Raw genomic sequence first — 144,179 nt, 5'->3', positions numbered from 1 at the left:
ACTTGCTTCATAAAGACTTGGGGGGGGGGGGGGGGGGGGAATTCTGTTTTCAGAAATCAGTTTTGCTGAATGTTTTTGTACAGTGTGTGTTAAAAGCCAAAAATATTGACAGGCATCACTGGGGTGAGGCAGAGTACCAAAAAATACTGCAGGAAATAAATACTTGGAAGATGATGGAAAATATATTTGGGCCAATTTGCTTTTTATTTATACTAGAAAATTTAGGCGTTAACTCCAATCAATACTGGCATTAGAATTATAAAGACAGAAAACGAATGGGAGAGAAATTAATTGATTGAAGCTTTTAAGCCTGCTTTTCCTGATGCAGGAAGGTAAAAAGAGAACAAGTTTCAGAAACAAAAATAGAAATATGAAATTATAATATAAATTAAAATCCAGAGAAGATTGGCCAGAAACATGCTAGACTTAAATGAGCATTAAAACAGCACCAGCTTGTTCCTGGGGATCTCATGCTATTTATTGCATGGTTTGCTAATGAAAGGTGCCAGACTCACTCTTCTTACTGTATAACAACACACCAAGGGGTTCTGGATAGAATACAGGATGATACTAGGGTGTCTCAGAAGCACAGGCAAAGCCAAATAATGCCATCTGGTAGCCAGGTTTTAGTGAATAAACGCAAAAGCTGGTGGAAGGTTATGACAAGCACACCAAAGCTTAATAATGCAGAGACATTAATCCTTTCTCCCCTGCCTGATTACCCCAGCAGAAAGTCTGCACCAGCCTGTTCTCTGTAAATGATTCAATTTACCTTTTTTTTTCTCCTGGGCATGTTTGTACAGCATTTAGCATGTTTTCAGCATTGCCCAAATAATAAATCAGCAACCAAATAGAAAAAATAAAATCTATTACCTCAAACTCTTATCTTCCCAAGGTACAATCTGTGCCTAAAATTGATTTTATGCAGGCAAACAGTACTCTTAAGAAAAAAAAAACCAAAACCAAAGAAAAGTCATCTTCAAGAAGTTTCGCCATGTATAATATGGCATAAAAAGGTGTGGTTTTCATCATGGTCATTTGGTGCAGTTGAATTCTCATGTCTGCAGGATTATCAAAAAGTTTTACCTATGTCTTTGCACTCTGACATGCCTGAAGGCCAGTGGAAAGGCAGGAGTACTTGCTCCCAGAAGATACTAGCCAAGTGCTTTGAATCCTAGCATCCTTCATGCCCTTTCCTGGGTTCACTCCCCATCACCAAAGGTTCTTCATAGCGTCAAGATCAGGGCGAAGATAGCATGTGCAGATCCCTATCCTACTTTAAGGGTATCATCTCGTACCTGACCTAGGAGGGTTAGGACAGGGTTTTCTTCCAAGGGAGCTGTGGGAGAACAAAATTTGTTTGACCTATGCAAATAGTACAGAATATTAGCTATGATAAAGGATCTATTAGTTGTCTTGCTCCAAACCATCCGCACCATGCAGGGCTCATCCTAAGCATATGGTTCCTGTACTGCTATAGAAAGCCCACAATCCCTTCCCCCTTTGCATTCAAGCCATCTTGCTTCCCTTGCACTGGCCATATGCCACTTTCCAAGCTGCCCCTCTGCTCCCAGCTGCCATTTGGCTGGTAAGTGCTGTCTGCAAGCTGCCTGATGTGCATAGCCAGGGCAGGGACTAACCTGAGCTGAAAGGCAGGCGATCCTCCAAGAAACAGCTCATCCTCCAGGGATAGAGAGTCATGGTGAGCCAGTCTGTGTTTTGGGAAGAATAAAAGCATGTTTTAACTTGTACTGGGAATTCATGAAAAAAACTGACCATGCTGCAGGTTGAAGAGCTGTTCTGGTCTCTGTTAATGAGCGGATAAGATGCAGTGTTTTTAGATGGAAACCTAAATTCATAGTGGTTGGCTCTGAAACTGGCTGTAGTCTGTGCCAGAGAGAGCTCTGTCTCAGGAGATGCCCACATGTTGTTCTCCGTCAAAGGCTGCTATACCACCTCCATCAATGGCAGCTGGAGAAGGAGACTGAGCCTCGAAGGGAACAACTATGTTCTCAAGATTCACCCCTTTGGAACATAAACCTAGCGTATGTAAGAAATGCAGAACCCTAGCAAAGACACAGTCCGCTGCGCTTTTTTTAAGGATCAAACTGTCCTTGTCCTAGTGAACTCTTTGGTAGATGTGGAGGCATCAAAGCTAGTGGACAGGCTGTAAAATCACAAAATGAAAAACTGGAAGACAGATCACGAATTCTTCAGCGTGCAGAGGTGCCTACCTATGGCAAGATTATGACCCTTGCCTCTGCAGCCTGTAGAAGCCTGAACAAATAAATACAAATTGTCCACAGTACTCACAGAGCAAAGCAAAGAATATAGGAAATGGAATGGTGCTATATGTACTAAGATAGTCATAAGTCCTTTAATTGTCTCCTCTGGCTTGATGGATAATGTCCTTATGAATACTTGTAATTAATAGTAAGATCTGAGCTGAATATTTCCTACTAACAGAAAATCACTTTGAGCTAAGCCCTGGTTTTTTTTAAAGGAAATGCTGGGGCACCTGCATGGAGCATGTGTGCTCAACCTGGGGACATGCAGAGGGCAGAGCAAGCCAGGTGAGTGCCCAGCCCAAGGGCTGAGGGTCCAATTTTGGCCTCTGCCTGTGGCTGCGAGCTAGCCCTCACTTTGGCCACTCACCCTGAAGGCTCAGGGCGCTTGGCAGGGTTCAGTGCCTGCACTGCTCTGCTAACAGGTGCTAACAGGGCTCACACTTGACATGCTGGAAAGTTCATCAGCAAGGTCTGAAATTCTGTGTATGGAGGTAAGACACTGGGAAAAGGGAACTCTAGAATATGAAACTAACAATTTCATACAAAATATGTCCTTTCAGCCAGCAGCACACTGAGCCAGTGTCCATGTCCATTAATGCTTATTAATGCAATCCTCCAGGTTAGGCGAGCACAAAATAACTAACTTTCTGCATCAGTTTGCCAGGCTTATTTACAGCAAAAAGTACTCTTGCAGCTTCTTGCAGGTTGTAGTTGTTGCTTGAGAAGTCACTTCAAATGAGAAACATCCTCAGCATTTTAGCGTTTTCACTTTGGGAAAATTTTACAGAGAAACACCCAAGCAATGCCACCTTTGGACCTTTCAGCTAATTCAACTAGAACATCATTCCTCTTTAAGGTAGCCACCCCAGTTGCCATTCAAAGGCCAAGGGATGTAAGGTTGAAAACTCAGTTTTAGTTGATCACATGGAGCAGCAAGCTGAATGCTGAATAAAAGCTCAGATGTTGAAGGCTGAGGAGCATGAAGCAGGCTTTGGTTTGAAAAAGCCTAGGCCAGATTTCAAGAGGTGGTACCATAGTGTTTGACTTGGAAATCATGCAACACTGAACAGAAACAGAATAGAAACCTCTCTCAGAAAACATGTATCATTCAAATATTTCCGGCATTTTTATTGATAACCTGTAAATACAAATAAGCTTGGTCTGGAGTGTCTTAAGGTATCCAGTAGGTGCTGACTCTGTTGTTTTCTAGAGGAACTGCTCTGAGGTATGCAGAAGGATGTTGAACATAACTATCATTCTCATCAGGGAAAAAATGTGTTATTTCCAACCAACCCAAGGTACTTCCATATCATGGAAGACTTACTGGACATGCCATGTCAACCTATGGAAAGCCCCTCATTTTCTCCCAGAATAGTAGAGGCACTCCTGCGTTGGTACGTTTCCTTGGCACATATTTTTTAATCCATCTAGCACAATATATGTAAATCTGCCCAGTTTAGGATATTCTTCCTCCCCTTCATACTTACATACTCTCTATGCTAGCTAATGTTCAAACCAGGAGTGCTCCTGCAGTGGTCTGTTTGTCAGTAAGCTAAGCTCCACAGTCTAAACTCCTGTAGATTCACAAGATAAGTACTTTCACCCCTCTGTTCTGTCTTTGGGCCTCCATCCAGCTTGCCTTGTTCTTTTGTGCTTATTTCATCTGACTGTCTTAAACAAGTGTGACGGAGACTCTTGACATTATTGCCCAGTGCCCTGGTCACGCGTTGCTCTGAAAACACTGAAGCAGAAATCAGATGGTCAAGGTGCCTTTAGCTCTGCAGAAACTCTGGAGCCCTCGAGGAAATATTTCAGTGAAGTTGAGGTGACGGGTGGAAAAAGGCATCAAGGCTGGGGAGGGAAGAAAGACATATTTTTCGTTATTTTAAACACATATACTTGTCTTGATTCATAATGGGAATTTGGGTGGGAATCACAGCTGGGAGGACAGAGGGAGAGGCTTATTTTTATTATGAAAATATGTGCTAATTGTGGCTTAAAGCAGAGAGGGAGTGTGGGACAGCATATGACGGGGAAGCCACCTGTAGCGGAGGTGGGGAAGGAAGACAGAAAGGGCAAAAGGATACTACGTTTTTCATATCTGTTAATTGAAAATATACCTATTTCTTCTCTAGTGACTGAACACCAGCTAGCCAAGTAGCCTCAGAGTATGGAGTAACACAGATGCAGCTCTGCTTCTGGCAATAGCCTTTATGGCTTGGTTCTAGCACTTTTTATTTAGACTTGTGTGAACAATTGGGTTTGGGTGGAATGAGATGTTTCAGTTGACCCAAAACTGACATTTGTTTTCACTCAGTCTTCTAAAAAGCATATTCTTTCCCTTTCAGGCATCAATTTGTATTATATTTGTGTTTGTTTAAAGCAGAGTAGTGGAAATGTAGAGAGGCATCATTTATACATGGAAGAAATTAGAGAAAGTTCTCTTTTTTTCTCAGCAATGAAAAATCCAAGAATGTCCACATCACTCTCCCATGCTGTAAGAGAACCCTCTTTGAGCCCTGTACTTTCTGAGAAACTTTTAATCCCTGGACTATGGGTGATTCTGAGTGGCAGCATATCTGGCCAGGTCTCTGTAGTAAATGCCTGACTATGTATAGGTATTGATGCTGATATGACGTCAGGCATCCAGTTGCTCCGCATGTTGGGTAAATGTCTAAATGTCCTTTTTCTCAATGGCTATGATGGAGCTCTATCCAAAATAGAATAGCTTCATCAGGATAGACCCGTAACATGGTGTTAATTAATCTCAAACTATTTGGCAGATTTAATTCAGGCAGCAACTCAAAGAGCATTATTTGAATTAATATACTAATTAATGCTGGTCTGAGGTTTTCAGAGCCTTATTTATTTTTATTAATACCCAGAATGTAAATGTGGGTCACTAGTACAATGTTATCTGGGGGCCTTAGATGCAATCTTGTCAAGATGTACTGGAGGGGTTCTACCAGCAGTGCCAGGAGATACATCTTGTTCTGCAGTAAACCTATAAACTTCAATGGGCCCAGTACCTCTTCTGAAATAGTAAAAGCTCCACTGCTTCTGGTTACTATTCTAGTTTCCTCTTAACCTAAATGATTCAGCACTGCTCCTCTGGAAATGGCTTTTGGGCCAGTGACCCTCAAGAGGAAATACAGTAGAGTTTTCTTTTTGTTTTGTTTTGTTTCTTTTAAGTCTTGTGGGCAGCTAAAAAAGCAGATGAGCTCAAAATTCCCATGAGTATCTTTTGCTTTCACCTTTGAAAAATCCTGCTGTGATCCTAACTGTATTTTTTGGTGTCTAATGCATTTGAAATCTGCTCGTAAAATACTTATTCCTTTATGCAGCAAAGTGCAATATTTTAGGCCTGGCTGAATAAGAAAAAGGCACATTAAGGAGCAGATGAAAAGTAAAACTTGGGTTGCTACTTTCTCAGTTCCAAGAACCAAGAGGGAGTCTTGGTGAGAGGGGAAAGAAGGAAAGGAAAAAGGTTAGGGATATATTGATACACCCTGAGTCTATGGCCAAGTTTTTCTAACTCTCCCACTCCAACAAGTTCTCATTGTCTAGTGCTTTGAGTTATAATTAACCACAACCTGACTGCTCTGTTCTGGTTATCCAGTAAGTGCACTGAACAGCCTCTTTGATAACACTGATAACTTGCCTATGTCTACTGTGGTAATGTCAGTATGAAAAGTGCTACCTAAAAATCAAACTCTTCTCTAGCTCTTCTACCCCTGTTTGTCAAGAAAACACAGCAAGCAGATAGATATAGCTAGGTTTAATACATGAAGTCTCAAAGACAAAACATTTTTCTTAGGCACCATGAAATGTTCTGCTAATATTTTTGTTATTCACACCCAAAAGTTGGCCAGGAGGTGTTCTTGAGAAGAGCTTTACAGTGAGCTTCATTGAGCTCTGCAGAGAAAAAAAAGCTCCTAAGGGACATGCATGAAGCAATATAGAGGGTGAGTCAATTAGAAAATCATCTGTGTCATCTGATGCAGGAAGTTCTGTGGCTGGTATATATACTACAGTTTTCCCATAAATAGAAGTGAGGAAATTGTTGCTCTAAAACTTGAATGTGTAGCTAATTTGAGCGTGATCTCACAGAGGGTTGTTGTGGAGTTCTTATTTGTTATTATTTGGTGATTAAGCATAGCTTGTACATCTGAAACTCTTTGTCTATTCATTCCACTTTTAGACTTGTAGCAGCAGATGCCATACCAATTCACAACAGAAGATGATTCAAGCAGAGATTTCTCTCTATTTTGGGGATTTGCAAAGGCTTCCTCAGCTCTCATAATTCTGCCTATTAATTCCTTGACTGCTGTCATAAATCTTGTTTTTTGATAACCACTCATTAGCCCACACAAGCTACATGCAGCCCTTGGCAGAGCTCGAGACCCATCTTCTATACAGCAAATAGAAAACAACAGAGTTTCTGGATCCTTCACTGGAAACTGAAGCCTAATGCAAGCTATACTTTGCTTTTCACTGCCCAGAAAAAAAAAAAAAGGTCGATGCTTGGATTTCCTAGGCTCAGCTCTCTTTTTTCAGTTTGGCTGCAGTTTACCCTGATGTACTTCCATTTCACTTAATGAGAGTTACTGTTTTCCAGTGAATAGAGAATCATTAATCATACATTGTATCTTCAAACAAAATCCACAGACACTTTTCTTATTCTAAAGGAAAACCCTCCCTCCTCCTCTGAAATATTTCACAAAAGGTTTCCCACTACTCAGAGACTAACCAGTGACTGGAAATCAGCGTCTCCAAAGGCTATGGACTCAAAAAAAAAAAAAAATTAGACTTCCACCAGCTGCTTAAGTTAAAAGTGATGTAACTGTTGAAATTTGTGCTTCCATACATGCAAACAAAATAAGCAGTGGTCAGGAAGAAATTTTACATAAGTACCAAATCATTTGATGTACTTAATGAAGAATTTTTAGTCAAGAAAACATACATATAAAAACTATTTTCCAGCATGAATAAATGTTAGAAGTTTGGTCTTCAGTGTATAAACTGTAGCAAACATACAGAACCTGGTAGGAATTTATGACATTATGTCATTTCAAATTGTAATGCATGTATGATGCAAATATGGTTAACTGGGAATAGTAATGGCATCAGTAAAGGCCAGCTCTTTTAGACTACTGAAAAGCAAGTGCTAACCTACTTGTCTAGTACTTTGCAATCAAAATTTCAACAGCAAAACTGCACAATCTTTCTGGAATCTTGACAACACAATGAACTTATAAATATATATCTATTCAGAGAGAAAACAAAAATTGGATTCTGTAAGTCCTTATATCCCTGAAAGTTCCTAAGTCTCAAAGACACTGTCCAAAAGGATTGATTTAAAAGGGGCACACAGTGAGGCCTTCATTGTCAAGCTGCAAGTGAACTAGTTGCATACTACCAGTTATAGGCTATTGTCAGTTTTCCCATTCACTGTGACAAGGAACATGCTTTGGTTTGGAACTTCTCATCTGGGCCACAGACATATTCTCTCTTCCACTGATATTAATGTATGTAGTTAAATGATTTGTATAGCACCAAAATTTTTAACAAAGATGATGCTCAGAATGAAATCATATAATGACTTCTTCCCCAAAAAGTGCTGAGGGTGGCTTTGAGGATTTCCAGACCAGGTATCAAATGATGTTTATGTACACATACCCCAGTGAGCCACTTGGAAATCCAAGCCTTGACAATAAAAGACCACCTTTCACCCTTTTCTTTTAGGTCAAGTGAAAGTACTGCTGAAAGTATTGGAGAACAACCTGTTTTCTCAATAGAGATTACACAACCCCCTTCCTTCCTAAGACGTTTTTCATGCCTTCGATTTTATGATTGACAAAATAATGACAGCTGCATCCTTTCTAATTTCTTAAAAGAACGCAGCTAACACTGCCCAGAAGGACAAACAGCCAAGGTTGAGGGGAGCTGGGAAGGGAAAGAGCTTGCATGGTTCAGGAAAACAAGTGGTGTAAAAGCTTCCTGAAAACATTGAACTAAAATATAATTACTAAAACAGCTTTGAAAGGGGGGAGTTAAATTACTGAGTGTGGCTGTGATCATTCTCCCTAGTTTAAATTACTCTGGTATAAATGAAATGAAATAGGACTTGGACTTTGCTAATTAACTACCCTACCCACAGGTGATCACAATATGTGCCACGTAAAATCCCTGCAAAAGCAAAATTTATACACCTAGAAATGACAAGTGTGCATATTAAAACCATTTTTGCAGTTTACAAGAATAGCAAAGACCTTTGATAGCTAACCAGGAAAATTATAGGGGGCAGGGGGTGGTGGAGGGTTGTGGAGGAAATCTTGCATACATTTAGAAGTAATGATTTAGACAACATTTCCCTTGAATTAGTTCATTTTAAAAGAGAACAAAGGGTTTGTCCTGCTGGGTAGCTTTTCAGCAGGGATGCCCTGACTGCCTTATTTCAGATCTGCAACATTATGTGGTTTCAATTAGTGGTAGCACTTGCAAAACTAGTAACACAGACATTTTGGCAAGCAATCTGACTCCAAGGCGGTGAAGGGTACTTAAGATCTATTCAGGGATGGGTGGAGAAATACAGTATATTTGAAATAGCGTTGATCATTTGCCATAATGGTGTCACTTCTCAAAACCTGACTGTATGTTTCTAGGCTTGGCTTCTCATTTCTTCTTTGCCTTCCTGTTTAGAATTTGCCTTCCACTTACCTAGTATCCCTATTTCCTGTCTCTCTTGTCACCTCGCTACCTACTAGGCCCTAACTTAAGTTTTTCTTCAGAATTTTAGGGCAGCCAAGTGTCCTAGCTAAACATGCTCAAAATACTGTAGTACTCACAATGCTTAACATTTACAGAGGTCCTCTTCATCTTCAAAGTCCTTTGCAAACACTAGTTACAATAAGAACAATCCTGCATTGTCAGGGACTGACTGGTTTAATAGTCTGTCCATCCCCTTAATGTTGTGAAGCAATTACTAAAATATCCTTTTAAGACAAATATTAATTCTTTTAACTTTGCTGTCAGGAAAGCTGACTTCTGTTGCTGTTTCACATCAATGTAAGTGCCTCTTGTAATACATCTGCTGGTAGCAAAAAGCCTGTGCATGATTCAACAAAGTTTCCCAGGCCTACTTATCCTAGCTATCTTGATAGGCAGGTGACATTTTGATGAGCAAAATAACAAATGTCACTGCTGTGGTGATAGACGTATACAATATTCCAAATATCCACTGAAAGAGAAGTGTTTAATACAGGAATAAGAAAGGCAACTGCTCGACACGACTTGAACATGTATAACTATAATATTTTTAGCAATAAAGTCAATAATTTGTCTCACTATCACATCTATCATGGTGCTAAAGTAGTTTTTACCAAGACTTTCCTATATGCTACGCTAGTATGGTGATTGTCAACATAGCCTAACTGAGACTACAGCACAGATATGACAACTTTTTTTTCACAGGAGTTGCATTCCTAATGTCCACTAAAGGATTTAGCTTTGTTTCAGTGGTGCTGAAGGTTGGAGATCAAAAAGGATCACAAAGATAGCCACCGTTTCATATGTTTTGCTAGCCTGATGCTGGCAATAGACCTTATAAAAAGTCTTGCTTTAACATCACCACATATTTGTTAATGTTTCATTTTGATACTCGTGTTTGCTCTCAAGCTGAAACAAAATGTAGGGGCTGCAAATGGAAATGCAATGAAAGCGTGGAAAATGCTGCTCATGTCAAATCCCATGGTATTCATCTGCTGAGTTATTCACGTGTCTGGTCAACAGCATTTGGGTTTTTTTCAGTGTCTGGCCTTACTCTTCTTCGTGCTAGGAAGCAGCAACCTGAACTAAAGAGCAGAGGAGGGAGTAAAAGCATGGGACATGGTTAGACTTTCTCTTTCTGATCCACTTAACAGAGATGAGAATATAAATGAGCAGTTAGGCCACTGTGATCAAACTCATATGCAGTGTAATTCAACTGATTTAGAGCTAAAATATGACATATACCTCTCACTTCTTCAAACTTTCTGCAATGGGAGTGTCTTATTTTGGTAACAGTCTTTTTACGTGACAGGTAATCCACAATGATCTGGAATCATACAAGCAGGCTTTTCCCAATTTCATTCAAACTGTTTAATAGCTTTATTGCAATTCTAGGAATAAAGATGATCGCATTTCACTGACTTAAGAGTAGGTTTAATGCACTGTGCCATTTGCCACCATCCTGATGCGTCTTTTTTGTGCATGTGATTAATACATGTCTTAATGCTAATAAAACACTTACAGAGTTTCCCAGATGTAGACATGGCCCCTTAATCCTTCCCTGTTCTGCTGGGGATAATCATTTTTACAACATGAGATCACTTGCACCAGTGAAGTGCATTTTAACACCTTTCGTTGTTATCTATATGAACTGATGATCCTAATAGAATCCCAGCAGTGCATTTAAACTTTTATTTCCTAGGTCAATCAGGATAAAAGACAGTTAAGTAAGTTTCCCAAAGGGGGCTGCCTTTACATTAAAAAAAGAAAAAAAAAAAAAAGGAAAAGATGCTACTGGATTTGTTTATCACCAGAAATGTTGCTCATTGATAAAAGCAAAGCAGCAATGCTATAAAAAGGATGTTTTTGTCTTACAGTGGACAGCGGGGCGGGGGTGGGGGGGGGCGGGGGGAGAGAGAAAAGAAAGAGAAGTATTTTCTGAACAAAGAAGTCAGGGTAGTCCCCCTCTTTTTTTGATCTTTAATCCCTTCTCTCCCAAGTAGAATGGCAAAGGAGCTCTTCTCTCTTTCTAATAAATAGCTAGCAAAAGCAGGCATTCAATGCTATGTCCCTTTGATCAGCACAAAGCTGTCAGCTCCTGCCGCTTTTTTTTCTACCAGCTCTTGTTCCTGGTTAAAAGTGGAAGTAATACCCCCTGAAAGAAATACCCTAGGTGTCCTGCAAATCATCAATCCTATTTTTTTTACTTGTTGTTTTCCAGTGGCCCACCCTCCTGGCCTGAGCAACCTCATTACTAACACCCCTCTTCCTCTTTCCACCCTTTTTACAGAATACCAGTTTCATTTGATACGCAATTCAATGTGCCAGTCTGACCTATTGGGACCTTGCTGTCTGAGACTCTACCACTGCGCAGACAGGGGAAACCTTCCTTCTAGCAATAAACAATGTTACTTCCATACATTTATTTGCCTGTAAAGGAATGAAAAAAATATTTCACAGACACAGCAAAGGGATTTTTGGAAATTAGCTTTTAATAATTTGTAATACAGCTCTAAATTTAAAAACAGCATGACCCAAACAACAATTATAAAAATCATAGGCAGTACTTGACCGAGTGTCTGAGATCCCATTTTGCTCCAATCTTCAGGCTGTTGCATTTCAGACGACATCGTTGCATCTCAGCAGTAAACAGTTTGCAAATATTGCTGCTTTCAGACAGGTCACCCTGCGCATTTTAAAGCAGGCTCCTTGTTTACTGCTCAGATTATCTGCAATCTGCATTTCTGCTCCTCACGGTGTCAAGACCTGATACAGGGTTTGTAAATATTATGCAAAGGAAATAATTCACAAAGGCAAACAATTACAATCAAGTGTAGAACATGAGACTACCTGGTAATGGGAGAGCAGGGCAGAGGCTTTGGTGTCTGTCTGTGTGTGTGTGTGTGTGTATAAAGGCTTGGAGGGGGGAGGAACGGGGGAGCAAGGAAAAGCAACTGTATAAAAGATCATTATTACTAGACAATGTCATATTCTTAGTGACATGTAATGATGTTTAAGTACCTTTGCCATTTCCCCCTGGTGATTGCTGCACTGGGTGTGTTCTGTGTGTCTATAGAGATATGTTTTTCAAAAATCGGGATGGAGTGAATGCCGTTCGTTGTTCTGGCTGCAAAATGTCAAACTGCAGTGGAAAGAAATACAGCATTGCAGTGGTGGTGCACTGAGGCCCCCGGTAGGAAAGCAGGAGCTATTAAGTGGAAAATTCCTGCAGAGGACGTGTTTCCATTTCTAATGCGAAGAAAGAGGGTGTTGTTTGAGGCTGGCAGGTCTGTGGAAAATACAGAAAACACAGGGAAGATGAGAAAATGACCTCATTGAACTCTGAGAACTTAAGCAAACAGCCAGCCCCAGCCAACATACCACATTCTTGCAGCACTTCTGCCCAAACAACAAATTGACCTGTAAGTTATATAACCACCCGCAAGCCCCCGTGCCCCACGTAAATGTGGGGAGAGAGAAGGGGGTATTCACTGTGGGAAGGGGGCGGGGGAGGGGTATAAGCAGTAAAATCTGCTGCATTAGGAAAAACAATATGGGGTTGTGCTGCCTGTCCCTCACACACCATCACCTTCCCACCCCAGATGGAGTACTCACATGAGGTTCAGGTTTAATTGCGCTCTGAGTACCAGCAGAATGATGGCACTGGTTGTTTATTATAGTATGAACTATTCCAGTACAGCATAAATTTTCCATTTCAAAGGATCCTGCATGCCTGCAGGGAAGGAACTAGGTTTTGTGAGCAAAGGGTGGCCTCTGTAAAAGTTGGTGGGGGTTTCATCATAGCAGTGGTTAAAACTGCATTCTTTGAACCTGACTGGGGGGACTCCAGGGAGCATGTTTAGGGTCTGTGTTTCCCCGTATAGAGGCCCCCTGTAGTGTTGACTCGGACTGCCTGAAAAAATTCTAGTGTAAAAATGCAGGGGCTAACCAAAGGCCATGGGTTCTTGTGTGGTGCTGCTGGTGGTTTTTCTATGTAGCTACACCCTGGCAGAAAAGGAAGATGTATGCCAGCATCACCAACATCTGACTGTGCTGAAAGGTTTGATTCGTGTACAAATGCTTGCCTCAGTGTATTTCCAGTAACTAATTAATTGAACATAACAGAAAGTTATTAATTAGCAGAACAGCAGCTAAACTGTAATTCATAGTTTACAATAATATTACTTAGAAATCAGAAAAGGGGATTTCTGTTAACTAGTAGTACATTTGCTGTGGAAACGTGTTCTCTGCTATCATGTAATTCCAACATGCGCTTTTAGTGGACAGGGCTTTTCTTTTCTTGTTTACAATGATAAAATTCTGTTGCCTTTCAGTTGCAGGTGATTTTATGCACAACCAAAACCTGTTCTACCACCCAGCATTTTGCATGGACTTTGCCTGTGCTAGGCATGTTAGTTTTGAAAGGTCCTTGCAACTTTAAAGACTGCATGGTGCTTTGAGGAGAAGCATAACTAAAGTAGATAAAGTGTTTGATCTTGAAGGTGCATCTTTAAAGCATACACATAGGAATGGGCAAGGTTCAAATGTTAGCAGCAAAGCAGCTGACACAAGTCACAAACTACAGATGCACATTCAGAGTTCATGTAGGCTGCTCTTTAGATCTAATGGTTTGATCCATTCCGTCATTAGATTAGGGACCCCTAGCCATGAATGCACTGGGGTGTAATTCAGAAAACCCCAGCATCTGTAAGGAGCTGACTAGATTCAGCGCTCAGCTTCCCTTACCGAAACGTTTTAGAGCAAGGTAAAGTGAATCAAAGATGGGTGCTGAGGAAAAAGTGAGGCCATCCCAAACTCAGTCCAAACATGCAACACTTGCCTCTTGCAGGGTTTGAAAAATGTGATAAATTACCATCTTTTCCTTTCCAGTTTGACATCTCCCTGAATACCTTGAACACGAGACAAAAAATGACAGAATTAAATACTACATACAAGACTTTCAGCATTATTTTATAGGCATACTTTAAGTTGTTTGGGCAAAGACCAAAAAAGGTGGCTGAAGATTGAGGCACATGGTTAAATCAAACTGAAAATCTCCCACAGCTGTTAAGTATTGCTTTCCAAGGCTCCAGATACCATTTATTTCAGGTATGGAGGAGATAGTGGTGTAGTAACACAAACAGGAAATAATACTAATTATCTGGCTCAGACCTGAAAACCAATTTGCCCAGAATCCAGAGCTGTTTTAGTTTAACCCTAAATGCCTGCCGCCTCTGCAGCACAATGGCCAAAAGACATTCAAGAGCACCACAGTGTTAGGTTATTCCCTTTCTGGGAATGTTTAACCAGGGCGAACTATATAGTGCAGCATTTCTGCACGATGCCATGGATTCTGTTTCTCTTTTCCTTGTGCTGTGTAACTAAGGGGCACTGTAAGGGGTGCATAACTTACAGACGAGAACAGCTTTCTCGTCCACACTCTGACAGGAAATAAAAAGCTCCCAAAAAACTCAACAGAAAAACAAACTTTGTGAATGACAAAAAGAAGCCCTGCCAAAACAAAAGTTTCCTGCATCTAATAGAAGGGGAAAGGGAGATTTTTGCTCATCTTTACCTTGTGGCTGCAAATGGCAAGCAAAACAAAGACATAAGGAGTGCTCTATCTATCATTAGGGCTCTGGAGTTTAGCACCCATTTCAGGATTAACTCTTCTGAGGAGTGCAGGACTTTGGTTATACTTCCCCTCTGCTTTTTATAGGTTCTTTGTCTTTTACATAGTGGACTTGGCTCATATCAGAGCTTCTGTTTTTCGTTCAGTTTAGAAGACTTCAGATATCTAAAGAGACCTTTAAGAGACTCTTTTAAATAAAAACTTAGATAAATCTGGGTGATGAAGTACAAACCTGAGCCAAAAAGATTGCAGGCAAGAAGCAGGCAGCTCCTGCCAATGCACCTCTGTCCAGCCCTACATTATGCCTTCAGAAGTGTGCAGAAATGCCTAGTCAAACTAATCCATGCAGGAGTTCATGAAGCACAAAACCAGGTAATAGAATAATCCAAAAATGTTGCTTTATGAGTTGCCCTTCTTTGCATCACAGTGTCAAAAAGACATGGAGTAAAAGAGCTACAGAAATCATTGATCAAGATCTGGTCTTTGCTTCTTTGTTCTTTTATTTTAAATCATCAGATTCATCATAGCTGGGAAATGCGAGCTGTCAGCATGCCAAAGCTAGCTTCAGCATGTCCCTTGTTCTGACCATAGTGGAAATAGGACACTTGGCCTCTGACCACTGGTGGAAGAATTGAATCCCCAGGATTTTGCTAGCACTGATCATATGGGTCTGGTTTCCTGCCTTTTATGAATCTAAGAGCTTGAAAGTTTTGAGATCATTGTCTGTAGAAGACCTGAGAGTGAATCAGCCTCCCTCTTTCTTTTGCAGTTCAGGATGAGGACCCCAGGACATGCTGGAGTAAGCTTACTGTTTTATCTGCATGCAGAAAGAAAGCCTGTTAGTCAAAGGTTTCATACTGAGGCAGGAGCAAAAAAGGAAACTTCACAGTAGGATGTATATACAGGACTTTAATGGATAAAATGTGTGTAATCTGCCCCAGCACTGACAAGATGGATACCTTAATCTGCCTCAGGAGCCATAGCTCAAGTTGTGGGTCCTGCTTAGGAGCCATAGAGGGCAACAAGAATCATTAGGTGTTTATAAACCATGTCTTGGGAAAGCACTGGGCTTTCAAGCGCTCAAAGGGCAGGTGCAAGGGAGGTAATCTGTGTTTTCCATGTCCATTGGAACAAGAATTGGCTCAAATTATACAGATAGAATTATCTTGGGCTGTATTAAAAATCTTAAATTGAATGATAGGAGGAGGTACAAGTACAAAAGTGAAAGCATTCCCTTGAATGCAGATCTTCCCACAACCCAGAAGAAATACATAAATCAGTCAAAGTGTGGGTCAGTTTATACTTGGAAAAAGGTTTGATTCAAGCAGGGGCTGAGTGCTGCTCAGCTAGTTTTGACTCAGCTGGGTGCTGCAAGCCACACATGAAAAAAGCATGATGGTAGAATAAGCCCAACGTTTGAGAGTGATGGCACGATGGAAGGCTTTGGGAGGGTTTGGACCTTGTTGTTCCCAGCTTCTTGAAAGATCTAAGTCACAGTTGACCTCTACACACACACACATAAAGAGATATGTATTTTTCTTACAGCAATTGATCTGGCAATGAAGAGTGCTTGGTTAGACTTTCTGCAGACTGATCTGTCCACAGTGCGAGAGCCTGTAGGTAAAATTTGCCTCCTCTGTTGAAGCAGTTTGTTTCAATAGACTTTCTCAGTTTTACACCAGTGAAAGAGTTAAATTGCATTGTGAGGCAAGACAATATGTATACTAAAGATCTGACTCAAGATCGATCAATCTCATGATTTCTCATATCTACCTAAGTCTTAAGAAGAACTCCTTGGAAATTATTAATTTCTATAATGTGTATTACTACAAGAAGTCCATGGCGTTCAGGGAGAAGCAATAAGGGAAGCTTTTAATATATTCCTTTTTCTGGTTTTGGTTGTGATTTACACAAGTGATGAGTATGATGCTAAACTCACTCCATCCAGCATAGTGGGAATGTTACCTAGTGTCACTAACAAGTATTTAGTCTGATTCAGCCCCATAAGCCCCCCACCTCATAGATGCTAATTGCAAGGATTAGGGCACACCAAGACACTCAAGCTCCACTCCTGTGGGTTTGGGGAGAAACAACACATTTAAACATTCCAGCTACAGTTCCCTTGGAAACGTACATAACAACAACTCAGTAAAACCATGGGTTTCTGTTTTCTTAACCCTTCAGGACATTGATTGAACGAATACTTCCTTGAGGAAACAGTTCAGTCAACCAGATATACTCAAACACTCTTAAATCCAGCAGGCCTTTTCTTACAAAAACAACATCAGTTAAATTCCATGTCAAACTGGTCTCCTCCCCTAACTAATGGGTTTAATTCAAACACACACATACACCATTAGCAAACCCACCATCAAAGCCTGCATGAAAAAAGACAGTAAAAACCAATCCCGAAATGTCAATGTTTCATATCATTATAAAGTTCCTGTAGATCAGAGGACACAGACAAAAAATACACAAGAAATTCTATAAAGCACAGAAGTATTCTTAAGAAACAAAACAATATTAACATTTGTGTAGATTATAGAATACAATATCATTCCTGTCAGTTATAGCAATAATAATGTCTATAGCAACTTTGTAATGACTCCTCTGGGAATTTAAAATACTTCATAAATGTTAACTAATACTATGAAATAATAAGATTTACACCATCTTTATGAAATAGATGCCCCTGAGTTTATTCCACTGCCCAATGAACTGGAGGTTCCATGACATTAAGCACATCTGCTCTTTAGCAGTGGCTGTTCCTATCACACAGAAGTTTGGAAGAGGAACCTCCAGCTGAATGCATGTGCAGGGTGGTGGAAGTCACCAGACCTCACCTGTACCTCCCAAAGAGCTGGTGTAGATTTTGGGCTGTCATTAGTAGGCAAAATTGGTGAACATGCTCACAAGGCCTCAGTTAATAGCTGCCACACCAATGGGATTCTGCAGGTTTATTTAAGTCAATGTACTGTCCCCTACTGTCTTCCTCAGAAGTTTAGGTTTATGAAAGAAAGCATTAAAATCTTTACCCTAGGGACCTTTATCCTAGAGCATGGTCATCAAATTATGTATAGTGATTGTCTGAAGAGAACTTACCTTGCTTCCTCAGCATAGAAGATGTGATTTGACCTAGCTTTTTAGGCAAGAGAAACCATCAGTACCTATGATAAACATGTAACTATTCCTTAACTATCAGTGCACTGATGCACACTGACTTTATGCAAAGGAAGAGACTGAAGCTACAGAACTAAATCAGGGATCAAACAGATGTTGGTGCAGTCTAAAGCAATTACAGTTCATAACCCAGCTTTTTCCCTCCTTTCTCTCTGTAAGCTTTAATTTTTGTTATTTTCAAAAGGAGTCTGCATGACCTTCCCTTAGATCTTCCATCCTGTGATGGCGAGGCACCTTGTCACATTTTGCAGCTTCAAGCAGATACAAGAAAGAGTAACTAACTATACCTGCAAAATTGTTGAAGGCTCTTTAGCCTTGAACATCTAAGGCTCCATTGCTCCAGCATTGCTTTCCATCGATGGAGAGGGCTCACCTCTGCAGCAGCTCCTATATAAATCTCTGGGAAGCAGATACACACACCCCACCTCCACCATCAGCCTTAGTTCACAACAGTTTGTTAAAGATTATGCAGCATCCTCGCTAACATGTGGTTGCCAGGACATCCTTGTTCCCTAGCCAGCTACTATACTAAGGCTTTACTGGCAGCCATCCGGCTGTGCTTCATTTAGGAACCTGTGCAGCAGTAAAGGCTGTGTTTTTCCAGTTTACTGAGGAAATAAGTCAGTTAGCTGGTTAGTTTGTTGCTTTCTTCTAAAGACCCTAAGCATTTGGGGAAGCAGTAACTTTTCACAGAGGATTGTCTTCCTCTTCACTCCAAACCAGAATCTAAATCTTACTGCAGAGAGCTTGGATGTTGCACTAACCCAGCTATTGTGGATCCTAGATACATCAGTGTGGCACTGTGCCCAGACCAGCACAGGCACAGAGCCACACATGGTGATACTTTCCACAATTGGTCTGGTAACTCCTAGTTTTTGTCTCTGCAATGTGGTGATATTGTCTTGCTCGGGAGGAGAGAGAGTGTCTTAGCATGTGCTGCCGTTTATACATATCCCGTTTCGCTAAAGATCTTACAGCACCACAGCAACACAAATCCCAGCTAAAACTGCTTTTAATGTCACGTTTTCTTGGGCCAACTGCATTTCAGATGGAAGGACTATGATGGTACTAGATAGCTATAAAAGGACCTTGCTTGCCATTTCAGTTAGTGTTGGTGACACCCAAAGATGTGGTAATGCTATTGTCGATTCCAGGCTGGACTTCTGCCCAATGGCTTGGATGGGCTTTGGTTACAGAAGCTGATTGCAGGGTACATGGTGCCAGCAGCAGGCACAAACTGTTGCTACTGCAGTACTAAATGTCCAGAGAGCGCCCAAGGCCAGTGTCCAGGCTGAATGAAAAGCCAGAGGGAGGGTCACGCCAAGAGGACAGCTTGACAGGATTTTATTGCTCATGCCGTGATTCTTCTGTCCACTAAAGCCTCTGGGGTGTCACTGCTTTTGAGTTTCTCATTGCTAGAACAATTTGTGCTATTATTGCCGTCTTGTGGTAACTTAATAGCATTCATGCAGTAAGTTCCAGGTAAAGAAAGGAGGGGCGGCACCCAGATGAAGATAGGATTTACTGCCTATATTATATTCCTGCCATTTGAAAAGTAGAACAGGGTTCCACACACTAAGGATAATTGAGACTGAAAAAAAAATATCAATAAAAGGCAGGTGCCACTATTGCTTCAGCTGTCACTCATACACCTAACAACTACCTCCTGTATATCAGTCCTTTATCTGAGAATTAATGCAACCTAAACTATACATACCCTGGAATAGGCAAGTGGAACAGGCAAGGAAAATTTTCTTTTTCAAGCTCTTTGTTTTGAAAAGGCAAGAAATACAGCTCTATGTCTAACACTAGGAGAGCTATTCAAATTTTTGAGGTCTCCACAACCTTAGGCAATCTGTTCTTATAGCACCTATACATTTTTGCTGATTTGGGTAGCAGTTTACAGTCAAATCCTGGTGTCCTTTTTATCCATACTACTTATGTGTTAGCTTACACTTTGGCTTTAGTCTGGGAGAAGCCAGCCAGATTATCTAGACAAAGTCAAGACAAATTAAACACCAGATCTCATCTAAGGTATCTCCCTGCAGGATGGGTAAGCCTCACTTTAAATCACTATTCTAAGACTGCAAGCACAGCTATTGAGGACAGGCCAGATGCAAGCCATGTCTAGTTCCCAAAGCCTGGAGTGGATTAAAAGGCATGACTGCAGATCTAGTAAGGGAAACTTTAACATAGCTTGTAACAGATGAACTAAGATTGATATCGATTACTAACACCAAAGTAGAGATTCTTGCACTCTAAGGCTGCCATAGCTATCACTTAAACGCACTATATAATAGAAGTGGCTGATCCCAAAGACTGGTTAATGAACTAAGGCACATTGTCAGTGGACTATGTGTTTTTGATATATAAATATATATATACACACATAAAAATGCATAAGGATTATATGTATGTGTAGTGCTTCTGATTGATAGTACCTGAACTATTGTTAGAGGAAAAAACATTGTATTTGCAATTCATTAGATCTTACTATTTAGAAATAGTAAACACTGTATCTGTGCTACTAAGTAAATATATGAGGCCAGAAAAGCAATGTAATAGCAAAAGAAAAGATGGCAGATGAATTATAGAGCTACATCAAGCCTTACCCTGATACCCAAGAAGCCCTGATCATCAGTATTCAGCCCTTAGTATTGCACATATAGCTTTAGCATTTCAGTCCTAAAAACCTCAACCCAACCAAACCCAAAACAAAAAAATCCCACAAGAATTTGGCTTTTGTTCACTGTGTGAAAGAGGAGTGCATAGCTCCTCACATAGTCCCACAGGACATGCACAATTCAGTGACTCACTCTATACAACCTTTCACTGGAGGAATGTGCAGGCAGCAAAAGTATTTGTGATACTAATTAAAGATCAGAAAATCCTCATTTAGTAAAATGCCCCTTGGCAGGCTATTTCAAAATAAACTAGACATATTTCTGTCCAAAGTGATGGAAAGGGCTGTATTTCTCATCTTACTTAGAGAACAGGGGATTAAAAATGCACCCTGGCTGGGGTGAAATAGGTTATAAAAATGATACATAAAGCATTTTACTTCAATGCCGACAAGGGTCCAAACTAAAGAATGGCCCTTTAGTCTAAGGATTGAAAAATAACAGACATCTAGACAGAATAAAGTCTCATTGAATATAATGAGCTATTAAAAAAATTGGTAGCCTTCTTCCTAAAATAAAGCAATGAAAAATTTCATTCTTTTTGTCACAATTGGGGGGGGGGGGGGAAGTGAAAATGTTATAACTGATATTATGTCTCAATGGAACACAACCTACAGTTACAGTACCAAAGTTTACCAGAAGACTTTTAAAACTGAGACAGTATTTTGAGACCATATTGTACCCAGACCTAAAACTTGGAGCATTTTGACCAGCTTCATTTTGTATAGAACTTGTTGAGTGGCCAAAAAAAAAAAAAAAAAAAAAAAAAAAATCAAAGGTAAATTAATAAGGTATCTGAAAAGATCTACATAACATATAGTTTTGCTGATGAAAAGTAATGCACACAATGTGAACTGATATTAATAAATGTACAACATAATGCGTTATCCTTTGTGGTATATATAAATGTTGGCTGTACTTACGTTTATTTGGCAGTACTGTTGTCATGGTTACCGTTCAGCTCTTTATGTTTTAATATGCCCTGTTTTGTAAGGTTGAGGTTCAATTCAAGTTCATGTGAAGCAAAGCAACTGAAGTTTTTAGATGTGGCCTTTAATTTAATGCACATCATTTTTTGAGAGGCCAACTTGAAATACTTTTGGCATGACTTTAAGACATACAAAGCACCTTCAGAGTCAATGCCCTGTATGCAGTGACTTGAGTCATGAACAATCTGCCAAATGGCACAGTCCCTTACAGTCTTATTTTAAAGCTTTATATACCTGTTTCAGTTGGTATAGAGAATGTTTCTGTACTCCTACAGCCTGAACCTACCACCTTTAGACACTAAATGTACAATGTGTCGTTCCCGCAGCAGCATTTATTTCTCTGAAACTAAAGGAATGCTTGACTGTAACGTTGTAAAACATAAACTTAATTCCTGTGTGCAACATTGATAATCCAATACTTTTGGTCCATTGAAATGGAAAACTCCATTTCCCCTGTCATTTTTGTTTTTCCATGGAAACAGATGGACCTGCTCTGCAAAGTAGCCTCTTTACCTTATTAGCCTCAAGAAAATCCTTTTCACCACTCTAGCAGGCCACCTGGAACTGCAGAATACTCCAGGAATGGTTCTTTCTTTGCCTTCCCTTTTCTCAATTTAACTTTAGCTCAGCAGTGTGGCCAGGAGGTGTTGATCTTTTTTGTAGTGCAGTGCATAGGAGCGGAGCCTGGTCTATAGGAAAAGGTAACTTTGTGGTAAAGTTTTAGTAGAGCCAACTTCCCTATCAGCATGTTACATCCAATTGAGAATTTAATATTGCCTACTTTTCTCTTTGGTATAAAAATGGGAAAGGAAAGGGTAGGGGAGAAGGAACATTCTAGATCAGTGTCTCTTAGTATTCTAGGTTCATGTCTTGCATAGTCTTTCAGCTTTTAGTATTTCTAGTTCTTGACTCCTCTCAAGAGTGGACACAGGTAAACTAGCTGCACCTGCTGTGTTCCCCATGGCAGGTCTTCCTATGGCTTCAGCACTAGCGTTCTCTTAGAAGTATTCAAAGACATTCAAAGACTTTGATTTCTTTTCCTCTTGATTGCTGGGCTGTTAATTTCTTTTGGTTCCTTAATGGCACGGTCCTTGGGGACATCCTTCTGCAGTGGGATGGCCCAGAAGAATCTCTTTTCAGATTGTCTCTACTCATTCATACAACTCACAAGTGTGTAGGATGCAATTGTTAAAAACTCTTGCCCTTTCCAACAGCTCCAGAACATTTCTGAGGCACTAATTTAGTCAAAAAGGAAAATTCTATGTGTAGGACACAAAATGCAGCATAAGGTACAGAGAACCAGGTCTGCATTTGTGTTATGTGAATATATACACTATCACCTGAGTGCCTATGTGCACATATACAGCTCTGTGTGTGTATGTCACAGAGACGTGTAATAAATGTTATTATGGAATTTAGAAAAAAACCACTCCATTCCTTCACCTATCTTTTGGGGACCCATTTAGATGTATAAGTAGGGTTGATACGTCTCTGTGTGGGTGTGTATTTGTAATCAGAGATACTCAATCATATTCTTTTTTTATCAGACATCTCAACGTTATTTCATTATTTGATCTCATGGTGTGCATTCTTTATGGCTCTTCACCTATTTTGATACTAAATGGGCCACTAAGTTATAAGCTTTGTCTCCTAAACCCTAGAGTTAAGCATCATCAGAGAGCTGAAGATGAGATGTAAGCAAATTGGATTGAAGGAGGCCTCTTTGGCCCCTGTTTCCAATTCCAGTGTATGTTCAGATGAGTGGAAAATGTTTGCTGCTAATCTCAATGCAGAGCTTCCAGTTCATTGCACAAATAATACACTTCCATACACTTGATGATGTGGTCTGTGATCTATGGGAAGAGGAAGAGAGCTCCGAGATGAACTCCAGATGCACCTATTTGCTATGCTGTTGGCTCTGGAGGCCTAGAACCATGCAAAATAGCATTTCAAAAGTCACTTTCTAGGTCACAGCATGAGATAGTAGTGATAACATCTCTAAACAGGCTGCCTTTGCAGAGAAAGCATCACCTGCTTTTGCACTGTGTTAAACACGGAACTGATTAAGACACTGTCTGGCATTGCAGGGTACAACCTCTCCTCTAGCAAGTGAGTTTACAGTATAGATGTGTGAGAATATTTTTATCACAAGCCCATGCTTTTAAACAGGTTATCAGCAAAGCACCAGCAGGGGGCCAGAAAAACGAAGACTACTTTTTGATTTGTTCATTAAAATAAAATAATTATTTAAAGCCTAACTAACTGATCAAACTCTGTACTTAAAAAAAAAAAAAAAAAAAGTCCTCATTCTGCCTGCTTGATGTTAAATGGTAAAACAGCACAGGAGTGAAAATATCCTGGAGCCTTGTATCATCTTCATTATCTTCACTGGTGAAGTGAGTGAGTGAGTGGAGAGGTGTGAAATTCCAGCAGAGAGGAACATGCTGTTTTAAGAGGAAGTGCTGACATGCAGGCTACAATTAGACAAAAAATGACTGCTGACATTTAAAAATCATTACAGAGAGGAAATTGTGAGTGTAATTATGTCATCATTGACACTGTTCAAGTGTGCTGATGCATTTTTGCTGATCAAAATCAAGTGTTTATATTTGTAAATAGAATGCACTTAGCAACTCTATCAATGGAAACGTTCTAGCCAAGAACTAAGGAAAACGGAGCCAAGTCATTCTGACAAAAAACTTTTTTCCTTTTTGTGGATTTTCAGTATTTTGATTTCAGGATAATTTCTGGCTAACAAAATTGTTTCTTGCTATTTAGCATTTTGGATGACTGTTTGATCAGGGTTTGTTTGTAGGGATTGTTTTTTTGTATAGAACAATAGGAATGGCCATTCTAGAGCAAGCCAAAGGTCCGTTTTGTCAATACGTATCCTAGGCCTAACAGTGGCCAACAGTAGATGCCTGCAAAAGGATATAAGAGAACAGTAAATATATAATGATATTAGCTACACCAGTCTTGCAGCTTCCAAAATCTGCTGCTCAGGGACTTCACAGACTGCTCAAAACCATCATAATAATGAAGTCTTTCTGACTGGCTTTAGAAATAGCCTGATATAATGTCAGCAGGTGGCAAAATATGTAAATGTTATCATTTACTGGGAGAAGGGGAGTTTGTTGACTGTGCTAATACTGAATTCTTGGCACTGCATTATCTAATACAGTTCTGCCTTAAGTCCTGTTGTAAGTCCTTTACCTATGATATATTATCACTCGGTGACAGGGAAAAGTGACCAATCTATGATACATTGAAATGCTCAGTTCAGAATGGACAAAATATCTGAAAGGGTACATTTCTGGTTGATTCCAAACCCAGATTTTTTTATTTTTTTTTTTGTATTGGTGATTTGGGAGATTATATATAAATACAGTTTATAAATGTGAGAGCAGAAGTGTTTACAAAGGTTCTTGAGGGAAGTAAGGAAAGATCTTGGCTTCTGCAATGAAATGTCCACAACAAAAAATGTCTATAAATGCTAGTCCTCCTGAGGATGGCATTTTTGTTCACAGTACTCTGGAACACATTTATGATGGAGATTAAGGAAGGAATAAAAGCATGGACAAGATAAAGGATGCTTAATAATGAGGTACTCCACATTATCAACACAGTTATTGAAGGCTGTGGCTGACACAGAAATATGAATGTTGAATGTCAACTTCAAGTTAAAACTAACTATTCTTCACCCTGAATCTACTGAGCTATAAAATTCCCCTTAGTATCTCTTTGTTATTTTTATAAGAAATATAAAAATTGGTTTGTCTTTGCCTTTTCTTTCTGTTTTTTTCAGTCCTCTGTTTATTGACTTTGCCCCTTGGGAAAGGATTTTTTTACAATCCACCTATTAGTTTTCTGGGTGTCCTCCTGCAGCCAGTTTTTCTTCTTTTGACATTGGGTCCATCAGTTTCCATCAGTGTCCCTGTTTCCTGGATGTCAAAACGTATATCCAGTCAAATTGTGTTACCAGAATAATGTCAAGCAACTTTACAGTCACCACATCAGCAAAAGAGCTGCTTTCATGATGTCAGTTTATGATTGGATGAATACTGTAATTCATTTTTAGAGTGATAAGGATTTCCATGTCAAAACACAGAATTCTTTGTGTCATTGAAATAGTAGAAATCCGTAGTTAGGGAACAACCCATGCTGGGTGTCTTGAGAGAGGCCAGTCCTGCAGATATTTTGGATGACTGCTTACTGAAATAGGGAATACTGAAAAACCCATGATAGAGGGCTGTAGAAATAGGTAACAAGGCTTTACTAGTGTACAAAAATATGACAGAAAGAATAGTATGTTGTAGTTTATATTCTAACAGATACTTACAAGGCTACTTCCATCTTCATCTCCCCTTTCACTAATTCTGAATTTATTTTCTCTTTGGAATCAGAGTTTTCCATATGTAATATTTGTGGAAAGCTATTTAATTGCTGCTTCTAACAAGGTAAAGAAAAAACATTTTTGCTGTTCTCTGCTTGTCTTTGAATGACAGATGTTGAAAAAAATCACCTTTTTCTGCTCTGTAGACTGGTGCCACACACTTACTCTTCTTAAACACATCATTCCAGAGCAGCTGAACTTTGAAACCTGGCAATATCTAGTAATTTTTTTAGTAATGTAACTGTATTTGAAAGACATTACTTTGTCTGAAATTTTAATGAACACAGGATTGACAGGGTATTGCTGAGTATCAGGGATGTCAAGCAGTTAAAGCCCCATACCAAAGGGACATAAACTCAAATCAGTACCAATGGACAGCCCCGTGTAATCCACCTAAATGTGAGGAAATTGGCACAAGTTAAAGACCTGATCCTGAAAGCAGAATTGGAAGGGGCTGTGAGAGGTCCCCTGGTGCATCCTACCAGTATAGTTAAATTTACATGTTGGTTTTGCTTTTAGCTTAATAGTGATTGCATTTTTTTTTAATTTATTATTATTATTTATTTATTTATTAAGACCACGATGGGCATTCTACAACTTCCCTGATAAAATTTATCCATCTGCACTTCTGGAAACCTTTCACCTAAATTCTAATCTTGGCATGACCTCTTTGAATGCCTACCATGTAGTTCTTTTTGCAGGATGAATCTTTCAGTCTTTGAGGGTAGCCCCTAAGAAATCTTCTAGCCTGTGTAACACAGGACTTTGCGTTTTCTTTACTTCACTTGGGAAGCACAGGTGGTGTTGGTCTCAGAGTATTGCTGGGTGCTTTGTATGAGGCAGAAGGAACAAACACTTCCCAAATAAAACACTGCATCAGCACTGAAATTAGAAAAAAAACCCTGTAAGCAATAAAAAAAAATATGGAAGTCCTTGGAGACTGGAGGGTATCTCCTTATATTGTCTGCATTCCACAATATTCTTTGCTTTCGCTGTAAAACTATTTGTCAGTCTCTTATTTGCCAAGTCATTGTCAACATAACATAATGCAAATCATGAGCTGCTGCTCTGATACTGATAGCCCAATCCTGTAAACTGTCTCCATTTAATCATAAAGGGCCCTTTAAACAGCAAAAAATTTTAAAAGTCTATTTTGCCAGTCTTTCCTCAGACCACTCACCACAGTGAGGTGTGACCTTCAGAGTAAATGCTGGCATTGAAAGACACCTGCAGTATTGTTTTCCTGCATTGTGTATTCTTAACAAAAGCCAGTGCAAATAACACGTGTACTAACAATGTTCAGAAGAGTGATTCTACTTGAAGGACTTTGGGTATAGCAGCGGGAGAGAGTATGTAGCACTTATAGTAATCAATGCAATTTCTTATCAGTTTGTTTTGATGACATGGAATGATCTACCCTGTCAGCTTTCAGACAGGGACCAAATGTTAAACCCCTTTATCTCCATTGTGAGTAGTTATCTATCCAGGTTGTCTTTTCTCATCACTATAGCAAGGTAGGGGATTTACCAATAGACCTAAAAAAGACACTGTAATCCGAGTGGAGACCAGTGACAAGTGGTGTTCCTCAGGGGTCAGTATTGGGACCAGTGCTCTTTAGCATCTTTCTTGGCAACATGGACACTGGGATTGAGTGCACCTTCAGCGACACCAAGATGTGTAGTGTGGTTGACACACTGGAGGGAAGGGTTGCCATCCAGAGGGACCTTGACAGGCTTGAGAGCTGGGCCTGTACAAACCTCAATGTTCAACAAGGCCAAGTGCAAGGTCCTGCACACAGGTTGGTGCAATCCGAAGCACAGACACAGGCTGGGCAGAGAATGGACTGAGAGCAGCCCTGAGGAGAAAGACTTGTGGGTGCTGGTTGACAAGAAGCTCAACATGACCCAGCAATGGACACTTGCGCCCAGAAATCCAACTGTATCCTGGGATGCATCACAAGAATTGTGGTCAGCAGGTCGAGGGAAGGTATTCTCCCCCTCTACTCCACTCTTGTGAGACCCCCAACATAACAAGGACATGGGCCTGTTGGAGCAAGTCCAGAGGAGGCCACGAAGATGATCAGAGGCTGGAGCACCTCTCCTAGGAAGACAGGCTGAGAGAGTCGGGGCTGTTAAGCCTGGAGAAGAGAAGGCTCCGGGGAGACCTTATGGCAGCCTCCCAGTGCCTAAAGGGGCCCGCAGGAAAGCTGGGGAGGGACTTCTGACAAGGGCATGGAGTGACAGGACAAGGGGAATAGCTGGAAGCTGGAAGAGGGCAGATTTAGATTAAATATTAGGGAGAATTTTTTTCCTGTGAGGGCGGCGAGGCGCTGGCCCAGGCTTCCCAGAGCAGCTGTGGGTGCCCCATCCCTGGCAGTGCCCAAGGCCAGGCTGGACGGGGCTGGGAGCAACCTGGTCCGGTGGAAGGTGTCCCTGCCCATGGCACAGGGGCTGGGAATGGATGATCTTGAAGGTCCCTTCCAACCCAAACCATTCTACAATTCTATGATTAAAACAATGCAGCTCTACTTCTTAAGGCTACTTCTATATAAATGCTAAATAATAGTAACAGAAAAGGGTGTTGCCTGATTTTTAGTAAAATGTACTGTAATAAGAATAATTATTCCTTGATCCATTCCAGTTTGAGAGGCTTCAGCTGAGCCTGTAACTAAGTTACACTGTCATAAATGAGACTATAGCAATCAGTCTCAAAACCTGTTAAATCTTTCAGTTCCATGAATGTAATATGCTATTTCTGCTGTACAATGAATTAAATGAATACATGACCAAGATCTAGATAAAAACATGCAGCAGCAAGTCTGAGGGCAACACTGTATAAAATAAGAACAATTTAAAATGGAGTAATATGATTTATCAACTAAAGATTTTCAGCTATAAAAGAACCTCATTCTCTTCCCCCCCAGCCAAGTACAACCAAAAAGAAGATCAGGAAATCTGAAAATGTGGGAGCAGAATAACAACCCAGCAAAGAATGGTAAGAAAGGAAAATTATAAGATAATATCCAAATTTCATTGTTGAAGCATTTTTGCTTCTGTAAAATACTGCTAATTAGCACTATTTACTCAGGTTTCATTAGTTGAATTTTGGTTATCATACATGTGAAAAATTATGCAACTTTTAAATCTTAATTACATTGTTAATTGGGATAACTTTATGATCATGTTGTGATGCCTCAAATCAGTGAAACATTTCTCTGTTTCAAAGTTGATCAGAGCTGGTGACACTTCAAATATAACATGCTGCTGGTACTTTTCGATAGATTTGAAATCATTAATTATAATCTTTTCATTAGATTACTGAGTTTTAAATGCTACTATCCATAAACCAAAAAATATAGCAGTATTGGGATGTAATATCATTTTCATACTTCATGCAGCAATTGCTTCTGTTTAAACAATTTATATTAATCATGCAAGCATGAACCATTCATACCCCAGGGTTCTATGTCCATCACGACAGCGAAGCAGGTTTAGATTTAGACACAGCTGCAGTTGGCAGAAGCAGTACTTGTAGTGGAACAGATCAGAGGCGTGGGAGGTTTGATGCCAGGGCATTTGTAAACCTGGTAGGTTCGCCATGCTGAGATAATGTAAGTCAGTATTGTTTATAGACATTAAGACACTGCATCAGTTTATGCCAGCTGAATATCTGGCTTCTGTTAGCATCAGTTCAACCACTTTACTTTTAATTAAATGTTGAAAGCAGACATTGGCATGCCTGGTGAAAGCAGTCCTACCAGAGGGACTGAAAAAAACAGAAACGAGCCATAGGACAAGGTACTGGGTACTGGTAAGGCTTCAGCTGAAGTATCAGGTCCGGTGATGAGCACATGACTTCCAGAAAATTGTTAAGTGACAGGAGGCAGTGATATTAGATAAAAGCTGTGAGAAGAACCAAAAATCTAGAAGATACAACTTAAAAGTTAAAATTGAGTAATTGGAGATAATTAGTGTGCAGGGAGATGACTGGGATAACAGTCTGCACATTCAGAAAATGGTGGTATAAAAATGAAGAAATGTGCTTAGCAGGTAAGAAGAAAAGTGAGAACAACGTAATTAGCAGCAAGAAAGACTCATACTGGACATTAGGCAAAATTTTCTAATGCTAAGAACCAGCTCAGACACAGCTTGCTTTTGGGGAAGTTATGGAGGTGCTGTGTCACAGAGGTTTTAAGAACAGGCTGGACTGATGTCAATCAGAAATGAAACATGTGACTGGCCCTATGTCCTTAAATAATCCCTTACGTCCTCAGCATCTTAAGCTTTCTAGGATGCATAAAGTGCTCCAACCTCCTGCCAATCTAGAAGTTCTTGCAAGCATTCAGTAATTCTCTGCTGCTCTGTACCCTAGGAAGAAGTGGCATTTCTGCTAGGACAGTACAACACTCCCTAATGAATATGCTGAATTGAGGCATTTCCCTGGTTGGTGTGCTGCTGCCATTGATCTGATACCTATGCCCAGTGTAAAGCCATAGATTATATTAAGTAAGCCTGCAGTACTGACCTTTTGAACACTTAAATCCTAAGTATACTTAGACCTTACCCATGCATGATGTGTGAGCCAGAATTTACAAATACCATTAAGTTAGTTTTCTATTGGCTTCAATGATATCATCAATAAAAATTGAAGCATTTCCCAACTGATTGAGGTATGAGAAAGATGGATTGCCTTCTCCCCACAGAAAGATAACTCACAAATGATTCCACACAAAGATATGCAGTCTTAGATTGAGGCAAAGCTGGTACATGATCTTCGCTAGAACCTAATTGCTGCTGTGAAAGAATGGGACACTGCAGATCTTTTACAGTTCTGGTTCTGGTTGTCTTCAGAGTTTTCATTATGCTCTTCAAGTACGCCACTCCACAAAGCAAAGTTCACATTGTGCTTCAGCGTCATCCTGGAAGCTGATTCATGTGCTATGCTTTGTGTCTGTTTTAAGACCAGGCTCTTCCCTAGCCTGCCTTACAACACCAAGCCAAATTCCCATCAGAGCTACATTAAAATGTTGCTACCTCTTGGACTACTGGGCATAGTAAGTAAGCAAAATTAAAAAGAAAAAAAAATAAAAGAAAAAAAAGGAAAAAAAAAAAAAAGACAAATTAATAAAGCCTCAAAATTAAAAATGCCTTTGTTTTTTTCCCATCTGCATGTAAGTCAGTATTTCAGGAGACAAAATAAAGATCTGGGGAACAAAAATCATAGGTAGTGTAAACCATTCTCTCTTTTTTTCTCTTTATGGGAAAGCCTAACTTCTTGCTAAGTAGAACAACTCCAGGGCTGATCACAGGAGAGCTCCACCAGCCTACTCTGTTACTGGCTGGGTAATAACAGTATTTTATTTTCCACTGCAGCTGAACACCTGTCTTTGACATAGTCACTTTGTACCTGAAGGTTTTAGAAAAGCTTTTCAAATCATCGTAGAATAAGTAGGAATATGCCACGAGTGTAGTTGTAGGTAAAACTAAAAAAAATCCTGGTTTGTTTCTGGACAGTTGGTTACAAGCTCTGCAGCTGAAGTTTTCAAAATATGCTTTCAAAATAAAAAATCCTCACTAAATGCCTCTTGAAAGAGTAGACAGCCAAAGCAGCTTTGAGCTTCACTTTGCGCTTCACTTGTAACAGTTATCTGACCCAGCCTCACACCTTTCAGCCTCTAACTCTGTTAACAGGTCACCACAGCATAGTGTTACATGCTGTAACCTTGCCCTGCCATTCATGCTTAATGTGGTCATGGCTTGACTTTGTAAGGCATGTTGGGACTCCTGGCCAAATTTCATTGCTAATAGGGGAAAAAGCCAGTCTGACAAACTGAACATTTCCAGCGCAAGCAAAGGAAGACAGAATTGCTTTTTACTCCAAATACACACACACACACGTGTATCTATATAGACACACTCATATATATATATATATGTGTATAATATCTTGCTAGCTGAAGGCTTCTTTATGTTGTATTTAAGACTTATAGTGTTCTGAGAGAAAAACAACCATTCCCCTTGTCAGAAAGCTGCAACTCAGCCAGTCAGTTCAGTATGAGAACGCCAAGTGAGCCATTTGAGACGTGTGATCTTTCAGCTGCGCAGCATCCCATTCATCATATGCTTCAGAAATGTAATATGTAAAGCTGGAAAAAACAGAAGCTGCAGAGGCAAGAAAAATCAATTAGCAGGAAAGCCCATATATGAAAAAAGGCCTGCACAGAATCACCACGTTGCCATTTTGAATTTCCTAAAGTGACCTACTCCATCTTTTTAGATGATCTTGGAACACATTCTCTACATTAGGATGAGAGGATAGGAATCTTCTGGTCCCCTAATTAGGCACTGATAATTTAACAGAACACTGCAGGACCTAAAGTGCACAAGGTAGCACTAAACACAAAGTTGGCTTTATATCCTTCTCTCCACACCCCTGCCCCACCAAAAATTTCAGATATGGCAAGCCTCAATGTTAGGAAAGAGGCTGTTATAGTTTGCAAATAGTTTCCATCCTGGAAGAAGGCGCACCCAACAGAATTTAAGCAATGCACACTGCAATCTCAGTTACAGTGCCATAAATGAGGATCAATTCCACTGAGGTCAGAACAGTTATTATCGGTGTGAGACACATGAGGATTGAGCCCTGTTAACAGCAATAGAGTTAATTCTCATCTACTTTCCCGTAAGTCAGAGCACAATCTGGCCCCTAGCTTTCAGTTGGACTCTGTCCACATAGTGGACGTAGTAGGCCAAATCTGGCTGTGAATTTCAAGAGAATAAATGTGGAGATACTGATTTTATTGGAGCCATTCCCAATTACAGTAGTGCAAATTTTGACCCAGAGACTATTTAGAGTCCAGGCACCAAGCAGTGGCCAGCAGTTGATGTCCCATCATACTTTGGCCTAGGTGGACGGGAACATTCAGAGTGCAGACTGCAAAAGCATTTCTGTGCGATGTGAGGTACCATGTTTCAGACCTATGTTTGATCATGGATGAAGGCAGCAATTCCAGAAATAAAGCGGAATGCACTAGTTCCTCTCCCACCCCCAGGAATATTTCTTGACTTGTTAACTATTGGAACCCGATCTTCATGTAATACAGGAAATGTGTAATAGTGATACCAACAACCTTAGTAAAGTGCAAGCTGTGAATTGCCCTGGTGAAGCTGAGCAGCCCCAAAAGACAAAAATGTTGGTATGCCAGCTGTTTATTTCTAATGCAGGTGAATGGCTTTTAGAAATATTTAAACCAGCTGGAGTATACTCAACCAAATCTTCATTAATGGGAAAAAGGATAGAAAGAAGAAAGGCAATAAAACATAAGAAGAGCATACATGACCACATATACTAACGTAAACAGAAAAGATTCTTCCTTCAGTGGCAGAGGCAGCAATACAGGCAGTGGCAGAAAGGCAGAGCTGAGCAAAAGGTTACAGAAACCGTAGTAATTAGAAGGTGAGTGAGAAATGTAGCTGTATACAATCAAGTCCCTATTAAGCATTCTCTCTCATTATTATAGGTTGAACTGATGCAGAGCTTAATGAAGCACTGCTTTCTGACAAATAATAAATATACCACACAAACTAATTTCAGAGAAAGTGAGACTCTTCCTGAATTTGAATGGAATTTAGCAAATAGGCCCAAATGAAACAATGCAGAAAAAAAATTACAATGTCAAAACACTTCATTTTAGTATTTTCAAAATGGAGTGTTTCATTCTAGAACTGCCAAAACACTTCTAAAAACTTTCAAAACAAAGCCTTTTAGCTGTTCATTTTAAAATTGGTCTAAATTTAAAAAGAAAAAAAGCCTTACAACATGTGAATCAGCCCAAGACCAAAAATGAAGTCATTCTTTTGAAGCTGAAATAAGTATTTTGGGTTGAACAAAAATTATACTTTTCCTGATTATTTTTTATTTTGCCAACATTTTTTTAAAGCTTGATTTGACCAAAACTAAAATATAATTCTGAAAAGAAAAATAGTAGCTAGATAAAACCATTGACTAAAAGTTCATGCATTACCAAGCTTCAGTTCTAGGTAATCTTCTGCCCAATTAATGCCTCCTTGAATTTAATGGAGCAGTTAGGCCCATTGCTTTCCAAAAAAAACTATTCAAGCTTATTGATTTACTTTTAATTGGAAATCTGAAGACATTTCTTTTTATAATGGTGAAATAATAAAGGTTCCATCTGAAAACTCCCAGTCAGAAACACTTCTGTAGCCATGCAAATGGTAGATTTAGGTGCCTGATGGCATTGCTGTTCTCTCTGGCACTGTATCAGAATCAGTGTCCTGCTTAGCCTGATCCTGGAGCTCATTTTCAGCCCAAGCTCCCTGAGCATCCCTACTGCCCTGGCTTGCTTGCACTCAGGCCCTAGCCTAGCAGGGGGTACAGAGCGAGAAATTAGCTCGCATCCAAATTCTGCTTCACAGGCAGCACCGCTGTCACATGCTGCAGCCATTTGGCTGCATGAGCTCCTGTCCCTGCTTGAGCTCAGCCATGTAAGGCAGTAAAGATGTGGCAGTTGTGAGCCCCCTCACAAAGAGCATGGAAATGAAGCACCAAACTGCCATCCTCCTGAGAGGTGTGGCAGTAGCACTCCAAATCAATACTTTCAGCCAGAAATATTTGGCTTGCAGGTGTTTGGCTTTCTGATGAATAGCTCTAATTTTCTACAGAAAGCAGATACTTTTTTGTGGAAAAAATATTCTCACAGAATCCAATTTTCCCTTTAAGGAACAGATGGAGATGGAAAATTTTTAACCTACAAGATGTAGCAACATGTGTGATTCCCCCCCGCCCCCCCCCCCCGCCTTCCCCAAACAGTCTTTTCTGCATACCCCATTGACTTGCCTTGCTACAGAAAATTGCACTAAACGTCACTGGCTCTGAGCCCAAAAGCCCACTTTCCCAAGCACTATCAATGGATTTATTAAAGATGTTTCTGTGCATGGACCTTTTTCTCATATACCAATCCCATTAGAGGTAGAACAATGTACTACTTACCGCACTGAATGTCACTGGATATTATGCTCATGTTCCAGTGTTGGCCAATGGGAAAAAAAGTGTGCTTGCACATACCTGGAAACACAGAGAAGACAGAACAGGTCATCAGGTAAGGGGAGTCAGGTTTTGTAGCTATCTTAGAGGAATAAAAGATTTTATTACCAATACACGTGTGCAGACATTCAAGAACTTATTTGGTTCCAAAATAAAAAGTGAAAACATATCATAATAGGAAAAGAAATTCATCTATCAATGTTTGGGATTTTTTATGATTCAATCAGCAAAAGAAAGGAAATCCAGAGTCAGAGATCACCCCCTCCCACTGTCTATCACAACGGGTGACCATCCTTAATTTTACCCAGCTATGTCATATTGGTGACCAAATATTGGAGGCTTGATCTTTTAACTTTGAAGTTTTCTGGTATTAAGCCAGAACCACAAAATTTTTGAAAACGCAGTGCTTGACTGAATTGAATGTAGTTTTTCTCTGTGAAAGTAAAACCAAACAGAAAGCTTTCACCCTTCCAAGAGATAATTTTTAAATTGTCTTTGACCCTTTTTCTTCATATTTATATTGGCTCTTTGATTATTTGATTAAAACTGTAGGAAATCTAATGCAAAATACTATTTTTAAATAACAAATAAGGAAACTATGATATTTTTTTTCAAACTACTGCCTTTTTTTATAAAAGCTTTCCAGATTTAGCTTTACATTTTTACACATTTTAGCATTATCTGAAAGTTAATTCAAGTAACACATTACATTGGCCATGCATTGTAGTATTTTGATGTGTCACTGTTGGTTGACTTTAAGTGTTCTCTTTAGGAATATTTGATATAGAATAGAGGGTCCAAATAGAATAGGATCCAAAATCAAGTATACATATATAATACATACGTATGCATAGGTATAAATATATATACTTGTGTATACATATATGTACATATGTATATGTAGCCTACAAAAATCGATCATAAAAATGTAGTGTTCACCTAGCCAAATACAATAAACACATCATTCATTACTTTAAAGTTCAATTGACCTTAGTGATAACTTTTGCTGAATACAGAATATTGACTCTAGCCACAGTAAAGCTTACTGAGTGTAACAAAATATTTTAATAGAGCTATGCCTAAATTAAAGAGACCTTGACATAGGGAGGCTTCAGTGGCCGATACGAAGGCAGCAAGTTTTTGTGTCAATAAATGCGGTGGCATTTGCCAGGTAAAATGTTGTAATAATCCTTTGGGCGCTACTTCCCTCCCACTAATGTGTTGGACAGTTTAGATTATCGCCAGTAGAATGAGCTGGAAACCAATGTAAATGCAAAGAGAGAAAGAGAGAGGGAGAGAGAGACAGTTCATTTTGCAGCCTTGTTTTCCCTGCATTCCCACTATCCTTGCACTAAGAGTTGGTGGTATATACAGAATAATGGAAGAGGACGAAAAGAGCTCTGGGAACAGGTGGAAGCATGGAGTCAACAGAACTGGGGGGAGAAAGAGGGAAGGAAAGTCAGGAAAAGAGTTATGGAGACATTACAGGAACTGTAATGGAAAGGAATGTGAAAGGAAAAGAATCAGGCAAGCATGAGCATTAGAGAAATTATTACCCACTGTTAGAGCGCCAGAACTTGGATCCGTGTGCCACATTGCTCCTAGTGCTGTGCTGCTAAGCGAGGCACAGTAACAGAAAAGAAGGGAAGCAAACAACTTGTAAGTCTGCATGTCAGTCTTCAGTCAAAGCTCCAATCCAGTTCTCATCTAGCTCCTTCTTAGCTCTAAATGGACATATAAGTCTGGCTTAGCTGGCCATGGTGCAGATAAGCTTGCAACCTCATCAAAGAACAGCAGGTGTATTTAAAGAAGCTCTTGCAGCTGCTTTCTGATAGATTGAGGCTTTCATTCCCTCCTGTATCCTCTTCATGTCCTCTTCCCACCTTCCGAACTTGCCTGCCTTTGCCCTCACACAGGGATTGTGCTCCTAATGCTGAGCCAGACTGCCCACACCTCAACTTGTCCACAGTGTTTCTTTAGTGTGGACTAACAGCAGTCCATGATGATGATTTATTATAAACTTGAAGTTCTCTTTTCCTTTGGGAAATATTTGTAGATAGAGATTATTGTGCAGTATCTGTAGTTTCCAAGTACCCATATGCAGGATGAATTAGTCAGAAATTATTCGCTGACTCTGCATTTACACTGTAGTCTTCCTGACAGAAAAAAAATTGCTAACTTATTTGTAGCAGAATAAGAAGACCTCTACTCTACTGTTTGCAAGCTCTAGCTGGCAAATGAGAAATGAAAATGACTTCAAAGTAATACTTATGCTAAGCTCATTTATAACTAAATTAAATTACAGCTTCAGGAATGAATGTCAGCATTAGCTTGCACTGTGCTTCATTGTCACTATAGTATTACAATTTGTGGTGGTAGGCCTATCCATTCAGACATACATACCTCTCAGATGAGAGGTCAGCAGGTGAGTTACTGAGTTACATGGACATGCACTGAGATTCAGATGGAGCTCCAGAAAATTGGCTCCAAACGATTTCTATGGATTGGCTTCTTTAGATAAAGAGTCATGATGAATGCTCCGTTATACCAGAGGCAAAGATGTTTTTGCAGAAAAAGTATAAAAACAAATGGATAGTCTGTTTTTTACATGGACAGACATATAAAGTTTCCTTACATTGTTTTTCAAGGAGAGCTTTGGGCTGGGCTGTTATTTGTGAAAACGGTTCCACCTTTTTTCCTCATGTTTTTTGTATTTGATGAACCTAGGACTAATACCAATATTCATTTCAGTCTTTAATGAAGAAATATGTTCATACTGAAAGAGAATGCTCAAGTAAAGGGCACCAAAGGAAGTAAAATATTTGCAGGTCATGACATTGATTCTGTTTTTAAAGAAAATATGGGACAGAATCATTGCAGGCAGATTCACTGCAATCCATCTGTGGTAAAATAATGACAAAATACTCTTAGTTAATTAAAAATGTCAGAATTCAAACTAACTGTTATTCATAAGAAATTATTCAGCTAGCTGAATCCATGGAGTGACAGCTATAATAAAAATCAGCAATGCTTCCCCCACCCCCCCAAAGAACTCATAATGTGTTTTTAATTAGAGGAAATCGAGTTTGAGTTTTCAAAAATCATGGGAAATTTCTGTGTGACCAGACTACTGCTACCTGGTCCACTAGTGCCAGCAGGAGTTAAGCGTTAGAGGTGGCCTGTCCCCCACTCCAACACTGCAGGTTTCCCTGGGGAAAAGGTATCCCCAAAACAGAAATTGTTTAGCAGACTGTAAATGAGAAGGTCTAAATAATGGTCCAAAATACCAAAACTTGAGGAAAGTTCAGGCTCTAAGCTGAACTGCATGGCTTATATGCAAAGAATGATAAGAACTGTAATTTTTTTCCCCAAAACTGAAGGAGGGCAGGGATTCAGTATTTTCTTTAATCCTTGCTTAGATAGAATGGACTTGCAAGAGTTTGGCTTCAGTTCTAAACTAGCAGTGAAACAGACAAAAAGAAGTGAGAAGGGAAGTGTTTTCTAACACAGTTGCATAAAGCTGCTTTGCTAAAACTGTGCAGTGACATGGCAAGGTACATTATAAAGTTAAGCAACTGAGTCAACTTCTTGGCTGCAAGATTTCCATCTGAGGGCAACTTGCTCCTATTTTGATTTCTACGTTCCTGAAGCCAGCAGGACTGTTTTCTAAGACAGTGCATGGGGTAAGGGAAACATGAGCCCTCTGCTCCTGAAAGTTTCGCAGAGCATAAAGGCTTTCCTGACAACAGATATAGCAGCTGTAAAAATTATTTACACTCCAACAATCAATGTTTCAAGGAACTTGTAAGAGATTTGCATCATAATACATAAATTAACATGGAATAGGTAAAAACAAATAAGGCTCAATTCTGAATTTTGATCAGTTTTCCTTGTTTTACTCTTGTTTACAGTTTAAACTCTTCTTGCTCCATAACCACAATATTTCAATGCCTATGTAAAAACCAAGCGGAATCATTAGATCTTAGACAGGCACTGGACTCCAGGCTGTTGGTTCCCAAGCAAAGATACCAAAGTTGAACCAGTCTATCTCTCTTTGTTTAGAAAGTGCAGAGAGAATGTTTCTAAGTGAGAACTTATATCCTACAGTCTTAAAACAATAACTTTGATCCCAGTGACTGTTAGGCTATGACAGAGTTTATCTCTTTAACAAAATAACATTATTCAAGATACATAGATGTATCTTTATATTTATTCATATGTTTATATACATCTTTATGTGTATTAACATACACATGAAGCAACATAATCGTACTTACTAGATCACTTCAATAATGAAAGACTTAGAGAATATAACAGATCTTTTTCACAGGAGTGGTCCCATTTACCTCAATGGAATAATTTGCTGCAATAAGGGTTTAGAGGATCAAGTCTGTATAACAACCATCTGTGCTCCTTAGGTTTTATCCTCAGATAACATCATTCTCTGGCAACAGAAAGAAAATGCCATGTTGACAGGTAACCCAACCTGTTTCCAAACAGCATGCCAAGTCACCGACTGCTTGAGTGTGACATTTGACTGCAGTTGTTTTCACGCTTTTGATTTATTCTGCTACTCTCACCAGTGGCCTGTTTCCCCTGTGCAAATTCCTTCAGACACATTAGCATGGAGACTGTCACACTGCTTGTGCACTGGTCACAGCTGAGCCCTAAGCTATTTAGCCGACACCCTGAGAATGACCCCAGCCAAGGTGGTGGCTCTACACTCTACCTTCTGCATTGAAAAACATGGCAAGAAGACCCTCACCGCTGTAGCAGTTACTACAGCAGACACCACAAAACTGCTAGTTGTTTCTGTGAAAATATGTCCTTATTAAGACACCAAATGTTGAGCCTTCTGCAAATATTTTAAAATTATGCAAAATAACCTTCACTACAGTATAATATTACTGCTATTATTATACTTAATAAATTAATCAATTTTACAGATTTTCCCTAACAAATGTTTTCAAAGGGAAACTAAGACCAGACTGCAGGATTTGGCATTTTGCAGTAGCCACAAGTAACAGTGTGTTTTTTAGGCAATATTCTGTCCATATAATAGCAGTTTCACTGTAAGAATTTATAACCTATTTCTGATCAAAGTATTGCAAAATCATGATGTAGTTAAGGATTTTTGTCAGACACAAGGTGTCAAGCTTTATTTCAGTTTTACTTTTTAACAGTTTAACTTGCAAATAAAACCCTTCCCTTTTGCAATGAGCAGCACACAAAGAAGAAAGTTTATCAGCAACATTTGCAAAAACGTATTTAGGGTCAGCACCATAGAATCTGGCTTGTTAGATGTCTTTGCTAAAGACAGGTTTCCCCAAGAACCTGTGCAGAGAATTAGATTTCTAGAAAAGGGTACCAAGGGGAATAGCTATGAAATTAGATGTCTGTGGATGGTCCAGGGCTTAGGCATCACTGTATTTCTTTCCTCAGGGGCTTCTCAAATGTGAACTTTCTCATGTCTGATGTGGTGGGAGAGGATTGCAGAATAATTAGCAGATTCTTCTTAGTCAGAGCAGGAATGAGCTTAACAGCTGAGTGCCCCAAGCACCTGGTACCTGGCTGTCTTGTACCGAGAGACAGGCTCCTTTCCTGCTAGGGCATTTCAACCTGGTCTGAAGAGGTCGAGTCTTCAAAAGAGGCACTGAACCAGCTAAAGAAGCATTGCTAACCTATTTGGTGGTGGCTAAGGCACTTCCTGGTGTCTGGGAAATTGTGATTCAGATACCTGTTCCAGAGTAGAGTGAAGAATGTCTAGGACACAGAAAATGACAGAGAGGTAAAGTAGCAAGGAGCCAACTCCAACTACTCAGAAGCTTCAGCCTGAGTCAGAGCACCTAGAACTTAGTTAGCTGATGGTCAGCTTTAAAGCCTGATCCAAAGGGACCACAAGGAAACAATGGGAGGACAGAGTTATCTGTATAGATGTCCTGCAAATCCTCAGCAGTATCATTCTTGCAGGAGGATTTCTGCTGCTTCCCAAGGTGACTTAAAGGGAAAGGTTCATTAAGGAGGGGAAGCAACCAAAGTGAGCCTAGAGGAAAAAGTCTTCATCATGCAGTGTAAATCTGTTCAGATTACTCCAGCCAATGGACCCGCCAGATTGTAAGACAAACATGGGGAGAAATATGGTGAATGGTTTCTGGGTTATGCGTAGTGGTACTATAATATCGGTCTGATATTTCAAGTAGCTTCTGATTAGCATAAATACAAGGTTATCACAGAAAACTGTTGCTGTAAATCTTCACAATTTAGCATCACAACATTCTGCCTATTGCCTCCTATGAACGATGTGATGCAGAACAGGGCCTGCTGTTGGAATGAGATAACGCAAATGCTGTGCCTGCATACTGAAACCGAGCTTTCACTTCATGTCTCTGTGGTACACAAGAAGGAAATAGACCACCAAGAAATAGTAACATTGACTTTCATAGGAAGAAATGCAGCATGAAGCCATGAAGTTTTGCTAGAACTGGATAAGCTGGACCTAGAGCTGTGTGAAGCTCACAGCTTTAGTTTGCCTTCACTTCAGCAAATTTTGCCAATAGACTGGTTTGCTTTGCTTGGTTTCCCACTAGTGAATTTCAGATTCGTGTTTTGGAAAATCAGAGCTAGTGCTGAACCTAGGCAAATTTTGCCACGTCCTCTTTTCCTGTGTACATTATCAGCACACAGTTAATCTTCTGCTGTCTCTGACAGTGTAGTATCATACATGCTCATAATTTGCGCAAACAAGGAAAAAGACCTAGTGCTGACTTAATATGACCTACTGCCACAGCACTTCCAAGGTCATTTACCTGTACCTAGAGAGAAAATACAAGAATTTTTTAAGGGTGAAGGATTTGCTTGGCTGGTGGGATCTTCAGAGCTGCAGATCTGTGCCCACCAGCCATGAGCTTTGCTTTTGTAAACACATTCCTCCCATCTACCAAACAGCAGGCTATGGTTATTGGTTCAGGTTGGGTAGGATAGAATCACCTGTACACAGAGCTGTGTCAGTGTAACAGAAGGTGCAATACTGTGTGTTTAGTTAAATTGGGGTTTTTTTGCATGAAAACCCATTTAAACCAGAGTTATGTGGGATTACACTGGGGCTGGATCAGGTGAAAATACCATCAGCGCCCACTCACTCCACTGAAGTGTTTTAACAGAACTCTTCCAGATTAACTCTTTGCAGCTTCTATGTGCAGAGAACCTTTTCTCAGAAACTCCTGTTCTGCCCCTGCAGGCCAGAATTGTGACTGGAGACTGTCACAAGTGAGAGATAATGGCTGGTGTAATGCAGTGTTCTGACATGAGTGTTAGGTTCAGCATGTCACCTGGAATAATTTACCACTCCATGTGTAGTGATTAGCACAGCTATAGCCTGAAGTGGAGACTTCTGCTTTCCCAACATATGCTTCTGTTCCACCCATTTTTTATGTCCCACATTCACAGCCCTGTATGACCAAGAAAATGGTTTTGGAAGAATGTTCCGTCTCCCAGCAGTTGCCTACAAACAAGTAGTGTGGTTAGCAGCCTGCCACAGCAGCTTCAGTAACTAATGGCATTTTAAATCATCATGCTACTTTTTGTGAAATGACTATATCATGCATTTGGCTTGTGCATAATGTACTGTTCAGTGAGAGATGTAAGCACTGGAAAGAACATTTTTAAAAGAATGTTTATATTTCCTAAAGATTAAAGAAAGTATATGACATTTTCCTGTATCTGTAAACAACATAAAGTCGATTAAGGTATTGTGCCAATAACAATGTCAAAATCTTGTTGAAAAATGAACATGAAAGCTCAACCTTACTAAATCATTCATATTCCAGATTTTCTGTGGGAGCTATCATAGGCTTTAAGATGTATCATCTGTGCAAGAGAGAATAATTGTTATTCACCTCATTTTCTGAAAATTAAAATCCAAAAGATGTACACAGGTAAGCAAATTTTCTTATATCTTTGCTACAGGAGCTGAGTCCATTGATTATGTTAAATGTGAATTTTTCCTGGCCACTCTCCCACAGTGTGGAGAGCAATTCAATTCATGTTTCCTTGAATGTTTAGCAGCTGGCAATTGCTGGCCGCAGCCTACCTACCAAGAAGACACTGTGCATACAAACAAAATATATGTTATTATGCACCTACTTACATATATGGAACAGAATAGGTCACTTTTATCCCTACATTAATAAGTATATCAACTTTCACAGTGGTGGAACAAAGCATATTTCACTAGGCCATTGCTTCAGCAATAGATTTGCCACTATTACCGACTTTGCAGGATGCATTTCTTGGAGAACAGACAGTAGCTTCCAGTATCTTTGTCTGCTGTGAATGCAGCAATAAAAAGAATTGATCAGATGAGTACTGAAAATGCAGTTCAAATGTAGTACAAGTTTCTACCTTGGCCATTCTAGCAATATAGACAAGATAGATGTATTCTGTCTGTCTGATCATCCTAAGTATATAGATCTCCCTCTGGTTATCAGTCTGGTGGGTGCAAGAAGTAATTACAATTGCATTTGTTCTGCAATGGTACTTTCTTTGCTTATTGCTCCTTTTTACCCCACACTGAGAATGGAGCTTGCAAGATATCAGCAAAATAATGCTGTGGCACCACCGCGGGCATTAGAAGGCCATATAAGTACCCAGGCAATTATCATGTAGTGCAGTGGATAGGAAACTGAAGTAGCTATGAGTTAGAAGATGGCTAAGGAAGGAAAATGCTCAACATGGAGAAACTGAAAACTTGCCTCATGAGCTTAGCTACCCTTCCGAGACCATACCAAGTCCCTCCTTTGGTGGAGAGCCACAGCAATGGAGAGATCTTCCTGACAATGCCAACACCAAGGCATTGTGGTGACGGCAAACCAGCCCAGAGTCACGTATTACCAAATTATTTCTTAATGGTCAGCAACATTCTCACTTTACAGTACTCAGGACCCTGGCTCCAGGCTAAATTGTAGTGGAAGACGTGGCTTGCTCCAGAAGTGGTAGTGGAAGCCATTGCACCTGTGTAACTGACTGTCCTGGCTAATGCTCCCAAAGGTTCCAGAGTAAGTATATTTAATTGTTAACTTTTACTTTGCCTTTAGAAAAAGTAGCTTGCACGCATGCATAGTCCTACAGTTCCCTGCTCTGACGCAGGTGTGAGGGACCCTCCCCTGCCTGATGCACCAGCTAGCACAGCTGGTAATGACAGGGTCCAGCCAGCTGCAGGACTATGACTCTCTGATAAAGAAATATTAACAAAGTACTGCATCTCCTTCGTACTTTCCCCACCACCTTGACATACACTAGCTAGGGAAGCCACAATCGGGATATGGGTTGGTACTTAAAATTGCAACAAATCGCTGTCAATAATAATTAAAAAAATGGGTTAACTAAATGCACGGTAAGAATGGGAAATAAGATTAGAGGTGACACTTATACCAGGAGGCCTTTTTCAGGCTGTGGAAAAAAATAGAACGCAGTTATTTTTCCCACAGCCTTGAGAAGGCCTCATGTCCTAAATGTCATCTCTAATCTTGTTTTCTATTTCTAGTGTATGTTACACTGCACTGCTGGTGCCGCTATAGTTAAAGCGGTGTCAGTGTTTCCATTATAAACCCCTATTTTCAGAGGTTTGTTACTCAACCATAAAAATTTTGCTCTGGGCTGGAACTTGGCAAACAAGTTTTAGAACTGAAACATGTTTAATTTTTTCTTCTTACAATTCAAAAAAATATTTGTATTTAAAAACCAAAATTTCGCAAGCCATTAAGCTGTAAAAGCAATGCACAATATGTAGAGTTTGAAATTACCTCAGAAATATTCTGGCTTATTAAGATAAGATTTCTAAGCTTTATTTTTAATTCCAAATACAGATCTACTACAGCGGTACTTTCTTTTTTAAGAATGAGTAGTCATACAACCAGGCCAACTTATTTGAGTTTTAAAACTATGAGTAAATATTTATAGCACTGGGTCAATAATCTGCATCTTATAAAGGCTTCTAAGTACATGTTTACATGATAAAATGTAACAACACTGCATCACAGACAAATAAATGAATAACATGCTTCTAGAAAACTTCATATATGTAGTGTCATGGGCCAATAATCTGCAAGTTTTTTTGACATGAAAAGGGCCTTTGTTTAGCTAAGAAAACTTTATTCATGTAGAAATAATCAGATCTGGTTCATCCATCTTTCCTTTTTTCCATGTGTCGTGGTCATGGAAGAGTTGTATATATAGTTAGGCTAAGAGAGGAGAGATATGATAGATGGCTACTGAGGTTTGAAGAGCACACCGTGGAAGATTTATTTAAAGTAACACAAAGGGGTTCGGGCAAGGACTGTATTAATATCATAAAATTATGACTACTGGAAAATAACAACCAAGAAATCCTGCCAGATAACTGAGGAGAAACATGGGAAAACCCCATAATTTGGAACATAAGAAATAATACTAAGTAAATAATAGAAAACCGTATTTGACAGGGAAGTACCACTAGCAGTATGGATTTAATACGTACAGGCACTTTGCACTTATTTTCTGTGCTGAAAGACTACCATTTCAGTAGACTGAGACTTTGATTTTGCAATTGGATCTTCAATGAATCATTTTGGAAAGTTTTCTGGAGAGAAATATCTGACTCAAAACGTGCATATGAAGAGCAAGACAATTTTGCAGTAATTTTCTTCACCAATGTCTAAATAAAAACTGTGAGTGGTAATCACATTGGAAGTGTTGCAAAATCAGCTCAAGGGACAACCCAGAAGTGCTAATTAAAAACAATAATAAATTGCTCTTCATATAAAACTAGATAAAGACATCTTTGGTTTAAGACATGTTGGTAACTACCTGTATATTCTGTTGACCTCTAACAAAGACAGTTGCACTACAAATTAATAACAAGGAAGACAGCTATCATTACTCTTTTTTGTAGCCTGGCACGAATGTTGTTGTAAATAGTAGTATTAGCCCTACTTCAGGTATTCTCCCTGATTTATTTATTATAGATGACAATTTGCTAATAATGCTACTGTAGTTTCAGTTCAGTTCAGTTCATACCTTTAGTTTTATAACCCAGATTTAAACATTACAGGGCATGCTTTTATAATCCCTAGAACAAAGTCCATTAAAGTCACTAAGCATCACTTGAAACCTGGTCCAAATCCTGCTGAGGTGAATTGCTCTCTTGCAGTTAATTAATTGGGAATGATTTTTTACTCCATTTAAAACTCCAATGACATCTCCATTAATGTTTATGGGAAATGTAAGCATGCATTCCTTTTATTTAAACGGCTAAGTCATCTTTCATATCTTATAATTTAAGATAAAGATTCTTGTTATATGTATGTGTAGTTTGTGATGAGTTTTATTCAGCATAAAGATTCCATTGTATTGGCACTGACAGGAAGAATCTAAGCATTACTCCTGTTGTCCATCTTCTTACTCCCCAAGATGTCCCATTAATTTCAGTGAAATTCCTGGCATAAGGTACAACATGGACAATAATATCAGAATCTGATCCTTGATTGTCATTAAAAAAAAGGGGGGTGGGGGAGGGGTGGAGACTATTCTTCTATCCATCTATTACAGGAATGCTTACGTAATGTCAGCTGTATTCCTGACTCTTACAGGAAATATTATATCTTTTTCATAACTGACCTGGGTTGTAAAGTTATAAATGGGTAGGTACTGAAAGCCCACAGAAGCTATTTTGGAAAATGTGACTGAAAGCTTATTTCTTTGAGAAAAGAGAAAGGGAAGACTCTAATCCTAGTATAATATGGAGTGAAAGAAATATCTGTGAGATTCCACTGTTTTAATATGCTAAAACACAGGAAAGTATGCACACTGTGGCATAAATTCCAATCACCTTTCTTGTGCAAGAGACATTGTTGGGTTTAAAGGGACCAAATTTTTTGATCCTTTCATCTTTTTCTAATGTCTTATTCATAGTTGCAGTCTTAGCACTATGCAGCTCTCCATTTAATCATTGCAGCTTCCAGGAGGAACCTCTCAGTCTTCCAACTTTTAAGCATTTAGTTGTCTAAATTTATGATTGCTGCTTTGCCAAGAGATAGGAGACAAATCTGGGCTCAAAAAGAAGATGGATCCCTCCAAACACAAGGTAAACACTTGGTGAATGAAAAGGCACATTTTAAGGAATTTACAGCAAGTGACCTGCCCCTTTTCACAGTGGCAGCAACTGTATTATTCACTTCACGTAATGAATTGGTAGGTTATGCTAATCTGAAGAGGGAAGCTATCAATTGTATATGTCCAGACCATCTCCCCCATTGATTTTTTAATTAATGATGAATGTACGTTTTGGGAGGGAGAGACTGCTGAGGAGGGAACTTCATGTGCAGAATAAAAATGTTACAGTAGCCTAATCAATTAGGTACGGTTGACAAATGGATGCAGGACAGCACTACAAAGTACTGTGCCTTAGTAGTGGTCAAAGAGTCAGAAAGAAGATGTCACATGATATCTATATTAATCTTTGCACAGGTTAAATGTGAACCATTGCATGCATCAGCAGGACCATGAGAAAACTGTTTGGTATCTCACATTCACATCTTTGAGGCTAACTTGAAACCCATTTGCTTTGTTCACCAATAAAAACATTGTAATAAAGCACTAGAAGCTGAGAAGATAATTTGTCATTTTAAGGCTGGTAACAGGATTGAAAGCCATGTAGAATATCATTTTAGGTAACAAATAGCACACTTTGGGCATAGACAACCAATCTTAAGTGTCAGGAGAAGAAGGTATGACTTTGGAAGCAGGTAGTACATCTCCCTTCGGATGCAGCCTGTGCAGAGGGTCCATCTTTCCATCCTCATGACAGGCCTTTCAGCCTCTCACTATAGCAACGGTTGCCACCAGGTGAAGTGACAATACATATAACCAAATCAAATATTCAGCTTCAGCTACACAGTGACATTTGGGATGGATGACAACGTATGTGCTAAGTTTTAACATTTCTTCCTAACCACATCTAGAAGCCTGCTGCAAAAATGCAGCACTTACTTAACTCCTCAAGTCTGACTCATGAAAATGACCACTCCCTACAGCCAGCTCTCCACTGACTTGACTATAATTATTCATAAGAATGACAGTGGTTGGCATGACAGGGTCATGTCTAGGACAACATTTCCACAGCACATCAGACCAGACAGCGAACAACGCTGCTTCAGTTCTTCAGGAAGGTTCTACTTCCTTTCAGGTGGGCTGAGGGGCTAACATATTGGGGTGTGTGTATGTTTACAGATGTATAGCATGTAAAACTTCCATTTTATTTCCCTCTTTTGACTTCTTTGGAAATACAAAACAAAACAAGACTTTTGGAGTGACTAAGAAACACGTAGGTGAGAGAGATCTGTCAGTTCTTAACTGAAGGATGGCAAGTGCTGAATTCGTACAAAAAGCATTTATTTTCCTGTAATGGTTCAGCAAAATGAGTTGTGTGACAAAAGCTCAAAAGCAAAGACATGAATTCTTATCTGGGCAGACTGACTTACTGAAGGGACTTTTGCCTCAGTGCAAATTAAAATCAAACTTGGCACACTGTGAAGATGAGAAATCACTCGTTTCAGTATAAATCGGGGGTAACTTGCTTGATATCAATAACATCCTAAAAAGACCCATTCTTATGGAATTCACAGAGCCCTTCAGAGAATTTGAATTGTTAAGTTAAAACTGAAGGAGCTGCATAATAATCTTCTACCACAGCACTTTTCACCTCTGTATATCACAAATATACATGAAAAGGACATGTCTGGGGGTTTGGTGTGTTTTTTGGAGGGGAGGGTGGAGGAGGTGGTGTGTGTTTGTGAGAATCACACTCTAGCCACCAGTACCATGTCTCTGCCACACATGGACAACAAAGCAATTACAGGTGTACATATACCACCTATGTTTCACAAACCATACCAACATGCTCATCAGTGGGTTCCTGCATGGAAACCACAAACACTGAAAACACTTTAAGGTAGGAGATTAGATCTGTGGAAGCCGCAGCGAATAGTGATCTTTCCCCAGTTGTGGTGCTTTGCTTTACTTACTTTTCAGGGGTGCACTGGGATGACTACTTTTAAGTTACTATTTACTTTCACTTTGGACTGAGGAGCTCTGTACAATTTGTAAAGAAGGAATACAACCAACTACAGGCACAATATAGAAATCTGGATTTCATTAACTGGAAATGTTAGACACATTAATGGTATCTTCTAAAATTAATTGGCGCTCCTTAAAAGAAGAATTCCTCCTCACTTTAATGCAAATAAAGAGTAACTCATCTCAGGATAGTAGCATTAAAAGGTAATAGAAGGGAGCTATGTGACTCCATCATGTTTTAGATTTTTATGCGCCCAATGACAATGTCACATACCCTCAGTTCAGCACAAAGTAATGTGTCATTACTATGCTTGTTATTGCTGGTGCGTAGCTGGAGATATTTTTTAATTATAGGCAGGCAGATGCCTGGAAAGGTTTTTCTATCTACTGGGAGGACATACAAATTGTATCAGTGATTATTACCAGTGAAAATGATCAGAAATGTTATTAATTTCAGTATTTAAGAAAAGGTACAATACTAACTGGGTTTTCCTATGTGTAAAAGGCAAAAAGAATAAGCTATATTCACTTGAGGACTTGCCTTAAGCTGCATATTTGTGGACAGGAGCTGAATGGGAACTAAATTGAAATGTTTTCTGGCTTCCACAGTCTTAATTCTGTAATAAATCACTGGTTTCATCGCACGCAGGTAGTTTGGGGAATGCAGGTTTTCTTAGTTTGAAATTTGTCTTTCTCAAAGTACTTTGTTAGCATACTGATACCCCTGTTTCCTAGCACATGTTGCAGACTGTTAGTAGAGTGGGTACTAGAGAAGGGGATGAAAGAAAACCTGAATGTCATACTAGAAGCCTGGAAGGCATGAGACAGACCATTACAGGATCAAACTCTACAAAAATCCTTACATCTTACTCAAAAGTACACAGCAATGAAATTGAAGATGGTTACTCTTTATATACATAGATATTTGTCCTGGGAGGTGGTATAACAACAGCTACAGGATTTATTTTCATAAAGCAGACTAATATCCAAATGAAACTTTATAGGCAAGGAAATAAAACAGACAAGATAAATACTATCAGAAGAAAGAAGGAACTGTAATTATTGGTGCATCTTTTCACATGGGAATTTGGACAGGGGTGGAAGGAGTTTGTTATTTGTTTTTACAGCTTTACCCCTTCAGCCATTTCATAAGCAAACTCCCATAAGACTCTAGTGCCAGTCTCAGTTGTAACTCTTGAGAAAGTTTGGGTTTTTAAAGTTTGTTTAAGAGTTTCTTTGTTTAAGAGTTTCATAAGAGCTCTATGTTATTATTTAGGTTTCCTTAACAATATGTTTATTAAGTTAGATAAATCCATTCTGGATTCTAAATTAAATAAAGAAGTGTCCCAGAGTCTCAGCTTTCACTACAACTCATTTCAAGCTCAGGATGCAGTGTCTGCGGTTAATTCTCCAGTGGTCCCTGGACTTAGGAAAAGGAAATGAGCACCATGCAGAGAAGGGATAAAAGTCAGGGCCAAGGTGACTACTTCAGGTAATACTAAACTGGGGGGCGGGGGTACAGCATGGAACATGACACATAACATGAAAAATCCTTGGGAAGGTGGTTAGCACGTTCCCTGCACTTTTCTTTTACAGTAACACTTCACTGGCATCAACTACAGTAAACTGACATCACCATTTGAAAAAAAACCAACAACGAATTTGGCCTTTTAAAGATCTTTTAGACTCTCTTTGATGCTTCAACTATGTGTTAAATATTGTCCACACATTTTATTTTGTTGGTGTTTTGAGATGCTCTTTACTTTTCAAGACTGGGCACTTTTCCAAAAACTACGCTCCAGCTTGTGGCTTGAATAAATCTGTGAATTGTTATGGCCCATTTTATTCATAGGGTCAGAGCAGATGATTATAGTCATCTCTTCTGGTCTTAAAAGCTAAACAACTTTATACTAGCCAAGAAATCATAATGTTTCAAGTGGTAGAATTCTTTTAATGAAACATCTCAGTAGCCTGTAATTTTCCTAACATGTCAATGACAGTCAAAACCTAATGGAAGTTCCCTCTGTCTCTTCTTAAAGAACACTCCTTCTAATAATGTATTTTGTATCAAGGCAGACATTTTCCCCCAGGACAGAGTTTACAACAGGAGTGTCTTTGAGTCATATCAGTTTTCTTTCTTGTGTATAATTTTATTATTTTAGAGGACTTTTTTTTTTTGTTCAGCTGGGTGAGTTTTTTCATTTCCATCTTCAAGAGGTAAGGAATCACACTTGGAAACTCAAATCAATTGACTCTATCTGTTGATTGGGGTTTTTGATGATTCAAGAGTCCATTTTTTCCAAACCATTTTTCAACTCACCACATAAAAAACACAACCTCTTCCCAAAGACCTTTCCTTGTTTCCATCCACAAACCTTTGCATTTATAACATAACTAAACTTTCTAAAGTTGGGATTTTAAACCATTAAAAATGCAGAATGTGGCAAACATGAATTCTGCATTACCTGGTCAAGCCCAAACCTGAAGCAATTTAATGATGGAACAGAACATAATATAGCATAGAGTGAGCTGTATTTCTCATGTTATTTCACACCAACCAATCAACATTCTGGATTCTAAAACAGCCATTATAAAGCACAAAATCTTATTTTTTCATCTCCTTGAAACATACAAGAAAAAGAGATCTCTATATGCAGTGAAATAAGATATGAAAATATTTAATTCTGCTCAGTCTAACTCCTTAGTCTGTGAATAATTTTGAAGCTGAAGGGATTAATTAAAAAGCAATTCCTCCATGACACACATTCAAAATGCATTTCTTCTTTCTTCAGGTGAAATGAGGTAGTTTTCATTGGCTACAATGTTGGTTGAACTAAAAAATTTAGCATATAGAATAAAAAGAAAGCTGCTTCCACGAAAAAGGGACAATCATGTACAGGCATAAGTATATCTATGTAAAATCCATATACAAGAAAAGAGATGGGATTGTACAGAGAAACCAAGAAAAGGTTCAAGTCCACTCTGTAACGACTCAAATACAGCTGATAAAATTCCTGCATTTCTTTGCCATTGAAAAACTGCAATATTCTGAAATTTCCTTTCATTCTAAATCAGAATTGGACCACAAATTGCAAAACATCCTTCAGCACAGAAACTTTAAAAAAATCCATGTTAGATATTACTGAAATGAGTTTTGAAATTAGCACAGTATAATTAATGTAAGAGAATAAAGTGAAAGCATTAGCATTCTGAGTCTACGGATGTGAAAAGTCCAGATCTTTTCTGTATTTTTCAAATCAGTACATTACAGTGAAACCTTTCTAGGTTGATATAAAATTATTTAGAATACATGGATATATTCATCACGTGTTTGCACATATAACTGAAATCCTTCTGCTAGAAAATTTTACAGTGGATTTACTTGAAAAGCAATGTTTACAGATCATATATTAGATCTCATAAAATAATCCTCTTCTACTGGGACAACGATGTGACTAAAACCACAGTCCAAAATATGAGTATGGGAGAACCTGAGGACCCAAGCTCTGGTAGTATAAAATATCTTCCACCATCCAGACCATCAGGAACTTGGGAGCAAGCTGAGGTATCTGTTATTGTATTTTCTCTCTGGAGCAACTGGGAAGGACTCAAAAAAGAGTGGAGAAGAGATCATAAAACACCGCTCAGCAGCTCACTAGGGCAAGGGCACTCATGTGTCCAAGCAGCTGAGTTAGCGACAGTTTTAATTTGCTGATAATGTACAGCTGCAGTAGGAGAAACAGAAGAGTCACATCTGGGCTATTTTCTTTAAGCCACAATAACAAGGCTGCTCCCATCGCTGCCTGGACTAGTTGTACAGATTAGAGCACAAATCTAAAGGAAGGACAGTGTGTAAAGTACAAGCTTAGTAAAGTAAATTTTCACTCTGCTACAGCAGTATACTGCTGTAAATTAGGAAGTCACCAGTGAGCAATCAGAGCTGATCTTCCCACAGATTTTTATAACTTATGTTGTAACATCATTTATGCAGAGGCTTGATTTCTAGTTTTCTTTTGTCTATCTAGGCGCTACTAGAAATAAATTCACAATTAAGGAAACGCTATCACAATTTCTGATAGTTTTTCCTCCTGGGCAATACAAAATAATTTTTTATTTGTTTTGGGATACGTAAGACTCTGGGTCTGTCAGCTGTTACAGTTGGTTGCTGCAGGTTTCCCAGTACTGCAGAGATGTCTCATTTTTAGAGTGTAGTTTAAAATTGTGCTTTATCAGGCAAGGCAGGTTTCATCAGTTAAGGACCAGGTGATCATCTGTTGGTTAATCAACAGACATGTCATAGCATCCAAGAATGGGAAAAAAAGAAAAATTTCTCACTCCCATAGTACACAGCCCAAATCTCTCCTGACACTGTTGAGGCACGAGACCAGAGTGGTATTAGAATATAGTGAGCCATAGCAGATCACTCCAAATGTCTGCTGAGCCCAGGATGTGTCCCCAGGAAGGTTTTGAAGGCACTGAGCAGGGAAAAGCAGAAAGAGGGCATGTCCCCACAGGTTCTTCCATATAACAATTATTTTTAGCTGCAGGGATTTTCTGAGTGGATGCAGTTTCTGCAGTTTAATAAGTCTTAATGAATTTCTCATCCATAGAGTTGTGCAATCTCTCCTTGAACCCATGTATACTTCCAGCAGCCCCCATGTCCTTTGGAAAAACTTACATATCTACTACCTGTTGCATGAAAAACCACCCTCTGATTTCTTTTGACCTTGTCTCCTACAAGCTTCATTTGATGGCCCTTGGTTTTTGTACTGGAAGACACAGCAAGGAGCCAATTCTTACCCACTTTGACCGTTCCGCTCATCAGTTTGTAGGTCTATCACATCTCTTCTAAACTGAATGGTCCCAGGTTTTTTACGCACCCCATTCCTGAGATGGAAGTAATTTCACCCTACTTACACTTCCATGAACATCTCCCAGCTGTACTACATCCTATTTGAGATTAAAGGACTGGAACAGCTTACACTATTCAACCCCTGGGTGAACACTGATTCATACAGTTGTTCTCTGGTCTCTTTTCTCACTTAACATTTGGAAAACTTTTTGGCTGCCACTCAGCACCAAGACGATGTTTTCATGGAACATGATCCTGAATCATAATGGTCAGCTTAGAGCCTAGAATTTTGTATGTGAATTTAGGATTGCTTTTTCCTACATGCATCATTTTAGATTCGTGCATACTAAATTTTATTTGCCCACACAGTCTCCTGAGGTACTTCTGTGTTTCCACATAGGTGTTCTTCACATTTACTACCCTGAATAATTAACTTCCTATCATCCTCAAACTCTTTCACCTCTCTGGTCATCTGCTTGTCCCAGCAGTTTATGGTATGCTTATGAGGACAGACCCCAGCACAGATTATGCAGAACTCCATTAATGAGATCCATCATGTATTTTCTTGGTTTCCTTTAAAAGTCTTTGGCACAGGACTTCATCAAAAGCCTTTCAGAGATACAAGTACAGCAACTAGTTCACCCTTATTCGCTTCCTTATTAACCTCTTCAAAGATCTCCAGTAGGTTTGCAAAGTACAGTTTTATATCCCATTAAAGCCAGCAATGGTATGAACAGTTTTCATTCAAAATTTCCTTTTAATTTTAGGCAACATAACCAGACAACAATTAATGGATCACAACCAGCCTTAAATGTAAGTGGAAGCATCTCTGCTTATTTAACAGACTGCACTCATTTCAAGACTGGGCCATTGAAGTACCAGCTGTTTATGGGTTTCTGCTGAATCTGATTTGGTCACTAGAAATTTGTAGGCATGGCCATAGGGACCCTGAGAGCTACAGCTTACTGTGTGAGAGTAACTATCATTGAAAAAGAAAGCTAGGGTGCTGAAAAGGGCCTAAAGGGGGTTAGAAGCTCATTAGCCGTCACCAATTCCCTAAGTTTCCCTAGAAATCTCAACCAGATCAGTTATAGATAAGAGATACTAAATTGACATTCAGGAAGATGTCACATCCTGCTGCCCACAACAAGCACACCAGCAGGGGCAAAAATGACAGAACAACCCATATTGCTGTTATTTAAGGAATATTTCCCACTGTCCTCTCTATAGGTTCTGTAAACATCCAGCCTTGACAGGGAAGAAGAAAAAGGAATCTACAGTCTTCATAGCTGAAAGAGCTTTCAGTCACAATTGGGCATTTCTGTATATCCCCTTCTCCATTGCAAAGTAAATGCCAAAGAGAAAAAAATAGCTTTTTCTAGCCCTCCTCCCCACTGCCGTGCAATGATCTATACGTTAATTTATAATAACATGGAAGAAAATGGATGCAAAAATTCAAGTAAAAGAGAAACAGGAGAACAGATCTTGCAGAACAGGAGCTCAGTGAACAGGAATGCAATATCTCTAATTCACTATTCTAAGAACATGAATGTTAAATGGAAAAAATACTTCTAGGAATAAGTCAGAGGCTGTGTCGGTATCAATCACGCTTCCTCGCTGTGGAAACCAGGTACACGCAAAGAGCACTGGGCAGAACAGTAAACAGATGGGCTCCCACTCCACTGCAAATTTTACTGAGTATTTATACTCATATTATCAAAAAGGAGAAAAAAGGTCTTTTGCTTTATTTTTTACCAATGTAAATACCCTTTATAGAATGTAGGTTTGTCACTCTTTTCTGTTTTATGGGGGAGAAAAGTGAATTACACGTTATGAAAAGGAATAAACAAAAAAAAAGTATGAAAGAAAATGTGGCTAAGTACCCCGATTTTCTAAAATTTTATTATTATCAGCAAATAGCTCCCTTTTAAGAGTAGCCCTAATTGGCTATTAACAACAGTAGCTAACAATTTCAAGGCAATTAATAATATTTTAAAATAATTAGATGGCTAATATATTACATTAGAGCATACAGTAAGCAGAAGTCTTGCTAATTATATATATTATTCTCCCTACTTCGTTTAATGAAGGTGTCTTGCTTTTAAATTAATTCATTCTTTCTCCAGTTTTTATTTTTTTAATCAGTGTAACTAATCCTCCTGCACACTATTGTAGCATTAAAGCAGAAAAGATGTGGATGAAGCAGTGAAAGAAACACAAAAAAGAACATTAAAATGAAGATTTAGTTCCAAGTTTCAGAAGCAGTTGCACAAAGTGAAGAATTAAGATGTGGGAAATTACAGAGAAAATGCAGAAGCCTGAGTCAACATTTATTTAACAGCTTCTGCCTAATGCTGAAAACATAAATCTCCACACAGAGGTAATCACACCCAGATCATTTTGATTTCCAGAACAAAGCAGTTGTTCCGACAAAAATATTACTACTCCATAGCTTAAATGATTGTTTTTCCTGTTTTCTCCAAAAGCAGAGAGAGGAGTGGGCCTTGGATAAAGGGAGATTTGTTCCAAATTGGGAGCTAATCTTTCAGGAAAGAATAGCAATGAATAAATGGTTTACAGTCAAAATCTTCTCATTTGTATCAGCCTATAACTACATTTCACTCCCAAATATTTGAGCTCAGCTACTTTCTGCTGGTGGGATTGCACAAGTGAATTACCTTCACTGAAAGCCAGAACATACAAGTTTTCCTGCCGTGTGTACCAGAAACATACCATATCCTGCGTTTTTACCTCTAGGCTCAAGAAACAATTCCAAACTCCCTGGGAGAACGATCCCTGTTTTGGGGAGATGCAGGTGGAGGCAGCAGCATCTTTGGGGTTCCCCCATGAGGCAGAGGGCATTCCTGTGTCCCAGGCTCAGCCCCGCACATACAGCTGGAGGCCTCTGCCCCAGCTCTGGAAAAGCCCTTCTCCAATTTCTCAGTGAAGCCTGAGCAGTACCTCCTGGCTAAAATGTTGTAATGAGGAAACATGAGGTCAACCTCTCCACTTAATTACCCGACTGCATCTCCTACTGCTCTCCTATTGATATGTAATCCTCTTTAGGTTCCTGTTGGAGCTGATAATCATCACAAAACACAACTGCTCAGTAAACAGGACAAAATCACAAAAGGAACTCTTTTGGTGTGGCAAATGTCTCTTAAATCATATATAAGATCATATTTTAGCTGTGAGCTTGCTGCTGACTTCTGTATAAGTGGTATGGCAGTAAAAGTTGTCTATCCTATAAAATCTAAAGCCTTTACACCAACAATGTGTTGTTAGGCTGTGTGCTTGAGACACAAAAAACCACAGGAAATGACCACGCCCATTAAATGAGCATATTTGGTTGTAAACATTCAGAAGACATGCATGCCCATCCCCAAACCAGCATGCACACAGCAACAGCTCACACACTTACAGCTTACCACTTGTACACACTTACTGTCTTTTGTCTTAGATCATGCCTATCGGACACACAGGGCATCTTTTTGTCCTACATTTCCACCTCGCTTACGAGGAAGCAGTCTTTTTCCAAGACTGAGACTTCTCAAAATACTGCTCTACCTCTTTTGTTTTCCATATTGTAACCATGATAATGAATGGTGGCTCTTGGGGACCAAGACCCAGACAGGGCCATATGAGGCAGGTTAATAATAAATGAATACATAAATGCATCCTGACTCAATGAACATTATTTTCTTTTATTCCTGTAGTAACTAGTGCACACACAGATGCAATATGTTGAGGTTCTCCCACCTTCTGAAAAAAAAATCTTTGCAGCCAGGTTTTGAGCTGTTGAAAGTAGCAGATGACTGATTCCCAAGGGGTAATAAATAATACTGTAAAAGACATCTAAAAGTAAAGTTTACTGGTAAATTCCCTTCCAACCTCTGTAGTAGTTTCTTCTGCGTACTAATTTCTATAAGGTTTTTTTCTTCTCATTTCAAGTCACCAGGGCATGCAAGACTAACGTGAGACATTTAACACACACATCCACTTATCAAAAAATAAATACATTACTAGTTTGTTGGAATATGTCGCAGTACGTACCCTGCAGCAGAGATAAAGACTAACCTTGGCCCGCAGATCACACGATAGCTCAACAAACTGTTGCTTTGTACCTTATCTGTCTTTGGTACCCACGCATGGTCCCTTAGCTTCAAGCTAACTTCCTAACTTTTCAACCATTATGGAAAAAAATTGCAGCACAGGCTTAAGGCAAGTGCTCAGTGGTTGCCAGAGTGAGCAGCAGCTCCCTCCAGTCACCCCCCTCCCCTCCCTGGCTTTAATATTCAGTCCAATTATGGTCCTTTGAGGATTGATGCCACAATGGGAAAGGGCGTAAAACAACTTAGATATATATTTATTGATATATTATATACACACACTTGTGTATAGGATATCAGCGCTTATATCCTACTCACAAAATGGGCAGAATCTAGTGAAGATGGTACAAGATTGAAAAAATATCCTTTCTGGTGTCTCCAATCACTTGGCAAATGCTCATTATTGAGCTGCCAGCAGAGAACAGAGACCTTGTCCCCACACCAACCTCTGACGTGGGGCAGCAATGCTACCAGCTTCCCTTTAAGCAGAACCCGAGAGAAGTATTTTATGCTTCCGTCCTCTGAGAAAAAGGCACCAGGGCAGGAACACAGACTTTCTTGCAGGTGCAGAAGCCTCTTTTTGAAACATGCGGAGGGAACACCAGGTTTGGGGTTGCCAAGTACCTGATTTCAGGGTTCATTCTGTTACTGCATATAAATTTCTCTGGTGTGTGTTTGGCACGACATGTTATCCTAGACTGATCATATGTTCACAGATTGTGGAGAGTGTGTGAAAGCCTTTTTTGCTGTAGTTATTGGGCGAAGTCACGTCTGTTACCTGGTACTCATGCAGAGAAATCTGTAATCTGGGAACAGATGGTCAGAGAGAGAGAGACGCTGTCTGGAAGACTGCAGAGTTTTTCACTCAGGGAAGATGAAAGAGGAATGAACAAACCCACCACAGCATGACAAAAACATGAAAATACAGAAGAATGTCAGTCCTGAAGGTCATTCCTTTAGAATTCACCAACTGTCTATGCACCATATGTGCATATCAACACACCAAAAAAAGCCCACCATCCTGTTGCAGAGCGGGAGGTAGCTTGGCAGCCAAAAATTGTGGGATTGTAGACTTACCATTTAGAAAAGTGACACGCTCCATAGTCTAAGCATACAGTCTGAAAAGAATCTGAAAAAATATATAGCAACTTCTGCTCTGGATTTTTTACAAAATTTGGTAGCAATAGACCAGAACAGAAAAATTCACATCCTAGTCTTCAAGCATTGCCTTTGCAGGATATGTTTGGACCCAAGACTTTTTCAGCAACCTGGGAACTGCAGAACCAAGCTTGGCTTTGGAGTCCAAGTGCTCCTGAGATTGGTGACATCTGCCATCAGGACAAGTCCATCGTTCCCAAACAGTTACATGAAGCTGGCTATCGTTACCAAAGTGCAGCATTGCTTTACTCCAAAATAAAATGAGTTGGAGCTAACCTGTCATAAAATTTTGTTCAGCCTTCTTGACAGTGAGAATTTTGGTATTCAACAGCCTAACCAAAGCTATAGGGTGCTGCCTTGCTCACATGAGCACCCACCTTGCTGGCCTGAAAGCCCACATCTCCAGGTGGGAGCTGTGATGGCCTGAGGTGCTATAGTTCTCCGAGGGACTGGAGCACATGCAGCTAACACAGGCACAGATCATCTTGTAGCTGTGACAGCCAAGGTGCAAAAAAACCCAGCTGGGGGTCTAACAGAGTCCTAGGGCAGCAGAGTCCTAGTGGTCCCTGTGTGGCCCTGAATACACCCCTGCCATCACCCACGCTGGACAGTTTAGTGCATCTCCACCCCATCCCCACAGCTGCCATTGCATCTTTGGCCACAGAGGAGCCATACTCTGAAAAATAAACAGGCCTCTCACCTTCCAGAAAATCTCATGATCACCCCAAGCCTCATGTTCCCAAAGATATTGTTTGGGATATTTCAGCCAGAGTGAGAACAAGCAAAACTCTATGTGAGAAAGCAGCATCACAGCAATGGCAGCAAGAGGTCTGGAGCGATGCTGGCACTGCCTGGTGTCGCTGCAGGCCCCTGGCATGGCAGGGCCGTGCCAAGCAGGCTGGGCAGGAGGAGCAGAGGGATCATCCGATCGACATTTTGCTCCCAGAATCAAAATGCCTCTGTGTGACAGGCATGTAGGGAAAGCTGGACCCAGTGACAAAAACCCTCCAGCCCTGTGAATGACACACGGCAGGGACTCTCAGCGTGGGCCCTTCTAAAAGCTTCTCACATAAAACCTGCCTGCAGGAGCAGGAAAGAGAGGAAAATCAAGACATTTCCCTGGATTAAATCAGTGGTATTACCCTCACATAAAATTGATTCAAAAAGATATTCAAGCCCTAATCAAAGAGGATGATTTCACCAGAAAGGTGAGGGGCTGCAATCTCACCAAATTATTGTCTGAATGAGACTGAATTTTTAGTTCTTTCAGCCTACAGCTGAAAACTCTACTTGTAACACATCAGATGAAGCCGATTTTAAGAACACTTCAGTTTTCAGCCAGCACAAGGTTTTACATTTGGGTGCTATCCAGTACTTCAGTTTTTCACAAGAAATCCACATTGTCAGATACAGACAAGCAACACTGTATTTTACTATTTATTCTTCCAGCAATGTGTCAGTCAATTTGCAAAGTTAATTTACAGATGGGACCAAACATTTTTGCCTCTCAATAGAACTGAGTGACTTCCCTAGAACATTAAAAGGCAAAATTCTTCTTCCCTCTAGTCTTTCTGTCCTGGTGAAAGGCAGCAGAGGCAGAGCAGAGTAACAAGATCCAGGATTAAACATGTTGCCAATGGAGTGAAAAAGATCTATTCTTTGTCAGTAACAAAGTGATCTATCGTACCTCATGCCTAAGCTACTGAAGAAGACAACGTCCTTTTGGTCAGTCTCAGTTATTAAAAGTAATTGCTTGGAGCCAAAAGCTGGCTAAGACGCTCTGGAAAAGTATGAAGTATCTTACAGAAGAAATATTGTGCAATATAAAACAAAGGCTTCGACTACAGCTTTATGCCTTTGCCAAGTCAATTATACAGATGGTGATCCTGCAAACATGCAAAGAGGGCAAATATCAATTTAAAATCCCAGAACAAGCATCTCTACACTCCCTCTCATTTGCGTATTTTGGAGTAGCAAGGGGATTGAAAACAGGCATAGCAAGTCTGCCATAGAAAGACCCAGGTTTAGTGAGAGTACAAGACTGAGTTGAAAGAACCTAAACCAAAGGAAGCGCTGCCCCAGCTCATTACTCTGGAAATTATAGTGAGAGAAGAACCAACAAAACAAATGTCCTGAACAGAATAGGGAAAGAGATGATATTCTTTGTTGCTACAAAAAAACAAGGACAAAGGGGTTCAATAAAGAGATAACGAAAGATCATCTTCTATTATCCAAAACAAACAGAACAGAGACACCAATGTGTCTACATTTGTCATGCTCGGCAGATCAGCAGGCTTCTGGCCCTTGGAAAACTGCAGAGACAAGGTCTCAGGCAAGACTAGAAGTTTCACCACTCTCCTGTGGGAGCTGTACTGAAGTAGGGCATGAAGAAACACAGTTTCATTAAAAAGAAAAAAGCTGAAGGTTTCTGAGGATCCGTGTCTGAAAGTTGAGCTTGAAAGCAAAAAGGCTAATGGGATCTGTTATCCACAAACTGTGCTACTGACAAGCTACATCAAGGCTATTTAACTACTAAACTGCTCTGGTATTCTGCCTGCTGTCAATGCCCTTCCTGTAATGAAGCACAGCCCTTCTGATGATCATGTCCTTCAGTGCTGGGACCAGACAATGCATGCTGCTGCTGAAGTCATTTTGGTTATAGTCAGTTATACCAATGGAGTGCCTGGCCTTTCACTCCTGCCACTGTTGCAGTACACAAATTACTCCTATGGAAATTCAGCAAAGCCTGAGGTTCTTAGAAAACCATGGTTGTCTTCACACACGAATTCTCTGACATGCGAGTAACAGGAAGGTGTTTCTTCTAGGGGTGTACAGTAGCACTGCAAACATGGGGCACATACTGAGGCCAAAAGAGTACAACTACAACTTCCTAGTACTTCCACAACCCTTAAGCTAAAACACGAAACAATTCCTGGACTCTCTATCTGTTAATAGAGCACACCTGGGTAACCTCTTAAACACTGTATGATTTTACCTGCCAGTGCAACTTTGGTACCAATTCTGATAGAATTGCAAACATAACAGCAGGATCTAAAGCTCTTCTACCGCTGGTGCCAGCGAGGCATGCACACAGACTCCCTGAAAGAAAGTACACACTTGTTGAGTTCTACGTATACGTTATGTATATGTTAGAAGTAATTTTATAGTAAGTTACTTGGCTTAGAATATAATGCCAGCTCTTCGCAAGGTCCTGGTGAGCCTAGAATCCGTTGAGGTTTCATTTATTGGTGCTGATGATAGGGATGAGTTAAATTACAGAAACAAATTGCTTTTAACATTATTCAAGCGGAACATTTTCAAAGAGCATACTGTTGCAAAAGGCGACAGTAATGTCTCTTCCAACATTTCCCATTTCAGAGAACTCCAAGCTGCCAATGTCTAAAGTGCAACAGTTTCATTAAAAGAACCCGTGTCTTGTATTGAGCAACCTCTGCAGATCCTAAATGTGCTCAGCACCTTAGGGTCAAGCACTAAGCAGCTTGTCCTGGCACATTTGGAAATTAACCGTAAGACCAAAGAACCAGATTTCTGTCCAAGTTTCATTTGGTGTATGTTCGCATTGAAAGCCACACTAAATCCACCAACAAAGTCATCCTCTCTTTTCCTGCACCCCCCTTATTTGTATGGTAGGAGCTCATCAGAGCTCCAATCATGAAACAATTCTAGGTGCTGTACAAACACAGAAAGGATTCCATCCCAAAGAACTATTTTGTACACATCTCCAAGGAAAGTCAAAACAGAGAACACCATAAGCAAACAGGTAATCACAGACTCTGGTCCTCAGAAGTTACATGCTGGTGAGTTAATGGGAAAGTGTTATGACTAGGTGCTGGATTTCACGAGGTGCTTTTTCAAATCTTTATGGAACAAGTCAAAATCTATATTCTCTACGCAAATTCATTCCATTTAAGTTAATTTAGTCCAGAAGAGATTTAATTCTCCACATCACTGTAGAAAAACTTCAAGTATAAATACATGTTTCAGTGACAGAAATTGCCTCATACTTAGCAAAAGCTGCCATTTGTAATATTGTGAAAGAATTAACATTTTCTAAGACTTCCTGATTTTACATATTCCCAAGAGGTGCTCAAAAGAACCTGTTATTCAGACAAAATCCATGACTTCCCAGATCCAATGGTTCTTATCAATAGTGCATAGTAACTGCTTTCTGAAACATGCCAAACCGATCATGATAATTCATTTAAAAAGTAGGATCTGAGCTGCTCAAGAAGATAGAGCAATCATGAACCCTTATTTAATTTTGTGGGATGCCACATCAATTGCAAATAAGAAATTAAGACCTGAGGTAAAATCTTTGATGGTAATACTGAAGGAAAAATGAGACTTACTTAAAAATAAAATTATGGTAATATGGAAAAGAGTAATTAAAGACAAATTATTCAATAGAGCAAGTACGAATGAGCTTCCAGCAGACGGGGTAGTACACTTTCCTCAGCTCATAGTCAGTCTTTAAGAAGACACTGTGGTACTTGTGGCCAGTAGGAACATGCAGTGAGAAGTAAGTTCTCGCTATTCATTTGCAGCATGTTCCAGTGCTCAGCACCACCCTCCCCTGGACATGCACTTCAGCATTTGCTTTCATCACTGCCTTCCCAGGGTTCATACAAGAATCGACAGAATGGAAAAAAATACATTTTGTTGTCTCATCAGTCATACATTTAAACTCACTCCGCTAAGAAGAGGGAGATACCTTTTTTTTTTTTTTTTTTCTTTTTCCTGCATACTAAGGAGACAACAAATCCTTGTGCCTTTGAGGACACTGCACTAAGCGGGAGCCAGTGTAGGGCTGCATCAGCCAGGGAGAATGATGACATGATACCTTTCCTCTGCAGCTTCCGAAGTCAAAATCCCTACTGACACGAGTATGGTCAGAATTTTGTGTTACTGTGAAGACCCTCTTCCTGATCTACTGCACACAGATGTGGTACATTCTCCTTATTCAGATAACAAATTATTTCTAACAGAAGCCAACTGCAAAGCTACTTTTCTGAGGTGATCAAGTACAACTCCACTCATCCTTCTCATCTCCTCACAACATTTTGTGTCTGCTGTTTCCCCAGCCTTTTCATAGAGGTGGCCCATTTAAACCACCCACAACTGCAGTAAGGACAGTCGAGGTTTTGTATTGATAGGAAAATACAGAGCTATCGCATGTAAAGGACATGTAATATATGGTACAGTTCACAGAACCATCTATACAGAGCTTTTGATCAACAACGTTGTAAGGACTAGCATACACTGTATGTGCACACATTACAGGCACATGTATTCTCACCAAACTTGTCCAAGTCAGAGCAAGTCCTGCACAGAGAATATTGTACCTGTTGTAGCTGGGCATGGAGGCATCTTTTGAACCTGCTGTTTGTTTCTCTACTCTTGTTTCACTAATTTATCTTGAGCATTTGGAGTACCGTACTTCTAATACTTTACCATGGCTGCTCTTATTACAAGAAGACAGCTTTGGAAAACCCAAAGATCACTTTTCTTTGAAAGGAGACAACTAAGGTGCTGATAAACCTAAGAAAGCAGCAGGGATGCAAAAGGAGAACAGAATTTTTGCTACAAGTAGGATTTCACTTGACTCTTCAAGAACAAAGCTTAGCTTTTCTTCAGGGGAATTAAATATTTTAAAATCAGGCAATTTTTCTTACCTGCTACACTGTTCCCTCCAGTCCTATCCCTATTGCAGGAGTATTATGAAATTGCTTCTTCTACAGCCAGCATAGCTTACCACTCCCCTTGCTGAAAAGCGTGTCTGGACATTGCTTCACTCTCTAAAGTCCCTCCCCACAATCTTTTATTACTGAGTAGTGCTAGCTTTTCCTGAGAAAAGGTGATGGTTTTTCCTTTTATTGGTTTAATTTTCATCCCCTTTCTGAAAGCCCTCAAAGATGCCCCTTAAAATATAGTGTGGGAGAACAGATCTGCCTGTCCATGGCCCAGGACATAGAACAATGCCCCAAAAGACTGTCTGGTGCTCTGTTGCCACCCTGGATAGCAGCAGCACATACAAGTGACTCCCAGCAGGGCTGACTGCACGGGGTCTGTGAAAGCAATCACGTGTACAGCAACGTTTGAGAAGCTGAGAGGCATATTGAAAAAGTTATATAGAACACAATTAAGCACATTACAATGATAGTCTTTCCAGGAACTGGAAATTCCAGAAAAATTCTGACTTTGTATTCAGAAAATTGTCTGGAGTATTTTTGATTTAAAAAAACCTTGTCCTTGTCAGACCTAGTTCATCTCTACCCCCTTTACATTCCCATCTAAAGGAAGTGGGGCTCCTCTCCTGCTCAGAGGGGAGATGGGTAAGACACTGGGTAATTCAGTCTCTAAGCACATACAGCCCATAACATCTCTGCTGAGTGTTCCAGCAAGCGTAGCGGTTGTGAAAAGAGGTGTTTAACCCAAGTGATGTAACCTGTTACAGTTCACTTGGTGTCTTGCAGAGACTGTGGCTTCCATTCAAAGCATTACAATCTCTATCCCGAAACCAATTCAGCCCAAAGAAAGAAGGAGTTGTTACAACAACCCAAATGGTGCCAGGATTGCACAGAAGGCTCCAGCACATTCTTTGTTATGATTATTTTTATTTCTATAGCTAAGCAATGCCCACTGCATGAATACATGGTGACCCACTCTCATTTCATCCACACTACTAAGAGTCAATGAAGCTAACTATCAGTGCAACATAAACTGGGATAACTAATAACTGTACTAACATGATAATAATTTTATACCCAGGTAGCACCTCAAAGCTCCAGCCAAGACTGAAGCCCTGCTAGCTTGGCATCATACAAACACCACAAGGGACAATCCTTGTCCAGGCATGCTTACAAACTAAACAGACAAGACAGGCTACACGTAATAGGGAAAACAAAACCACAAAGGAATTAGATGTCTGGCCGAGAGTTACACCAGCCAGTCAATGGCAAAGCCAAAAATAGGATCCAAGTTTCTTAGTCTACTAGATGTGGCAATGGGAACGATGTGGCCTATCAAGAGCCTGATTAAGTAGGTCTTGCCAGAGACTGGTGGACTAAAGTTCTTCACAAATATTGAAGGACACTATTTGCACTGTGCTCTATTTTGCTTGCCTTCTTTCTCCTCAGAATGGAAACTTTTTTTGTGAAGGAAAATGGAAGAGGCTCCTTCACATGAATGTGGGTCATGATGACTGCTAGAGAAGAAGCAGATGAATAAGTAACTCCCTCCAAATCCATAAAAAAGCCCCTCTTTTTAATGTAAAGTGTTATCCCTCTCAATGTTCATAACTGTAACTGTCAGTTATCAAAATTAGGATGGAAGCTATTGTATTTTTCAATTGTATACTGAAAGCACGTAGAGCTAAATGAAGCCTATTACTCACAGCAATTATGAAGAGTAGCAGTCCACTCAAACATGAGATCTGTAAATCGATCCACACTTTTGAAAATAAGAGCCCATATTTAGACCTAAATCATTTTATTTTTTTTTTAGGCACAGGATTCCCAGGTGGCAGGGTAGGATAAGGAAGACCATGGGTAATGAACATAGATTTATCAGCTTGACATTAGGCTCCTAGCTTAGAGTCCACTCACATCCATATTGCTTGCATTGCATTAGGGTTCTGTATGTGGGATTTTGAAAAGCAGCCACCAACCATCTAACGCCTCCTCTTTTGCCATTAGGCATCTGTGATTTGAAGTACAAGACCAGCGCTGAGCCCTTCTACAATCTCACCTGAACCAAGACAGCCAAATGACAGAGAAGCAACAAAAACATCTCTATACCCACTACTTGAGGACACATCAAAATCTCACAGTATTAATTTCAAACATAACGCATATTATCGTAATTACTATCTGAGAAGTATTTCCCTTATTTATCGTTAATTTCTTGAACAAGCCCATGTGTATTATATGGGAACTGAAAAATCAGCCCCCTTCCCCTTATATACTACTCCATATGCTAAAAAAACCTTACACAACTTTTGGTTGCCAGTCATTTACGGTAAATGAGATTTGAATTACAGACTTTGGAGTGCTGCCATTTAGGATATGCAGTTTTGCAAAGTATTTTCCACAATGAAATGTCCAACGATTTGAAGGTACTTCACATTAACCTAAAGCAATTTATTAGTGCAAAACCCTCTAAGCTACTGATCTATCTGGTCAAAGAAAAACATTGTAAATCCAGTGCTGGGATTATAGTCATTGTACTCTGGTGAGAACTGGATTTTTGAGACGCTGGTGGTTTTTTGGATCAACCAACAGAATTTCTCACAGTGCAAAAATTAAATTACAAATGCTTTCAAGAGAAATAGGTGCCAGCTCAATGCATGCCTTTCATGTAGTGCAGGGTTGATTTGGAGTAACGTTAGTAGTTTACATGGAATAAGCCTGTGGAGAGCTTTATGGCAAGTGCTGGAGGCCACGATGCCTGTGGCACTCTACATAAACCTACAAGCAAAGTTGGTGAGCTCCCTGGGAAAAGTCCTAACAGATGATTTGCAGAATTGGGCCATTTTAGCCAGAAAGTATAAGTGTTATTTCTATAGCTATATCTTTATATACCAAAGCCTCCATGAAACAGCATCACATTCTACCTTTTGTCAAGAGGGGCCCAGAGATACCACCAGCCTGTGGAAAATCAGATATCTGAGATTTGTGCAGCCAGCAGTTTCCTCCTACCCAAAAAAGCTTACACACGCTCAGATGATGCAAGAAATTTAAGTTACTGCAAGTCAGCTGAGCCATGGTAACTTTCTGGATGAATTCATAGGCCCACTGCAAGTTTAATTCAATTTAACTTAGCTGGCTATTAAAGAGGGTTACCCAACATGGATTATATTGTCTTCGCTGCCACTTAATACCATACAGAAATAAATAACTGGAGTGATGCATAGTATCTTGTGAGGCTGCATTACCTAAATGCATTTTTTAGTTCAATTTCTGATCTTGTGTTTATATATAGGTGTCACAAATTTACAGCAATAGGATAGAAGACTGTAGACAAGCTCTCTGGAATTTTTTTTGAAATCTTAATCCGGAAATGCAAACAGATTCTACTGTACCTCCAGCTCATATCTGATGTTTAATAAGTCTTGTGTTTCCCTCAAAGTTGAAAGCAAATCCCCTAGTGACTGAGGGAACTTAAACTTTTGCTTTCTCATAAGCTATGTATTTGCTTTTGCTTTTTCTGACAGCACTGCCTTTGCTAGCTCATACTAGCACAAAGCTCTGTGATGGTACTTTGGTGAAGATCCCTTATTTTATTGCTCTTTTAGGGGTTTCACTCAAAAGAAAACATCCTTGTGTCCTTGTGAGACAAGGCTGTTCTGGTTTACCTGTAAATACCTTTGCATCTGTAACAAAAGGGGTCCTTTTTAGTGCAGAACTCAAAGTTGCAGTAGGCTTAGTATAGGATGCATCTACAGGGAACACAGCCTCAGTGCTCCTTGGTCACGCGCTTGTTCTCATGCTGTCAGAGGCCCAAAAGAAGGCAGCAGCTGAAAACTGAGCCTGAAGGTTGGCATTGCTAGCAATTTGCAACACAGCAGGGTAGAAGGTTCATAGGGTTTGTTGTGTTAATAGAAAGCATGGCCACACACACTTGAAATTTTATAACATTTTCCTTATCTTCTGGAAGTCACAAGATATGGAACAAATTTCTTCCTTTCTGGCAAATCTGTTTACACAGATCTCTGCCAGTCTACTCAAGGCTGAATTGGCTTATTCTACAGCTGAATGCACTCTTCAAGGAGCTCCCACTGAGGGGAAGAAGAGTGAAGACATTATTAGAATATGTTTTAAAAGTTTCACCCTCTCTCACTGTCTGTTCTTCAGTGAAGGATGTCAGGCCCTACATGTTAGGACCCTTTTTATGTCTATCACAGCCTGATTTTCCGTGCAATTGACAAAGGAATATTGGGTGAAACATCACTGAAATCAATAGCATGTCAACATAAGTGAGAGTCAAATTAAATCTTGATATACAAGAACACATTCCTGCACATTAAGCATAAGATGAGCAGCTGTTTGGGCTTATATTTGAGATAATGTAACACTACCGTGGGCCAGCTTCCACACATGATCCCAGAGAGGAGGTATGACAGACTTCTTGCTAATACAGTTGCTGGGGGACAGGGTAAAGCCTCATCCTAACATCAGCATCAACAATGCCAATAAACTTCCAGGTCCTGAATCAAAATACTAAACCCTGAGACCTGAAGTGGAAAAGCCTTAAGCACTAGCTGTAGCCAAAACCAAAAAGAAACCAACCCCTGACTTGAAAGGAACATAAAACAAAGCACTGTACATTCATGTGGTTTTTCGTATGCAGCTAACTTACCCCACTGTAATAGGATTAACCCAATGCTTAGAGCCAAATTCTGCAGTCCTTCAGGTCAACAACTTCCTTCAAAAACCAGAAGAAATTGTTATTTAATACCCATCTGCTTAGCCTAGTGTTTGAGGGCAAAAAAGAGCAAGGCTTCCTCAGAACAGAAGACAACTATAAGAAAATTACAGTAGAGCATCCAAGGGACATCTGGTCTTTAGGTAGATGTTCAAAAATGCTAGAAGTCACTTATCCTTAAGTAGGTTTGCTTTTTCCCTGGTATCTGTGGACCATTATAAGCAGGGCAAAAAATAATTACTCCTCTCCATGTATCAGGCTTGCACTGATAAGACAAATATTTTGTGTGATGCACTGTTGCAGAACCCTACCATGCTATAATTAGTGGCTGTGAAGAATCAACTCCACAGCTGTCAGCACATCCATCTCTATCTTCCAAAGGGGTTTGTGATATGACTTGGAAGAATATGGACACATAGGAATTCCGAGTAAGTTATTTCAGCTCAAAGGGAAATATTCATCTGATAATACCACAGTTCAGACCTTTGCAATACTTAGATACAGTGGGCCCAGTTTAAAGCACCTAAACATTAATTCTAAAAAAAATCCTTGTTGTTTTAAAAGTTTCAGTCCATCTTTTATTGCCACTTTACCATGATTTTGATTGAACATAATCATTGACTTTTTTTAAAAAAAGTACTTCAGAAAACTGCACCAGCAGTAATATTTGCAAATACTATTTCAATGACCTCCAAAGGCAAGGAATTTCCTCATTAATGAAGCCTAAGTTGCTGGCTGGCTGATGTAAAAGCAGACTCAGGAAGCTCTGGACTCTTCCTACACTAAGACAGCGCAATGGCTGCTACAGAACTGGGCTGTGCTGCTGCTGAACCAGGGCTTGGGTTCCTCGGCAGCCTCTGCAGGGGATCAGCCATAAGCCAAGCAGGTGAACGGGCAGAAGGCAGGTGGGGTTCCAGAATGGACCAGCCTCTGGTCCATTTAGATAAAACCAGACTATATTTGCAAAACAGTTCAGTCTTGCAGGCTCAGCAAACAAAATGCAATTGTAAATTTTCTGACCAATCCTGCACTGCATTGCTCTTAGAAGCAACTGCATTATTTGTTACGTTCATCAGATTTAATCACATGTCCCCAGACCTGGCAATAATTTGAACCTGCGTTCAAATTTCATGAAGCCTCTAAGAATGGTGGAAGCAAACTGTCCAAAAAGCAATACCAATCAAAGCTTCAGAAAGTGACTTTAGAACCAAACTAGTGATTTGGGCCAACTGTTACCTACCATATATCTTCTCCTCTGAATATTTGTTATGTTTCTAGATCAAGTGAAATAGATTTTTTAAGGAGAAGCATGTCTTGCATATAAATTATTCTTGCATTTAACCCACTGCTAAACCAAATACAGTTGAACAGTAACATGCAATATATATAAAGTCAACTGCCACGAGAAGTGATCAGAATGGTTTGAGGTATTAAAAGAAGCCATAAGATAGTACTGGTGAAGGTGTGGGACTTTTGACTGAAGAGTCATATTCCAGCAGTAAGTGCCAGTACAGTTTTTCCTTGTCAGCACAGTTTTTTCTTGTCAGCGTGTAAGAGTTTATTAGCTGTCATGCAAGCTAAATATAGCTATCTGTAATACCCTGTAATGTTCTCTGAAATATGAACAAATGTGTTCATTTTAATTACATTCACTTCCTTCACAACAAAATCACAATCAAATACCCACATTTTCACAACTGAAATTTAAGATCTGATTCTTCTCTGACTTAGGCATCCTGCTGTCATTCTACCTAAGCAAAGTGGATGCAAAACTTTCTCATGAGAAAGATTTCTGATCTGCTCTGCCTAAGCAGAGATGGCTATGGAAACATAAAAGCAGTGCTCTGCATGTAAAACATGGGCTGAACTGAAAGTGCGGAGTGCCACAGTACAGTCATACCTCATTGCAGCTTGGTTTGTTTTTATGGAAATTCAGCTGTACCACATGAAGAGAGCAGAGCAAAAGGAGGAAGCACAGTCAGGTTTTGTTACAAGGTCACTATGCTCCTGGTAAGTCCGCTTCCAGTAAATATGATCTATAAGGCTAAACTATTTTACACATTACCAGAGGTAAATAATCTTGAAAGATTTAAAGGTATAGTTCTGCCCAGCAACATCTTGACTAACGCACTCAAAAACGCAACTTTGCCAATCACTAACCTCAGTAAGAGTAATTTCCAAGTAATATTTTGCCTTAAGCAACACAAGCTCCAGATGCAATTCTGTTTTAAAAGCAAATAAAATGAAGCGTCTAAAGCAACTGTTAACAATAACTATTGCACTTCCTTCCAGTGACACTAGCAGGAGTTCTGCCATTGACTAAAATCTACAGTTCAATAGAATTTTAGGCAGGAAATTATGTATAATATTTTTCTAAATGAAGCACAACATTTTAGTCGGGGGCAGCAGAAATATCAGAGCAGAGTGACCCCAACAACATTGTTACTATTCATGTCCAGCAAATGAGATACCTTGATACTGTTTTATGACCATGGGTATTCGCTTTAAATGGCTTGAATAAGATCTCACTTACTCAAATCTGCTCAATCCTTAAGGAAAATTCCAGTAACCATCACTGTGATTTTACCCAAAACAGTCACGGGAAAAAGGAATAAAATCTAGCACTGTTGGCATTTCTACATGTTCTAATTAACTTTAATTTTTGAAACTTAATAAAAATTGCTAATAAATATCAAAATAGGTTGTCTAAACTCTCTAGAACAGAGTAAGGTTAGTATGAATTTGGTAGTTTCACTAGTTGGTGGATGAAATAATTTTCCCATTAGCCAAGTTAATTTTTCACATATTTTATAGCTCACTTAATGCTTTTTGACTGTGCAATGAAAAGCAGAAAAGTGGATGTAGTTAAATTTTTATGGATGGCTAATGTTTGTGTCTTCAGTACTTTTAATTATTTTGGTGGGTGAAGTCACTGCTACCTCATACTATTTGAATGATAATTTCTTCTTTGCAATAAAAACTTTTTAAAGAAATATTCCCATAATTTGTTTCACTCAAAATTATCCATCAAAATATCCAAATATCCAGTATAAAGTGTTTATTATGCTAACCAAATTAATAAGAGAAGGATTAAAACAATCACTAAACTGTAATTCAACTGAAGCTACAGAATATCAGTTCTCTGGTCTTATTAATGCATTAAAAAAAGCATGAATCAGAGAAAGGTTTTCAAAATGTCTGCATGTCTTTTACAACCTGTGCTAAGGATCATCATTAACTGCTAACAGACAATAGCATAAGCTGTTATAGCACATAGTAAGGACAGGCTGCACTGTCACAGCCACTGCAAAAATTGGCAAAATATTTTTTTACAAGGGCCTCAGTATTAATTTTCCCCATAATTCAAGGTGACAGAGTGAGACATGCAGGCTGGAATACCAGATATGGGTGGAGCAGTTGAGACAGCCCATAAAGCTGACGTAGACTGGTAAATCTTCCACAAAATTATGTTAATTGATGGACAGACTGTTACTAGATTGAGCCATTATCCCTGGCTAGAAAGGAAGTTAAAGCTCTTGGTTGGTTTAAGTTCCAGTTGTTGTTTCTTTTATGTTACAGAAGTTGCCTTCCTCTGAGAAATAAGCTGCTCCTAAAATGGGTTATTCTGTGTTACCTGTAGAACACCACAGGCGTACATGATATTGTACAGGCAAGCATGAGGAAAGGATCATGGCAGAGAAGGTTACAGTTTAAACTAGACATTAAACAGAATACTGAAAGCATGCGGTAGTGATGGAAGCAGAAGGAAGAGATGCATTTCATCAATAACGGGTCAAGAAACTAGTTTTGGACTGGGTATCGCTGCACTTCTCAGGCCTTACTTATTCTTATAGATCCTGAACACAACAGCAGAAATAGTCTCCCGTTCACATAGCCCCATGACTGCAGTGGGTTAGACCCAACACACAGGTAACATGCATGTGAAATAGGTACAGGTGAGAGAGGGGCACTGAGGGCTCACACATTTTTACATGTAGTCACCTGTGTGCAGTTCTTTTATGGTAGGGAAGCATGCTATGAGCATCCCCTATCAAAACCTTGAGGCCTCTGCAGCATCTGCAGTATGGTGCTGTCAGTGCTAAGTGGCCTAAGTGGAAAGATAAATGCTCATGGAAAGATAAATGCTCAATGCCTGTGATCTCTGCAGTTATCCCTACGAACTGGATTTCCAGTTTGGCTCAGTCTTTTGGACGCCCGACGCAAATGTGGCAAACAAGCAGTTAAGAGCATTTGACTTTAGACCAAAATCCCCAGCTCCACACCATCTGAATTAGAGCTTTTTCCAAGCCTATAAAGTTTCATCATTCATTTCATTCAGGACTTGACAGTATGTTAGGGATGTTACAAGACCAAGTAAAGGGAAAAGTAAAAAGAAAAGGAGAATAACACCTGTCTTTGCAGCTGGTCAACAGGCAGACCTTTAATGTGCTGCCTGCTGGGAAACAGGGCTGGTTTCACGTTACACTGAGCCTTCAGCAAAGGATGGAGTTTGCAGAAAGGAATCCTGCAGCTAGAAGATGTGAGGCTTGGGCTTCGGCCAAAAACAATGGAGAACAGCATTAAATGAAAAGTTCCGTAAGTCCAAATGCATTCAATCACTGAACAACACACAGCTTTGTGGTTTGAAAGATTTTTTTAAAAAAGACATTTAAATCATCACTGCAGAGCTACCAGTTGTTTCTAATTTTGAAGAACAATCACTATTTTACCCTTAACTACCACCAAATGCTTCCCAGAGTGACCATAGTCAGACATAAACAGATTGAATACCTTCATTTAGGAAGAACAGACCAACCCTGATAAAAGCTGATGTGCTACTCTGAAAATTGCTTTAGTGCCTGAGGCAGAATTTCATCTTTCATAGACTAAATTTACCCTACTAAATGGCACCAGTTTTGCTTTAGGTTACATCCTTAGAAGCTCATTGGCTACAATTGAAAAGTCATTGAAGAAGAGTTATACCAAAAGGTTAGCAGAGAAATATACATAATGGTATTACAGTAGACATTTAGAGAGTCTAATCTTAAGAATAGCAAAGAAAGGTTGTGGCAGAAAGCAGTAGAATAAAATAAAAGTTGAGCTGAAAATCCTAAAGCAGTGAAACCTGCATAGTTCTACCTCTGAAATGAAGGTACAGCAAGGACAGGACTACAGAATAGCTCACAAAAATGATCAAAGCACTACACAGCCAGGGAATAAAATCACATATTAGAACCCAAAATGCCCTTTTTTCATAGTCTCAATAATAATGACTGATAGGAAAGGATAAAGGTATGTACAGGTGTGTAAGAAGCGTATCAGTAATGACCTGCATTTCAGCAGTGACCTGTAATTTTGGTTTCATAGGGTGAAACGAAGAATCTTTTTTTCTGAGGGATCTAAAGCATCTTAAACTCTCCCAGCTTATAGTAGGAAATGCAAGGACAGTAACCTTTCCTGATGAGGGAGTGGGAAACATATTACCCCCAAAATGTTGAGAAGCAAACTGTTGGAATGACAATTTCACAATTTCAGGAGCCTGACAAGACATTGAGAAAGATCTTGAGTTATTTAAAATCCTACGATATTTGAAAGGGGACTGATTGTATGAGATAAGAGTTTTACGTGCTAGAGATTGAAGAATTAGTAAATATTTTAAGGTCATACACAGATACAGTTTCTACTGGTCCATTCAAGTGAGGGACAGGGTTCACATTAACAAGGCTATTTGGTTTTTGGGTTTCTTATTTTTTGGCAGACAATAATGATCCTTTGGGGAAAAAAATAAACTGCATTTCAGCTCTTTGTTTTCAAGTTCGTTGCTAGAGAATTAATGACCTAAGGTTCCTTTAATCTCTAATTTTATGATTTTATTAAACAAATGATAAATAAAAATTTCCTATAGACACACAGGGCAGGGGAGGAAATCACCAAAATATTGGAAAAGGATCCAGGTTTTCAGTCAGTTGAAACCTCCCTAATTGGCTGGCACGTTTTTCTGCACTTATTACAGTGAATGCTGCCATCTGTTTCTTACTTCAAAAGAAACAGTCAAAATGATAAGCAAGCTACCAGAGAAGGAAGTCTTATCATGCATATAGAATATTTTAAAAAGCATAGTATCCACTAGCTCCCTGTAGATACAGTATTTCCAGCCTTGACATGATAATTACTAGTAGAAAAATTGTGACAGGCAAATATTCAACCAGCTTCCATTTGTGATAATGGGGCATGTACAGATGAGATCATTTTGATTTCAGATTTTCCATTACTTGCTTTAGGTTTTACCCTACAAGTATCACAGTAAGGGTGCTTCTTTGTGATGTCAGGCTGTGCACTGTCCATCCATTAGATCACAGGTTGTTGACTGAAGATACTGAAAAGTTTGCCAGTGTAAAACATCATCTTTAACAGCCCAAAGGGACGTCTACTAAGCAACAATAGAAAGAGCATGAAAGAAAAGGCACGTGCAATGTTAGGGTAAAGGAAAAGACATATAAGAGGGAGAATACACAGCCACTTCCACTAGACAGCTAATGTATCATCAACAGTGCCATCATCACAACTGAGCAAAAAACCATACTGGCTTTTTTCCTAATTGTTAAGCATCATAACAGAGAGCTGATACTTTAGCACTTCAGCATTTAATTCCATCAACTGCTGCTTAACCCAAGGACTGCAAAACTGATGCTTGAAAAACCAGTAGCGTCGAAGACCCCTTGCCCATATATTAATGTTAGACATTCACTTCCTTCAGTACTTGCAGACTGTTCAGTGGAACACAGCCTGTTATGGGTGTACTCTAAAGGCAAAATCCTGTGCCAACCTGTACAGGAACAGCTACATCTGAAAAGTCATGGAAAAGAAACTATAGCACACAGGATATGCAGGAAACCATAGTAGCTACCACAGTCAAGAAGTGACAATACCACAAGTATGAAATACAGGTGAGGAATTCCCACACATGGAGCCTGTTAATGTATCTTGTCACCCTAGTAGTGAAATGGAGAGTAGTGAGATTCACAGCTTCTCTCCATTCCATTTTCCTGTCTGCCTGTAGGAATCCAAATCTGGATTTGAATAGGTCTGTATGGGACCAGGAAAAATAAGAGCTTTCTGCTCTCTACAACTCATAGCAGGAAACAACAGATCCTATTTGCTACAGGGAACAAAAATAATTTGCAACAAAACTGGTTTTATAACATTACATTTTTTTGTTTTGTTTCACAAAAGACTATTAATTCACCTTTATGCTTTGCTTTTTCTTCATATGTCAATGACAGTACCATAGTATTTCCTAGTTTTACAACTTGCCCAAAAACCAGGAGCATGAGAGACACAGGCAAGGGCTGAAGCATACCCAGCAGTAATTCCTTTTACTTCTATCTGTAGGCCACAAAGAAATAGGCAATTTTAGAAGGAATAGGATGTCAACATGTATTTTACCACAGGATGTCCAGATTGTAGAGGCACCTGCTTAGGAATGAATGCGGCAAGTTGGAAGAAAAAGAACAGAAAATAGCAAGGGTGGGGGGGAGATGATGAAGGGAAAAAAAACCCAACCAGCAAAGCACAAAAACCAAGAGGTGACTAACAGGTCATCCATGAACATTTGCTATTGGAACCTATAGACCACAAAAGGTAAAGAAGAAAGAACGTACAAGCCTCAGACCAGAGAAAGAAACATGTCTTGATAATGTCACAGCTCAGCTTACAAACTTGACTGATGACTGCAGTTTGTGTTTTTCACCCACTTTATATATATATATATATATATATATATAAAAAAAGGAAGGTATGCACACATGCACAGTGTGGGAAACAGGAGAATGGCTATAAGCTGATGTGATAGCTGCTGGCTCTTGCTATCTTAAAAGGGAAACCTGAGAAAGCCCAAGAACAGCAACACTTAAATTGCACAAGCAAAGGAGGTGTCTGTGCTATTGCACTGAAGGGCAGTACCGTAGCCAAGGATTTAGCACAGTTCTCAGGCAGATGGACCTTTGGAAATGCAGATAAAGTCAGAGGAAATATTTGAACCTGTAAACAGGATATAAAAAAGCATGGGAATTCCATCAACTCCTCTGTGAGCGTCAGCGAGTATAACACGAGTTTGATCTTCAGGAACTATGCACTAGGATGCCTAATACAAATAGTTCTTAACCTAAATTAAAAAAAAAGAACAAAACCAAAAACAATCACAGCTTGGATGAAGATATCTTTTGCTTGTAAAAGTGTCATCTTTCTCTTTCCAAGACAGAATACTTAGCATCTCCTATTATCAATAGGCTAACCTTAAGCTGGGCAGAGCTGCCTAACTCCACTTGTCACAAATATGTCTACTCTGCTACCAGAACTGTTTTTTGATAAAGTAATTGGAAAACAGCCTGTTTATACTGGGTAACAAACATCAAGTGCTGGAGGGTATTTAACATGCAATAGATACATGCCACAGAATATTATGTCCACTGCATGACAGCCACTGAGGAAACTAGTTAGACATAGACTCTACAATTTCTTATGGAAGGGAAGAATTGTAATTGAAGGTAATGTTGTACAACTGTCAAATCAGTGCTGACAAATATCTGTTAACAACTTCAGCCCTTTTTCCAATTACCAGCTGTTTGCAAACAGCCTACTGTTGTGTTTGTTGTTGTAATTGTAGAGCAGACAATTGAAGTCCCTGAGCCAAAGTCCCAGAGCCTCATCAGCTTCACTGGGCTATAGGAAAGGGCTGTAGATGAACAAACTTTAATCAAAGAATTGGTGAAATATTCACTTGGACTATTTCCCACTTCTTATTTATGCTGTGTAATTGGTCATTCATGTCATATAGAATTATTTTTTTTCTTACAGATTAAATATATAAAATATTTCAATTAATAGTTTAATAGCAAATAATTTTTATATATATTCACGAGACTAAAACAATGTGAAGAACACCCATAATCCAAATGTGTATGGCAGTACAAACATCCATGGGTGGTTGATACCAAAATGCTGCAGTAAGTCTGAAATGTTCAAAATCCAAAGCAGTGTTTGCAAGTGTAGTTTCACTCTATTCAGAAAGCTACTGCATGGACTAGTCTGAAGCAGTAGTCTCAGAACAGACTGTATTGCAAGTTGATACATTGAATGTTGAAATCACCAATTAATCTGTCCCTCACATGAATAAAGAAGAAATCAAACACTGGGATTAAACATGTAACTGCTTAATTTTTCAGGATCTGGAATTATATTGTCTGCCTCTACAGGGGAAAGTAGTTGTCTTTATAATTCAGCCCTACTCTAGTCTGTTATGGTTAACAACAGCAATAAACGTATCTGTTCGAAAGTACTCTGGGAAAAATCCTTCAGAGGATTTACCATTTAATAGTGAGATTATTATACACTTACCTTTACAGAATAACATCCTTTTTTCCTAATCCAACTGGCTTTTAATAGATTTGTTTGAGGGCTCGTGTGACATACCAGCTACAGAAGGATATCATAATCTGATCCTTAGCTTCTTCTAAATGTCTTAAGCAGTATGGATCCTACTTGTGCCTTTTATTTGAACATACCAGAAAGTTTCTTCTTGATATTCAGGCATTTTAAAAAAATATTCCCTACCTCTCATGTTTATAGACTGATATTTCTCCATCTTGGCCTTCATCTATTAAATAGTGGGTGTTAGGACTTGATCCTCATAACCAAGATGTCATGAAGCAATACATTTTTTTTAATGGGGCACCGTAGAAAATATCAACTACAGTATGTATGCTGCAGAATTATCACCTACCAGTGCTATGTCTATGTAGAAATTTTGGACTACCTCTCTTTTTTCCCTGAAATTTCTTCTCCTGAAATATGCCTAATGCAGATCAGATATTATGATTATTTATATGTTGTCTTGCATTGAAATCCCTTTCCAAGAAGCACGTCCTCAAAAGCAATTTAATGACCCAGAAATTTGTGAGCAATTGGTTGAAGCTCTGAGCTACCACAAGACACCCTGTGGCACATCACAACGATGTTTTCCATCTCTTGATTCTGATGTTTAGTTTCCAAGTATTGAAATATAATATTTACTACAAGGACCATACAAACACAATAAAATCTATCATCTGTTTAATATAATAAATAAGCTTGAGCTATAGATATTCTATTCATTTTGCATTCGTTTCTTCTCGATACTATCTTGAGAGCAGCAAGTAATGAATGTGAAGAAAATAACATTGGTTTAAGTGTTCAATGTGATACACAGAAACATTTTTATAAACTACCCCAAAAGCTCAAGGAAAAGGGAACTGGCGAATAACATAGGGTATGACAAGCTGAGCCAAGAATGTGATTTTGGACTGTTTCCATTGCGGTTTTCACTTCAGAGTAATTTGTATAATTTGGAAAGCTAGCAATATAACTCTGTGTAGGGATGGGTTATTCAAGGTAACCTCTATGTTTAAAGGATGGGGTATTTTTATAGCCGTGGACCAAAAACGAGGTCGCATGCTACAGCTACCTAGAGCTAGAAAGGAAGACAGAGAATCCACTGTTTTTAATTTCTTACATTATCTTGTACTGTACAGAGAAATGTATTTTACTGTTCTTAAAATACATAGCTATTAATATGCTAACGGCATGGCGAGCTAAACAGCAAAGCCTAATAAAAGGTCCCTCTAGCAGAAATACTAACTTTTCATATTCTTCAAGGCTAGTGATCACACTGAATCCCTCAAGAAACACAGTGAGGTAGAAGTGTAAGAGTGTACTATTTGGAACTTTTTAAATATATTGGAATTTAACGCATTCCTAGTTCATGCAGCAGCCCAGCCTGTTTAGTGCTAGATTTTCTCTTTGAGAAATCTTGAGCTAATTTCTAGAAAATAGCTAGAAAGTTTTAAGCTGCTAAAAGTTAAATCTTGTGATTTTTACATAAACCCACAGCAACTGTGGGCTCAACAGAGTACATAAAGATAGGACTACCGTAATTTAACATATTTGGGTGTGAGTAGTATTTTCTTAAGCACAGAACATGTAAAAGATGAAAAACATCAAATACCCCAAAGAACCTTGAAATCAACCATTAATGAAAGTTCTACAGTGGGACCTTTTAAAGGCTTAGGTCCAGATCCTTACCTGTAGTGAAGTTTCAATGAAGGAAGTGGAAATACCTAATTTACATCAAAGAAAAACTGGACTTCCAACTATAAGGTCAAGATAATACAGACATTAAATTCTCATTCTACTCCCCACTGCTTACAAAGAGTAGAATACTTCCAAGATTTCTACAGGACCAATCTAACCTCAGTTCTGGAAATCATCCAAGCTTATAGGATGATTTAGAGAAATACTCATAGGGTCAAGGTCTTGAGACATCTTGATGTCCTTGACTAGAAGCCAGGTGAATAAAAATAAAATAAGTTAGAAATTATGTAGCATTGTAATGCAAAATTAAAGGAATGATTAAACATCTAACTAAATAAAACACTGGCACTTAATAAGAGATGTCATTTTTACCCCCTTCTTTTTTCAGAAAGGTTCAACTGTGATCTTTGATTGTTGCTTCAAAGCAACCTTTCAATTTATTGACATGATCTAAGCAATATCTTCAACCATCTTCTGGTTCATTCCAACTTACAAAAGCTTAAAAGTATGAAAAAAGGTTCTGAACCATGCAGACCTTCCATGAAAGAAATCCCTAGCATGGATGTTCAGCTCTTTTCCCACCCCTACTCCTCACAAACCCATACATCACAGAAGTCCTGGGTGGGAGAAGTGGCATGCTGGGGGGACATCGCACTATATCACCAAGATGATACTGGTATAGCATTGTACCCCTAGTATTGCCTCAGGCTGCCGTACTGCAGATCCCAGGCCTAAATGGGATAACATAAGTAACTCAGATAAAGAATGAGTTCAGGACTAGAGCGTGCCTGCACAAACACATGCAGCTTGGAGTCACCCAGTCATCTCTCTGCATCTAGTAATGGGATGCCAACCTTGGGCTGTGCCTCTGGTCAAGTACAGGCCTGAACATTACCATGACATCCCAAATATGTGATACTGCTGCGGAAGCAGTGGATGCTTTTGCTGAAGCTAGGTGATCTGTCTGCTTTGTACGGATATCCTCCCCAGAGCTTGTCTTTATACCATTTCACTCTTAAGTTTTTAGATACTGCTGACCATCAGGCAATATTTCCTTTTCTTATACATTTACTATTCATTAATACTTTTACCATTTCAAACTTTCTTTACTGACATCTTTTAGGTTCAGAAATTTCCTAGATGTATTTTCCTTACATTTTCCACAGATGCTCCGTTATCTTTCATCTGCTGTATTGGATCTCCGCAATTGCCTCTCCTTTTTCACATCCCCACCTGACAAGAACTAACTGAGTTCTGGTCTGGATGAGGATGTGTAGTTCTGGTGACAGGATACTTTCATTACCACATGCATACTAATGCATGTTAAAGGTTTTATGGAGAGAAGAAAGTCTGATTTTTACACGAGGCAAGTTAAAGTCTACTGGGGATAGAAATATTTGTGTTGCTTCAGGAGATGTTCAATGCAATTGCTGCAGCTTTTGCTAGGTGAAGATTTTACTATGTAGTTGATCCAGATTGCTTAACTGGTACTTAAACCTGTAGGGTTTCCTCTGGAAGACAACTTTAGTTTCCTTTTTTAGAGAAATTATTGAAATTGTATTTTATAGTGAAAGAAAGAGTTTGGCTAACACAAAAGTCAGCTGACAAAAAAATTCTGCCAATGGAGTGTTATCTAAGATAAGTAAAAGCAACATTGCTAGACAGACAGGCCAGAGCATACACTGTGTCAGGCACAGCAGCTTCCTTTATCCCTCTTGCCGCGTGGCAACGCCACATGGTCAGGACTCGGCACAGAAGACAGACCAAAGTCCTTGTAATCCTTTTAGAAGGCTCTTGATACTGTCTCAGACAAGGGAAAATGAGATTTGTGGATAATCTCAGCTCATCTTAGCTCCACATGCCCATAAAAAAAACGTGACTGTAACCTGCCACAGTTTACACACACAAAAGTCCCTTTGTCTTTTGCTCTTTTCTGGAATCATGTAGCTCAGGCAAGTGGAAATACAGTGGTGGTTTCTAGTCCACTGGACTTTTTACAGGTGCAAGAGTACAAACAAATCTAGTTTTTCCCCCTGACTGAGCCCATTGGTGGGCTATGCAGAGTTGTGCCAATAAGACAGAAGAAACACAGTTCTGTTGTGATTAGAAACCTTTAGTATGTCAAAATGTAGCAACTTATCTGCAGTTTGGCTGTTTGCCCCAGGACTTATCATAAGCTTTCCATTTCTGAAGCTAGCACAGGAGCAACCAGAAAAGAAACCAAACTGTCCAGAAACAGGCAGATTATTGCAACCTGTGAAGCAACACAGCACTAAGAGGAGGTGATGCTGCCTTACCTTAATTTTTTTCCCTAGACTCAATAAATAACAAGAAGAAAAAGCACACTGTCAAACCTGAACGGAAGAGCTGATTCAGTAGTCAAGCTCTGATCTTCAGTATGTTCACTGAAAGTTCTGGCTTTTTTAAGGAAAGTTTCCCTGTTCTTACATAACCTTCGACAGTTTGCTACAGCAGGCTAAGTGAGGGAACAAGATTAACAGATATGAGATATTTTTACCGCTTCACCCAAAGATTCACAGAATTTTCTGGGAATTTTAACACTTGTTCAAAACAATGTGCGATTCTTCATGTTGCTATCGGTGCAATCAGGAAAGAATTCTACATAGCCTCCAAATTATTTGTACCAAACAATTTTACATAATTATTTAACATCCTTCTTCAAACTAATAAATCTGATAAATTGTTGTTTGGTTTTTTTTTTTTTAATAGGAACTGAAGTGCAATTATTAAATATCTCTGCAAAATAACAGCACTGGCAAAGTGGAAGTCACTAAGCTGCTATTTCTACTTACTGCTGTGTATGTTGCCATGAACTTAGCCATGACAAACGCTAAGTTAACTGACAGGAAATATATTTGCATTGATTAGTGCAGATTATGTGATAGTGGAACAAGATCAGTGAACCACAATGAATACCGTCAATATCTACTCTGAAGTATGACATGGATTTATCTAAATGCAGTATCTTGGCTTCATTTACCACATCTCTTCCTGTTTCCCTTTACTAAGCATTTAGTAAAAACAATGCTAGTGTAAACAAAGTATGTATCATATTTTTAAATTAATTCCCATTACAATGCTGCTACCCACTGTTCCTCTAATACGATTTCCTTGCCTCGCTACTATGAGGATTCACTGTTTTTATTGTTACCAGTAAAGTCCTCCAAACAGCAGCCCTGACCTCAGCTCCCAAGAAGTCTACCACAGATGCAAAAAAGAGTAGCATTTTCTCCATGCTACACAGATCCACCAAAGCAGAAGCTGAAGGTATGACGGCATCACAACAGTCGGATGGAGCACCAGCTGTGCAAACACACAGCCCAACCTGTGATAAAATCCTTTTTCTTCTCTACAACAGCTGTAATATTGTCAGAGCTCCTTGGATACAGAAAATCCCTACAATTTCTCTAGTAGGGGAAAACCAGTGAACAGACCAATAATGTAGAGTATCATAGACTATTAGTTAGCCCAGAATTCAAGAGTGTAAGCCACAGGAGAGAATTTCTTGCACCAGTTACAAACGTCAACGTTTCAAAGCCTTCTGCTACGCATTAGGCACCAAAATCAGATCCCTCAGTCGCATCTCCCCAACTTCACCAATGGCACTGAAGATCTGATACTCCCTGCTCAGCACTGAAACCTCAGAGCTCTGCATCCACCCAAGACAGAATGGTTCTGTGCAGGTCTGCATGGGAATGCTTCCTGCAGATGAAAACAGTAAAGCTCATGTGCTAGACTGCCAGCAATGCTCTGCTAGCCTGTGTCTGAGACCAGAGAGTCTGCTTTCATTGATGCAAAGAGGGTGAGCAGCATTTATACAGGCAGTTGAATCCGGGATAAGAAGAACAAGACCACCTCAACACTGCATAGGAAGAACTCTGCGTCAGAGTCAGGACCCATACTGTAAATCATAAAAACATGTGAGTCCAGGATTTCTTCACTCTTCTGCTTTCAAGCAAATTCTCTAAGCATGCTACTGTCTTTTTTTATTCTGCTGTTAGTTATAACATTCAAAAGTGTATTCCCTTGAACGCACATTTTGAGATACGGGTCTGGTTTTTGAAGGGGGTATGCTCAGCACTTCGCAGGACCTCATCAGGGGAAAGATTTAGACATAAACCAAATGGACATATCCTTAACCATCAAAAACTTGAAAATTTTAACCACAAAAAATATGTGTCTGCATATGTAAATGTAAAAATTCTTATTACACAAACTCCTTGTTTCAAAATATATCAGATAACACAGCATTAAGAAAATTTACCAATGAATCTGAGTGTAATCATTTGTGTGCAAGGGAAACAAAACAAAACAACTTCTACATGCTCAGCCTACTAAAATGCATTGCCAGATATTTGAGAACAAATCAAGAATTTGTTGCTATTGAGAAATGAAACATGCAATCTCTGGAACCAAACTGGTCACTGGTGAACAGTAAAACCCTAATAATTTCCATATTTATTAAGTAATCTATTGCTGTTTACCCCAGAAATCACTGCACATGAAAACATGACAAAAAAACCCAACCTGAGAAACCCTGGTGTATGCTGCTATCCCCTTCCATTGTTCTTCAAGGAACATAATGGAAACTTACACAAAAAAGGAAAATATTAGTTTTTATATTGTTACTGGAATAATGCAGAGATAAATGATTATGAAAAGAAGATAAATGAAACTCAATTTATTTATCCTTTTCAATTTTTTTCTCTTAGTGTCAGTATTTCCAGAATTTCTTGATTTAAACAAAGAGAAGAAAAGATTACTTTATAGAGACAAGACAAACATGAAAGGAAGGGGAAGAAATATAACAAAGGAAGATGTATATGTATCTTCATCTTTCCACAGTCAAAATAAAAGATTTTTTTTTTCTTTTAGCACTTCATAATTTTGCCGCTGTCTCCCGTAACACCCTCCCAGGTGAGCGCAGGCGGTGTGGGTCAGGCGAGCGGGCAGCGAGGTGGGCTGAGAACAGGTGGGATGGCGGAGCTCAGAGGGCTGTGACCAGCGGCGCAGGGGCCAGCTGGAGGCCTGTAGCTCACGGTGTTCCCCAGGGTCAGTGCTGGGGCCAGCCCTGTGCAGCTCATCCATCAGCGGCCTGGGTGGAGGGGCAGGGGCACCCTCAGCCAGTCTGGGGGTGGTGCGGAACTGGGAGGAGCGGCTGGTGCACCGGGAGGCTGCGCTGCCATTCAGCCAGACCTGGGCAGGCCAGAGGGAACCTGGGGAAGTTCAGCAAAGGCAAGTGCAGGGTCCTGCCCCTGGGGAGGAGCAGCCCCACGCACCAGCACGGGCTGGGGCTGACCTGCTGGGGGGCAGCTCTGCGGGGAAGGACCTGGGAGTGCTGGTGGGCAGCAAGGTGCCCATGGGCCAGCAGCGTGCCCGTGTGGCCAAGGCGGCCAGTGGGACCCTGGGGTGCACTGGGAGGGCCGTGGCCAGCAGGTGGAGGGAGGTGATCCCCCCTCTGCTCTGCCCTGGTGAGGCACATCTGGAGTGCTGTGCCCAGTGCTGGGCTGCCCAGGTCAGGGGAGACAGGGAGCTACTGGAGAGGGTCTGGTGGAGGACTATGGAGATGATGAGGGGACTGGAGCATCTCCCATGTGAGGAGAGGCTGAGAGAGAGCGAGAGCCAGGTCTGTTTAGCCTAGAGAAGAGAAGACTGAGAGGGGATCTTATCAATGTCTACAAATATCTAAGGGCCAGTGTCAAGAGGATGGGGCCGGGCTCTCTGTGGTGCCCTGTCATGCCCAGCAATGAGACAAGGGGCAATGGGCACAAACTGTCACACAAGAAGTTCCATCAGAATACAAGGAAAAACCTCTTTAACTTTAAGGTGACGGAGCACTGGAACAGCCTTCCTCGCTGTGTGGTTGTGTGGTTTTCTCTGGAGACATTCAGAACTTGCCTGGATGTGAGTCTGTGCAACCTGCTTTAGCAGAGGGTTGGACTACATGATTTCCAGAGGTCCCTTCCAGCCCTGACCATCGTGTGATTCTGTGATAATAGTCTCTACCAGGTCCGTCCTATTTTCAGCATACACCTAATTTCCATGAGCATTAGAAACTGATGTATGCTCACATAAAAAGAAGAATACACTCTACTTTGTCAAGTCTTAAAACTGGACAAGACATTTAAATGAGAAAGAAAAAAAAAACCAAACAACTCGGGAAGGCTTGGAGACAAGTGAAGCAGTACATAACAAGTCTAGAAAGGATAATAAGGAATACTTAGCATACCTGAAAAGACTTCAAACCAGTGGTAGAAGGCCTAAATAAATAATGCAAATGAATAAAAGGACTATAAAATCTTTATATAACAACATGAGGAGCAAATAGTAAAAAGTGCGTATAATACTAAATTATTATATTAAAAAGCAAGCAACTGAAAATAGCCAAGAGAGCTTTTAAAAATTTACAAGATAACTTACTCTTATGAAGGATGCTGGAGAATGAAAATGTTGCATTTATCAGGCAAAACTAATGGTCAGAATTGCATACTTTTTCAGCCTTTGATTCACATCCTGCATTTTAAATCCAGTCATTTACATTCTTTATTTTCCAAATTTCCTCTTCTGTATTATAGCAGTAATTTTCTCACATGTGTATCAATGTATAGTTTGATACATAAACATTTACAAAAATATTTAGGTCTATGGAAAGATTAATTAATACAGATATTGATGAGCAGGGAAACAACAATTAGACAGGTGCATAGCATATCCCTGTACAGCATGGCTTTTTCTATGAAAAATATCTTGATGGCCTATAGAGCCAACAGCTTACATGGAGATATGACAAGTTTAACTGGGGATCTGTTCTTCAGATTTTGAAGTTTATCACACAACCTTTCTTTACAGTTCAGGCCTACCTGATTTTTAGCTATTTTTAACTGATTCTCTGAACAAGTCCCAGAAACAACAAATATACTACTACAAAATAGCATAGAGATTAACTAATTGTTTTCATTCCTTTTAGTGAGCTAAGAGCCTTAGCTCATACTAAAAAAGTAATAAACCAGACAATAGGCCTCTCAAATACTAAGTGGGTATCTACATCCTTTAGCAAGTCTAAAAATTCAGTTCAAATTTCAGAACCTAACACCTTCTACTCACCTACTACCCCATCCTGAAAGCACCTTATTTTCCTGTGAAGACTAGTTTTTACTAATAGTTGCTTCTATCCATGATCCAAGCCTTGTAAGTTCTGACATGACCGTAGTTATGTTTCTTTCTTATTTATCAGACATACCAGCATTCAGAAAGTTAGCCTTTTCCAGTCTATCACCACCTTTGACCTAATGATCCATATACTCAGGCAGGATCTAGACAACAAAAGAACCAAAACTCTCATCTTCCCTCATCCTACAGACACCTCAAGAGAAGCCTCTACTCACAAAACCTTTGGGTTTCCCAGGGTAGGGTACTCTCAAGCCTTCCCACTGAAGCTAGGATACTTCCAATGTTCAAGATACCCCATGTGAATTATTAAACAGAATGTAAAAATTACTATAAATTATTTTAGCTGCAACCCCCTCAGTATAAGCGAGAGACTGCAACTGCAAGGACCCAACTTGATTTTAGAAGCATGCAGAGAACACTCCAAGGAAACATCAATATTAACAGCCTTCCACTAACAAGTCCTATGCATTTAATTTCAGTTGTAACCTTTTTTATTTGTAATACAAAGAAAATTGTTCGAATCTAATTGGAATATTACAAAGAAAACTTTTCATAGTCATGTAGGATGAAACTAGATTTTGAACTCTCAAAATTTCCAGCAGCTACAAAGTCATTGTCTTGGTGAGCCCCTAATTACAGGATTGGTACAGGGGGAAACCAAATTATGGAGACTTAAACAGGTGACCAATGAGATCAAATTTCTGAAAGTTTGCATGTTTACACAAACAACTGAAGTACCTGCTAATCTCAGTTAACAAGTGTAGCTGGTTACAAGAATCTAACTGCATGTTAACAGGTTCAGGGAAGAAGAATATAGTGACATCTGTATGCAAAAAGATCTACCTCCACCACACACTGCAATACAACTATAAGTTAAAGATCTTGTCTCATGGTATTACCTCAGAGAAAAGTCATAGGGCAACCAGAAGCTGGTAAAGTTTTTGTTAAATTATTAAGCAACAGCTCAGTGATAGAAGTTGACAGACACAGCTGTTCAGGCAAACTCATCATTATAACAGCACTGTGTCCTCACATGCCACATAAGATTGGCACATTTTCTCAACACAAAATTGCAAACACAAGTAAATCTGTAAGAGTGCTCTTGATTCTAGATGCAGGAAAAATCAGTATGTGAACTTTAAGCAACAGCTTCAGCAGCATCAACAATTTGTATTGGTATGGGTGCCCAGACAAAGCCTATGTTGTATTGTGGTACGTAGAGCAAGCAATGGGTCATAATTAGTTTGCACTATATGCTAAAGAGGTGAATGCATTATGCATAGTATGTTCTTTATCAATTGCAAACAGAAGGGAACTGCTTGTGACAATGGAGTTTGTCCCTGCCAGCAAGAATATGCTATGCGGGCATTTAGAGATAGTGAAGTATCCCTTAACTAGTTATGTACTAGCTTTTGTAGAAGTTGAGTTGAGGAGACTGCCACACTTAACCAGACTGAATTCCTCTTCATTGGGATATTCCAGAAGAGATACAAAGCCCAGCAGAATGGTACAATTTGCAGGACATCAATGGCCAAGTGTTCCTAGACATGTCTCCTGCACACTCTGCCTACTTTTCCGGCTCTCAAAGTCCTTTCTTTGCCCTGTTCTCCCCCAGTTCCAATACTTCTGCATGGGCCAAGGAACAGGAACAGGTTAAGGGAAGCACAACGTTACCATTACTCAACCATCCCCAGAGAAATGTTGTTACAGAATCATTTACCATTAGCGTTAATCAGAAGTTCAGACAGGACACCCGGGCTCATGACAAGTCTCTCAACATCATCAAAGAGCAGGGATGTGCAACAAGCTGCTTTTATAATAATAACGGAAAACCCACTGGATTTCCTTCCCCAGCTCATGCAGGGTTTGCTAGAGGTATAGCACCATTTTTAATGTTGCAGAGGAACATAGAAATTGTCCATGTGGATTTGACAGCCTTGTTTCTTCTAAGCAAACCAACCAGGAAACGCACTTAAGAAAACTCCCCTTCTCTTGTCTTGCAAAAATATATGTACCCATACATGATTTTTCTGCAGCAAAGGAAGTTTTGATGGTTGCCTAGTGCTGTGCACAGCTCACATATCAGAGATGAGCTAAAATGACAGCCCTATGCCCCACACCAGAACTCCAGTGGGACACCAGAATCAATCTCCAGTCTTGCAAAAGGGTTCCACAGTTTCTTTTATGAGAGCTATACCATTTGTAGCTTTCAATGCAGAGACATGGGTGATGAAATTTCATCCTCTAGAATAGCCTGAATACCACTAAAGAATTTGACATATACCATATTGCCAGCTGACCAAATGCACAACATCCTTGCATGTTCTGACTTTACACTGAGATACCACGAGTCATAAGAATAGACTAGATGGAGATGTTCTCATCAATTGAAAACTGATCTTAAAAAATAAAATCCAGCTTGTGAATCTAGGGGATGATTCCACAGTTAAGTTCAGAAAACAGGCTTCTGTTTCTATTTCTTTCTCTTTCTATCCTCTTTCTGCTTCAATCTATTACAGGTGTATTCCCACTTCTGAAAAAAAACCCACAAACCCTAGCAAACATGTGTATCAAAGTCCTATATATATACACTACAGGTGTGTTAGTCACTCACAATGTCCTTTCTAGCCTAATGTGCAACTTTCTAGTCTTCTCTGGAATAAATGTCATAGAACAAGCTGTTAGCTGGGAATTTATCTGGAACACTTAGAAATTTCCCAGTTATGTCAGAAGATCTTATCTGTGCTGCTGCTTTGCTATGGAGACCAGGACTACAAAAAACAGACACAATTCAGGGTATCCAGTCCCTACTGCACCTTTCTGTTTAAAAAGCCAATTCTCACAATGCTTCTTCCTACTTTCCAGAGGCTTTTTCTACACCTTTTTTCCCCCAGATGTTTTCTCCATATGTCTTCCTTGGCATCACAGTTATACTCTAGAGTCTCCTCCCCAGTATACTGGCAAAGTAAAATTAATATTGAGTTTTACATTTCTTCTATTTCCTGCAAAGCTGGGTACAGCTTTGAGGTCTCATTAGTCAGCTTATAACTACATATTAAAGAAACTGGGTCACATCAAGGGTGACTCCACATTGGCCACTCCAGATGGAAGAGGTAGCAAAAAATGACATCACAGTTCATTGAAACATTTATTTCTGTATGCATTGACTTGTCATGCAAACCTAAACTCCACTCAGTGCTCCTAACACAGATGGATCGTGTGCAGGTGCATCCATAAGGCCTGCAAACTGGAAAGCATAAGTTACTACTGCCTTGGGGCATACTATGTTTATGCAGAACTCCCAGTGGAAATCAAGGTAGCAGCGGTTAATTGCTATTTTATAGGAAGCTGGGATAATTTTTCTATGGGTAACATATGGTGCACTTTGCTGTGACATGGTACCTGGACTGTCACAGATCTCACTCCAGTCTCAGGCAGGTGTGCTTGGAAAACAGGGACAGTGGTAGATGGGAGTGTGTATTTGACATAACATGAGACACACATTTTTTTTGTTTTCAGGCATGCCCATTCCCCAAAGGTGATCTGAAAACATTCCCAGGGTCAGCATCTCTAGTTGTCTTCCATTGCAGTCACCACATCTTAGGATTCTTCTCATAGAAAAGGAAATTCAGCTTCTATGGGCAATCACATTTTCTGCCCCCCATAACTCTTGCCAGAAAAGTGTTCAAGAATGCATAGAAATGGTTGGGGTTTTTCTCATTTTGCAGCCTAAATGTATTCATGATCTATCCATACACTTGTCTTTTTGGCAGTGCTGCTCTTTAGACTAAGTAGTTCCTTGTTGTCTGTGGTTCTAAGGTAAGCTGCAGTGATGACTCTTGTTTCAAGGAGGTAGATAGCACTAAAGATAATTAATACCATAAATTAATACCTTAACGTAGAACCAGGCTCTTCTAATAAGCATTTCAAATAAGCATTTTTCATTGAACTGTGGAAAGTGAAAACTGGATGTTTTGCAAAACTCAAAATTAAATTATCAATTGTGAAAAATTCATAAAAGATGGGGAGAGGAAACTGACGTTGCAAAAGAGAACAGTATCTTTCCACAAAATATTTAATTAGGTGTCTTTATGCTCTGTTTTCTGGCACTGTGGTCTCTGTATCAATGTTGATTAGGATTCCCATTTTTCTATGTTTAAATTCAGAATTCATTCATCTGGGGTGAGACGTACCCCAAGGACAGTCAGAGACACCCCTTGGAAAAAAGCTACCAGATGAACCAACACAATCATCACAGCCACGTTCTCCATACACTGCCTTGTCAACTCACAAGACATAAACAAGATGTGGGCTGGCTTTGGAAAAGTGGTGGTACTGTTCTGATGCTGGTTCCAGCTCTGGTGTTGATTTCTAGCTCCAGTAAGCAGCTGAGGGGCAATGCAGCAGGCATGCTCTAAGTTCAGTTTATGGAATACAGATTTCATTTCCCCAGTCCCTTCTTTACACCATTTAAAGAGAAGTGCTGTCTCATTGTGTATTTATCTTTTCTTCCTACCATTAATATTATCCTGGTTTAATTTTTCAGAGACTAGTTCACTATTTTGACAGTACAAGTGCCACCTCCTAATGAATATGGGCTTCTCTGTATATTGACATAACACTTCCTCTGCTTGTGCTGGGTTTGATCAGTTCTTCTTTAAATAACTAAAAATTACCTAAACAAATCCAATCAGTTGATTTGTTCGTCTAAGGCCAATTAATTTATTGCCACCAAGAAAAAAGAAAAAGTTAAAGTCTTTTTGAAACCTCAGACCATAGGCATTTCAGCTCTTTACAGTGAGAGATGGTAGTTGTCATGTATTATAAATATTTGTACTGTAGAAGAGGACTTTCACATGACAGGAACCTCAAGACCCCATGCAAATTGTTAGGCTCATCCAAAGTGAGCAAGTAAACAGGATAAATATTGAGAAGACATGTCTGAGCCTTTTATTCAGAAAGTCAGAATATGGAATTACAGCATGAAGGATTTAAGTTTCTTCCCTTACATTTTCCCCAAGGTCCTGTTTGTAGTAATTTCAACATTACTTACATAAAATTCATCCTTACTCAAACTTTGCATTTTAATGGAACATTATATTTGTGCTTCCTTGTAAAGCATCACTGAAAATGCTATAAGGTGTATGTGACCAAACTGACTTATACCCTGGCAATTACCAAATAATATTTGGACAAAACAGTAATGTAGCTTAAGTGATATTGGCCCTTAGGTTCACTTTGCACTTAAGAGTACAACTTACCCACAAAAAATAAACAGAAGGCTTGAAAACCCTGTTTGAACATACAAATTTGTGCTTACGTATAGTTATGTACCTGCCATGGAAATCTTGCAAGTCCTTAGCCTGTTTGGGAGCTAGCAGTCAAGGAGCAGAAAAACAAAGGACACAACAAAGGCAACAAATCTAATGTGTCATGAAGAGGTCTACTAACTGGAGACTTAACAGCACAAGAAAATAGCTCATAAGCAATACACTGCAATATGTTCACAAAACACATTTGTTAAATAAGGGGCAAACTAACCACAGCCTTACAAATAAGTCACAAACACAAAAACTGTACCAAATTCACGGTATTGTTCACTGGGGCACACTTTGCTTCCTTAGAGAAATCAGCAATAGAGTACTAAAGTAGCAAAGATGTGTTCTGTGCTTTTAATCCTCCAGTTTACAGGTTGTCATGTTCACAACACGTCCTCCCAGGACACGAAGGATTTCAAATCAAAAGCTATAGCTGAACCGTACATAGTAAATTGATGGGAAGCACTGGAAAAGTTGCAGGTTCACCAGAACGCATCTTTGGTTCTGCAAGGACAGGCAAGGCTTTCCCATTGCCTAGCCCTGTGGAGTACATTTTGTATGTGGGGTTTTGTTTACCTCTGAAGCCGGCGGACCTAATGTCAAGAAGGCAACTTTAATGCAGAAACACCTCCTCAGAGGTGCTTCTGTTTCAGCTTTGTGTAGGACGCCAGATCACCGGAGTTTAGGTGGTTAGAGGTAGCAAAGAGAAATCCCACCTTCAGAACCTTCAAAAGACCTTATTTGCAGCAGCACTGCATCACAGGTTCCTGGTTTATGCCCATTTACTTATTAGTATCGCATTATCCACCAGACATACTGACTACGACAAAACTTTAGAGTCCGAAACCTTACTTAATTGAGATCAAGCATATCATGAACAGCATGATTTAGGAAATGCTGTTGCTTAATAATGAGACTCATATTTCCTTGTCTGTGAACAGCAGTAATAGTTTTTATTGTATTAGATCCCCACATGTGCTGGCCGTGAGGGTTTTGGGGGGGGGGGGGGGGGGGGGGTTGTGAGGTTTTTGGGTTTGGTTTTGGTTTTTTTTTCATGGGTTTGGGGTTTTTTTTGGGGGGGTGGGGGGGCAGTGGTTTCTTCTTCAAAATCTGTACATAGCCTGGAACACACTTTGGCTTAGTGCACACTAAAGCTCAAAGAAAAATACAAAGCAACATCAATGGAAAAAAAAAAAAATCTTATAGCTTTAAGACTTATTTTTCAGGTGCACCTGTTCAGATGCATTTTTCCAGAATAAAACTACCTTGCAACAGGGAAAGAATGAGAAAGAGAAAAGTCATTTGCAGAATTCTAATTCACCTATGAGGATGATCCTATTAATCAGCTTTCATATTGTTCCCAGTGACCTTTTTCTTCCTTTCACACTATTACTACTCTACTGCTGGTTTTAAATCTTCCTTCCTGCATCACTGAATAGGAAGAAAATAAGTTAGTTTAGAACAGGCCATGACCCCAAGTACACGAGAGACAAGTGCTGACTAATGTTGATTAATTTCCTCTGAATCATGTTAACATTACTCTCCAGACCCCATCAGTTCAGCTTGCAATGACATATGCAGTGACTGCAATCACAATCTGATAAAAATACTGGAGTGTAAAGTCAGGGCTTTTGTAATAGCAGTCTTTCTTAAACCAAAAAACCCCGCATCTTTGTAGGCTGAATTTTCTATTAAGCATACTTCACCTTCCATTAGCACTAACAAGACTACAGATTATTTCTATGAATATGAACCTGAGAAATTTCTAAAAACTAAAAAAAAAAGTCTTGCTAAGAAGGACTTTATACGCCATAAAATATTTTAAATTAATCATATCTCACTAAAGTTTTGCATCTGCTAGTCTCATTTGCATGACGTACACATGAATATAACTTCATGAAGAGCATTGCTGAAACAGGTTGGATCAAATAAAAACTAGTGGTTTTAAAAATACTTTTGACAGCATAAATAAAATGTTTGGAATTGTATTAGTTGCCTTATCCTGGTCATCTGTTGGGTTTTTTTGCGTTCAGAAGGAAGAGATGCAATGTTTTCTTTCAGCTGAGATTTACAATACGTTTAACCATGAAGAGAGAGATTATTTTTTTAACAGTGTCAGGTGCTGAAAATACCCCTGAACAGGACCAGCGATTTGTTTTTCTCAAGATACTGTGTAACAGGCTGAGTTGAGGGTTCTGCATGTGATTTTTTTCATGTCCTGCTGGACTACACTTAGAACTTCTATGTTACAAGTTTTCAGCATATGAACCAATTTTTCTTTGTAAATTTGACCAAGATTTGTCTTCTAAAAGCGATGGACTCTTAAGTTTTACTCACAACAGAGGTATCTCAAATCCAAGCACTTAAGCTTGTGTCTGGATTTGGATTTATTATTTCCAGTGCCTGAGGTCCCTTGGAAGTACAATACCTCAGTAAATCTTGTAAAAAGGAGTGTACCCTTAATAATTCTGACTTCTGTAACCTTTAACGATTTGGCTGATTTTCTTTGGGTCTTCTTCCTTCCCCAATTTTGTAGCTAGATGCCACAGCAGTTTAGTAAGGAAATGCAACAACAAGGAACAGAACGGAAAGAAGAATGAAGAACCTTGGTTTAGGGACCACATGGACCTCTGTTCCATGAGGTCCACTTTTATACAGAAAAACTTGGTAGACTAGAAGGTATTATTGTCCTCAAGATCATATCATGTATTTTAACTGGGTGTCACTTGATAAAAGCCTAATGATTGCGAGTAAAAGTGCCAGCACAAGATCTTCAGATTCCAAATAACCTTGAAAAAACTCAGTTTCAACAATGCAATGAGATTAAGTTGCCATTTCCATTATTTCCTAATGGTCACATTTCTAACAACAGACCTAGAAAGCCCAAGCCTGACAAACTTTTTTTTTCCCCTGCTTCTCTTGGCAAATGCACTTGAGACAGCCTCAGCTAATTAGGCTTACTAAGCGGGATAAACTGCATATCAATAACTTTTGTTTCTGGGCGCTCGGAACCATGTGGAGACTGCTGTAGCTGAATGGATATTTGAGGTGCATGAGTCAACTAAACCTGCTGAAAAAGCATTTGATTCCAAGCAAACTCAATATGAATGCTTGCCTCACAAATTTGGATCTAAGATGCAAAACTGTTCCTCACATTAGCCTTTTCTTTATCAGCTGCCAGCTTCTCAAGCTGCCTATCTCAAGCCAGGGCACTAAGTGGCAATAGTACAAGGCATGTGCCAGAACTTCTATGCCAGACTAAAACACAATGTGCTTATTGCATGTGATTAGACTTTTCCTTTTTTTCTCAATTAGATTATCCAAATGAGCACCTAATGCTCTATCCTACAGGTTTGTAGAGATTCGTGATTTCAGAGTCTCTAATCTCTCAAAAAAAGTAGGTGATCAATTACAGCTTCAGAGTCAGTATTTCAAGGAGATGTAAAACTAGACTAGCTATGATTTTACCTCCACAGAGTTATGTTCCATGGGTGCAAATGGCTGAACATTAATAAAAATCCCTAAAATTTTACATCAGAGATGTCTGTTAGACTGCCATGCAGCTATAATGATATGTCAAGGTGCATCTGAAGGGCCAGAACTGATAATAGAAGTCAATGCCTCCACGTCAGTTATCACCCATTACCTTTCAGGCCCTAGTCCAAAAGTGAATCCAGATTGCTGCATAAATCCCCTACAATCCTTAAATCATGCATGTAAAAAGTGACGCAATACAAAATTACAAAAACATCCTGTGCATTGATTAGGGTACAACTGCTCCTTGCAAAACCTGACGCACCTGACTTCAGACTATAAAGGAAGCACTTCCCTTTTTCTATGATCCACAGACTAAAGATTTGCCTTTGGGTACTAACACCAGTCCTTTCAGATAATTTATAAGAAAACAGTGGTACACAATTAAACACAATTTCCTGCCACCGGAAGAAGCCATGCCTCCTTTATTCAGAACCCTCTTTCTGTCGTTGACTTCAGTTCAGCCAAGGAGGCAAAAATTCACATTTGCTACCTCACAGCAGAGTGCTCAGGCCAGCAGGTTTTAAGTGAAGATGGACAGGGGCACATGCTAAAACAGTCCATACAATTAAAATGGATCACAGTGGAGAGACACAAATCAGGATTCCTGAGCTGAGCTGGAGCAGTTCTGGGAAAGCAAAAAGGAAACTCATCTAAAGAGAGAATAATTATCTCTATTACTAAAAGATCTTGATGATCCCAGAATCCCATCAGAGTCATCAGACAGCAAAAACATGTAAAACCCAAACCAACACCCACTGCACATCATCATTTTCAAACTTCAGGGGTGCTGTTGTTAAACACCTGTGTCTACGTTTAGTCACTGAAAGACCTGTTAAGATCCTCATCTGAAGATCCCATTACATTTACTGTGAAGTGACACTGCTGCTTACCTCTGAAAATCAGATTACTTGGTTAGACTCACACCTTTCAAATCAGCTGTGCAGAATTCAAAATGTTGTTCATTAGAGGTTTTGCATCAGGTTCAGTCTTATTCCCACTGACTTTCATGATAAATGGCTCAGAATCAATTAACTTTATGATCCTGAACAACTGATGATATACCAGAACTTTCTAATCCTGTTATTTGATGCAGAAACCTCTTACACAAACAAGGCACACTATCACATACTGCAGAGCATGGCTATGCATGTCTTGTTGCTCCTTGATATTTAGCTTGTCAAAACTCCAAGGCTTAATCCAGTTCAGAAACATGTATAAACCAATTATACAGATCTATACAGGAACATTTAAGTGGAAAACTATCTTACACTGGAACCGTTTTTCAAAAAGCTATCACTTTGATATTCAATGCAAAATAATGATAAAGTTTGGTGAAACAATAAAAGCACTGAGAATATCTTGACCTCCATGTCTGCCAGTCTGTATGAAAATTCGTATCTTTTGTAAAAATCATTTCACAGTTTGGAATTTATAGGATCTTCCTCTCTTGACACCTGAAACTGAAATATCCGTATTTCCTTTCCAGATCCAGTTCTCCATATCCCCAAGACTGACATTCAAAAATCAATGTACACACATATATGTTTGTGTTCATGAGTATGTGTTCATATATATTTATGAATGTGCATGCATACATACACAAATATATACACTTATATGTGAGCATAAACATATATATAAACCATAAGATAATACCACCAGAATGAACATAATTCTGACTACCCATCACACCTATAAAAAGCCACGGAAGCCCTTCTGGTAGCAGCCATGGTATGATATGTTTACATGTAACACCTCTTCAAAACAAAAGTGATGCTGTACCAATGGTAACTTAATTACATAGCAGCCAGATTCCAGAGAAATTAGAGCTAATTTAAGATGTCATAAAAACAAGTATAACTTCCAAGCCAAAAAAATCCACCTCATAGAAAAGAAACAAAAATATGTGCTAGAAAAGGCCTTTTGAAAAAGAAAAGTTCATACAGACCAGAACTCACTACTGTGTCTTTAATTCTCTGTACTTTCCTCTTGAGCTTTTATACCTGGCTTACACAGCCCATATCTCAGGCATGGATGGAGGCAGCCCCATTTCTGACCCAGGGAGGGGATAAGAGGCCGCTCCCATGCCCTGTAGCTAGCAGGCGGGTTTCCCTGCTTACCGATATCTGGGGAGTGGGGCCTTGAGAACCCACCACCACTAATCTCCCTCTGATTTTATTTAAGATTATGATGGAGGAGACCCCAGAAGCTCCAGTTTACCATTCCTCCACCCCTTGGCTCACCCCAGGCCACTTTGTCAATGGAGACAGTCCTGGCAAAAATGCCACAGTAAGGGTGATGCACCAACATGCAGTGACTCCCCTCTGGACAGGGATCCTGCTGTGTTTGGTGCTGTATGTTTACGACATGCGCCAAGGAGTTCACAGCTTTAGCCATGAACCCTTGAAAAAAAAAAACCAAAAGGCAATTTGTTAAGATATGCAAGTTCAATAAATGGCATGAGTTCCCCCAGTTCTCTTTATGAAACAAAGCTTTTTTTTTTTAGACTGTAGTAAAAGCGTTTAAATAATTTTGAAGCTATTATTTTTAATCAGTCATTGATCAGCATAAAGAACACAGGTTCATCTTTATAACCCTATATAACAGGCAACATGAACATTAGCACAGAAGTATTTTCAGCTTCAGTTAAAACTCGGTGTCTGTTTTTACAGGTACTTCATATTCCTTTTTTTAAGTCTCTCAGCTGTGAAAAGGTAGTGAGTAAACACTTTCATCGATAAAAAAATGTATAATGTAAACAGATGTGTGTGCAAGTGTGTGCCTCTGTATCTGTTTGCGTGTGCTTGGTTCTATGAAAAAGATGAAAACATTTGGCATCATCTAAACAAACATTTTTCATACACTTCCAAAAAACAAAACAACTTGGTTTCCATGCGCACATTCCTAGGGGTGGCAGGTACAATATGGCACACGAGGCTAAAGCTCAGTAACAAATCCTGGCTCAAGTAACAAGGCTGTGTAAGCTGAATAGTACAACAAGGTTGTGTAAGCTGAGTAGTACAATCTGGTTTAGCTATGCACATTATCAGCCAGGTGCAACCAACACCAACCTGATGCGACCACATACATGCCCATTAATCCAACCATTCCTCTCTACGCCACATCTCTGTTTCTTTGACTTGGGCAGTGGTGTTTATATTTCTTGGGCCAGCAGACAGGATGTAACACAACTTGTCACATCCACACGGCCAGCTACAGGGCACAATCTTCTAACTGGTGGCAACTGAAAAGCTCCTGTTGACTAAAGCAAACTTGGATCCAACCTTTCACCTTCAAGAAAGAATCTATGCAGCTGCCAGGAGATGGTGTTTTTCTCACCAGACTTCAACACCTGCTTTTGATACACATTTTTAAAATAAAAGGCTTCTTAAAACAGCCCTCCAATATTTCTGCTTATAATAAAGTATGTATATGCATGTCCATGTATCATGAATGTGAAAACATGTATGTGATCACTTCAGCAAGGGTTACTGGATACACATGAAATCCTAAAAAAAAAAAATGAAATTAGATACCTAAACCTAAATTAGCATGAAGCTAAATACTGAAGATGAATGTGAAAAAATCCAGGCCCAGCACACTGGAGGCAGTTATTGTGCCTCTGCTCAGCCCATCCTGCTTCCAGGAAAAATTTCGAGCATTCCCAACCGTGCAGGATTTGAGATTACACCTGCATTCTAGACCAGGAGCTGACCTGCAGCATGCTAATGTCCTAGCCATCAGATTTTGTTCATTTTAATCAGCCCGAAAGTCCTGTCAGGGTTTTTGTTTGCATTTAATCACTTTCTTTTATCACTGCTTCCATAATAAGGGGAAGTTTTGATTGCTGACACATTCCATGGCAGCTGCTATGGGCTTACCACATCAATGTAAACAACTTTTAGTTGTTCATTATTTATGGGGCAAATTTTACCCGAAGTAATACAAAGCTACTCTAGGTTTTGTTTGTTAGCAAGTCATAGTCAGGTTTCTGAGTGTCACGGTCACCTAGCACAATGGCAACTATTATTAAAAATGTATCAATAATAGTCCCTGAATACATGCAATGTTAAGTAGCATATTGAAGCCTTTTTTGTTTGTTTGTTTTTTTTAAGAGAGCGTATCACTTCTTTTAATTGCAAAGGGCATATGGCAAATCTGCCATGTGCAAATGCAATCATAAAATTTTCATAGATATCAATGTGAGTGAAGGATTAATCCAGGGGGACTAGTGTGATTATTTTGGCAAATACCATACTGCAAAAAAAAGCAAGCTTTCAAATACAAATTCATTTCAGCAATTTTTTCCAACTGCAAAAAAGGAATACAAAATAAACCACTTAGGCTTTTTGTTTCAAATGTCCTTTCATGAAAAGTTCTAAAAGGGTAAAGCAATAAGAAGATGGAATGAAATATTTAGTTTCATGACAAATTAAATATTTCAAGTCAACCCAAAACATTTCCAGGCCAGAAACCAAACAGAAATATCCCGTAATCCCATAACACTCATGAATAGTACTGAAACAGGTATGGGTTATAAATATGAACAAATTTTCAAAATGCAACACCATGCTATTCTGAACCCATTATCTTAATTTAAAAATTGTAAACCTGCATTGGTGTTCTGTCCAGATAGTAGTTTGGCTCAAGTCTAATGCAACTTTCCGTTGAAGTATTTGAAGAGCTTATTATAGCATAACACAAGAAGGATAGAGTCAAGCTTGAGTTTCAGACAATTATTTTTAGAGCAAAATAAGACTAATGGTGTATGATGGTCTAAAAGACAATTCTGCACGATCTTTTGACTGCCTGTTAAGGCTTTACTCTGGTCTGCTAGTGAGAAACGTTACTATTAGCCCCAGAAGCTATCACTGAACCCACAAAAGCTGTAACCATGGAAGGGTTTGAAATAGCACCAAATCCACTCAAAACCTACCTCCCACTGCTGCTCTCCAACACAAGGTGGTGAAAAATTCTGAGAATCTTGGAGGGAAAGCACTAAGTTGTCAGTAGTGGCTGAAAGACCCTGGAGCAAGACAGGGACTGATTGGAGGCACAGGGTAGAGCACAGACAGCTGGGATGTGTAAATATAGGAGGAAATTTGTCTCCTTGTGCCTCTGAGAAGGGACACTTTATTTCACAATATTGAAAGAAGCAAGCTCCTGCCAATACAGAGTAAGAGCAGAACACATAGAAGGGTCCTATTTCAGGACTATCTAACAAAATTATACCTAAAAAATAGACAAATGCTTCTAGAAAAAGCCAATCTCCATTCATGTGAAAGTATCAGTGATGTAATATACTATATACTATAAGGGTGGCATGCGGTAAAAAGAAGGAGTTTAATGCAAAGAAAATGCTGTCAGGAAACAAATGGATTACCCAGGGAAGAGCAGCCTGGACTCCACTGTAATGAGTTGTGATACAGCAGTGTGAAGTTAATGTTAGAACAAATCCAAACCCACGCAACACTGATTACTTTAAGAAGTACAGAAAAAAACCCTCCTTTAAATATATAAACTGTATAGAAATACTGTGGGCATATTTCAAGGGTATACATTACAAGAGGAAATGCAGACTTGAAATACAGAAATCTGTTAATGAAATTTAACCTCAGCACCACTACAAAATTACTCAGCAAAGGTGAAATCCTGCATGAGTGTTCCATTCCACCACCCACTTCCCAAGGAGAGACTGGATCCTTCCTCTGCTTGCAGCGTAGGATGGGACTGCTGCCTTTCCAGTTTGCCCCTGCAGTGGAATAAGGTGAGCGAGTGTTTCACCTGCAGTCTTTCTGCCCACAATACTTTCAGATCCATGTCCTGCTTATCCAAACCAACCCCAATGCTCATACAGAACTGGTCTGGTACTTAGATTCACCATGGGGTTCAGGAGGTAGTAGAGCCTCCCCATTTCATGTCTTCCCTACCTTGCTGGAAACCACAGCCATTTTGTGGGAAAGCAAATGTCATTCTAAAAAGTAAATGCTGTCCTGTAAAATACTGCAATGCAGCCACCACCACATCTGGCGCCATTGGATAGTTGCTAAAGTCGTTTGTAAGAAACCCTGTGCCCTAACACACCAATCTTATTTCATCCCTGAACAGTTCATTAGAGATAAGAAAAGCAAAATTCAAATGGTTTGGTCTTGCTGTAAGACAAGTCAATTCCATAAAAGCTCTGCCTGCCTAGGAATGAGAAGACCAAGAAAAACAAATACCATAGGTAGCCTGGAAACAGAAGAGCCTCCAGGGAGCCACTGAGGTGGAGTGTCATCTGACAAGGCAGCAGGAGAGCTTGGGGGCTGTAAACACGTACCAAAAAAGTTGGGAAACAATTGAACTGAATTCTGGGCACCCACGGAGAGCGTGAAGTAATGGGAACCTCAGAAGGTTATCTAGCTAGGAATGGCAAACAGCAGCAAAACAGAGCTATGGCAACAGAGCCCAAGGGTGTGAGCTGGGGGCTCACCAGGAATGTCACACTGTAAGGACACACACAAGCCAAACGGGGAAGCAGCTTTCTCCAAAATGAATTATTGCATACAGGGGGCTGGAATCACTCTGTGGGTTTTGCCAGTGAAATTCAGGCTTACAGTTTCATTCCCGTCTCTTAGGGCATGTCTACATTGCATTATTTGGCCTGAAGCCTGAGCCCAGGGGCTTTGGCCTGACCAATCTCCTGACTGATTGTGTTAGTGTCCAAATTAGCACACAACCGGCATGCCTCCTTGCTGAGGGGCGGCAACTGAGAGCTGAGAGGTAGTAAGGAACAACTTCTTAACACACTTCTCATCTGGATTCGGAGTCCACGTGTTTCAGTGCTCCTCCTCTGCTCCAGTGCAGTAAGTATGGGTTAGTCCAAATCCCTGCAGCCCATGGCAGGGCAGAGGGAGTGTTTTCCTTCCATCAGGTAGAGCTGAGAGGCTCCAAGGAGTTTGGCTGTACCGCCTCTCAGCTGCTGCTTTCTGCTCTTAATGCAAATTTTATGTTGACATCGCATCAAAGCATCTGAGCACACCTCAAGTCCAGGAGGGCTGGATCTTTGCTTCTCAGAAGAGAAACCTCAGTGTCACTGACCAGGCTAAGGGCAATGACACTATTTATTTAACAGTGTGGATGGTTGGTAAATGGCAACATAAACATTGATTCAGGCCCAAGCCAAACACAGAATGCAAACCTGGCTCAAGTGGGGCCCAACTTACCAGTTATTTTACTCTGCCAAGAAAGCAGAATAGCAATTGAAGGGGGATAAACTGACAGTGGAAAAGCACAGCTAAACGAAAGGACATATCTATAACACACCATTACTGCTGCAACAGAGGTAGAACCAAGCAAGCCTTTAAATACTCCTCAAATCATGAAGATACTAGTTATTTAATTCATATCAATCAGGACACAGCACAGCTGGATTAGCATCAACTGCTTCCACAAACTATTTAACTGGGTACGGTGCCCAGCAGTAAAGCTGCACACCTTACAGCCTTTTAAAAGAAACCTCTCCAGCCTCTTGCTGCATTTGCCTTACCTTTTGATGTTCTACCAAATAAGTTCGCAGACAAGAATGTTGCCAATAAAAAAAAAAAGGACAATAATTAAACACTGGAAGAATGCTGACTCAAAGTAAATGTCAGATTAGTGATTATAAGCATTTTTCCAAAAAACCCAGCTCCAAGAAACATAGTGTTTGGTAAGTAACAAGTGACCATGTGAACATTTGAGTATGGTCAAATCACATCTTATTTTAGGCTTTAAAGGGTTGTTACAAACCGTGTATTTACTGACCAAGAATAACTCAGTGAGTAAAAGTGAAATAACAAGCAAATTTCAGAAAATTGTGATGTTTTCACAGGATTAATAAACAGAAAAGAAGCAAAAGTCACCAAATAAGTTACTTTTTTAGAAATCATTCGCTCATCTCTAGCCATGATAATAAATTACAAAATTTACAGGCATGTGACAATAGACTGATTAGTTTATAATGTGCCTACCCTGAAATACAATTAATTAAGGAAAGACAATTGTGATAAGTAGCTGAGTTGCACAATGAAATTAGATCTTGTCTTTTAATTTTAAGAAATTCTATCCTCACCAGTCTGTCCAACCACTATCCAGGCCAATCACTACACTGCAAAATAAGAGACAACACACTTCTAAAAAGGGTATAGAAAATAGAAATCCTTGTCAAAGAATTCACACTCTAATCACAAATAGCATACATCGTCTTCACTGGCCCTGAAGACTGAGTGTTAAATACAGATATTATGGATCAATAACAACATTTTAAGCATAAGAAAGAAAATACTATACCCGAGACTACCACTTGCTAACCCCAGAGCAGACTGCAAGGAAGGAAGGTAATGAGGAGAAATGTATCCGATGGAAATTAGATCTGCTGTTATTAGCCAATGTACAATATGTCATGCCTCAGTCCTATTTAACAGATTAACATGCAGCAAGTTATGCCATGATAGTTTCTCTTGCCAGAACTGAATGCAGCTAACACAATACTTTCATATGCTGGAAACTGGCTTGACCTTACTTTAAGACCAACCATCTCCTCAGTGAAACCTTTCTCCACAGATGGGGGAAACGCACAAATGATAGCAAGTAAACACTGACATGACATCAGAACTACTAAAATCAGGCTTCCATGACTGGATTCTGCAAACAGGAACAGAAAATTTCTCAGAGTTTGGGATATTTATAAAGTATTTCTCCTATATGGACACTAATGCCAAATAATATAAATAATGTATGAATTCAGCAAGTAGCCTTTTGCATCACTAGAAAGCTTCCAGGACATAATTATGGGACCTCTTTTATGTATACTTCTCTCATCTACTACCCAAACTTTTGGGAGACTAATGTTTTTCTGATCTCTCATTCCTGTGAAACTGAAATTAACCACAAAGTACAATCATTCAAGCCTTATTTCCTTTGGAAACCAGACTACAAAGAGGCATCTGGACTCAACTGCTTCTGAAAATCTCACTCCATTCATGTTTCAAGCTTTTCAGTTCGTTCCTGCAAACCTAGGCAACTTGAATATTCACCTGAAAACCAGGCTTTTGGGGTTCTGATCACATCACAAACTCAGAAGACTCAGAGATTCATTAAATGCCAATGAAAATACAGCACTGAAGTAAAGCAAGCATTTGAAATGATAGCACTAAAAACTTTGCTACCAAAATATCCCAATATATTTTTGGATTGGTGCCATTCCTATGTTGCAAATTCACAACTATTTTAGTTTTTTGCTTTTTTTTTTTTTTTCTTCAAGGCTATCAACTCAATAGTTTCTTTTGGGGATTTGCTCATTTTGATGCTGTTTTAAAATGTATCTGCCTTTATACAAATGTTGGATATCTCAGTTTTGCTTACACATTTAGTGCTCAGATGATTTGCTCCAATGGTGCCAGTAATCTGTGAAATTGAAATATGCGACAAGAAGCTCATGCAAAAGCCATTCAGAAATAAAACTGAAAACTGAAACCAAGGCAAGGGATGATGACACGTCTATATCCACTTTACAGAAACACAGGAAGTGTCGGTGGCCTTTAGTTTACCAGCACTTGCACATACAAAGTGTGGGAGCTAGTTTATAGTTTAACCTTAACCATTTGCTCCAGCAGTCTCTATGCCTCAAAGGGGATCCAAACCTAGAAAACAGTTAGGAAGACTAAAGACATTAGGAAGTTCTACAGCTGTACCAGAACAGCTGGTGAAAACAGCTACTGGATCTCAAATAGGTATAGGAAACAAATTATTAGCCCCCTTTTCTGTGCCTACAGAGGGAGAAGGATGGGGAATAAAATAAAATTCAAAGAACATCCATTAATACAAGCAAACATGCAAAACCACGAAATACTCAGGGATTAGATTCTGTCATGACTTAGCTTTCTGGAAAGCTGAGATCCTGAAAATCATCACACTTCTTAAAGGAAGGCACACTGAAATAATACTGGTATATTTGGTTTTGGGGGGAGTGTAATTTTCACTTCAAACATTAAAATGAGAAATGGGTCATTTAGAGGCTGATCAATGGACATTACATTAATGAAATAGTGCACCTCATTTTTCTTTTTCTTTCTTTTGACATTGAGTCTTGTAACATTCATCTAGAGAGAAACAGTGTGCACTCTATCAATATTATCTGATGATGATGATCCTTCTTTGATAAATGCATGATCTGAGAGATTTGGATATTTCCATGGCAACTTTAAGTCTTTGTTTGTCTAGTAAAGAAAAGCATCATCAGGAATATCAATGGCAGATCAGCTTTCTTTACTTGCATATAGAAAGAAAGAAGGATAGAGTGACAAACATGAAGGCTGCTATACTTGAGATAGACAGGTTTTTTAGTAGTATAAATTGGTTTCTAGCTACTCTAAATAAAAGTTACATGCAACTTATAACTCCCATCCATTCCCTGACCACTAATGTAAAAATTAAAGATGTGTAACACATCTCAGTCTTGATTTGCTTGTACACACTCAAATACAGCTTCTAGACTCAAAATGCTAAGTGTTTAAGAGAAAAATAATTATGATATCATTAACTGCATCCCAACTCCCTGAAAACCCCTTAATGTCATGATCCCTTAGTGGCAGCAGTGAAGATACAGGTTACTGGCTTCACTGTACACTGAGATTAGGTAAAAGTAAATAACAAATATTTTCTACAAAGGAAGGTCCAGGCATTTTTGAGAGTGAGAACAAGTGAAATACGAAGGATCAGGAACAAGAAAGCATGCAGTCATTGCTTTAGAAAGGTCTTTGTTTTTACTTAGAGCCAATGGTTAATAAATAAGCCAGTTACAATAAGTATGTAATGGTACAATGGGTCTGGAGGTACAGAGTGAGTGGGACTATGCACATTCACCACCCACATACTAAAATGGATCATACCCCACAGCATAAGCTTTAATCTCACCATGTACAGCAACGGTCTTTGGTATTCCAGAGCGGAAAGGTATACCTTGCCATAAGCAACGTAATGTCTTTAGCAACTGAAATGTTCTAGCCTGTATCATTCTTGCTGTGGTAACATTCTGTATATGTACATTTCTTTTGATGGGTTTTACATGCAAAAAGGGTCCTAGCAAATTTTAATTAATTTCCCAGTGCTGTGATAAGTATGTTCAGATGATTCTATTAACAGTGTTGTCTCTGATTTGATAAAGGAGACATACACCAGGCATACTTACATATTTTAAAATGGTATTTTCTCAGAGTTTGCCTTATGAGCAGTTGTAAACTTGGAGTAAAATCTGTTTCCTGCCAAATTTTCCATCCTGTTCCCCATCTCACTTGTTTATGAACCCGATTTATTATGGGTAGACTCCTCAAGGATATATTCTATGGCTCTTATTAGTTTATTTTTAGTAGGAGTAGTATAATTTTTTTTGAATACTTGAGAAAGTTAAATGGGGCCAAGTTATTCAGTGGTTTACAATGACATCATCCTGCCAGGCTCCAACAGAATATTGGCGATTTAAAACAGCTGCTGATTTAGTTCATAAAAGAACTTGAACAGCAGGTAGAAGTATTAATTACTCATTGTGAAAAATGAAGTCCAAGAGCTCAAATCCTTCCCTATATGAATGAAAAGGGGAGTCTGCTTTAAATATATTTTATGAATAATGACTTAGCAGACTGGGTTACTACTTGCACTGTTGTGGTTGATCACAAAAACATATTATTCCTGGAAAAATAAGTCAACGCAACACCATACTCTCTCTACAGCTCAAGAGAGGGAAGGAGTACACCAGAGGAAGCAGTCTCTCGTTTGGTGGAGAAGGAATCCCCACGTTTAGGCTCATCGTTTAAAGGCTGGGTTTTGTATTCTACACTAGTCAGTGGTAAAAACGCACAAACTGTTTCTGGAGATTTCCCTCTTCCTATGTAAATAGAATATTTGAAGGAGAATAGGAGTCTCTGTTTCTCTCTGACCTAAGGAATATGAAGCAGAACAGTTCCGAAACATGGGGAGGAGAGAGACCACTGATCCTCAGCCTCCCTGTACCAAAATAGGTTAGAGCCTGCTGGACCAAGCAGCTGAGGTCACACTTTGAACTGTACATAGGATCCAATTTCAAAGTTTGCAACACAGGGCAGGAACTCCATCCAGGACAGATTTACAAGAAAAGCTAAATGGACAATCTTACTACTGCTTTCCCAACTCGCCTTTGGAGCTCGCAATAGCTGTGCAGTTGGTTCCCCTCACGTGTCACTGAGGCTGCATATTTCCCGTTGCAATTACAGACATAACTGATTGCAGGGAAGGATCTGCAGACCCACTGTGGTTTGTGCAGAGCCTTCAGTCTGCTGAGCTTTCAGCAGGCAGGTGAGCTGGGCTCTCACAGACCACCAGGCATTTCAGTTCTGTCAAAGCACAAGCACCAGCCACATTTCTGGCTACCTAGCAGCAGCAGAGCTCGATGTGATGCGGTAGCAGAACAGTGTCAGGGGAGCTTTTGAACGTCTGTCAGAAAATAGAGTTAGGCACCTCCCTGAAGCACTGGAAGTAGAACAGAGGTTTGATAATTGCAGTTTGTGGTTTAGGAACTTATATTAGTGTTCTAAGGGGTGCATAACCTTCAAGCTACTCTTAGTGGAAACTTAGGCCCTTTGTAAGACAGTCCTAAACAAACCAAAAGTGGCCCAGCCATTTTAGTATAGTTGTTCCACCTGAGCTGATTTACCTTGCTTATACCAAAAAGAATTCACGCACATCTATTTGTCCTGTCAGGAATGCATCCTTGTTACCAGGTTATAACTGTTTGTTGTGTCACTTCCACATCCTTTTTCTGAAGCTGTTGTGTAGGCATTTCCACCTACCTCTTGGGCTAAATTAGAGACAGCATGCTTAGTGACAAAGAGGTAAAGTGTTTTGCTGTGGACCCAAAAGCCTTGCTCAAAGCTTTGTTCAAGGTTTGCTCACCTGAAATGCTAATCCCAGCTGATTCAGCTGTCAGTGAACACCTGGTTATTACAGCTGACCACACATCATTCCTCCAGGTGTTGTTTGCCCTGATGGGCTACATATTCTAGAGCGAGTCTCTGAACTCTGGAAAAACCTACTTGCTGCCTCTCCTAACTCCTGCATGGTGGTTACAGACCTTCTTAAATCCTTTTGTGGAGTTTTGTCCTTAGGGACCTACATTCTGTCCGAAACATCTGTGCCACTGAGTTTATTGCACAGTCAATTGAAAATACTGCCTGTTGTTCCAGAGAATAACTTGGATTAAAACTGTAGGCTTCACGGGTCTATGATACTCGGGGGGATGAGCTGAGATAATCAAATAATAAACCATTTTATCTAAAGTTGATGAAGTGAACCCTGTTCACATATTTCTGTGTCTCTCAAGAAAGGAAACATATCTGCATTTATGAATTCTTCATGAAATGACTTGGGCAGGCTGGGGGAAAATATCTTTACACCATCATACTGCTGATACAGACACTATTACCATAACGGCTGTGAAAGTCAGGGCTCTATCTAGCAGAAAATTTCCATCAGCTCAATTAACTGCTGTTCAGTAGTCTCTGCAGATAGGATGATTATCAGCAGCTGTTGCTGGGGACACAGGACAGTTCACTTATAGATCTGTTAAAGTCAAACACAAATGCTATCAGTCAAGAGAATCAAGCAGATTGCAGATGCCCCTTGGAAAATAAAGCCTCCAAGATGCTAAGCAGTGATGGCTACTTGCTAAAGAAATAAGCCAGTGTGTGCACTGTATAGCTCATATTAAGCTGCAGGAACATGTTCTCATATTCCTTACTCAGAAAAGTCCAGACAGTCATGTCTCAGCCTGAAAACCTTTTAGAAACACTGATGAAAATGACTTTCCATCATCAAAAAAGTATTCACACCTCAGCAAGAAGCTAAATAAGGACACTGTTCTGGGAGTGTCCCAGACACTGAACTATTGTTTTTAATCCTCTTACTTAAATACGCACAAGCACAGAAATCTCCTAAGGTGCTTAGTGCTGCATTTGACAGAAACAATCCCTGCCTGTACAAAGGTAAGGGAAAAGGAACTAAGCAGACACGCCTGCATTTGTGAGTGGAGAAAGTTCATGGACTGGGTCAGCAGACTGTACGCACAAAGCAGATCAGCGCACACAGTAACAGGCATCCTGCCTGCTTTCTGACAGTATGGCTGGAGATATCTCAGGAGGCTCATACACAGTCTGGGTTTCAGATCCCAGGAGGTACAAGGGCCTCATGTGCAATTCTAAGCTGGCCTTTCCTGGCAAATCCACTCAAGAGCCACAGCATGGAGGAAATCATCCTATGAAGCAGATTCTAGACTAACAGCAAACTCTTTTTGATTCTTTTGTTTAGGTTTTTTATGGCTTTTTGTTTCTGAAAAAGGTCATCTGAACTCAGCAGAATTTCTGCTTGCAAACTCTGCTACACAAAAGCAGCTGGATCCACCCAAAACATCACTGTTTTTCAGAGCAACTTAAACAAGCAGCCTAAGCAAGGATAAAAACACAGCTCTGTACATCTGTTTCCTTGTCTTTTCTCCCATTCTTTTATTACTGTCGCTCTTTCATGCTGCTTTTATCTTTCATCCTCATTCTTTATCCATTGTATTTTTTCCTCCTTTTTGAAATTTCACCTACACTGCCATCTCCAACTCCTCTTCCCTACCTATGCTATTTCAGGAGTAGTTTTTGCACACTACAGAGCCACCCTTTAGCTAGTGACACATATATTGGAGGCACAGACTTTCCTCTTAGGTGTTGGATTTGGGATTTCGCTTGGACTTGCACCAAAATAGCAATCTGGATTACTGAGATATAATGTGAGGAAAAGGTGAGACCAAACCCAGGTGAATGACTTCAAATAGTAAATATGTTTTGGGTTTAGGTGTTGGGTTTGGTGGTGCATGCATTTGGTTGGGGGGGGGGGGGGGGGAGATTTGGGGTTTTTTTGGGGGGAGGGAGCAGGAATATTGGGTTTGTTGGTGGTTTTATTTTTAAACTCTTTTAAACTCTTTTCTGCAGCTACAGTAGGTTAATATTAGGAAAAGCAACTGAATACACAACCATAAGTACTTACAGGGTCAGAAAGGTACAGTATCTTAAAGTTTATGAGTATATAAAGTATAGGAGTGAGGATAGATAAGCTGCAAAGCAAAAATGCAAACCCAATCAAGCCCAGTTGCTGCACTTCCCAGTCAGGGTCACAAAGATACAGTTATGGGAAAACATGGCATACAAGACTGAAAAAAGACCAAATGTCTATAAAGTCACTACAAACCATTGTGAAATCTTGGGTGGGGTTAGCTGGTTTTAATATCCTAATTCAGATTTTCTACCTCTATAAAAATCTTTTTCTAGGCCAAATTCTCATTGCGAACATCAGAAACAGCAAAAGTACATACGCACAGGCATCACGAAGAACATTTGTGCAACTTCGAAAAATGTCAGGAAAGAGCAGAAAATAAGTTGTGTGATGAGACCTAGAAAATGTGTTTGTTCCTGGTAGCTACTCCTTAGCAGCCATCAGCTCTTCTGTTAAACCAAACATCAAAGGTCTGAAATTCCACAATGACTTTTGATGTCGGCACAAGTTCAGTAGGTAAAGTTGAAGACTTGTCACATAAGCAGTTTATGCCAATTATAAAGCATAAAAAAAGAAATCACACACATGCAGGCATATGTTCATTATTAAAACAAGTCTACCAACTCTTCTCTTCTGAATGTTTGGCTTATTTTATGAGAAAATAAAGATGAAAAATAGCTCCAGTTTTCAAGGTAAAATGCTTGAAAGAAACAAATAAATGTCAGTAGTCACTTCGCCTACATGTATAATCTTCCTGGACTCCTTTTTCAACTGAACCCCACTGGTACATTCTTCACCTTAACCCTCACCTGCCCTCCCCATTTTTCTGTAATGGATACATTCTTTCTCTTCAAATACAACAGCCTGGGTTTCTAATTTTTATACCATTGCCCAACGCACAAGTTGGTGCCCTGTGACACTCAATGCATACAATAATTTTCCCTCTGCATTAAAAAAAAAAGACTATAGGTTGTCTAAACTTTGCCTATCATGCATCTTTTAACTGTCCCTTAATACTGCTAACACTTCACAAGGCTGTAATTATCCCCAAATGAGCAAGTGAGAAGGCCCCCAATTGGTGCAAATGAGCATAGTTTAAAAAAAAAAAAAATCCAGATGTTTTCACAGGCAAAAACTATGTCATCTTAAAGTTTATGGGTATATAAAGTACAGGAGTTAAGATAGATAAACTGGAAAGGAAAAATGCAAACCAAATCAAGCCCAGTTGCTGAACTTCCCAATCATGTGATGGGGCAGAGTGAGGAGGACTGTGTTTATCTGAAATGATGCTTAATGTACTCATTTTTAACTTCAAGTGAAACTTTCTAAACCATCATAACAATTTGGTACCCACACTTCACTGCCTTTCCAACAGTGGTGTGTGAATTTCTTGTTGAAACAGTTTTCCCATGGGGAATACTGATGTATTAATATCTCATGGAATTGGTGTGACATTTTCCCAAGACATGCAGACTCCTGTTGGAAACAACTGGTTTCCTTCCACCTCACCTGATACACTTCTGCAAACCCACCCTCCCAGATATTGCATCTGACAGCAACCTGCCACAATGACTGCCGAAGCAAATCACAGGATAGTGCTTGGAAGCTCTAAAATCATAGCTGGCATACTCAGAGCTTCCCGATTTCCCGCCACACATTTTGGTGCCTGACCACCATCACAACTCCAACCTGAGCAACTCTAACTTCAGGAAGCTTCCCAAACCACTTCCAACGGGACAGGAGCTTCCTAGGGTGTCTCAGGGAGCCATGGCAGAGCCAGGAGTCAGAAGTTATGGCAGCTGTTGATTGTTTCACTTGGGAAAACTCAAACCACATTTTTTTTATTTTCCTGAACTGAAAATTTTCCCATTTTGCTTTGAATGGAAGATTTTGAAATGTCACTTTTTTGTTCCAATTCAGCACAAAAACATACTGGAATTCACATCTCCTCCAGCACTCCTCCCCATCACAAAATTTCTGAGTCTCAGCCAGTTCTTCTGTCTTCAATGTCCTTATGCCTTTGAAAACCACCCTCTAAGTTCTCCCTCTGATGAAACAGTAAAAGCAAATATGTGCAACTACTCAGTCAAATACCAGATGTTTAAGTATTCTCATCATATTCAACACGTATCTGTTCAAAAGTTTCACTTCACAATATTGTAGGAATTACTGTTCTTCATACAAATGCCGTATTAGAATGCTGGGAAGATAATTCATGCATAAATAAGAGCATTTATGGTTATTCATTGTTTGGTACTTGGTGTCCATTGTTCTTCTTGTAAAACAATTTTATCAAGCAAATAGCAGTCTAGGATTTCTGTGACCAACCACTCACTACACATAATGAACAGTGAATGAAGCATGCAGCCAATGTAAGTAACAATTTCAAAATTTATTTCCCCAAATTGATCTGTAAACAGCAGAAAACAAAGTTATTCACAAAAAAGTTGAATGTACAGAAAAATAGCAAAAACGAACTGCTAAACACACTGCTACGACCAATTCTTTGACCTGCTTCAGTAAAAAAAGCAGGCAGCAGTGAGGAATTAGCCCTGCCACCTCTCCCTGCCACCAGGGCATGCCCTGCCGCCTCGGCTGAAGAGAGGCTTTTCCGCAGCTGCCTCTGGTCTCCCACTGCTCCCTGGATCGTGGGAGCTGCAGGGCTTCTGGGGAACACACCATTTGTGCTGGAAAGTATCCTAAGGCTTTTGAAATCCCAGCTGCCACAGGCAGCTCTTGGGAAAACAGGATCCATACAATCTTGGTGCAAAATTGTGTCACCACAAAAATAACACAAAAGGTTTCTGTGCCATGGTAATCGGATCCCATCTACAGCATTCACTTTAAGACAAATAGGAAGTGATGAATGAGACTCAAATTCTTTTTGGTATGCATCAACAGCCTGGATTTCATTAAGACCAGAGATATGGATAAGGAATGCAGTGGCCATAGCTTCTGAGTAGTTCTCCTTCTAGTATTTAGCAATGAACTCAGGTATCTGCTATTTGTTCTGGGTAATTGCATCATGTAGGCTAAGATGAAGGCCAGGTAAGGCACAGTATTCTCTCTGCAAGCATCACCCAAGAGGGTGATGTGGCAGTGACTTCTCTGTGAGCTCTGCTCCACTTCACAGCAACATCCATTCCTGGAATAATTGTACGTTCTTGGCCTCACATCTTTCAGTGCTTCAGAACAACATGGAGAGCTGTTGGCTTTTATCGACAGATTAAGGTACTGAGCAGCTCACTGTATTACGCCCTATCAAATGTAAGAACTGCCAGCCCCTAGCTAACATATGTTTGCTATCCAAGTCCTTTTAACATTCACTACCCACCCCACCCCCATCCCCCACTCCATTTTCAGGAGGAGAAGCCACAGGGATCCCCTTGCACGGGGAAGGCGTAAAAGGGAGACAACATGCAGGAGGCAAAAAGCAGACAATGAGCTCACAAGCTCCTCTGCCTCAAATAACACCTGAAAAGTCCTTGGGGAAAAAGAAGGGGAAGCAGAAATAGCATGTTTCTGTTGATCTTTGGAAGCCTTCCAACTCTGGCTTTTCAACCGATTCAGATGCATTGCAGAGTATTAGTTATGGGGTTTAGCAGGGACATGTCAGGCTCCAGAGATGCAGTAGCAAGCTGTGAGGCTGTTTGGCCCGCTCTGTGCTCACCTGTTTCACACAAGGAAACACAGAGCACAGCCACTGCCCCAGTGAGTCAGCGCAGGCTCCTTCTGCAGGGGATCTTGGCAAGCAGCAGCACAGCCACTGAAGCTGAGGTCAGTGTGTCAGAAGTCAGGCTGCGACTAAGCATTATATATCCCATAGAAAACAAAAGCAAATTTTCTACCATTCTGAGAAATACATATAGCTGTCCGCACCACAAAAGCCTCAGAGGATTACTTATCACAAATCAACAAGTCCGCCTCAGAGCCACAGTCAGAACAGCTTTGGGCTCAGTCACAGCCCATCAGGGGCCATTTTTGGCAAGAGATGAGTCTCCTCCCTGTTTGAAAGACACCCTCAAACACAGCCATCAGTGTCACATCAGAGAAACTTTTGGATGAGAGGGGATAGCAAAACTTTCACACAGGCTCTCCCAAGAGTTGATATTAGCTTTTAAGCAGTTGTGCTTATGACAACCCCACAGGAAGTGCAGGAATATAGCATAGGAAGGATTCTTGCTGCTTAGTATTTTACACACTTAAGAGTGGCTCTAGTCCCTTGGGAATTTACAGGTTAAAGCTCGGATTGTCAACATATTTCCAAGCCAGGCATATATTTGCAGCAGCAAAACCAAACATAATATGAAACTGTAAACTCAAAAATTGGGCAATAATCAGGTCTGGTGGAATACCATAAAAGATATGTGTTAAATATATTATTCAGCAAATTTGTCAGATTTAATAATTTCAGTGCAATGTAATATATTTATTATTTTATTGCTGAAATAATTATCTGTTGAAATGTTGTTGCTCAAGTATTTCTGAGCAATTGTAATAATATTAGTCAAGACCAAAACAAGTATTATAAATCTAATTGTTCTAAGAACTGGAACATTAAAGTTCACCAAGCCTGGCTGCTGGCAACTACATTTATTTACCTTCTGGTTTCTGACAAGTGACTTTCAGAAACCTATTAAAGGTGCTTTTGTTTTCAGAAGAGTCCTGTTATAAGATGCAAAGTATGCTCGTTCTCTACTGCCATTAAGGGCAACTTTCCAAAGAACATCAACACTCTTTCATTGTTGGAATACTAAAACTTCTTTTCCTAAAGGATGTTATGCTGCTATTTATTCACTTATACAGCAGATCTATCATCTTTTTTGTGGTATTCCACTACTCACGTTAGTGTTTTCTAAGGTGCTTCTAAGAGCAGAGAAGTTCCCTGTGGACTTGGATCATTTCTGTTAGTTTCTCAGGAAGCCACTAAATTGGAGCACTTAGTGTAGAAAATCAGATCCTATGCCTTATTTAATACGTGTTTATGTTGTATTGGAATAAAGAAATACACTACAGATAGTGAAATTCTGTTCATTAGCTTGTATTTATGATCAGACTACAGCTGTAGCCTTTGGGCTAGCTGACATACTTGAAGTGTTTTCTAAAATAATAAGTACATTGGAGAAAAACAGAGTTAGCAAAGTGAAGCCAAATTCTAAGATGGTTACAACAAATGCTACCCTTATTTACTCTGTTAACTTCTTTGGAGTTGAGCTGACTTTAATTAAAAGCAGAATTTGGGCTGCATACTTCGATGTTAAACATATGTTGATACACAGAAATAGAGCACAGTACCAAGTTGTTCAATATTGTATAGACTCCCACTAGCAAACCCACGTGACATAACACAGTGTGTCATGTCAGGAAGACTTAACAGCACAGGTCCAGTCCAATCCAGTGGGATTAGCCTAACCCAGGAATCTCAGCAAGGCCTATAGCTGGAGAGCCCTTTGCTGCTGGAACGCAGCAGATCCTGCTTGGAACATAAACCACGCCACCAGCGCTGTCCTTCCCCTCCGCTTCCATGTCCATGCAAATGGGGTCAGTTCAGGCTTGCTTCCAACAACTAATTCAGACTTGTCCTAAAGTCTCAGAGGTGCAAGCTGCCTTTTTGTTGTGCCTCTGTGAAGCACACAGTAGCTCTGACAAGTAGTGACAGTTCAGGATACAACTTCAAGAGAAATACTAGCTAGTGGTAAACTAATGTCACCACTGATTGCTACAGAACGGAAAAATCTATGATTTATTTCAGAAGATGTTGAACATGTTACATCTGCAAAGCCAATCTACTGAAAGGTAGAAAATGCCTGAAATAAGATTGCCCAGGAAACAAGTTTATTAAATGAAAGAAACAACAGAAACTGTCATGCAGTTGCAAAGGCAGGGTGACTGAACCCCACGAGCACTACACTGAGCCAAATGCAGTGAAAGCACAGCCTATAGCAGTAGTACATTGGCCATCTTCTATATTGGCCAGCCACTGGAGGGAAGATATTGTAAGTGCTTCGATAATTCAAATTTGTATGACAAAAAGAACAAATTCAAGTCTCAGGAACACTTGAAATCACCCTTACAAGACATGACTTCTATGATCACTCCCAGTATCCTGTCATAGTTCCTGCCTTCTTTGTGATCCAGATGCCACTCCATCTACCCAAGCTTTTGTCTCACTACTGTTTTCAGCTAATCAACTCCCACCCCAGCTCTCTAACACCTTACTTGTTCTCATTTATCCCTCATTCACAGTTTTTCTGACCATGTCCTTTTCTTCCAGTTTATCCCCCACAATCACTCACTGGTTTCCACTTGCAGTCTCAACCTGACCTCATCAGAAGTGAACTTGCCTCATGATCCAGCCTCAGCTTCCCTTAGCTTGCACAGCCCTTAATCCTGGTCTCCTCATCCTTCTCCCACCAGTTCTGCTCATTTCTTATCCTCCCTGCAACAGAATCAGATTTTTCTATCTGATATGCTGTCCTGCATCTGCACAGCCAGAAGAGGTGAACACAAGGAGAACAACCACAGCATCTGGATGCCCTGGAGTGATGCTTAGGGCAGCACTCAACCTTAGATGAAGTCACCTGCTTCTACTGAGCAATTCTGAACCGAAACATTTTGATATTTAACTTTGAACAAATTCATACTAGGTCAATGTTCTCAAAGGAACAGCAAAAGCTATCCCAGAACTACCTCTGCCAGATTTGCAGTTCTCCTAAAAGCATAAAAACACATTGGTAGAAGAGAAAGTGGGCAAATTCCTTTTTACTTGAGTGAATAAATTTAAGAAGATATTTCAGCTGAAATACAATACAGGCAAGGGGACCTCACACACACACGTTATTAACTAGTCAAGAATACATTTATGGTGGAATTTAGAAAGTTTCTAATCAAAGAATCACAATTTTAAAAAGAACTTCCTAGCAGGTTCCTCAACCTTCCCACATCCCGGCATGAAGAATTATAGGATGTACTTTCCTGAATGACTTTACAGAAAATCAGACCCAAAGGCTTAAGATGACCTTTCCTTCTCCCAACAAATGCAGCCTATAGCAAACACTCAGCATGAAATTTTTTACCCTAACAGATAATGTAATAAGCCACTTGTAAGGGGGAATAATTTTGATGAAGCATGTTAAACAATCTTAAACACCACTGTTGCCATCAGATCTGCCAAAAAGATGCAGAAGAGAAAACTGCAAATGCAAGAGAGAGGGGAAGCAGATACTACATGAAATCACCAGTGGTTTTTGAACAAGTCCTAAACTGCCAATACCAGCCTCTGATCAAACCCAGTTTTGCCAGGGATGTGATGATGCTGTGACACAATTAAAGCATAACTTGGATGCACAATATGTAAAGATGCAGACACACTGATCAACAGGAAAAAAAACAACCCAACTTCTTAGTGTTTACTGGGCTTCAGGCCCAATAAATAATACTTCATTGTGGAATTCAGCATTAAGCAGTGGGTCATACTGCCTCACTGACTGGAAAGGGTCTGCTTTAAAACAAAACTGGTCTCTTTGTCCATTGCCTCTTTATGTTTGACAAATGCCCGAGTGTTTCCTGGAGATACAGAGGTTGTGCTCAAACATCAGGTATTGTAAGACATGGGGAATCATGTAAGAATTAGTGAAATGGTGAAAACCCCAGAGGCATGACCACAGAAAAAACTGAAAAGAAATCTGATGTGCCTACATTAACATTTGACTAATGTGAAACAATTAATTAGTCTTTCAGATAGAAAACACACTCATTAAAGATTTAGCTGAGGCATACGAAATCACAGCAGGCATATTACAAGACCTAACCCCGCACTAGCAAAGAGCAGGTTTAATATTCCTGATGTTTTTCAAACAAAACAAATGGGGGCCAGATGTTATTTTTCTCTTTCCAGTAGATAAAACAACTGAAAGTTGATTGTACTTGTGTGAAAAATTATTTTCTAATCGGAGATTTTTTTTCATGCCTTTGGATTTGAAACACCTAGTATCTACCATGCAATAGTTAGTCCAAAATTTAATTAAACTCCCTGCCTTCCACCTGCACATCATAGTTTGTGTGGAAAAAGCTTCTCAAATAGTCAGTTTTATTTTTAAAAATGCCTTGTTCCTTTTTGGTTTTTCTGCCCATTAATGAAGCAGAAGCCTACATATGCTAGCATAGGCTACTTGGACTAAGATGCTGATATGTACGAATGTGGTACTGGCCCATTTTACTATTTATTTTCTTAGAGTTTAAAATAGTAAGGTCTAGACAGTATATTGTCCATATACTGATCTGCACAAAAATCCTTTGCCTATGTATGTGTGGCTAAGATTAAAATCCTCATTTTCAGTCCTCAAATGTAGGCAAGTTACGGGTATAACAATGTTGTCAGCAAAAACTATCAGTGTACCAGTTACATATTTCATATAGAAATATTTTGTATTCTGAGAGAAAGGGAGACATGCAAAAAAGCAGCATCAGTTCAGTCAGCAACAAACAAGAGAGGGGCTAGACGGCTCACACAGTCTTCACCACTTACCAAGCCTACCCTACAATACCTTTAATCATAAATACCTCTGTGAACAAGCACTGGTCTCTCCAAGGGATTCCTTTTCTGCAAATTACACAGACCCTCAAGCCTTTTCACCTTCTTTTCTGCCCCTGCTTAGACTGGGGGCTCTGCAGGGAGCAACCTCCGCTGCCTGTACAGCACTCCGCACACTGCCTGTCCTCTTCCATTTGAGATCCTTGTGCTGTTCCCACTGCCACATATGGGTGCAGAATAAAACAAGCTTGCTGACACCTCTGTGTGTATGTGACTGTGATGATAGTGTGGCAGGAAACTTAGCACATTCTGAATGTACTTGTGAAAATCCCAATCTCTGCATGCTGGCATTTAGACTTATAACATTTTTAAGGAAGCCAGTGTGATTACCAAGGGCAGGTCACAGTGCTCTGGGTATGGAGGCCTCTCGTCCATGCAGAAGTGCACCGCTTTTTGACCTTCCTCACTTCAGATGCTACTAAACTGCAACAGAGCCTGCTATCTCATCCCTGGCACCACCATCTGGAGCCCTTTTCTTCTTTTCATGTTACTCAGGAGACCCTCTGGTATTTTTAGGAATATCCATTTACTCTTTTCAGAAAAATATCTATGGGAGCATGCCAAAGAAATACTCTACAAACCTAGCAGATGCATTATGCGAAGACACCTTGCAGCCATTAAACGAGGTGACTGCTCTCAAGCCCATCACTTCCCACTTCTTTTCACATCATCATGATTTTTTGACCTCCCAGTCTATACCCTTTAACAAGGATTTAAATACACTAAAAACACCACAACACTCACTGCCAGTAGTTTGCCTTAAATATTTTTCAATTTCCCACTGTAGGTTTCATTTTATTCTATTACTGTCATTTATAATGGCTTCTTGGCATCCTGTTTCCTAACAGCATACTATTAGCACTTTACTATTGTAATCCCCTCTTTAGCTGCCTAACCCAACATTAGTATTAGCATCAGCGTTATCGTGTTATCATGTAACATAGCTGCATGAAAAATTACAACAGTTGTGCAGCAGTTACAGTGTAATTACTTAGTGCCACTCAATGTGAAGTGCTGCAGTAATAGGTTGTATAACCAATTAAATTTCTGAATTCTGCTCACATAAGAAGCCTCTGAAACAATGTCACCATAGAGGTTTCTCAATCCTGTCTGCGACTGATTTGCACCAGTGGTGTACGAAAGGGAGCCAAAACCTGAGGTCGGCTCGTTTTTCCCAATACTTCCAATAGCAAGAAGAACATACTACTATGGTTTTGTGAATTGCTGCAGTTATTAAAACTGATGTCAACAAAGAAAACAAAAGTCATCCTTGGGGGGGTGTGGGGGTGTGGAAGTGTTTGATGACTAAATTTACAGTCTCCAGGGGTGTTCTTCAGCCTTAGACACAAAAAGCAGACGGAAAAGAGTAAACTACTTTTTCCAGCAGACTTTTATAATCAAGTTACTGTTTATGAATATAAATTGTATCCAAAAGAGAAATGACTAAGCGTTCTGATGTCTATTCACTGGACTTGTACAGTGTCTGGGCACATCTGGAGAACTACTTCAACAGGCTGCTTTCATACATGGAACAGTTTTCTTTCTTGAATAACAATGTTTTCCATTTTCCTGACACATTTTTGCTAATAAATACTGTGGGAAAATGAAAATTTAGCATTATTATAACACAAATGCAACGTAGACTTTTGTAACCAATTTGTATTGGTTAATATTTAGTTATTTTCTTTACTAAAAATTAAAATTAATTTAATTAAAATTAATTTTAAAAAAGATTTAAAATAGCTACCAACTTTGTAATATACGTGTAAGATTCACATGCATCATTCACAAAACTTGACAAAATATTATTCTGAAAAACTTGAAAGATTCAAATTACAGTTACCTTTGGAAAGGCAGAAAGTCCAGGATATGGATTTTCATACTATGGGAAAGTGCCCGCATCTGTATTTTGTTACTAGAAGATATATACACACAGAGAGAAGACAGATATATATACTTTCTAGAAGATAGATACAAGTCTAAACAACAAGATTCACAGTCCTCATTTCCTTCAGAATTCATAACCTTAGATTGCCAGTTAATAGCAGCAAAAGAGAAAATTGTGGAGATTTTACTATCCATATCAACTAGATGCTTGTGATCTTTCCTCTGAAGTTTAGCACTTGCCTGATGTAAATTGCTGAAGTAAATTTCCTGGGCAACTGTCAAAGGCTACGTAATTAATTAATCTACTAAAAAAATGTGGTGGGTTGTTCATATGAAGCTGATTTTTATAATTTGCTTATATTGGACCAGTTTCCCATTGGTTACTTGGTACAACTCAGGTTTGATTCTATAAAATTTTATAGTACACTACAATAACAAACCAATCTTTATCCTTAATTGGTACAACACTATGTTCAAGACAGTAACATTAGCATCTATCTTGAGAAAAAGGAAAACTGTAGTCTCTATAATGCTACCTTATGGAAAATTTTGCAAATGTAACACACCTAGTGAATGTCTCAGACTGAAATATAATTGCTGTTGTATTTCTGTAATTAGAAGTTTGAAGCTGCTCTCTTATTTAACTTCTGCTCTCTCCTCTCATTGGGAGCAGACAAGAGAGACAAACATGTTATTTTTCACTAAAATAAGGGAGATGAGTAGGGAATTTAGTATCCACTAATTAAACATGAAAACTAAAACCTTAGGATTGTCAAATATCAAAGGAGGCAACATGGATTGTGGGGATATAGTATTGGAGTTGGTTGGGGTTTTTTTACTTCATTGGTTTTTTTGCTTCCCTTTTTTTTTTTCTTTCTCTCTCTAAAATGACATAAAAATAGCAGCTGGAAAGTAAATGTTTTAAAAACTTTCATAGGATATACATATTATTAAAAAAAAAAAAAAAGTAGTGAAATATCCCACAGAGGAACAGGGAAAATGTTTTTCAATAAAACTTCATTCTGGCTGGGGGAAAAAAGTTACCTTCTCTCCATAACAAATAGTTTTGAATCATTTGCTGTACTGCCTATATTAACAGTACCACATTATGAGGGATCCCAGTGAACTGAGGGCCAGTTGTGAGGAAAGTGGCTACAGCATATAAGGTTGGTGGAATCAGCTAGAAGAGTTTAATTAAAATTAGATTATTGATTTGTGATTCAGAATAGGCAGTCAATATCTGACAAAATCAGATACCAGGAAGAATTAAGGCATTTTTTTCTGTATTGTAATTACCCTTTTAAATAAAGTTCTTCAAGAGAAACAGTAATCCTTCTATAAAAATTAGATGCTGCTTCTTGAAAAATGCCAAGACCAAATTTAGAACATGGTCCAACTGAGAAACTCCTTTTGCTTCTGAAAGGTTTTCTAGCTGCAGAATGATAATAGGTCATAGTATTTGTACTACGTGCACATGTATGAAAATACATCAATGGGTAGTGACTAAAAGAGAATTACAGAAATTAATTAAAAAAAAAAAAAAAAAAACCACAACAGAATGAGACTTCATATCAAGCTCCCTAAAAAAAGGTACTAATGTCAATCTCTGAGTTAACAGAGTAAAAATCCCCATAAATGGGTGAAGATTCAACTTGGTCAGCAAGTTAATTTGAACAGAAAATCATAACTTCTACACTTTAAAGTGATCATCTTGCCCATTTCTCAAGGGAAGCCAGTGATCACTCTGACTGAGCCCATAGACTGGGCTTGGAGGTGCCCAGCTCATATTGAAGTCTACTTGTGCTCCTGGTAGGAGTTCTTCACCTATCTCCTGAGGAACTGCGTGCAATAAGCAAGTTATCATGCTGACTGTAAACATTCCTATGGAAACTGGTTTGAAAACGTGGAGATCACAGCTCTTCCTTTCAACCACACAATGGGAAGTGTTACAGTTATTAAACAAGACATAGTTCAATACACAGCTTAATTTGAAGAGGAAAGATGGTCAGGTCCCAGCCTACCACCTGCCAGGACAGCACATATCTACAGATGCACAATGTCCTCGTGCACCTCTGAAGAGCTGTTGAAGCTGTGCCACTTTGCAAAAGAGGAATCAGTATTTATAGGGCTAAAGAAAGACATCACAGTAGTGCAAACAAGAGAGCAATATCCAAGAAAGAGCTTATGTGTATTTCACTTACTCCTTGAAGAATCTCTTGCGCATTTTTGCCCACCGAAAAAATTCGAAAAACTACTAATGCCTGTTAAACGGATGAGTATTTTGATCTTCCATCCTTCCTGTTTTTTCACTCTTGTTGTGTGAAAAATTTTGCACCAAGAAGAAACTTCTTTTCCACATCAGTTTTGGTCTGTCCTAAAACTCAATCTTAACTACTGCCAACAGTTTGAACTGAACACTGCCATGCAGCAACTAAATATAGAATTGAAGTAAAAAACAAGGGTGTTTTTTTCTCCCCACAATTTCTACATCTGTGCTTTATATGGCTTGATAACTTTTTCCAGCTTTTGTCATTACATAAAGAGTGGATCTGTATAGGAATTATCTTACAATGTTCTATTAAACCATAGTTTAAAAGCTTTTAAATGATTGCAGATTATTTCTATTTTGTCATATGACAGGCACAGTATTTCCAAGCTGTTTCATAGAACAACCTGAAAATTTTACAAAGTTATAAAAGAGACACTACTATTTGAGATCAAGAAATTGTTTTCTGCAAGCTACCCTGAGTTAGCAACTCAAGGCCACCTTCTGCACATGTCTTTAGGCAGTCTTAGGTCAAAATGAGATAGAACATTCCTCTGATTTGCTCCTGCCTGTACATCTGGCCAGCAGCAGAGAGACTTATTAAGGTCGAAACCTAGGTTACAGCATTTATCTAATATATTTTGCCTTTTTTTTAATTGCATTTATACTGGCTTTGCCTTAAAAATGGGGGACACCTTATATCTTCAGTTGGGCTTGATCTGCCATTTCTCTCCCTTTACAGTAGAAGTGAAGGAATAAAGCCTTACTAAATCAGAATTTACATTCCTCAGCCATATTTTACAGGTATAAGGAGGCAAAAAAAACAAACAAAAAACCCCACACAAAGATGATCAGCCCCATCAGTTTTGATGAACATTAAGAACTTTTCAATATTCCACAATTCGACATTCAGCATTAGTGCAGATAAAAATATTACTGTGTTAATGGAGTAGATTTCTGTGACTAATGTTGTGACTTTAGTCTCTTTTCCTTCTTCTTTCCTTTGGTGCAAATATGAAAATAATTTTAAAAACAAAACCAAGAAAAGCAGCTTTCTCTCACTGAACATTGAAGTGTTCAACCACAAGTTCCCCAGAGGCTACTATGATAGCTCATTTATAATGTAATTCAACTAGAGCAGTTAAGTGATGCTGTTGTACAGTTTAAGTGCCTTTGCTAATTTTCTTGGCCCTGAGAGGTTTTGCATCATATATTTCATTTGAAGTGATATAAATTTCAGAGAGCAATCAGAAACATTCCCTAAGGAGTGCAGGGGGACATCTGGACAAAGAACTCCCTTTCATAAATATACACCCTGCATCTTTTTGTAGTCATTCTTCTAAGAATCTCTACATTCAGTTTGCTGAACTTCTTATCTGGGACTCTGCTACAGATTTAAATACTAACACACACTCATTGTAGATATACATACTTACACTGTTAACACACTTTCATATTTATGATCAAATACACACATGAAAATGAAATTAATCTTTTTCTTGGCAAAGTCCAAAAGCAAACAGTCTGTGAACCCTGTGGCTGAAGGCCACACACAGATAGCACTACCTCAGAGATAAAAGAGTGAGAAGCTCCAGGAGTGGTTTGCAGATTTCCTGGAAGACCCATCATCGCACTGCAGGATGACAGTGGGCTGGATATGCAGTTCAGTCCCAGAACAACCCAGCAATACCGATCTCAACAACCCTAGCTGGTTCACATCTTCCCACAGCTAAGCATTCAGATTACCCAGAGCTCCCTGGGCACCTCTGCGAACACCTAGCAGTCCACCATGACCAAAAGGCTATTGAGTCAGAGCACAGTAAGTGTCATATAAAAAGACATATTCCAATTCAACTGGATCTTGTTGAACTGTTGCAGAGTTACTCATTAAAATGTATGGCCACCTTCTGTAGTAGACCAGACAACCATTCAAGGTGCTGTAATTTTATTTATTTTTTTTTGTCTCATTGCATGAGACACCAAAAACATGTATTAGACCAGGAAATATCATAAATCGCAAACACAGGCCATCATTTAACACAAATAGCCAGAATCTCCATTTCCACTGGCAACACACCTAAAACCATACCAGTCCCATATTGCTGTATTTTATTTAATATGCTGGATAACTAGAAGGTAGGTATCCTACAGTCCTAGGCCTAAAGAACTCTTCAGAATAGTAATGAAAGAGAGACAGGGGAACATTTATTGTGTTTATTAGCTTCCAGAGCTCACAATTTCTCATATTATCTAAAGGGGAATCAGATGTCACCCTATACAAGGTGACCATACACCAAAAGCTGGGACTCCAGGATATTCATTTAAGGTATAGCAAGGCCTGAAGTGTTAATGCTGCCTCTGAAAGGGGAAAGACATCTGGGTCATTGGGCGCCACTCCTGTGAAAGGAGTGGCAGATATGCCAGGTGATAAAAACCGCTGTAGACAGACAGACCTAAAGAAGCTTAAATCACATAGATAAGATTACTTGCACATTAAGAAAGACCTAACAGCATCCAGCCAAGGACTGCTGCAATCTAGCCAGTAGCATTATTTAGATTGTTCTGTGAACTTAAGTCCATTGTAATCACATGTGAGCAGATCTAAACAGAAGAAAACAAGATGGGAAAATGGTTTTCTGTGCTTCAGTTAAAGCAACCCAGATCAGCAGTATCTAAATAGAATATTAAAACACACTCAAATTTCATGTCCTTCTCCCCAGTCTGCTGTGTATCGACCTTATCCCTTCAAAGATCTAGCTTAGCAAGACTGAAATACCAAAGTCTAAGTATTGAAAATATATTGAAAGAGGAAGGGATTTTATAATCTTTTTTATACCTACAATGGTTCTGAGTGGTACTGGTCTTTGAGATTAACAGGAGCCAGCATTTTTCTCAAGCAGCTGCAACAGTGCTCTGCATCATCTCCCTTTCCCTGCAGATGCTATGGGGTCAGACCAGCTGAGGCTAGAAGCATGAAGGCTGAGATACCATGAGAATGGCTGTTCTTGCAACAGAAGTAGCGAAATGCATCCAGGAGTCACAAGAGATGTGGCAGCAACACAACATGTCCTTTTTCAATTTAAAAAGTTCATTGCTTTTGGATGTGTCTGTTCCAAACTTCTGGGAACTTGAACTAAATGCTTCAGTGTTATAAAAAGTGCATGGTATCGGCCAGAATAAAGACAGTCTCTTGATTTACTTTCTTCTTTTTGAAGTTTAACACTAATACCATCTCTACATAAGTTTTTCTTTAAATAATTATTTTCCTGAAATAACAGCAATTTGCTCACTGAAATAACTGGGGAAACCCCTGTGTACTTCAGTGAGCACTGACTGAGGCCTCCAACATCAAATTCTATCATCCTTAAAGACTTGACCCTCACCACTAAACATTACTGGGAATTATGCCATTGGCTTCAAAGGAAGTAGGAACAGGCCCTAAATAAGCAAGACTCTTAGTTATTGCTCCAACGGGAGTAATCATGTCAGGCCACAGAATGTGCCTATATAAGCCAAAAATTCAACAGTGCTTTCTAAATTACATCCATACACTTTGTATGAGAGCATTCTGTATTTACGTATGCGTGAACCATTCCAATGTGTGTATCAGGTAATTGTACAGAAGGGCACAGGGGGCTCCTAAAAGAGCTTGCATATGAGCCTTAGCCTGCACGTCTGATGGGTTCAGAGCCCTTCCCTTAATATTATCCCTCCAAAATACACACAGACAATGAAGTCTCTTCACAGACCAAAACTGACGCAGCACATCACAAAAGTATTATAATTAAGCTCTCCCTATCTTCTGCCCTCCCCTGATATGAAATCAATTGAAGAGGAGTTACATAGGGTTTTTTTCCTTAGTGGTGTCATATTGACACCATCACTGACTGATGCACTGACAAACAATGCAGACTGCGTTCAAAGCCACTGCCTTAGGCAGAAAAAGGCACAAGAACAACCCCCACATACAAATAAGTGAATTACCTCCGCAAGGTAGAACCTGGTATCTTTGCAATAGTGTTCATTGCCCACATAGCCACATGTAGCACAATATTACGAGACAAACATGGCAAAAAATCATTACATTTATATCTGGAGGTATGACTGTAGGTATTTGAAACTGGGATTTGAATTCAAACAGTGGGAAAGCAGTTATAAGTGCTCTAGAGAAGGTTCCAATAAGCAGCTAAAGCTAGGGGTGTTCAAATTGGATCCAATTCTAATAAACGTGGTTTAAAAATTACTAGAACTCTTGGTTCCCACACACACACTTATTATTTATGCCTCACCCTCCCAACCCCACAAGTCACCAAGATCAGAAAGCTTATTGAACAGATATCTAAACTGCATTTAAATTTCCAGAATCTATGATGCTGAAACAATCTAAAACTGAAACATTTTTGAGTAGTCGGGCATTGCATTTTGTTTTTCTAAATCAAGTTAACATTTCCTCCACTTTACTAACTTCCACAAGGCTCAAAACATCTCCAGAATTTTGAACATTCAGCTTTCTTTTGGATTTCTCATTTCGCTACAAACATAGCTTTATCCTGCACAGCAAAGGAATCAACGATGGATACAGGCCAGGATAAACTTTCAAAATATCTCATTCTGGGTTTTTCCTTCTCATTTCAGAATTCATGACTGTATTTGAAAACCACAGATATGCAGAAGAATGACTTCTTGGTATGAAGCAGCATATTCAGATTCAGTTTTTAACTTAAGAGTTCAAACCTGGTGCTACATTTTGCATGAAGGGCAGCAATATCTAATGTGCTGAATGAGTAGAGGAAAACTTCAGCACTACAAGAGACAGAGAAAAAACATTTCTAAGGTGATTATATACCTCTCTTGGCAGAAAAGAGGCAGATTTATCAGCGGCAGAAAGGAAATGCAAGAGCCTGAATTCAGCAGCCCAGGAGTTAAGCTTTAACTAAATAATGAGTTCCAACAAAGATGATGATAGAGGCTACTAAATCTTGAGACACCTACTGCACCAAAATCCAGTCCTTTGCCAGAGATTCCTGTTGGGTTATTGAATCAGTGAGAGTGCAACTTTTAAAGGAAATTAAATCCTCTTGGAGAAGGACAGATCCAAAACCGATAGATAAGGATTACTGTAAAAATAACTGAACATTAGAAAGGAAACACATGCCCACCCTGAACAGAGGGGATAGCACATAACTGCCTGGAAGACAGAGGGGAAAAAAAAATATCTTGTTTGATGTTATCTGAGACATGATTAAAGGAGTGTGCTCTCATCTGGGAGTTTTTGAAAACAAAGAGCATGATGGACTTGTGCATATACTACTCAAAGGAGAGCACCTTCTCTCCCTCAACACACACCAAGGTTCTCCACCCACACCAGTTTTATTAACCAACATCTCACTGGCTGGCACAAGGAGTCTACCAGCTCAAACACCTCCCCAGCCCTGGGCACAGCCTTGGATATATTTGCTTTTCTGAGAAGACTGAGAGCAAGGATTTCCCCCCTGTAACTCTCCAGCTGAACTAGCTGGAGGTCTCCCGTGGCAGGAAGTCAGTTTATAGACTTCTGACACACAGCAGCTGCTGTCAAAAGCGCCCCATGGCTTTTGAAGCTGCATTGACCAGCCTGCTACCACTAGCTTCCTATTTTTAAAGGATCTTGAAAAAGATAAGTTTATGCCCAAGGGTTCAGAGACTTCCAGGGATTTCTCTTTTCTACATCAGATTGCATGCATGGAGACTGTCATCAGACACGTCTGTGGATCTGTAACTTTTGCACTTTATACCACTCGCAAGTCCTTTGCTCTATTATGTGTTTAATACCTGCACTAAAAGTGATGCTTCGCAATTAAGTGTCATTTGGGGCAGTGAAGCTGAGGGAGCAAGGAACAAAGAACAAATGGTGGAAAAATTCCGTATAGGCTTGCATCACAAAACCAGAGAGGTTTAAACAGCTATTTAAAGCCATTATTTTCTGAGCAGGCTGATAGTTAGCATGGAAGGAAGTAGGAGCTGGCCTATTCAATAGTTCTAAAACCAGCCCACGCTGTTTCCTACTTCAAAATAGACCCATATATCAGTAAAGAAATGCTTGTCATCCGTTTTTACTAACAGTCTCCATTTTGGGTCCCATCCCCTCCCCGCCCATCTGGCATTTCTACCAGTATCCATTACATTACGTTTTCAGTAGTAGCCTGCCTGCCACATTATTTCTTTTGGAACACAAAGATGCAAGAAAGTAAGGAATTCCAAGAGCTGCTAATGGTCTTTTTCAGTTCTGCAAAAGTCAAAAAGATTTTATCAGTTAGCACTTTTTATTATTCCCATCTCAAGGAGCAGCTGCTTTCCCCTTCCGCTGGCATCCTGCCAGAAAACCAAAGCCGCCTAGTTAACACAGAACTGTCAATAACCCATAGACTTTAACCTGTTAAAGTAATCAGGGAGGATATCATCAAATCAAGTCCTAAGAACAGTGATAAGGAATTGGGATTGCTATACCAGGTAAATGAAGAGGAACTCTCCCTGAAATAATTTAAATCAGATTTGTGGAACACTGATCAAAACTTACCTTGTAGGGCAGAAATTTTCCATGCAGGCATTCCTCATTAGGACTGCTATTCTCTGTGCCACGTTTAATGTGCTGTTTAGATGAGAATCAGTTTTCTTTTCTCTCCTCATGTAGCTGGCTCTTTAAATGCCACAAATTTGCTTCAGTAACATACAAACCCTGGGCAGGCTCTTTGGAGAGCACCTTTTTCACTAAAATTCTCATGAGGAAGCAAGAAGAACACATGAGCATAACAGATCAATTTCCTGCAGACTGACCTAAAATCTTCTGAAAACATCTAAAGGTCAGGCATGGGTGAGGCATGCACCATTACACTTGATGAGGTAAATGGCCAGCTAAGATTTCCAGCACCTGAAGCTTTTGGAGAAATACCTGTATTTTGCCAGAGCAAATCACTAGCAAATACATGATCAGAGTAAACCTAAATTTATAGTTACTGCATGCTAGAAACTTCTGATGCCATAGACTCAATTTCTTGCTATTCTAAAAAGACAGTAAAGCCCTTGCAAAATCTTCTATGATCTTGTTCTCCACAAACACCTCTATTTTATCCACCTGACCTCCATCCTTCTCTGTCCTATCATTTTAAGTCAGCTAAGCCCTTTCTACATCATCACTTTTGTTCCCTTCATCCTTCACTTCTTTTAAAAAAACAGTTCCTACATAGAACCAAGTTCCTCCTCCTCCTGGCTCTGATAATACTCTCACACTATAAGAAAGCACACTTTTTTTCCACCTGCTTCAGCTACTTCATCCACAAAAACGAGTACACAACTTAACCACTATAGTCACGGTTTCTAATACTTTTGGATAAGACTTGTTCGCAGTGCTATTATAATTTATTGCATCCCATCCTCCTTAAATACCATTTTACTTGTCGCAAACCACGATCTCATTTTCCTGGCATCTAGCAACCCTGCAGTATCTTTGTTGACATCCTGCCAAGATCTTTGCAGGTTCTCAGCAAATCTGTTAGTCTCTGCTGGGGCCAGCTGCTGTCTACAACCCTCACATATTCTGAGCTTCGTTCGATTAGAAACACCCCTGAATATATTACGTGCTTCTGACCTCAGGGGTAATCAGATGGAAAGACACTTCTGCTGACCATTGCAGAAACTTTAGCTCACAAGGCCTGAAATTCAATTTGTATAATATCACAATGGGTGAGAAGAGATAGGGTCAGAAGAATAAAGGAATTTGCATCCAAGTCATCTTAAAGATTCAAAAGCTTGGCATCATGTCCAGAGACATTTACCCACCCTCCCAAAGAAACAGATGAAATCTCAGAAGCTGATGAGATTTGAACTGTTACCAACTTTTAAAAAATGCCTCAGAGCTGTCAACATTCCAGTTCCGATCCATCACAGACTGCAATGTATTCACATGATTCAGCATTGTTTCATTAGATGTCAAATTTTATACACATCAAGAGATTTTTTGTAAAGCTGTGGAAAGGTTGGACTGGTTTTTCTTTATTGGCCAGCAAGGCTGCTCTATCTGTTGTGAAATAAGACATCCAACATAGTATGAACGTGCACTAAACATTGGGCTGTCTGATAAAGAGATAACCATTAGGCCACCTGGTATCTACCAGGTATGCTGCAGACACCTGCTGGGCTGGGATCTGGAGCTGAAATAGGCAAAACCCACTCCTTGTACCCCAGATCATACAAGCACATAATGTGACTTCACTTGTGAAAATGCAGGTGCTATGAAAACCAGTGGCTCTAGGACTAGATGAAAACTGAGCAGGACTTTCAAGGGTCAAGTATGGTGGATTTACATGCCTACCCTGGCAGTACGGTGTCTACGTTCTTTACAGGAACTAGCCCAAAAGGACTCACTCTGCAAAAAACATAGATGTAACCGAACAGGAAATTTTACCACTTCAAGCTCGAATGAAAAAAATTATCCCCAACACTGTGAGAAATAGCAGGGGAAAAGACACAAATACCAATCATATACAGACCAAAAAGCAATAACCACCAAACACCTAGAAAACAGGTGCACACATGCTTCTCCAGCCATTGCCAGGGATACTCAGCTACTACAAACATGCCATGGTCCCACAGGCTCAAATTCAAGGAAACTGCAGGTTTGCAGCTGTTGCTGGGATCCAGTTTTAAGATGGCCCATTTGTGGCCTGTAAAGTGGTATTTGGTTTCAAGGTAGCATTTGGGTACTCTTTTAAACTAAGATAATTCCAGTACAAACCCATGCACTGCAGTTTTTCCATTCCTGGGATTCCAGGGCTGGATCAGACTCCTGCGCGACATCCTTTCTAGAAACCAGGTTTTGGCAGCTCTACCTTACCCTCTGGTTATTGTTGTTTTGTGAGCATATGAAAAATGAAAGAGGCCATAAACATGGTGACTGAAGGAAAAAGCAGAGGGACTGAGCTAGTGCTTGGAGGGATGTGACAATGCTTGCTGTGAGAGTTGGTCTTTTGGATATTCTGGTTTAACGGCTCAGTGTGTGTGCACCACACAATAGTGAGGTTGCTATTGCTACTATGTGTTATTACGGAATAGCAGTTATTGCACACTGCTGCCTAACTTGTCAGCACTTAAAGTTACATACAAGGCAGCACCTTCCTTCAGGCAAACTGTACCAGCTTTGGCTTGGTTTTTAATCTTTTAAACAAAGCTTAGCAAAAGTTTCAGATTAGCCATGCTTCAACAATCCTTTGTCATCTTGCTTTTCTCTGCCTCTCTTTACTATTTGCCTCCCTCTTATCCCATACCCCGTGGTCCTCCAACATCCACTCCAGACACACGAAGAAGAATTATTCTTTAGTTTTTTGAACAAATGAAGAACGTGTGAATCTCAAGAGGTGAGAATCTCAGTGGACAATGCCAGAAAAACTGCATTCACATACCTATCTCCAGATCTTTAGGGAAACACATCACCTTACATATTTGTTAAATATTTTAAACCACAATATATAGTTTATAGCAGTATAGTTAGTGATGCAAAGTACATCATTACTGACACAACCAGTAACAGTGCATAAGCTTAATGCATGGCATAACAAATTACACGTCAATACACAGTTAGCATCAGCTTTTGAGCCCTGCCATGTAAATGTACCCTATAGGTATGATGACATCATTTGTGCTAAATACCAGCTGAACTCCAGACCTCAGCTCTCAGCTGACCGAACAACCCCACAACATATTGTGGAGGTACCAAAGGACATGCACATGCTCAGTCAACTCACAAATCTTTGCTAACATGACTTCCCTTTCAATCCACATTAGTTCCAGACAGAGAAGACTTGTCTTATGGGAGAAATAGACAAGGCAAGTGAAAAGACTTCACCTTTCTTTAGCGCTGTAATACTGATATCATGAGGGTCAGTGCAAAAGTGTTTTTAACGTGGTAAGTCAAGTGCAAGACTGAAATATTACACGTCTGCAGAGGAATGCATATCATCACTAGAAAATGTTTCAGCTACAATAGTGTATCTTATTTGAAGCATTCCACACAGTTGTATTTTCTTGCATTTCCACCACATTCAACTTCTTCCCTGTGCTCTGATCCAATCAGAATGAAAATCCTCAAGTTTCAGACCAATTGTTCCAAAGATTTTTAAAGCGTATTAGGAGGATGTCAGTCACACTAATTTAAGTCACCCTGCTGTGCAAAAGAAATTGAAAAAAAAGAGTCATGCTCCCTCTCAATCACAAAGTACTATAATCTAGCATAACCAATTCAGAAAATATCAGACCCATAACTACACAATGTGAAATGTAGTGTTGATAAGATGATTTTTAATTAGAATTTAAAGCTCATTTTGCAGTTACTCTACAAGGCCCGTTTTCATCTTTAGCCACCAAGTATGGAAAATTAAAGATTTGCTGTATGTATTAGTTAATAGATCAAACACAATGACATTACAAATGTAGATATGAGGGAGAATCCCTTAGTGAAAAAAATAAAAAACACATCTAGAAAAGACAATATACAGGGCAGAACTGGTATGTCTTCTATGCTTTCCTTCTTGACTCTCTCCCAACCCCCTCACCAAACTAGAAAAAAAAAAAACTGGAGGCAAAATTTTCCAGAGGAAAAGATTATGTGGGAAAAATTATACTGTTTGAAATGAAACAAATTATTTTCCATTCAAAACTATTTGAATGGAAATTGAAGGCACTACTATTTGTTCCCCAAAAATGAAAGTAAAATTAGAGTGGTTTTTACCAAGTTTCTTGAACTGCTCAAATCCATTCTTCTCTAGGGGTAATTAAAGAAGGAGTAAGATTTTTTTGGTTGAGGAGATTCTGAGATGCTTGGGTTTATTCCAATTTAGGATACACCTGTAAGTCATTTTTAAACTAATTTTAACTATTTTTTAAATGCAAGTTTCTATGAATAATTCACCTGGTTTCAGCTGGGATGGATTTAATTCTCTTCTTAGTAGCTAGTACAGGGCTGTTTATTGGCTCTGATGTAAGAACAAAGTCGATGGCACGCTGATGGTTTTAGTTGTTGCTGGGTGATGCTTATCCCAAGTTTCAGTTTCTCAGGCCCTGCCAGCAAAAAGGCTGGAGGGGCACAAGAAACTGGGAGGGCACAGGCACACAGCCATGTTAGCTGACCTGAACCAGCCAAAGAGGTATTCCATACCATGAGACATCATGCCTGGTATAAAAACTTGAGGTGTTAACTGAGGCCAGGGGATCGTGTCTCAGGGACTGGCTGGGCATCGGTCAGCGGGTAGTGAGCAGTTTCACTGTGCTTCACTTGTTTTCCTTTGGATTTTATCCTTTCCCCCACCTTTCCATTATAACTGTCATCATCATCATCATTATTTCCTTTTTGTTATGTTTAAATTATTAAATTGTTCTTATCTCAGCCCTTGAGTTCTATATTCCTTACCAATTCTCCTCCCCACCCCTCTGGGCTGGGGGCAGTAGGAAAACAGCTGCATGGTGCTTGGTTGCCAGCTGGGGTTAAATCACAACAATTTTTTTTTTAATGTAAAAAGGGTTGAGTGAACTGTTTCAGACGAAGTTTAAACTGAAATCAAATCAAACTCTGGCTCATTTTTCTTTTATTCTTTTCCACTTGTACTTAATGCCAAGTTTTCACAGGGATAAAAAAGCAAAAAAAAAAAAAAAAATAAATCAGGGGGTTTGAATTCACCCCTCTAGACAACATAAGTAGTCATATACGCCTACTCCCTTCCAGATTTCCACCCTGCAATTGAGAGTTTTAGGCAAGTCTGGGTAAATTTCAGACCATTGCTTAAATTTAAACAAACATCGGGACACCATGAAGTAGAATTTAATTACAATGTCTATCCTCTTAAATGTACACCACTTCGTAATATAATCTGTTTGCACACTTCAGAATCATGAGCTCAAGTTTCCTTTTGATCAGGAGGTTTACCAACCCTGTCACTGACAGACTTCAATAATTTGTTCTGGTCACAAAGTGAAATCATATTGAAATAGTGCTTTTTGAAATGCATAAACATACCATGTACATAAAAAGAAACTGAAAATTTTCCTTATTTGAAGATTTGTTTGACTTAATATAATAATTACAGTAGAATCCAAGTTTCACAATGTCAGAAACAAACTTTAAAAAGTGATCATTGAAGAGCCTGCTGTCACTTAGAATAAGACAAGCATAGGAAATCTCATTTGAGGAAATGTGATAGTTCAGTTTTGTAGAAAACAGAGAAACTTATACAACAAAAGTGAGAACATCCATGACATGAAAGGAAATCTCTTTACCTTCCTTTTTGCCCTTCCCTTCTAACTGCACAAATATTAAAAAATAATGTAAAATAATGGGAAAACAGTATTTTCATTCTTCCCTATTTGGATCCCAAAGATATAAATAGGGTTTTTTCCCCAAATGTTTTCCCATTCCTCAGTTTGTTCCATATGCCCTCTTCTTGCATCTTGGTATAAAAAAAAAAAAAAATGAAAAGAAGAAAAGGGAAAGGGACTGTACATCAGAAAAAGGCTTATTCCCTTAATGGATAGCCAATGCTTTTTAGTTAAGAAAAGTTGTTTAAATGGAATGAAGTTTTGTACACAGAAAACTCTAGTGGGAGGGGAATCTTGCAGCAAAGTGTTTCGCATCAGTCTTTCAAAATAGCATTTTTCCTAAAAAAAAAAAAAAAAAAAAAAAAAAGGAGAGAGAGAGAGAAAATCCATAGGCAAAACATCAATTTTTGCACTGGATCTCATAGTTGGGTTTGGCACTTTACACTCCACTGGGAAGTGCTAATTGGAGGGACACTATGTCAGCATCTGCACCTGCCTTCTACCACAACTCCCAGCTGCTTCACTGAAGAGAACAAAAGGCAATTCCCAAATTCAGCCACACAACAATCTTGACATCTAAGGATAAAATGTATTCACCTTTTATGAGCTGGCACAAAGCCTATGCACTATTTAAATTTCACTTCAGTCTGTTCAGATTTTTGCAAGTACTCTTCTGGGTCTTTCCATGGATGTGATTTCCCTCTTCCCCAGAGTAAGCTCCTGTATATAACAACTCAAGCAACCAACCACACATAGAAAAACCTCATTTGGTTTGATTACAACAGAATATTACTGACTGCTCTCTGAGATCATTCTTAGTTCTGTAACTTTCAATATAGTTACTAAATATTGAAAACACACCTAGGTCAGTAGACCTCTGTGGCTTTGTGCATTGACTCACATCTTTCTTTCCAATTTTCTTGCTTTTTCCAACTTTAAATGCCTGTGGGGGGATTTTTGTCAAAGTGTGTCAGTGGCAAAATCAGGGCACCAGCTTGTTAAATAAACAATCAGCCCCTAAGCTGTTCCAGAAAAAAAAAGACAAGATTTCTCATACTTACATCTTTTGTGAGTTAAGGTTTATTTAGGTTTTGAGTCCCTCAAGGCAAGCATGCAATGTGTAAAGCAGAAGCCTGTAAGAGAAACATTCTACTCCTATTGCTTACTGAGAAAGAACAAGACTTTTAAAACAGATCAGAATGCCATGCTTCATTAAACAACATTAGCTTCCTTGCCTAATAAATTTTCTTCTTTATTTTTCAGTTGTATTCACTTGTATCTATTTTTAACAGGTAACTTAACTTCCACAGAAACAAGATATTTGTAGACCAATGGCTTTTAATTCTCACACTGTAAAAGGAACATCCAAATGGAAGGGAATTTTTCTCTTTTCTTTTGAGTCTAAGAATGCATGAGTATTATCCAAAACCAGTCTAGGCTGTGTAGTTAAATACAACTCTTGTGAAAGAGACAAAGAATTAACAGAAGGAAGCAATTCTCTTTTGTTAGAACACCTAGGATCTCACATACTAAAGGTTTTACTTAATCATCCATAGATCCTAGATACATACAAATACATAATCAATGTTAATTTTTCATACGAAAGCAAAGGTTTTCAGAAGGATGCAAAGAAACTTAAAGTGTTAAGTTTCAGAAACCTTTTCCTGTTTCAGTTTTTTGTTAAAAACCTGACACGTTAATGGAATGGCTGGCTGAAGTTCACAAAGCTTGAAAACAACTCTGGACTTGTTTTCAACAATTCATAGTTTCTTATTGCTGTTATAGATAGGTCTGAAGTTGCTTCAGATTGGAGAGTATTCAGAACCAGCATGGAGTGATAAGAGAAAAAAGCAAAGACAGGCTATGGTTCTAGATCTGCACATCACTGAATTCAAAAGCATTTGGATCCTGGTTGTGTATAAAAGCTCCTCTCTAAACAAATGAAATATAAGAAAGGTAACTGAAATGCCAGTCTAGTTGAAATGCATACATGAAGTGAATGAATTTAAATATTCTTTATTTGATTATTGGAGTAAAATTCAGAGGGGGAAAATTAGGGTGCCATTGTGACCTCCAGCAGAATAGCTGCATCTCTTACCATGTTCAGGGAAAGTTAATGGTCACTCACCACAATCGGGGCACAAGTATGTTACCATCATGGTCAAGAAAGTAATTTAAATATTTTCATTTTGCAGTAAATAAAGCCAATTGTACGTTGTGCAGGTTTGGTGTGCTTATAAAGCAGCAGAGAACACAAGTGGTTCTGCAGGAACAGAAAACCACATCTATAATTCCATTTCATTTCCTTATTAAGGAATACCAAGCTTTTCCAGAAGTTTCCCCAGTGTCTCTTGTGACCACTGACTAGCTCTATACTGCATTATTTTGTGAAAAACAGAAAGAAACTTTTTATAAAGTTCACCACAATTTGTTACTGCTCAGCAGGAACATAATCTGGACTTCTTGCAGTGCTGCAACCCAATTTAATTTCCCTGTCAGACTGCTTGATGGATGTGTCTATAGAGTTTTCAAACAGGAGATAAAACTTTTTACTACTGAAGACAGGAAGTACTTTCCCTTTCATTTGCTAGCCAGGGGTTCAACCATCACCTGCTCAGCACTGCTTCACTAATTAAGCTCTCTATCTTGAAGAATATACTTAAACTTTGTTCACTTAAAACGAAAACATAGTAATTAAAACCCTGCATAGGTGAAAGTCTCTGATTCACAGGCACTCTGGAAATTGCAGGCTGTACTGTTCCGTATGTTATTCCTTCATTTTAGCTAGCAGCAATACTGACCTGAAATAATAGCCAAAGAACGACTCTTTGGCCAAGCTACACTGATGCTCAGATTGTGATGTATGAGCCAAAAGGAGCTGGGAAAGAAACACACAAGCCATCTGTACAGAGAAAGGGAGAACTTCATGGCCCTCATTCACATCAGAAACCCAGCAGAAGTGGGTATAAACTCTGGGAGACCAGAAGTAGCACCGTCTTTTTTCAGAGGAAGTCTGTGATTTATGGATTAATGAGCACTTGTACTACAAGAGACCCTGAAAAAGAGACACACATGCATGCACAAAGTTTTCCTAATATGTTCCCCTTCATAGGGGTGTTAAAAACATTTTAGCTCTCATTCTTGTTTTTATAAAGCTTGGAAAAGTACAACCACATCTATACATGAATGAGAAATCCCCTCTGAAAATGTATTAATGCACTTTAATAACAATAGTTTTATGATCTGTGCCAAATACCTGGTTTTCTAAGCTTAAATGCAGGTAATAATACACTGTGTAATGACATTGTGCTATTATTTAAAACTCAGTATTTCCAATTTGTGTTCTAAATAATTCAACCTTTTAAATCTGTAAGACAAAATTTCAGAGTTAAAATTTTGAAAATTCATGATAGATTAAATAAGTTTTGATGACAAACTTGTTTCAAGGAAAACATAGCTAAATGCAATAAAACCTGACACAGAACTGGAGGACAGAAATATCTGGATACACATTTTATATCTGAGGCATCATATGATGCTTATTATACACCATTCCAACTCCAGTGTATAGTGAGCAGATGCAAGAGCCTAGTACTCTCCGTGCAATACAAGAAAGAGCAAAAACCAGCATCAACATCAATGCAAGAGTTGTTTTAGGGCCCAGAGAAAGCAGCACCGTAAACCGTCTGGGACACTGAAATAAGATTGACTTTGCCATCAATACATTGATTAATAAGAACTCTAAGCGACTGCAAACATGACCTAAACACAGACATAACAATATGAAGAGGAACAGCAATCTGACAGGCACATATCATCCACGTATGCTATGAAAGCTCATTTGGGAGGGCAGCAAGCAAAGCTGCTGTAATCAAACCCAGAAAGTCATTAAACATGACTCCAGCATTAACCTGTTTCCATCCTACTATGATTGAAAAGACACAATGGAGTAAAGACACTGTAATAACTGAACACATGTAATCACTTCTCAGAGCACTTCGCTGGAAGTTATAATGCCTTTGTGATCATCTGGTCACAACTTTAAAGCAAAAGGGCAGATTTCATATCAGAGAAAGAAAATTCATTCTAGGTATTTGTTTTCAACACTCTTAAATGCACTTTTCTATATCTTGAAGATTCCCCAGCCCTTTAATAATTTTCTCTGAACTCCTTCAAGCACTACATTATGGGACATGAAAGATTCACACACAGTTCACTTTTCCATGTAAGTTATCTGCAGTGCATGTTCTATAACAGAGGCGTAAAACCTGTCTGATACAAATTTACCTCAGTATAGGACAGAAGAGGATGCTGGAGATTAGTATTCACTTCTGCAAGTACATCTATACCTACTATACTAACAATTGCATCAGCATCAGTAGGTTCATTTCTTTTGGGTGGGCAGAATCGTACATCCCAATCTCAGGGTCATAATCACAAAACCAACAGCTAAGCTGTACAGGAACCATGTGTACCATCTGAAGCAACAGCTGACCATGCTGAGCTACTGTTAGACTAGATGAGTTCTCATAAAATTTTGTAAGGTTTTGTTACAAGGAAGGCAAACAAAAAAACATGGGGGAACAGAGTAATAACATGAGTAACAAGTCTTCTATTTATCTACTAAAGCAGAGAACAATTGGTACCACAGGTAGAAATCACAAGATATTAGATGTTTGTAGACACTTCTGTCTCCCCTCTTGCCAGCTTGGCACATTGACTAAAAATCCATCTCATGCCTACATACTACACCAAGTTTTCCTCAGTAATATACACCAATTTTTAAAATCACTGAGTCGTGCCCCACTTCATGAAATTAACCCCTTTTCCCAAGGACTCAGGTATTCAATTAAGGCTGGAGTAAAGGAGATCAGCCTTTTGGCAGGAGTCTGAAAACAAGGACAAAACTGCACTGGAGTGTTCTGCTCCTCTCCTCTTCCCCTAATCCCCTTCACCAGCCCAATAGCAGTATTGAAACCAAATGCAGATCAAACTCCAGAGGTATTTTTATTTTTTTTTAACAGCCAAGCAAATATGAAGCAACTTCGCCTTCGTCAGATCTGTGTCTATAGTCTTCTAAAGCCAAGAAAAAATCCATAGCTTTACAGGTTATTTTACTCCAATTGGAATGAATTCATGAGTCAGTGAAGAGTTCAGTTGGCTTCACTGAGTGTTTGATCAGATTACACCTTTCCACTCCTTGGATCTGTTGCTTGAATGAGACATTTGCAAATATCTTAATGAAAAGCATAAAACAGGCAACGGCTAATAAAGAGAATCTTTCTCACTAAGACACAAGCTGGTAGAATCACAGAGATTTAGGTTGGAGAAGACATTTTAGATCATCAGGTCCAACTGCTAACCCAGGATTGCCAAGTCCACCACTAAACCATGTCTCCAAGCACCATATTATTCATTTTCTAAACACCTCCAGAAATGGTGAATCCACCACAATCCTGAGCAGCATGTTCCAATACTTGACCAACTTTTCAGTGAAGAAATTTTTCCTAACACCCAGTCTAAACTTCCCACGATGCAACATGAAGCTGTTTTCTCTTGTCCTAAAAGTAATTGGTTTCTGCAGTGGGAACTTTTTCAGAAGCCAAAGTTATAGGTACAGTATATGGAAGTCAAGATTACAGTCCACGAATAATCACACGTTTATATAGAAACACACTTATTAAATAAAAATAACACATTTACTCAGACATCCTCCGAAAATGCACGCTTTATGCAGAGAATACCCTGAAAAATGTGTGGTAAATACTCTGATTTTCATACCAAAGTCAAATCTTCCCAGAAGCTGAGCTTTTAGTGTGCAAGCAAATCATATTCGGCCTTTATGGTGTCATTTCAGTGTCTCCAACAGTATATCTGAGTGTATGTATAAGGTGTTCCTCTTGCTCTCAAAATAAAAGTTCAGTGTTTTCCATATCACATTTGCTTCTTAATTGAAAATATTGTCAATCACAATCCAGCATATCAACAGTTGGATAATCTTCCAAACTCCCTTCTTGACACAGAAATAACACTGAAAAGATGGTTAGGTCACTGGATTCATTGCATTAGAGATGATGTTGCAAAATTGGAAAAACCTTAATCAATTTAAGTGGCTCAATAAAGTTTGAGCAGCAGTCAAGACTGAAAAGACTCTGAAAAGACTGTAGTTGCAGAAAACAGGACAGCATTGATTAAGGTATCAAAAGTGGAGATTTGTCTCTCATAATACCCAAGGACAAAACGACAGTATAGGATGGCACTTTCTCAGTTTTCTAGTGTAAACTGAACTAGGAACATGTAACTTACTTTCTGCCCCTAACGCACCCCCAACCTGGCCCTTCTTATACTGTTTTTGGCATTCTAAAATACTTCGTCCTCCACACCTACTGAAGGCTTCCACTCTAGAAAACCAAACTTGCTGTCAATTCTCTTAATCTTTCTTTAAAATTTACTTCTCTAAGGAAGTCACCTCACAGCAGAAATTGCACCTCATATAATAATGAGAGAAATTAGTATCTGACTTAATCTTGAATGTGTTTAGCTCTCCTCATTTAGGTAACTGGGAATCAGCTCAGTCCAAAATGTGTGTCCTGCAAGGAGCAGGACTATAAAGCAGCTCTTCATTCAGAGTGTGCTATTTCAGTACAAATTTATGTTTCATTTATATATGTAATCCATTAAATATAATTTAACTAACAAGATCTTGCTTATTAGGATACCTTTAATCTGAAGTAAGAATGACCATATAGAACTGCATAAGGTAAAGGGGTAAATGAATTTCATTATTTTAGTTCAAATGTCAACAAATACTCACCTTGGAACACTATTAGGTACATTTACAGCGCTATAAAAACAGTAGTTGCCACCAAAAATATTATTAAAAGTATATAACTTTCTCAAAATTTAATTAAATTTTGCTATCAATTTCTCATAAGCATCTGTGAAGTTGCTTTCAATCTAACAGATAAAACTTAAAGTATACTATTTTCTACACTTTTATTTCAAAAGCCAAGAATTATCATAACGTACTTAAAGCTCAGATGTAGTGAACCCGTATTTATGAAAAACATACTATTTCAGATTTGAGAAGCCTACAAAAGCAGGCTTCTGCAAGTAAATAGAGAACATAAAGTAGTTCAATATCCATCGACGTACTTGTAATATTTTTAATC

The 144,179-nt window shown here is 39.3% G+C and overlaps 1 long non-coding RNA gene across 2 annotated transcripts; it reads left to right on the top strand.

Moving 5' to 3' along the window:
* The first annotated feature begins 28,825 nt into the window (after positions 1-28,825).
* On the top strand, positions 28,826-93,323 carry LOC308072710. Of its 2 annotated transcripts, XR_013931754.1 has the most exons (4): positions 28,826-28,925; positions 42,821-42,928; positions 43,925-44,047; positions 83,968-93,323. It is a non-coding gene; the product is annotated as an uncharacterized lncRNA (long non-coding RNA). The 2 variants fall into 2 exon arrangements; XR_013931755.1 differs by having other exon boundaries at positions 42,821-44,047.
* Positions 93,324-144,179: the final 50,856 nt, after the last annotated feature.

Source organism: Falco punctatus, assembly GCF_963210335.1.
Source record: "Falco punctatus genome assembly, chromosome: 13".
In the NCBI taxonomy this organism is placed as follows: domain Eukaryota; kingdom Metazoa; phylum Chordata; class Aves; order Falconiformes; family Falconidae; genus Falco; species Falco punctatus.
Note: the sequence above shows the minus strand (reverse complement) of the source record. Positions and strands in the feature narration are given on the sequence as shown.